We start from the raw sequence: 141,764 nt of genomic DNA, 5'->3' as shown, positions 1-141,764 counted from the left end.
GGGAGAGGGAAGCCCCGGGAAGAGGAAGTCTCCGGGCTCTGCCCTGCGCTCCGGAGGGCGTGTGGGGTGGCGGCTCTGCCGAGCCCAGAGCGGACCCTGGCATTACTCTGTCCCCAGTTGGCACCTGCACACAGCCAGCTCTACGTTCCTAGCCGGCTTCCCACTCCCAGGCCCTTTGTTCTGTTGTAAACCCGTGTTTAAGTCTTGTTTGTGGCCTAAACACCTCAGGTTCTCAGCCTGGTCCGAGGTGGAGGCTGTTTGACACTTGGATTTCGTCAGGCGAGCTCCCTGGCGATTCAAGCTGTTAGTGCTAGGCTGGCAAAGGTTTTCAAGGCTGTTTCCAAAGTAATTACTAGGTCAGATAGTGTTGACATCTCCCAACTTAGAGAATACCTCCGGCTCCTATGGTCACTCCAGCAGTGTAGTTGAGTGTGTTTTGCACAGGTTGCACACCTAGAGCGTTAGGATCTGGTGCATAATGTTTTGTTCCGCACCAGTTACCAGGAGGCGAGTCTAAGTGGTGCAGTCAGTGATTGCGGAGTGCGGTTTTTGTATGGATTGAAGACATATTTTAAGACAGTTCGCTTCTAGGTACTTTTCTTAAATATAAATATCCCAACAATTCAAATGTTGTGTTTTTTTCTGTAGTTTCATGAACTAAACACGTACAAAAGGTATGAAAGTGGAAGTTGTGTAAACGAAAATAGTAGCCACCACCTGGGTAATCTCAAAAAAGGGATGGCTGTCAAAACCTGAAAATATTTAGAAAATTATGTTTAATAGTCTGAACTTGTGCCCTTGCCTTCCTTGATGTGTTACTGTCCATGGAGGCATTTACACTATAATTAATCAATCTTTAGAGGGAATGTATTCATTCTTAAATTTGCACCATGTGAAATATTTATGTCCTTATTTTCCTCTGAATTTACTCCACCCAGTGTTAGAATGGCCACTGTATAGTTATTTTTTCTTTGGAAAATGTTTTTTTTAAGAATACTAAAAATATCAAGGCAAAATAAAAGAAGGTAATTGAGACCGGGAAATAGCAGAATTATTGATGTGTGCTCTTTGTTGTTTTGCCATTGACCTTGTTGCTCATCTCATTTACTTATAATTGCCAGTCCTTACAATGGAATTCTTTTTGTTATCTTGTTAAAGGGGCGGATGTACCCAAATTAAAATATCCCTTTAAGAAACATGACCATAAAAAACTTATCATAGGCATCACTGGCAATTAATTTATTTTAGATCACCCAGACTTGAAACATATCGACCCAGTGGTTTTAAAACATTGCCATACAGCAGCTGCAACTTACATACTGGAAGCAGGAAAGCAAAGAGCTGACAAATCAACTCTAAGGTATAGGATTTGCTTAAATTCCATTTATTATCAAATAATATATTTATAACAATTTTAGTTTTAAAATAGGAACTAAACTTTGATTTCTTTTTTCCTTTAGCACTTATCTAGAAGACTGTAAATTTGATAGAGAGCGAATAGAACTGTTTTGCACAGAATATCAGGTTATTTACTTCAATTTTTAAAAATGAACAATTACTGTTTTTTTCTATTCTGTTTGCAAATATGTTTTCTTTTCTTTTTTTCCACCCTCCAGAATAATAAGGATTCCCTAGAAATCCTACTGGGAAGGTAGGTACTGTGTAAAGTGTCAAGTTGAGCCACTTTTCACTTGCAGGTAGGAATGAAGAATGCTGGTGTGAAACAAAATAGGGTAAAAAAAACAGGGATTTTGACCAAAAGAGAAGGGGCCACAGGGCAAGTTAAACAATTGAAGTTAAGCTAATGTTTTTAAAAGATGAAGTTTATTGAGATACTTTTTTAAATGATCTTTTACTATTCAAAACTTGAAAATAAAGTTTAACAATGTTTTAAATTCAGAATGGATTAAAATTTTGTGTGGGGGGTGGAAGGTAGAAACCATTCTTAGTAAAGAAAAATACTGAAAGTTTTCTGTAGTTATTATGTACAAAATTATCATTGTATCTTTCAGTATAGGCAGATCTCTCCCTCATATAACTGATGTTTCTTGGCGTTTGGAATATCAGATAAAGGTAAAGTTTAACTGTTCTCTAAGGGGTGTTTAGGAAACTTAAAAAAGTAGAGTTGAACACTGAAATGTGTTGTGTTGTTTTAGACCAATCAACTTCATAAGATGTACAGACCTGCCTATTTGGTGACCTTAAATGTAGAGGTATTTATACATTAGCCCTGTCTAAAAATTAAATGTGTAATGGAATTTCAATTTTCTTGATTTAAACAGCATTTTTTTCCTTCTCTAGAACACTGATTCCCAATCCTACCCAGAGATTAGTTTTAGTTGCAACATGGAACAATTACAGGTACAGTATTAGGATCTGTGAATATGTCCATCTTTTTATAGATGTTTAATTGAGAATTATGCTTTTGGAAAGTTCAAAAGAAAAATAATCTTATCATCTGTCAGTAGATAATGAAGATTGGGTAAGGATTTAATGGGAAGGAAGCTTCAAGAGCAATATTTTAATGTAGACTTCACTTTTGAAATTAAGATGATACTAATAGAGAATTGATCTATATTGGCTGTTCCTTTCAGTTAAAGAAAACTTTTGAGTGTATTGTTGAGTGTAAATTCCTTCTGTTTGTGATGGTTTGATCCAATAGGACAAAGCAAAATTATAAACATGGCTTTGAAAATGTATTCAGAAATTGAATTAAACTTTCAAAACAGGATTTTTAAACTGGTTTTAAAAGACTTTTTATAAAGGGGGAACTATACATAAAATTCTAAAATTTTATATTGCCAATGTAAGGCTGGGAAAATTCACCACTACATTGATTAATGGGCATGACAACGAATTTATTTCTTACCACTTAAAAATGAAGATGATTGCTTGAAATTTTGGTGAAATTGAATTTTCCAAAAGGCATCTTCTGCATTTTTTAATGTAACAATCAACTTTAAACTTTCAGAAAATGTAAATACAGGATAATCTTTGTTAGATAACTTGAGAAATTTAATTCATATATACCTTGCTTGTTAAGAGGATTCGGTTATAAATCATTATTTCCAATCTGTGGGCAAGTAGCCGATTTGAAGATGAACTATTTTAGAGGAAAACCTTCTTTTGATGGTCTGTCAAAGGTTAATATCCTTGTGAATTTTAAACTTTGTTTATAAAATGTCTCCCGACTTTTTTCTTGAATCTTTCTCAAACTTGGATACTTCTTTCCCGTGTTTTATCATAAAAAACAGCGTTATATACGTCTTTTAGGACTTAGTGGGGAAACTTAAAGATGCTTCGAAAAGCCTGGAAAGAGCAACCCAATTTTAACTTGGGGAAGTTAGCGACCTGCCCGCGTCTGGAAGACCAGAACTCCTTGACATCTCCGTCGGCCGAACCGTCGTTTGGGTCCTCTATTTTTAATAGAAAAAAATTTCTTTTTGGATTTATGCTGCTCATCAATTTTGACACTTTTTTACACGTATGAAAAAGTTTAGAGGGAAATTCTGCCTACGTGTTTGAATCTTTAGTATTAACTGTACATTGATCCATTTTGATCATTTTTCAAGTCTTAAAAAAGGAAGTAGACAGTATTTACATTCTGAATAAATGCGTTCTCTCCAGAAGAACTGAGCGTTTGTTTTAATGTGTTTGTCAGTTATTACTCTGAAGACAGAACGATTAGCGTTAACTCTTAACGACTGTCTTTCCTCTGGGTTAAAATTAAACCTGGTGGGAAAGGTGCGCTCTCCCGGGTTGAAGACTCCGGCTTTGAGACTTGGGGAGCCGGTGCAGTCCCCCTGCGGAGGGGCGCTGGCCCGTCCCGTTACCAGCGCCGGGGGACTTGCCCGCAGCCCGACTCTCACCCGCGGGGCCCCCCGAAGCCCGGCCCGGCCCGCTCCCGCGCGGCGCTCCTGCCGGGAGAGTGGCTGCCCGAGCGCGCCCCGCCTCGGCCGCTGGCGGGAGAGGAAGGGGCCGCGCGGCCGCGGGAAGACGGGGGCAGGCGCTGTTGTTTCCGCGAGCCCAACTCGCGCGCAGGTTCCGCGGCGCCGGAGTCTGGGCCGCAGCCCGTGGGGGCGGCTGGGCCGAGAGGGAGCGGTGGCCGGCGCTCTCCTCGGCTAGAGCCTGTGGACTTGTGCGCCGCGGGCGGCGGCGGCGGACAGAAAAAAGAAATAACGGGGGTGGGTGCGTGGGGTGGGCTGAGCTGCGTGCGGGGAGGGAGCGATGCCCGCGTCCGGAGCTGGGTGGCGCGAGTGACGTGGTGGAGAAATGCCTCCGAAGCCGCGGCCGTCGGGCAGCGCGAGGGGGAGGGGGCGGGGGCGGGGGCCGGGCTGCGCGCTCCGCTGGGAGGGGGCGGCCACGGGCCCGACTACACCGACACTAATTCCCTGGCCGCCCTTAAGGAATGAGGGGAGCACGTGACCAGGGGGCGGGGGAGGGGGCGGGCGGACTCTGAGCCATTTTGGAGCCGGTGTCAGTTTCCACTCTGCCTTCAGCGGTGCATTTTTTTCCACCCTCCCCTCCCCCTCCTCCCCCTGCCACCCCTCCCCCCGCCGCTCCGCACGCACACTCCCGGCGCCCCCCACTCGCCCACTCCCCCCACAGCAACTATGAAATAATAATTGTAGTATTAAAGGCAGAGATCGGGGTGAGACAATGGGGATGTTGGCGAGGGAGCCCCGATCCGGATTAGAAACACCTCCCGGCCCCGCAGAATAATACTGATCGCGCCCCCTCCGCGCACGCCCTCCCCCGAGTGCGGAGCGGGAGGCGGCGGCGGCGGCTGAGGAGGAAGAGGCCAAGGAGGAGGAGGCGTTGGAGGCTGAGGAGGAGGAGGAGGAGGCCGAGGCGGAGGAGGAGGAGGCCGGAGCGGAGGAGGAGGAGAGGAGGAGGAGGAGGAGGAGGAGGAGGAGGAGGAGGAGGCCGGGCTCCGGAGGCAGCATGAGCAGAGCGCGGCGGCCGCGGCTCCTCTCGGCTGCGCTCGTTGCCCATTGACAGCGGCGTCTGCAGCTCGCTTCAAGATGGCCGCTTGGCTCACATTCATTTTCTGCTGAACGACTTTTAACTTTCATTGTCTTTTCCGCCCGCTTCGATCGCCTCTCGCCGGCTGCCTTTTCCGGGTACGTAGGAGTAGAAGCGCCCCGGGCCGGGGCCGGGGGCCGGCGGAGGCCGCGCGGGGCTGGAGCTGGCCGCGGGTGGACTGGGAGCGGCCCCCCCGCGCCTCGCCCCGCCGGCCAGGAGGGCGCTGACAGCGTGGGCACCGAGCCCCGCGCCGCCGCCGCCGCCGCCCGCCGGGCCCCGCGCGCCGCCCGCGCCCGCGAGCACGCGCCCGCGCCGCCCGCCGACTCCCGCGGCGCCGGGACCGACCCGCAGCCCGCGCCGCGCCGCGCCGCCGCCAGCCGGGCTCGGCGCCGCTCCAGCCGCCTCCCGCTCTGCCCGGACGCGCCGCGCGCGGCCCCACGTTTTAGTTCCTTTCTCCCCCCAGCGCCCCTTTGCACCCCTGCGACGCACATGGCCCCCGAGAGGGACACTTGTGTGTGCAGCCCCTGCGGCTCTCGCGGCCGCGGCGCCCTTTGTTGAGAGGTAGATTTGGATGAAACGGGGACGGGTTCCTGAAATCGGGAGCTGCTTGGGTCAAGTGGCTTCCCTCCTCTCCCGAAGAAAGGGCTTTTGAGGGGTTTGAACAACCAGAGAACGCCCCCATTTTATAGGGACGGGTTACGTGGGGGGCAGCGGTCCCGCCAAGGTGAATGTTAGGCTGGGGAGAGCCCAAATAAAAATGTTATTAACTTAAGTTGGAGGGACACTTGTGTGAAATTGGATGGCTTGTAAGATGGCGGTTCCCAGTTGTTTCCAAGGTTTCCTGCGTTTGTGTTTAAAATGGTAAAGTTTTCAAGGTGTTATTTGTTACTAGTCTTGGATAAGTTACCTAAACATCACTTGGGACGTGCTCACTGGGAAGTGGCCATTTCAAATTTGGAGCTTTTTTTTGGAATGATGGTGGTGACTGGACGTTAGTCTTGCAGGAGGTTTCCTTTCTTTTCAAGCTTTTTCCTCCCTTTTTCCCTCTCGGAGACTACAGTTTTTCTCTCAACCTCTACAATGGGATGCACTTAGAACCACGACTTAAGTCCACTATGTTTTATAGATTTTGCTAAATGTCAGCATAGGTCCTATATGGTAAAGAGATGCTTTGGAAAAGGAGCACCAAAAAGTGATTGAATATAATTATAGTTACGCAGTCTTTTGGGTTTGACAGCGATATTGTCTGATCTTTTGGTCCCAGAGATGTACAGTTAATAATTGGAAATAAACAAGTAGAGAGACTTTGATAATTTCCAATTGCAATAAAAGGATTTAGTGGGCTTAGTTGTCACGGTTCAATATTTGAAAGAGAAGGATGCATTAACCCTTTCCCTTAAACTAGGCAAAATTCTAGGCATATTTTCCCAAATACAAGTGTAGGTTGGTGGTACCTGGAATATTATGAGTAGTTCAATTTATATCCTTAACCTTCAAATTCTGGAAACACATTATAAGCTATATTAAACACTTGAAACTTAAGGATGCAAATTGTTGACAGTATATACTAATTTATGAGACTACGTTAACATTTGAATTAAGTAGTCTAATCAGAATTTCTCAGAGGTTGATTTTATGAGCAAATTTATAAAATTTTAATACTTGAGTACATTCCCATACTTCTACCCCAGAGTGCAAGTGTTTGAAATAACCTACCTGTGCAAGTTATACATTTAGTAACAATATCTTTAAGGTCATGGGTAAGTCATTGTGTGTGCACTTGTGTATACACATACACACACTTTTGTAAGAAAATTGAGCATTTCATTGTACTTGATATTCTACCAAGTCCTTGGATGAGCATTAAGCAAAATTCTCCCTAGGAGCCAAGCTAACCCCTACTTCACCCATACTTGCTTTGGGCTGTGAGCCTCTACTGGGGTTTTGAAATTCATTTGCATTTCTTAGATTGCAATAGTCAAGCCAGTTGTTAACATAATAAGAACTTGCTTCTGTTTTCCTTCATTTTGACATTACTGGTATTAGGCCTCCAATCAAATTGACAGCCCCAACTAAGTATGCCATAATGGCAAGTTTTAACTATTGAATATTTTTACCATTGTACGTCTGATGCATTTTTGCTTGCTTAGTTGGCAGTTTCTATGTTGGAACCTAGAAGGTTTTCACTTCTAAGGTGCAAGTGTTTCTTAAACCTTATCAGCATGTCAAATGTTTTCAGTCTTCATTAAGCTGCCAGTACTTTCAAATGGTGTAAAAAGACAAAGACCTGAGTTTTATATAGTAACAAAGTGATACTTATTAGCATCATAAATGATAATAGGGTTGTGGCCAAATTCTTCTGAACTTAGGTAGAGGAGTTGTGTGAATTAAGACTTTAAGATGAATTTGAAAGGGTTTTGGTCAAGTATATGTGACTTAAATATTTAAAGCCAATCAGTAGATAACCCTCCACTGAGGTTTGACTGTTCTGGTGTGATATATTTGTGTTTGGTGTTGGTTTTCTATAAAGTAGAGAAAGGCAGCTCTTTTTATTGAAGCCCTAACTTAATCTTCATGATCGGTGGCATTAGCGTGGTGTGCTTTCACGGGCTAGGGCAGATCCTGTGGTGTCACAAAGAGTTTTCTTTAACAACCAAGAATACTTGTTTGTAATCACCAAGTGCAATGGATTTAAGTATTGCTACTCTTTAGGGATCCTGCTCCACCCTCAACTCCTCTGCAACCCTACTTAGACTTATATCAATAATATGTTGACAATATTCTTCTAAACAAGTAACCCAGAGGTAACTGAGGAGTCACACATGAAGCTTTCTGGTTGAAGTCACTGGTTGCCTCTGTAGGCACTTTCATAAAAGAGGTTTTGTTTTTACCATTTTTTAGTACTCTAAAGCTTTTAGTTTCAGCCATTGAGGTATGTTCATTGGTATTTCCCTCCCCTACATAAAAATTTCCTAAAAATTACAACCTTAGATACATCTTCAAGTTTCACAAGCTGCCAGATATCTATTCAAGGCAACTTGGAGAATGTCCTTCAAGGCAGGTCTAGAAACTTAGTCTTATTTCAGGTTCTGAAATGAGTGAAGTGGGAGTAAAATGTATTTTTCAAGAATACTACACGAAATAATTGACTTCCTTGATTGTCCACTGGTGTATCATTGCTGATAGTTTCCCACTGTGACTTTTTATAACATATAATATCTGTTGGGAATATCATTGCATCGTGCGGGGGTCTCTGTGGAGTTTAGGCTGAGAAAATGGCATTTGTTTTTCTCTTCCATGGTTGCTCTGGGTTGACAAGGTGTTGATTTAGCTTTGGGAATGGGCTGTGGTCACATGGTTCTTTACATATTGTCACTATTGTGGCGATTAAAGAAGTTTTTCTTGTCTCCAGCATAGCTCAAATAAAACAGGGCTTTCCCCCTTCTCCTCTTCTTGTAAATTTCAGTTTTTAGCCTTTTCAAAACTTTGTATCGCTCATCTAATCTACAGCAGAACTTCATATTAAAGAAGAAAGCTTTAGAGAAGTTCAGTTCAATAAACATCTCTGCAATTTGAGCTCTGACGGTTTCGGGCTAAGTGCACAGTTGGCAATTCTCAAAAGATCCCTTCGTGAAATTTTTGATCTAGTGATTGCAAACAGGAGAGACCGAAAGAGTCAAGATCTAAAAGAAGCTCTTCGCACAGCATCGACGTGGAAAGAGGCCCCCAAGAGTGTCCGAAATGGCCGGGAGTGCGGTTTGCATTTCCCTTTACCACTCGCCCACTCCGGGGTCCCCCAAACTGCCCCTCTGGGTCGTGGCGGGCAGGGATCTTGTTCCCGAGAGCCGTGGGCCTCGTGGGGCTGCCCCACCCCCGAGCCTCGGCGCCCGCACCCCACCCCGCCCCCGCGCCGGCCCCGCCCCCGCGCCGCGCCGGCCCCGCCCCCGCGCCCGCCGCCTCTGCCACCGCTGCCCCAACCACCCCGCACGCCTGCCGCTCGGGCTCGGCCTGGGTCCGCAAGGAGTTGTAGCTGTGGCCGGATGCCAAGTGTAAGTGTAAGTTGCTATGGAAACCCCGACAGAGGCGAGTTCCGAATCCGGAGCAGACGGAGCCGCGGAGCCCCGGTGCTGCCGGATCCGCCCCTCGCATCCCGGCCCCCGGGCGTCCGCGCGCTCAGGCCCCAGCCCCAGGCTGACTCGAGGTGCTTCTCCTGAGGCCCCAGCACCCAGCTCCGGAAATGCCAGGGATGCAGATAGAGCAGAATTTATTTTCCCTTTGTGTTGCCTAAAAAACGTGCCAGGTTCTGGTTGCTGGAAGCGCCCAAAACAACAGGAACCCCTGGAAAGCCAGGGCATGCTCCTGGGTTTCGGTTGAAGATCCATAAGGTAGCTTTACAATAAACTTGGGAGACTCTGAACAAGCCCTAGCGGTTGGTAACTATCTGTGGGGACTGTGGGGCTTCTAGGCTGGAGGACAAATGGAAGAAAGAGACCCGAATACTCAGCTCCCTGCCCCCACCCCAGACCTCCTCTTGTCCTGCTGGAATGACCTGAGGACCACAAGTTAACTTTAGTTGGAACGTTTTCACCGTTTCAGGATCATTGATTCAAGCCTGATTAGTATATTTCTTCTGTAGAATTCATTGGGATAGTCTAGCTGTACAATGTTAAATGAGTTTCACGAACACCTCAGCATTTCAGAGCGTAAGGTTACTAGGAGTTGGAGATAATGTAGATTCTCCCTCTGTGAATTATGGCCAATATCTCTATGTCTTGCAGGATCTTTTATTAAGCAGAAATGCATCGAACAACCAGAATCAAGATCACTGAGCTAAATCCCCACCTGATGTGTGTGCTTTGTGGAGGGTACTTCATTGATGCCACAACCATAATAGAATGTCTACATTCCTGTAAGTACAAAGTTTTAGACCTTTTTTGTGTCATATTTCACATTTTATCCTGAAATAGGAAAACTAACAATTCTGCAGTCCATGGGAATGTTGGTACAAAGTGATGGAATTGTTTCTTCTCTTGCTTTTAGTGACTTTTTATTGATAAATATTTAATAAAATATAAGTATGCAATGTATAAATGTTCTCAGGATATTTATTAGTTTATTTTAATTAATTTAAAATAACTTTTGGCATTTACTAGTTTGCTACTATTTTCCATTTTTAACACAATTTTAATGCTTAGCATATAATTTCTAAATTTGCAAAAATGTGTTTTTACTTCTAGTCTGTAAAACATGTATTGTGCGCTACCTGGAGACCAGCAAGTATTGTCCTATCTGTGATGTCCAAGTTCACAAAACCAGACCACTACTGAACATAAGGTAGAAAATTTTTAAAATCATTGTTTGTAAGTGTTGTTGGAATTACATAATTTAGTGAAGGGTTACCCTGTTTATTTCTTCACAGATAATCTACCCTCGAATCCCCACCTAATGTGTATGCTTTTTTGCAGGGTAGCCCTTAATTTCATGCCATGTTAATAATGACTAATTGTAAACAAAGTTCAGTGTTATTCACGTGATTTTAAGATTTTTGAAAACTGAATCATTTTTTCATTGTTTTATTGATATAATAATAGGCAAAATTGAATGTGTTCAAAGTGCTTCTATTCTCTCTTTATTCTCTTTCATAGATAATTTAGTAACTTGAAGGGCATACATCTCATGACTCAGTAAAATTCGAAGAATTTATTGAATATAAAATAAAGTATTTTTCTACTGATTTAAAATAGTGCTACTACATAAAGAACTTTTGTTATCTTATTAATGTAGTTATAGACAGAGTCATAGTCAAGTAAAATACAATAGCAGTAGGAAAACAAGGAATCTATAATAACTTGTGAACATTTTAGTTTTTGTCACATTGATAGTTTATTTTTCTAATTTATTTTTCAGGTCAGATAAAACTCTTCAAGATATTGTATACAAATTAGTTCCAGGGCTTTTCAAAAGTGGGTAACTTGCTTAAAAATTAATTTTAAAAAAATATTTTATCAGTTTTACCTGCTATACCAAATGTTTAAGTCTTTCACCCCCCTCTTCCCCTTTAGATGAAATGAAGAGAAGAAGGGATTTTTATGCAGCTCATCCTTCAGCCGATGGTAAACTCTTTGGAGGGGGAAAGATATTTTATTTGGAGGGAGAACTTTCAGTAATTTATTAAAATTGAATTTAATCCAAATATCACTTCTATTCTCATATATAATACATAATTAAATACTTAATTTTTAAAATTTGACTTTCATAATGTCTTTATAGCCACCAATGGCTCTAATGAAGATAGAGGAGAAGTTGCAGATGAAGATAAGAGAATTATAACCGATGATGAGATAATAAGCTTATCCATTGAATTCTTTGATCAGAACAGGTAAATTCTTTAGGAAATGTGATTTATACTTGTATGTTTATTAGATACATTGTTCCACTAATGATCTGTTTCTTAGATTGGATCGCAAAGTAAACAAAGACAAGGAGAAATCTAAGGAGGAGGTAAGGTTCCACGTTTCAAAAGCATAAAAATATATTTAGATTCTAAATTTTTGAGTGTATGTTTTCTTTTAGAATATTCTAGGGTCAGATGATGCTGTCAAATGGAAGAAAATTGTCATGTTTGATGTTTAAGAGTGACTTAGATATCTGATAGTTTATAAATAGAATTTAGTTTATATATGATTGCTATTGTTACAAAATATTTTAAATAAGTAATGTTTAATGCTTTGATATATTTAAAGTTTTCTTATTATATCAGGAATCTGTTCATTTAATACTTATAAAAATAGTAAATGCAAAGTATAGTTAAGAATTTAGTCATGTCCCACTTTTGGGGATACCTTGTATCATTCAGACAATCTAATTAAAACTTTTTTTTATCTGAAAGTTAAGAATAAAAAAAAATTACTTTTCTGAATGTACTTAGGTGAATGATAAAAGATACTTACGATGCCCAGCAGCAATGACTGTAATGCACCTAAGAAAGTTTCTCAGAAGTAAAATGGACATACCTAATACTTTCCAGGTATGTACTTTACAGTGTTCTTGCATTAAATACAGATATTTTTAAAATTCAATGACTTTTTTCTTTTTGGATTCTGAATCCCAAAAAGCAGTAAAATTTTAAAAAAATTTAGTATTTAACTTGGAAATATCTCTTAAAATAAATTGTTTTATGCTATGAAAACAAATCCCTTAGTAATTTCAAGAAATATTTTTTCTCATTTGAGATTTCAAGAGTGATCCTTTGTCCAAATGTTTGGAGAAAATGTTTTTTAAAGCACTTTTGGATTATATTTAGACCAAAAAAAAAAAAATCTAGATTTACTTTTGCACTGTGATATTTAATTGAAATATCATTTTTCAATAGATTGATGTCATGTATGAAGAGGAACCTTTAAAGGATTATTATACACTAATGGATATTGCCTACATTTATACCTGGAGAAGGGTAAGTAGCATATCTGATACAGATTATTGTGGTAAACTGTATTTAAAGAGTTAAGATTAATTTCTTCCTTTTAACTTTATAGAATGGTCCGCTTCCTTTGAAATACAGAGTGCGACCTACTTGTAAAAGAATGAAGATCAGTCACCAGAGAGATGGACTGACAAATGCTGGAGAACTGGAAAGTGACTCTGGAAGTGACAAGGCCAACAGCCCAGCAGGAGGTATTCCCTCCACCTCTTCTTGTTTGCCTAGCCCTAGTACTCCAGTGCAGTCTCCTCATCCTCAGTTTCCTCACATTTCCAGCACTATGAATGGAACCAGCAACAGCCCCAGCGGTAACCACCAATCTTCCTTTGCCAGTAGACCTCGAAAATCTTCAGTAAATGGGTCGTCAGCAACTTCATCTGGTTGATACCTGAGACCTTAAGGAAAACAATTTTAAATCCCTGATTTATATAGATATCTTCATGCCATTACAGCTTTATAGATGTTAATACATGTGACTATCGTCCAATTTGCTTTCTTTTGTAGTGCATTAAAGTTGGCTATAAAAGATGGACTAGATGTGATATTGATATGGACGTTAATTGAAAAGAAAGATTGTTCCTATGAAGAATTGGTTACTGAGAGGCAGACAAGATTTTTTTCTGTGTTAGGAAAGATATGAAATGGTTTCTGTAACGGTTGTTTGGATTTGAAAATATTCTGCAGTGGATATAAACATTTGGCCATAGTTTGTTAATCTCAACTAACGCTGCCTACGTTACATTCTTCTTGATTGTTCTTGTTATTAAGCTGTTTTGTGAACCTGTAGAAAACAAGTGCTTTTTATCTGAAAATTCAACAAACAGAAAGAATACGCATAGAATAATGCATTCTATGTAGCCATGTCACTGTGAATAACGATTTTTTGCATATTTAGCCATTTTGATTCCTGTTTGATTTTTACTTCTCTGTTGCTACGCAAAACCGATCAAAGGAAAGTAAACTTCAGTTTTACAATCTGTATGCCTAAAAGCGGGTAACTACCGTTTATTTTACTGACTTGTTTAAATGATTCGCTTTTGTAAGAATCAGATGGCATTATGCTTGTTGTACAATGCCATATTGGTATATGACATAACAGGAAACAGTATTGTATGATATATTTATAAATGCTTTAAAGAAAATATTGTGTTTCATGCATTCAAAAATGGTTGTTAAAATTCTCCCAACCGGTTCGACCTTTGCAGATACCATATGTTTGAGCCTTTTCGGCATAGGATATTTTTAATGTGGATATCTAATTCTAAAGTCTGTTCCTTTGGAAGTAATTGGCAAATCATATTGACTTTCTGTAGTGATACATGTTTACTTTTAAAATATGTTGCAGAAAAACTTTTAACAAAGGAATTTGGAAATAGTGTCTTCATTTCCCATTGCTTATGATGAAATTACTGTGTTTTAAAAATGTATATTGATCACTATAATCTTAAGACAAATTTTAAAATAAACCAGCAAATTGCTGGAGGAAGACATTTTATCTAAAATTATTTTAATATGTGATATAACAGTAATTTAAAATTTAAGAGTTGCTTTTATAGTTGTAAACAGTGGCATATGCCGTCTCTCTAATAGAAGCAATTTATCATGAGCTTCTACAGGTATTAATTTTTAAATAGAGTGAGCATATTGAATTTAAAATATGAATAACCTCAACAATTTTCAGTTTGTATTTTGCTTTGGTCGAACTTGGTGTGTGTTCATCACCCATCAGTTATTTGTGAGGGTGTTTATATGAATATTGTTTCATGTTTGTATGGGAAAATTGTAGCTAAACAATTTCATTGTCCCCAGTCTGCAAAAGAAGCACAATTCTATTGCTTTGTCTTGCTTATAGTCATTAAATCATTACTTTACATATATTGTTGTTACTTCTGCTTTCTTTAAAAATACAGTAAATGAAGTTTTATGAAACTACAAATACATATATTTTTATTTTGACCTAAATTTGTACAGTCCCACTGTGTTGTTTCTAATTATAGATGTAAAATTAAATTTCATTTGTAATTGGGAAAAATTCAATAAAAGGGATATTCATTTAGAAATTAGCTAAGACTGTAATAAAAATTTGATATGAAGCACAATGTGCAGAAGTTTTGGAAACCCTATTGTGGATAACAACAGACAAAAGCTAAAGGGAATCCATTGCTGTCTTAAATAATGATGTTGGTAAGAAGTACATGATTTGTTGTATAATTGCTTAAAAACCCAATTGAAAGATGTATCTGTTTATTTACTTTATAACCTTTGAAGTAAAAGTTACCCATGTTTGCCAATTTTGGTGAATTTAACTTCTTTTTCTAGGCCTCAACTTTTTCATATCTAAGACAAAGAAAAGTTGGTTAATGAAAGTTGCAAGTGGTATTTTTACTTTGGATGATTGTGTGTATAAAAAAAATGAAAAAACTTTTCAAAGGCCAAACACTTCAAATGCTAGTGGACTGTCATTTGACTTATTCAAAACCAAATTGTAAAATCAACATGGGACTTTGACTTTAGTGATGAATTTATTTTTGAAGTTATTAAAACATCAGATATTGCATTTATGGCTTAACAGTTTTATCATACTTGAAAACATACATTTATTTTATTTGAAAGTATTTTTTTTCCTACTCAATTTGAAAATTGCTTAAGCAATTAAAGGGTATTTCAGCCAAAACGTCATTGTCTTTTAATAAAATAGAAGATTACAATGTTTTGAATTTTCCTATAACCAGCCATCACAGTTGGGCAATTAAGATTTAAAACTTTTGTTACACTACTACTTTAAAAATTTTCAACCTTGCAAAAACCTATAGCAAAGCTAACTTTGTAACTCTTAGCAGTAAAAGCAGGGTACATGAAAAGTCAGCTTTAAGTTTGGCTTTTGCTTCTGAAAAGTATTCTAGGATTCTATACTACAAAGTTAGTGCTAACAAAATATTCCACAGAAACTGCCTAAATTGATTTCACAGATTTTAGCTTAAAAGCAGAGAGAGAATGAAGCTAGTTGCTGTTGTGTAAATAGTGATCTATCTTGCTTTATACATGCATACCACTTTACAACTGCTTTTTGCTTTTAAAATTGCCAGCCGGCCGCTAATTGCACCGAGTTTGAAAAAAAAGAAAGCTGACTTAACCTATCAACCACATTACTTCGTTCCCATTTCTGTATGTGCCAATGTTAGGGTCTCTGGAGGTATAACACAACAGGCAGAGCAATCTGGTGGGGACTTTTCTTCATCCTTTTCCCTTCTTCTTTCCCCAATATTTGGAATTTTAGTTCACGTGTGACATTTGGTACACCCATACGGGCCTACCAAGATAAAGTTACGTTCTGAAAACTTAAAAGGCGCTTAATAGGAACCCATGTGACATGCTGTTTGCACTGCCCAACGAGAAATGAACATGTTTGGTTTTTCAAAAATAGCTTACAGTAATCTTTGAGGGGATGGGATTTCAATTTTAGAAACAATCTGCATAGGGACCCTAGTCTCTTTTAGAATCCTGGAGTGAAGGAAGTTAGTTTTTTTTTCACTTGTTTTAAAGGTTTGATAAATATGTATCTTCTCATTGCCCCTGGAATGACAATGGAAATTCTGACTTAGTTTAGTGTTTTCCCTGATACAGTCTAACTCGAATTTTATCCAAAACAAAAGGCCTTGGTGACATTACATGTAAATGACCCTTTTAAAAAACATACTTTTAAAGACATCTATTGGTGCAAAGAGCATAGAACACAGCTCCAGCATAAGGCTCCTGGGTTAATTAGATAATGTCATTTCACTTGAGGATATTTGTTCATGTATAAAACGAACAGTACAACAGGTGATTTTTGCTAAGATCTTAAAAAAAAAAAAAGTCTAACTCCTCCCAAATAAAACCTTGAACTAAACTGGGACTATTTTAGATAGGCTGGTTCTTTAGAAGGAAGAGATGGTATCACCTATTAGAGCCTCCCAGAAAATCAGACTTGGGAAATAACCCCGTGAAGTCCTTGAGTCTTTAGATCTTGCAAATCTCAAGATCGGCCAGTTTTGATTATGAAAGTCTGAAAATGTTTACACAGTCGAGTGTTTCCTGTTTCCGTAGTTAAATTTTTTTTTTTACCGTTTTTTCTTCTTTTGGTTCTTGAAACGGATTTCCTTTATTTGCACCAGTTTCTTTTTCTTAGTGTGCAATTTCTAGGTCGCATAAAGACTTCACTGTCAACTTCTGTCTTCAAGTCGACGGCATCAAAAGTCACTTATCTCTGGAAAGGCTACTTTAAGATCCTCGTGGGTTTTCTGAAGGAGTGCAAGTGCATGTGGAAAACTCATCCCGAAGTCTCATTTAACCTCCAAAAAAATTAGTAAGCATTCAAAAGCTTCCAATGAATGAGTTAAAGTGCTTCCCATCTTTTAACTCTTGTCTTAAAATGTCCCTTCCAGAAGGAATTCCCCAAAATAGCAGGTGTTGCTCCCTCAGAATCACTTACATTTCAACACAAATATTACTTCTTGCTCTGATTGCTGGGGGTCAGCCTGAAATCCAAACTTCGGAGAGAACGTGATTTCAAGTTCGGTACCGATTCGGCGTTATCCAGCCCGCTGTCCCCCTAAGTGGCTAGAACCCAGTTGGAGAGAAGAGACTTGGAAAGCTGAGGACGGGGTACCCGGGGAAGCGCGCTGAGAACTGGGATGGAAGGAGCGAGAACTTCGCACGGAGGAGAAAAGTGATCCCTGGAGGGAGGTCGGTCCAGGAGCTGCAGTCTTAGGTCTCAGCCCCACCTGCAGTGGAAGGTACTCGAACAAAGCCAAAGACAAGCGCGCACTGCGCGACTTGGAAGATAAAACGCGGGCGACGGTGAATGGGGTGGAGAGACCAGCAGCTCCCCCGCCGCGGAAAGAGGCTGTTCAGGCTCCGGCGCTGGGAGGGAAGCGCGCAGGACGCCCGCCCGCAGAGGATGACCTCCCTCTCCCGGCAGCGCTGCCTCCCCGGCCCGGGGGCCTTTCCCCAACGGACGCGCCGGGAGGAAAGGGCCCTTCTCCCGCTCCAGGTGGGACGGGCAGCGCTCCGGGGCGAGCGGGAGTCCCCGCGCAGACCCGCCCCGCCGCCGCGCCGCGGGGGCCGGCCGCCCCGCGCGAGCCCAGGCCGCGGGCACCGGAGGCCATTTTGCGCGTGCGCCGCTCGCCCCGCGCTGCTCGGCGGACGGATTCGCGTCCCGCCAATTTTGAAAGCTCGATTCTCAGGCCTGCGGGGCTCGGCTGGCGGGGAAACGAAGTCGTTTCTCCAGCGTCGGGCCCGTGGCGACCCGCGGCGACAGCGGGGTGCGCGTGGCCACACGGGGAAGGCTTCACGGGCGAGGCACAGGCGGGTCCGCCGCCGCCGAGGCGCAGCGCCCGCAAAAACGGACCCCCGCCCGGAGGCCGCGGCCTGCGCTCCGGAGCCCGCAGGGAGCGTGTTTGCGGGGCCATTCCACAGCAGCGCCTCGCGCTGCCCTCTGCCCTGCCTCGAATCCTATGCCCTTTCCCCTTCGATAACCAGGCGTCCTCGGAGTTGGGGATTTGGGTGGATCTATTGTAAACGAAATTAACAAAATGTAAAACTACCACCCAAGGTCCCCCAAGGCTGCGCTTCGCGGGCAGCGGCTGGAGGGGGGCCCCCCGTTGAGCTCGTTTGCTGGGTAGAACAGGGCCTACGCCCCTGGGAAGGGAGCTGGACCCGGTGACCGTGTGGAGGAGGGGGCGGGGGGCGGCAGGAACCTCACAATCTGGGCCAAGAGCCACACGTTGGGACCCAACGGCGACGCCTAAAGGGGTCTCCATCAGGGACAACCTGGAAGGCCGCTGTTCTCGCGCCCCCGGGCGAGGGCGGCCGAGGCGGGGTGTCGCCTCCGCCTCCGAAGGCGCTGGGGACACCACAGCGGGCTCCTTGCAGAGTCCGCGCCGGCTGGACCCCAGAGACCGGGAGAGGGAAGGAGGACTTGGGGAGGGAGGTCCCGGAGGCGGCAGAGAAGTGAAAGCGACCTGAAATGGGCGCTGCTGGGCGAGGCCTCCATCAGTGCCGCCGACCGCAGGAGCCGCCATTTGGTGACAGATTTCAGTAGCATGTGTTGCACGTCACAGCTGGCTCGCCTATGTGGCATGATTTCTTTAAAGCCGCGGTTTTAAAAAAATGCAAATTCCCCCCTAGGTTCTCCCCTGCCCCCGCCCGGGAGTGACTCCTTCCCCGCGGACGGCGCGCGCGGCGGCCTCCGGGCCCCTGCGGGGGCGCATTTCCACGGGGCGCACCCACTGCACCGCCGAGGGCTGGTGCGGAGCGCGACGAAGCCCAGCAGACTTAGTGGGGGGTGCCCTCCCCGCGTTCCCGAGCCCGCAGCTTTCCTCTCCACGGGGAGAAAGAAGAATCTCATTTCCTGAGGGATCGTGACGGGCATTGTCCTTCGCCGCCCGCGCCCGCCCCGTCTCCGCCTCACACCTCGGCGGGAGGCGGGGGAGCGCGGCGGGCCCCGCGGCAGGAAGCCGCCGGACAGAGGCCTGGAGCCCCGGGGAGGGAAAGCCGGGGGCTCCTGCGGCGCCCGGAGGCTGGAGCCCGCGGCGGTGCTGTCTTCGAGGGTTCCCGTCACAGCCCCGAGCGCGAGGAGCCTACCGAGCGGGAAACAAAGGGCCCAGGGTGAAGGCGAGGCGGGCCCGCGCGCGAAGCTGCCCAGGGCGCGGCCGGGCTCCCACTCGCGGGCGAGCAGGGCGGACGCGGGCCTGGGACGGTGCGGGCCGTGCCCTGCGCAGCCTGCGGCCCCGCCTTCCGGCGGACCGAACGAGCCGGGTCTTCGAGACCCAGCTGCCATGTTGCCTTCACGGAGGGCGCCAGTAATTTGACGCTCCAGAGGCAGTGACACCCCCAACCCAGGAGCCCTTTGGCCCTTCGTGCGGCACAGCTGCGGTCAAGGCCCGGAGGGACCGCCGGGCGCGGGTGGGCGGGGGCCCTGCGGGCGGCCAGCCGGCGTCCCCACCGCGCCGCAGCCGCTTTCCCTCGCCACCTTCCTTCCCCGGCTGCGTGGCTGCGCGCTCCGCAGAGGCTCGGTTGCCAGTAGCAACCACGCGACGGCGATTTGCAGCCGGTACCGCCGCCTCCTCGTACACCTCGGGGTCGAGCATTTGCAACTCTGGGGGTGGCCCTCTCGCCCCCGCCCCAGGATCTCATCAGGATCCTCAGCTCCCGCTCAAAAGCCAGCTCGCGGGCTTGGCCCTGCCCCCACGGCAGACAATAGGGGAGCTGGGAGCGCCCGCTGTGCGCTGAGCGGGCACCTGAGCGCCCCCCTCCCCCCCAGAGGGGTGCTTTGCTTAGTCCCTGTCCCAGGTGCCCTCCTCACCACCTTCGGCCCAAATTCTTTGTCAGTGGCTAGTCCATTAGGAAGGTGTTTTTTGACATCAGAAATAAGGATGGTGGAAAGAAATAAGTCAAGACCAGACACCGACTGCCTTTCTAGTTACATCGACACAAAGAAAAGCGCGTAGTTGTGTCTGCTCTTGGTAATGGCTTTCCTCTGGGTTAGAGCCACAAGCAAACACTACTATCTTTCGTCTTAGTTTGCCACGAATATTTTGCACGAAATCCATAATGGAATATGTTAGCGCAAACATTATATCCATATACTTGTTCTTGTTATACAGAAATTGATGGGACATTTCATTCCCCCCTCCCCCTTCATTTAATGATCCACATCGCCCCTTGGCAGTGTGGACTGAGTGACCACAGTGATGCATAAAGAAAATGACTGACGTTAACCCTTATGAATTTTTCTGCCTTATCTGTTTTCAGTGGTTCTAGGACACTGATTTATTTTAAGTAGAACTCTTGTTAGTGTTTTAAACAGGTTTTTATTGAAGAAAAATCTTCAAAGTATCCAGCAAAGTCTTTCACTTAGCAAGTAGAATAACTCAGGAAATATGTGCATTGCTAAATTTCTTCCCTGTTAATAATTTTCTTGGCTTTAACTAATTAAGTTAGTTGAGTGTTCTTCGTGGATTGAAATTTCATGTAAATCACAGATGTGCTGAAATTTCTAAGTTTAAAGCTCCATGAGGACAAGCATCTGTTTTATTTACCTTTGTATGCTCTGGAGTCCATTTAACATGACTCAACAATTTCCAGAGGATTCCAGAAGTTTAACAACCCTTATTAGAAAAACAAAACCTTACTAATAACTACAATAAAGCTCGGGTATCTTTAATGAACTCAATGGAAAGCTAAACATTTTCCAGGCTAGGGGCATTAATCAGATATCCTTATTCATTATACCTTTACCTAATTATATTTCAAATGTGGTAGATTGGCATTAACTATCTTTACAGTTCAACAGGAACATTGAAGGGGCTAGTATTGGATATTGCAAAGCTAAGACAATGCACCTTGACATTTCCTATTTAGTTTAAATTAGCTTTAAAACATACTGAAAGTAACTAATATGTCTTAACCATATCAGATGGTAAACTCAAATCAAGATGACTCCTACAATGACTCCTAGAGATGGTGTTCTAGAAGGTTTCACCTTTAAGCTGCACAAAATGTCAAGTTCACTAAATAAGACAGTTCACTTCAAAGAAGAAAGTTAGTACTACTTGGTTCCTGGAGGCAACATAATGACCTGTAGCTTGCCCAAATACCCGCGCCCTCCCACCACCTTAAAAATAGGAAAGCAAGGCTTTAGTGAAAAGTTCCTTTCTATGGTCTTTCAAGAATGAAAAGCTCCAACAACTTGCTTTGGACCAAGTTAAAGAGATTATCTCCCTTTTTCATTACAACTGTGTCTCTCAATGAATTGAAGGATAAGATCAAAGTGCATTCATATTCATGTGAATTATCACTATTGACTTGAATAATGATGGATTTCATTGTTTTATTCAGTCTGAAACCAGAAATGCTGCTGCTTTTGAGTCTCCACCCCTAAGGCTGTAGAATTTCTTCTAAGAGGACTCAAAAGCCAAGCAATTAGGTTTGACAACCACGTCATTTCCATAATGTACTTCCGTACAGAGGACCTTTTATTGGAATTGGTTACATTTCTATAGAATTTTACCACGTAAATTTTGACGCCTTTCCAACCTCCTGAACAAAACTCCAAAGTTCAATGAACTCACTTCCAAAATACATAAGTATAAATTGTACTGGGGAAATAGAGTAATGTTTAGAAAGCATCTAGCTGTTCATGAATCAGAAAATTAATGTTATCAGTAATTAACTCAGCAGAGTATTTTTGCTTTGAACATGATTCATTACAGTTTGTTTTCTAGTGTAACTGAAGGACTCAGAGTAAGCTTGGGAAAATGTGTTTACCAGCTGTTTCTTTCTAAATATGCCTCATCACAATTTTCTTAAAATATTTTCACATGGGTTCTCTTCAGACTACCCCATCATTTTCTAAGGAGAAAGAGGTTATGTGATCTAGTGGACCTCACTCACTTTTATCAAATGACCATTCTACTCAAATTACTCACATTTTAAAATTCTTGTCACTTTGGAGAACACTTTTAAGAAAATTTATTACAATAAAGTAAGTTTACAATAGAATAATAAGAACAACCTTTAATACAGACTTTAAAAGATGCATTTTCATGAACTTTAATATACACAATTCATATAGGCTCTCTAACCTTAGAGACTCTAGTGCAACATAAGTCTAGTATGTTGTAATGTTCTGCAGTGGGTTCTGGGAATATCCTTTCCTGGAAAGATAATTGATGCCAGTTATTTGTAGCAATCTCAAACATTTGCCATACATTTAAAGCATTAAGCATCACATTAAGAAAAGTAACGTTTTTCTATCCATCTGTGCTACAAGAAGTCTGTATTTCCACTGTCCTCATTTGATGTACTCTTTAACCAAAGAGTAAGTTTATTTTTCTTTGGGATTTGATCATAAACATACTGGCATTATTTGAATAGTTCCAAGTGTATTTGTAAACTTCCAAGACATTTACTTATAATTAAAATAAGCAACTATGTATTATTTCACCAGGAAAAAAACCCACAACCACTCCTAGAATAAAGACCATTTCTTTATAATCCATTTCCTATCTTACTAATGGGAAAGGTATCAGTATTTTCTTCTTATAGGTGGTAATTAATATTTTCTTATATTTTAACATATAAGAAACTTTATTCTAAACTTTAAAAAATAAATATGGGAAAATGTTGGACTAGGAGGTAAAGTAATTCAGCTTTAGCAGCATTCAGATATTTCCTCCGAAATATCAAAAAGTAAAATATCAGGGGTTGCAAACTGCAGAGCAGGTATCTCCTCTTAAAGAATGAGCTGCTGTGCCGCCACGTCTCCCCATCTCCCTGCCTGTTAGCGTAGCTCACTTCACACTGATCACCTCCGGCGGGTGTGCAGAGTGGATGCTATTTTTGTGAAAGCAGAAACCTTGAACGCCTTCTCTCTGTACTTTCGCATTTTTTTCCTAGGCGTCAGAGCATACAGTCAATTGTTCTTCAGAGTAATTAATGAGCAATAAGTTTTGGCTTGGGACTTGATAAAGCGAAATGACGTAAAAAAAATTTTTGAGGCTCGCACATGCGCAGTGAGATACAGCTTTTTTCCCAAAGTACGCTTCTGGCTCCTCACCCGCCTCTGGGATTCCTCTGCGCGCGAGGGCTAGGGAGCTGGCTGATGCCGGTTGGAGCCGGGTTCCCACACGCACTCGGGCAAAGAGAGCATGGGGACCCCACCTCCGCCCCCGCCCCGCACCCCGCGCCCCGCGGGCTCTGAGACCCGAGGGCAGAAAGTCGGAGCCGCCGCGGCGAGCTTTTCTGGTTGCGCCAGCGCTTGGGGCCTCGGCTCCCAGTTCCGGTCTCCGCCTGCTCCTGGCTCCCCCCGCGGGCCGGCCGCCAACCGGGCGGGCGCCGGCGGGACCCCTCCGTGCAGCCCGCGTGGGTGCGGCTCCCGCCGGAGGCTCGGCCGCGGAGGCAAAGCGAAAGAACAGGCGCCTTCATCCCCACCCCCGCCGCGGCGGCTCTGCGGGGCCCGCGGCCCTTCCCCCCGTCCCCCCGTCCCCAGCCGGCAGCCAGCCGGGCTGCGAGGAGGCCGGGGCGAGGGACCCCCCAAACTCCCACCCCGCGCGGGCGCCCCGGGAAGCCCCGCGGGAGGGAGGCGCCGGCCCAGCCCGCGCTGCTCTTCCGCCCTCGGCCTCGGGCCGCGCCCCCGCCCCTTCCTCCCGCCGCGCCCCCTCTTCGGCGGCCCGGCCTCTCGCGGGGCCCAGACAGGATCCTGGTTAGAAAGTGTGCGGGGCGGGGGCGGGGGCGGGGGCGGGGGGTGCGGAGGGCTCCTGGGGTTCCATAAACTTCGGGATAAAAGAAAAGCCTGGGAGGTCGGGGAGTCGACATGCTGACCCTCGCCTCCAGCCCCAGCGCCCCCGCCACCCTGAACGCAGGTGTCTGCGGGGCCAGGGCGGAGGACCCGCACCCGCACCCGCACCCAGGCCGCGCAGGGCCTCTCGGCGCCGGCTCCGAGGCGCTGGCTGGGAGCCTTCGGCCCGGGGCGGGCGGAGTCCGCACCCTGGACTCGCGGGCCGCGGGCTCCCGGGAGCAGCTCGGTGCGGGTGGAGTTCCTCTGCGGCACCTTCCACCTTTGTCTCTCGTGTCTCTACTGATAGAGGCGGGGAGGAGCCGCGTCTGCCTTCGCGGAGAGAAGCCCGGCGCCGCCGAGGTGTTGAAGGTGTGGGCCTGGGCGGGCAGCCGCGGCTGGCAGACTCGCTGGCAGGGCGACTAGCGCTTTCTGTCTGGCCACAGGGAGCTTGGGCACACTTTTTAAGGAACACCCACGGGAGTCTGTAGAAAGACGATATTCACACATCTGTGTGTGTCTCTCTCACCAAGCAGCAGTTTTGAATTTATGCATGTCCCATTGTCTTAGGAAATGTCATGCTATATTTCAGACTTCTACGTTAGAATCATTAATTTTTAGTATCCATCACTTTGTGCTACATGGTGTCTTTGGGGATGAAATTATTCTTGTGTAATCCCACTAATGACGGCCTACTGTAGGAGTGGGAAGAACCTCTGCATCACTGAATTAGTGGAAAAGATACACCTGTATCTTTAGAAGTTGGGTGCCAGCCAAATCACTGTCATCATAACATTTCATTGACCTTCACACTAAAAAAAACCCCAAAACAAAACTAAAAACTTTCAAGTTTAAACTATAAAGAGTTGGCTTAAAAAAGGCTTCAAAAGCTAAGAATGGGAAATAAGACACAAGCATAGAAATGTTCATCTTCCCCTCCTGGAGGGAGTGTCCAAGAGCCTCTGCCCTGCTGACCAACTTCACGGCAGAATTAGACGGTCTGCTCAGACCTGAACGTAAAATCCTGACGTCCCCCCTCCCCAAAAAAGAGTGTCAACGCAATATTTAAAATGTAGTATGTTTGCTTTCCTCATTATAGATAGTATTTTGAATCCACTTAGTAATGGGGTATGTAATCCTTTATTTTTAACTCAAGTATGTAAATGAGTTATTTCAGTAATTTTAGATTAAGTGTTGGCAAAATGATTATTGTGTTCTCATAACTTAAATATATGCAATTGCCAAATGAACGCCAGTTTAAATGCTAACACTATGTTTTTATTATTTGGGGGAGGAAGGAAGGACATTTCATACCTAGATAAAACAGCTAATTTTTCTTAAAAACAAGAAGCCTTTTATTATTTAAGGAATGTTTTAGATAGTCTTGCCTCTTCACTTGGGTTACCCTAAGTCCCCCCTCTTTACTTCCAAAGCACTTACACTGTAGAGTAATTACAGTCCTTAAAACAGGGCAGGCTGCAGTATATGCTTGTTGAATGAATTAATACTTTGTTTGCATGTCTGTCCCCCACTAGATTTCATGTCCTAGAAGACAGACACATTCTATAATTAGCAAAGTGTCTAGCACATATGTATACATAGTTGATTCACCTCTCCAGCAGTTTTTAAAATCTGGGTGTTAATATCTAATTAGCATATATAAAGCTTTGATATTAAAATTCAGCTAGGAGCTAACGAAAAAGTAACATGTATGTTAAAATTAAAGTTCTTTTAGGCTTGTGTAGAATATATTCCCATGATGATGGGGCTTTCTGAATTTCCAAAGCAAAATTTTAAAGAAAAACGGAACAGAATTTTCAACTGGCTTTATACTGTCATCTTTTTTAGTCTCATTTGCATAAATAGAGGAATGCAAAGATGATTTTGAAGTTACATAAGATTAGCTTTTTATAAAAGAGCCAAAGTCTTCCAAACAAGTCTTTCATAGAAACATTTTTGCAAGTTGTTCAGATAATGTTTCATTCTCAATCAAATGTATAATTTAATGTGTCAAGAACATTGTATGTCTCTATTTAAAGTCAGCTGGTACTTATTTTAAGAACTTTATCTTAAATAGCATTTTTTAAAAAAACCTAAAGTATCCCTTTTAATAGCTTTCCCCCCCTCACTGTTAGAAGTGTGCATGTGATCATGGGGACATTCAATTAACTTTGTAAAAACAATAGTATTTTATTTTAGAGTTAGGAAGTTGAAAAGAGGGTCAGAAAATATAGATTGGCTTTCTTGTCAGTAAAGGTAATCTGTTGCCATATTTTATATTTGAATTGTTAACAATTTATATGTATATTATGATCATTTCATGTTACATTTAGCCATTTAAAGACTTCTAAAAAAAGGAAGCTAGAATTAAGGAGCCAAGGATCTAGCTTCTTTAACATCTCCAATTTCAGATATAAAATAGGAATCCTATATTGTGTTTTGTCAGGTACAGTACAATTTAATCCATAGGCATTAAATGTTAATGATGACAGACTCTCAGAATCTATAGTTAAAATATATTAGATAACACTTGAATTAAAGATTTCAAACTTTGTAGCATTCCATAACTAGACATGTTTATAGGTTTACATCTTTTTCACCACTGAGCTCTTATCTCAATATTTTTAAAGTAGAAAATACATAGTGAAAAAAAGAAAAGAAAATACATAGTAAACCCACAATTGAAAATGGCAGCTGTACTAACTTGGGAGTTTAAGGACTGAAATCAATTATAGGACCTTTTAGTTTTAAGGGGATCCCCCCCCCCCACCCCCATAATGCAACAAGGAACTGAAAACAAAATTACAATGAAAGTTTATTTGCAATTTTAATTATTTGCTCAATCTGTCGTTCCCCATCCCCCCCCCCCCATCTCAAAAAAGGAAACACAACAACTTTAATTTTAAAGGATCTGTTTCCTTAGGTTAATGTGGAGATCACTGTGAAACTTAACCCTTGGAGTTATGTAGAGGAGTTTGGGTATCACTGGCTTCTGAACTGCAGAGCAGAAGACATACATCTGTCTTACTGACCACATTGCTCTCTCTGATTGCGGGTCCATTCCCAACTATTTGGGGCTCCACAAAATGTCAGGACTTCATCAGAGAACTCAAGTCAGAATGAGATCTTCAAGATTATTTTATAGGACTCACACCAAATATAAGAACCAGCTAGGTTGAAGAAGAGAAGAGGTTTCCTGTCTTGGTATGACTCAGCAGCAGCTGTGGCTCTCTTCTCCACACCTGGTGAAATTGTAGTTTCTGATGGAGAAGCATTTTAAGTTGACACCTGTGATTGAAACATTTGGTATACAGTTATTAGAGAAGTTAGGAACCAGTAATAGACTAAGTACCTATTATTTGTTAAGAGAGACTTGGTAAAGAGTTAGTTATATAAGCTAGGGAAGTTCAGTTAAGATAATCTGAATTAAGACTTTCCAGGTAAAGATTCCCCCCCCCTTTTTTTGGGGGGGGGGTTGGTGGTGGTGGTGTCATTCAGCAACAAAATAAAGCCTAAATTTTAAAAAGTGCAAATGTTTAAAAATCACACAAAAGTGAGGAAACAGCAAAGCTAGTAGTAGCAGGAGAAAGTCACGGAAGACAGGACATGTATCACATCGTTTCCTCGTATGCTTTTCTCATTGAATATCTGGGAGTGCTTATGAAATGCTTTCAATACAATGTAATTCAGTGTGTGGGCATCGTTGTCTTGACCCACCAGGAATTCTGAAACTTGAAGTGCCAGGTATATAAAAGCTGGAGTAAAGGGAAAAACTTTTGACTTTAAGGTTGCATTGACAATCATGTATTTATCAGATTCCACAAGGTCACATGTGGGATTCCACTGGACTGTGGAAGCCAAGACAAGTCCATCGCCCAGTTTCCTTGTGTCACTGCACTTGCCCCGGCGTCCCCGGCGCGTGGGGCTCCCGGCGCGGGCGGACAGCTGTGTGGGTCTGGGGTCGCCTGTAAGAACCTGTGCTCCCGAGGACGTCCTGGACACCAGGCTAGCGACACTTGAGGTGCACCACTCCTGCAGCGGATGGGCGCCTTTGGCACTTCGGGGGCGCCCCTGCAGGCGGAGTTCCCCGGGGGCTGGCCGTCTTTGGGGGTGCGGGTCCCGGCGGCCCTGACATCACTCCCGGGACTCGGCCTTGCGGCGAGACAGCCCTTGCAACGTCCCGGTTCCGTCGGTTGACCAGTCGCGGGAACACAGAGAGGACCGGCTCCCGTCGGAGGCCGGAGGCCGGAGGCCGAGTGGCTGTCGCAGTCGCCCTGTCCACTCCTCGTACTCCCAGGCCCCGAGCTGTGCCCCGCGGAGAGCGGTGGGCGCCCTGAGTCAGAGGCGGGAGCTGCAAGTGGGGGCTGAGGCGGCGCCCCGACGGCTGGCGGCGGGAGCCGGGGAGGACGGGGCGGCCAGCCCCCGCGTCTCTCCCAGTGCTGGAGCGGAACCAGGAAGCCCAAACCCAGTTCGCGCAGAGCTGACGACCAGACCTCGGAACACTGAGACCCTGCAAAGCGCGTTGAGCCCCCCCGCCCCCCTGAGCCCTCACCCGAACCCGCCTCACACCGCACGCCCGGGCTGTGTCTCCCGGGGCTCAGGCCTTGCCCCGCACGAGTCGCCCTGGGTCCTCAGCCCTGCCTCGCGTCACCCACTTCCCAGGCCAGTAGCCGCCCTTTGTCCCCAAAACTCTTCAGCGGAGTCCCCCTTTCCCGCCCCAGCCCTCCCCTACCCCGGGCTCCAATCCCACCCCACCCCACCCCGGCCGGCGGAGTTTTGGGGCGGAGAAGCGTGGGGGCCGGAGGACAGCATCCCTACATTCCTCCGGTTCCCTGCGCAGGTGAGAGGCGGCCAGTCCCCTGGCGGGCCGTGGGGCTGAGAGGGTGACGCCTACAGATCGGTGCGAGGGGGGCCCAACGCCCCTATTAACATCTTGATCGCAACCAGGCATGTGTCAGGTTGAAAGTCAAAGCCAAACGAATTGCCTGGAAGTCATTTTAGGTGAATGGGAATCTACCCTAATCGCTCCCGTTTTATCCGGGTGCCCCTACACTTCACCCTGCCTTTGATCACCTTCACTTCTTCACACCAAAGGAATTCCAGAGCCGTTGACACATTATTTCTCATTTTGCATTAGTGAAAGAGCCATGATATGCTTGAATATTTCCCAGGAGATTCAAAGTCGGTAAAGACCTAACTTTGAGAAATCATTATGGTGTTCTCATTTCACCCCTCAGCCAGAACTCCTGCAGACTACAGAGAGGAAGAGAGAGAGAGAGAGAGAGAGAGAGAGAGAGAGAGAGAGAGAGAGAGAGCACTTTGCTTCTAATCTAGTAACAAAGAGATAAAATAATGGTGGCTCTCTTCTCCCCTGCCCTCCCTCTCTCATTAAACATGATTCCACCACCATCTGAACTCAAAGTAAGAGCATTTTATCACTAACTGTGTCATGAGAAACCTTCAATTCATTGGATATGATCTTTCAAACATTAAAATTAACATGGAATTGAGAAATTTAAGAACATTGACAGGACAAGAATGTTTAGTTGTAGTATTTACTCTTTTTTTTTTTTTTAGGGGAATTACTACTGCACCTAGATTTTGTGTGTGTGTGTGTGTGTGTGTGTGTGTGTGTGTGTGTGTTTGTGTGTAGGGGGGGTTTGTCTTGTTGTTTGTCACTGGGAGGGATTTTGGTATTTTATTCCCTGTATTTTTGGGAGGTGGGGCATCAGGAGATATATTTAGAATGGAGAAAGTGCATTTTATAATTATTAAAAAATTTTTTATTTAGGGATAATTGAAAATTCACATGCAATTGTAAGAAATAACACAAGATCCCGTATACCTGAAAATTGTATTATGATATCACAACCAGGAGTTGATATTGGTAATTCATTGATTTAATTCAGGTTTCCCCAGTTTGACTTGTACTTGTGTGCTTGTGTGTGTGGTATGCATTTTTTTCTGTTTGTATCCATCACCACAATAGTCAAGATGCAAAAGTCTTTCATCACCACAAGGATGCCTCCCTGGGTTGCCCTTTTATAACCACATCCACCTCCCTCTTGTCCCTAACCCAGGGCAAACACTAATCTGTTTTCCATTTTAAAAATTTTGTTATTTCAAAGTTGATAATCTTTTGTTGTGCAGTTGTTTTATGTGGATTAATTTACTTTCTTCTGCATGTGTGTGTGCTTTAATGCATGCATGTATACTCCTCAAAGTACTCAGAACTCATATATACTGGTTAATTAAAGTTTATTAGAGCATATTATATTTAAAAAATGCACCTTTTAAAAGGGTTTTTCCCCCTCTCGGTCCTATTTAATGGCCTTCGTGAATGTACACTTGCTATTTACATTATATTAAACATTTGATATGAAATATGGAAGTATAGATTACACATAAAACACAGAATATCGTGTTTTAGTATAATAGTGGTAGGTTTTCTCTTCCCATAAGTATACAATGTAGAATATATTATGGAATTTAATCAATCCAAACTATTAGGCTAAATGATCACCAAAGTATATAAGTGACTTAGATGTGGCATTTTAAATAGCCACCTATTTTCACTTATGGTCTGGCTTATGAAGGAATGGAGTACAAAAGGAATATAACTTAATGTTTTAAAGTGATCTGTACTTGACTAATGTCTTTTTAAAAGTAATTTATTTTTTATTGAATTTATTGGGGTACAGGTTTCAAGTGTACAACTCAATCAAACATCATTTGCCCATGCATTGTGCGCCATTGCCCAAAGCAAAGCCTCTTACCATTCCCATTTTCCCCTCCTTTATCCATCTCCACCTAACACCTGCCCCCTTCTCCTCTGCCTGTCACCACACTGTCTTTCCCTCTGGCTATCAGCACACTGTTGTCTGTGTCTAAACATTATATATATATATATATACACATATTTTCCCCCCTCTTAATCCCTTCACCTCTTTTACCTTCCCTCAACCCCCCTTTCCTCTGACAGCTGTCAATCTTTTCCATGTATCCATACCTCTGTTTCTATTTTGTCAGTTTGTTTATTAGATTCATGTAAGTGAGATCATATGGTATTTGTCTTTCTCTGACTGGCTTATTTCATTTAGCATAATATTCTCCAGGTCTATGCATGATGTTGCAAAAGGTAAGATTTCTTTCTTTTTTAACAGCTGAGTAGTATTCTATTGTGTAAATGTACCATAGCTTTTTAATCCACTCATTGACTAATATCTTGATGGAACATTAAGATTTTTATTTTCCTGAGACATTTATTTTAACATATTTCATGTTACCTAGATTTAATTTAAACACTTCTTTTTAAAAAATATATTATTTATTTAAAATATATATTTTATTGATTTCAGAGAGGATGGAAGCGGGAGAGAGACATAGAAGCATCAACGATGAGAGAGAATCATTGACTGGCTGCCTCCTGCACACCCCACACTGGGGATCGAGCCTGCAACCTGGGCATGTGCCCTGGGTCGATATTCAACCACTGGGCCACACCAGCTGGGCTACGTACTTCTTTAGTAACTTTAAGTAGAGACAGATAATGAATATTATAATATATTTATTCTTTTAATTAAAAAATAACCTGTAAGCTTTTTTTATGAAAACTTTTTTAAATAGTAAACTAACTTAAACATTCAAATGATTTATTCTTAAAAAAATCACCTGGATTCAAAAATGCTTTTGAATGAGCCACTATATGTATACATCAATTATATATTCTGATCAAGCTTTTTTTTTCCAGTTATGTGACTTCATTTTGGTAGTCTAAGACACCACTACATTTTATTCCTGACTTTGACATAATTTCTGCATATCTGGGAGGGTTTTATTTTCTTACTTTTATATAAACTATTTAAATAAATACATGTCATGTATTCAAGGTAATGTGAAAACCATTTCCATATGGGCATCATGATAAATCAGTAGTTTGGTTGTTAAAAATTTTTGAATTCATTCACTGTGAAAGGAACTTTAAAGGTGAAAATTATCAATGAAGTTTTATTTCATTTTAAATCTCTGCTCTTTTTCATTGTGCTTTTGGTGGTCTTATGAGAGAATCTGCCTTATAAAATATGTCCAAAGTAATTACTAAAGCCAACAATATTCTTCAGAATAATTGGACAAAAATAAGTTTGATTCCTAATTAAACTTGTTTCTGGAAAGAACTGTGTACAATGTGTCTATAACTTAGAGTTATTTTTTTCTCATTGAGGTTTGATTCCTTTGAAATCAAAAGAGCATACATGAAAACATTAAAAAGTTGAAAACCTCAAACCCTGTACATTTGAACCATTACATCTCGCAGCTATAAATGTGAACCAAAACAAAAAATAGGCTCTGCATTTTTAATGTTTTAATTTTTATTTATCTATGCATATTATAAAAATTAAAATGTACAGAGAATGTAAATATTAAGTAAGAATTATCCACAATCTGTGATTTTTTATTTTCTTCTGTTAACTTGTATTTTCAAATTTTTATAATGCACATATGGTTTTAAATAGTAATAATAATAAATTAAAACAAAAAATGAATTTTGATACTTTTCCTCTTTTGATAATGACTGTCATAGTAGAGGTAATACATTGTTAATTCTACCAATTGTAGAATTTGAGCAATTTAGGGTGGTTGTTTAGTTACAAAATATAAGAATCATGTTTTGTTTCATATTGGAATACAAGACCACTCTTAGGTTGTTTAGGAGGTCTTTAGAAAAAAGCTACTTAAAGTTCCAAGAAAGTTACTTTTAGAATTATTTTTAAATCAAATAAACGTACTTGAAGCAGATTTTCCTATAAGTCAAGTGGGGGGTAAAGTTTAAATTAATACTTTGTAATATATTACATATAATCTATAGTAAATCAGTAAGTATGCACATTTTCAGAAGAGTAGGAATACAGAAGTTTGCATAACACTTTATGCATCTGTCTGAAGCTAATTTGCAAGTTGAATCAACTTAATGGATTCAGAATTCAAGAAAGTAATATATGTTGACATAAAATGATTTTAAATTACTGTGTCTGGGGCAGTGTTAAAATATTCAAATTAATGATCTAGCACCTCAATTTGCTGTGAAAAGGAAAAGCCTGTGTTAAGCTTTTATAATGTATCTAAACATATCCTGGTAGGTAAATGTACCATGATTCTCTTACAAAAATTATTGTTCTATAGGATAAAGACAACTAGTGGAGCAACTTCAAAATATGAATTATGCTACTTAAATTTGATGCATTTTGTCAATATAAAAGGAATCTTACAGTTGTAAATTATAACTCAAAACACTGACTTTTTTCTTTTTAAGATAGGGATATAGTTTTTTTTTCACCTATGTTTAAGTGAAAAATATTCTATGGAACTATAAAAATTCTGAAAATGTAGCACCTAACAATATGTCCTAAAAACAAGATTATTCAGAATTTTATTCTATGTTCCAAATCATTGTTCCTACATGGACATTTATCTGTTTTGTTATCTGAACTTTGGTACATAAGTAGAAAATAATACAGTGAAGGGTAGGGTCTCATTGTTTTCTTAGGAAAAATTAGACAGTTAAGGAACAAAAACAAACCTCAAGCTATTGATGAGCTTATGAAAGTGGGGCTTAGAAATAGTGTGGATTAGATTTAAATGTTACATATTAAATGTTTCCGAAAGGTTATTTAAATATTTTCTAATTCCACTTTACACTTTAATAGTTTTTTTCATGGCCTTTGCTCCTATGACTAGAACCTTTTCCTATACTTCTTTTTCTAATTAATTTCTACTCATTCTTTTAAAAAAATACATGTTTTTTATTGATTTTAGAGAGAGAGGAAGGGAGAGGGAGAGAGAAACATTGACCAGTTGCCTCCCGCATGCACCCACTGGGGATGGAACCCGAAACCTGGGCATGTGTCCTGGCTGGAAATGGAATCAAAGACACCTTTCGGTGCACAGGAAGACACTCAACCAACTGAGCCACATTGACCAAGGTTCTATTCATTCTTTATGGCTCTCTTTAGATGTTAATTCCTCAGAGAAACCTTCCTTGGGCCCTCAGAGTAAGTCAAGTCTCCTGATTTGTGCTTTCCTTGCTCCTAGTATTTCTTTTTCATATTTCTTATCATAATCGCAATTATTTCTTTTCTGTTTTCTTCACTAACTGTAAATTCCATACCTAGTAAAATGCTTAGCATAGAGTAGATGTTTAACATGTTTAAATAGAATGAAGGAATAATTATTTTTCTAAGTGTTTTCATATCTCTTAAAAAATCAGATTCTTGTAACAGCTCGGGTAGGTAGTGTAGGTATCTTCTTCAGTGTGGATTCTTAAGCCAAAAAAAGATGGATAATTGCCCTCATCACAAAGAGAGTTAGAGGCCAAAGTGGAACTAAGACCTGTTTCTTAATTGCTGTCTGATCCTGTGATCCTTCTGCTTATAGGAATTAGTAAACTATTTCTAAGTGGTTTTAGAAATTCCTAGTAAACCTCAATGTTAACTGTGAAAACAAGTTGTCTGTTTAGGCCTTTGGGTAAGGAGGCTGTCCAGTAATTGTGCATGACTGGCTTTTGAGGTCTCCTTAAGGACCATTATGGGAGCTTGAGTGGAGGCCAGATGCAGAGGACTAACTTTGATAAATACCTGGAGGTTTGAGGGAGGAATTGTATTTAGGGCTTAAACTGGTCTTAGAGCTCTAGTGGACCTTTTGGCTTCCCGTGGCTTCTAAGGAAAAACCTTACCAATCCAGAGACTCATTAAAGCACCCAGGGAAGAGCATATAATCCACAGGGGGTTGAGACCCAAGAGAGTACTTCAGAGAGTTGTTGGACTGAGGCCCTACCTGGATCAGGGGTGGTGCAGAGGAGATTTCATCAGAGCCCAGTGGGATCAGCTGCCTGTGACTGACTGCCTTCTCTCCAGTGTGGAACTTACATACTCATTTGAAAACTATAGTCAAAGCTCATTTTCATATTTCTTTATATAATTATAAACATGTAAGTTCCACTCATTTTATCTAAAGAACTAGAGGCCCTGTGCATGAAATCCATGCATGGGTAGGGTCCCTAGGCCTGGCTGGCAATCAGGGCCCATCTGCAGAGTGACCAGCAGGGCAATCAGGGCCCCCCCCCCCGACATTGGCACCCGCCTTGGTTGGACTGGGGCCTGCGGGCTGGGGGAAGCTCCTGTGTTGAACATCTGCCCCCTGGTGGTCAGTGTGTATCATAGCGACCAGTCATTCTGCCGTTTGGTCTATTTGCATATTAGGCTTTTATTATATAGGATATGTAAATTGAACCTGCCATAACTTGTATGCTCTACATGCTCACTCAGTTCATGGTGATGGCTGTGACCTAGTCTAGTCAGTTTAATACAGTAATCATGGAAGACTTGCTCTGCTTCCTTGCCCTCTTAGAATTGTTGCTAGTTTGTTCAGTGAATCAGTGTCTTGGTTTCATCTTCCTCTCACCTCTCCCCAATCGAAAATGACATATCAGATGTGGTAGCCTGTCACTCATAAACAACTGAGTTAACAGTGAATCACCAAACAAAATTCAAAGATGCTAAGTGTAGTATTAACTACAATGAGAATAATCTAAAAAGAAGAAAATGGACTACTTTTGATCATCATGTAAAAAGATTATACATAGATTTTTGTGGTTCATTATGACCCTTTAAATAAATTATAAGACTCTGTGTTGTAAGGGATATAATACCTAAAATCATAATTGATTTGATAGTAATGACAGTGAGAAAGTAATATACAGAAAACAAAACAGACATGTGATACCAAAATTTATATATTTTTAAATCAAATGCAGGAATAGTGGCCAGAGTTATACTAGTATAATCAGAGAGGCTAAGAGAAACCAAATCATGAAAACAGTTCATGAAAATTCTTACTCTAAAAAAAATGCAAGGAGGGAATGCTTAAATATTTTCAAATAAAAGATGACCAGTGAAGGAAAATGAGAACAAGTTGTAAAATTCATCAGTAAAGCACCCAGGGAAGAGCATATAATCCACAGGGGGTTGAGACCCAAGAGAGTACTTTGGAGAGTTGTTGGACTGAGGCTCTACCTGGATCAGGGGCGGTGCAGAGGAGATTTCATCAGAGCCCAGTGGCTTTATCTCTTGCCAAGTCACCCCCACTTGACATTTCAGGCTGGTCTGACTTTCTCATGGCTTCTTCAACAGTCTGCCACAATTATGCACTCTGTCCAAGCCAGAAACCTAAAGTATCACCAATTTCTCCATCTTCTTCACACTAATCAGTTTCATCATGACACTTACTTCAGTAAAAGTATAATCATGTAAACATAATATCAAAATAAAAAATTTAAATCTACTAAAGTTGGTGAGTGTAGTTGGAGTTGCTCTGTGATAGAACTGGTAGTGCTTACAGTAGTAAAGTCAAAGTGCGTGGTGGTTTCTAGAGCCAAGGCCACACGTTTTTCAGTAAGAGCTAGCTGTGTATTCAGAACTGTGCTAGGTAATTTGAGAAACAGCAAACAAGTATAAAACAAGTTCTGCTCTAGAGATGTTTATTGTTTTCTTATGGAGATAAGCAATTTATTCATATAAACAAACTAGAGAACCACATAACATGCCATGTCAAGGATGACTGCTGTGCTTTGCATGACTTTGGGTGTACCATTTATATCATGATCTATGTGAGTGGCATCACCTGGATTTGTGCAGCACATAGCCTGCTCGGCCGGCCATTCATGGCGGACCTGGGAATTATTCAGTCTTCATTTTCATTTATTTCCCTGAGAATAAGTCGTGTAAACAATAAAGCTCCCCATGGCTTCACATTTCACTTAGAATAACATCACAAAGTCTTAATTTGACCTGTAGCCAAATTTGATCTGGCCTCAATCAAGCTCTCCAGCTTTATCTCTTGCCAAGTCACCCCCACTTGACATTTCAGGCTGGTCTGACTTTCTCATGGCTTCTTCAACAGTCCTTCACAATTATGCCTGGGTCAAGTAGTAACACTGACAGTCAAAGGTGAATTCTTTGTTGTGTATTGGTTAATTATATGCAAAAATCACTTCTTCCAAAACTTGAATGAACTATAGTGCAATTTCATAGTAAATGGTCATATAAAAAGTAGTTTTAGATAAAAATAAAACATTTGCAATAATAAAGAAATAATTATTTTTATTAATAATAACAAAAGTAAAAATTTGGAATAATACATCTTTAACATATTTTATAAGTTTGTGATAATTTTGAATAAAATTGGGAAGCAAAGAATATATATGGTAGAAATAACTTCACATTTAAGTCAAAAAATATAAAGAAGGGCATCAAAGGACAATACCAAGAGAGTAAAAAGACAGCTCACAGAATGGGAGAATATATTTACAAAGCATATATGTGATAAGAGATTAATATCCAGAATATATATATATATATATATATATATATATATATATATATATATATCCTAAGATTCAATGAAAAACTCCAAACAACTTGATTCAAAAATGGCCAAAAAATTTGAATAGATATTTCTCCAAAGAAGTTATAAAAATGGCCAATAAGCACATGAATAGATATTCAACATCACTAGTCATTAGAGAAATGCAAATCAAACCACAGCGAGATACCATTTCATACACATTGGGATGACTATTATTAAAAACAACAACAAAAAAGTAAGTGTTAGTAAGAATGTGGAGGAATTGGAACCCTTGTGCTTTGATGGTGGGAACGTAAAATGGTGCAGCTATTGTGGAAAACAGTTTGATGGTTTCTCAAAAGTTAAACAGAATTACCATTTCATCCAAAAATTCCACTTCAAGGTACACAGTAAAAATAATAGAAAGCTGGGACTTAAATGGATATGTGTACACCAATGTTCATAGCAACATTATTCACAATAACCAAAGGTGGAAACAGATGAATGGACAAACAGAATGTTGTGTATACAATCAAATGGTATTCATCTTACAAAGGTAATGAAATTCTGATACATGCTACAACAGATGAACCTTGAAAACATGCTAAGTTTGAAATAAGCCAGACAGAAAGGGACAAATATTATATGATTTCATTTATATGAGGTATCTATAGTAAACAAATTCAGAGAGACAGAAAGTAGAATAGAAGTTACCAGGGCCTGGGAGTAGGGAGAAATGGGGAATTAGTGTTTAATTTGTATAAAGTATCTGTTAGTGATGATGAAAAAGTTCTGGAAATGATAGTGGGTGATGGTTACACAACATTCTGACTGTACTTAATGCCACTGAATTGTATATCTAAAAATGGTTAAAATAATAAATTTTGTTATGTATACTTTACCACAAAATAAATACAATTAAAAAATTGCAAAACAAAACAAAGAAGATAAGAAGAAACCAGGGCAAACAAATCTTTATTTTTTTAATATGTCTTTTAAAGATTGATTTCAGAGAGAGGAAGTAAGAAGGAGAGAGATAGAAACATCAGTGATGAAAGATATTCATTGATTGGCTGCCTCCTGCACACCCCATACTGGGGATCGAGCCCACAACCTCGGCATGTGCCCTAACTGGGAATCAAACAGTGACCTCCTGGTTCATAGGTCTACACTCAACCACTGAACCACACTGGCCGGTCCAGACATTTGTTTTTAAGGAAACAAAGTTGATATGTTAAATATCTTTATAAACAGAAAATTGAGGTAATATGTATATAAATTATATATATATGTAATATGAGAATGAATGGGTAATTTTTGTTGTCTTTGGAAGTGTTTGACATTTTCTTCCTAATTTATATATGCAGTAGGCATGCAAAATCAAGTAATTAGGCCTATGTTGCATTGAAAGGAATTAAAGGAAAGAGCTGTAATTATTTTGAGGCTATTTTATAATCTCCACTTGATTATTAGTTTCTTGAGAGTAGGAGCTGCCTTAACTCATGTATGTAGTTCTATTCTATGTCACTTGGTAAACCCTGATCTGTTTTTTGAATGAATGATTGTGGGCAAGATTAGCAAGGTTGTTTCTGTTTGGGGCATGACTGGATTGCAATGTAAGTATTAGCAGCAATGTCTCCAGTATGGCACTGGAACAAGAAAACTACAAAAGGAGCTCAAAGCTATAAAATTGGGGGTAGGGGAGGATTGTAAAGATGTATCTTATAAGTTAAAGTTCAAAAATAGTTTCACACTATTTTATCAGTTTGTGTAGAGTACACTACATTGTTTTATAAATATTAGAGTATAATATATGAATTATTTTTAATATTAGGTAGATCATGTTGGCTCCTTCAGGGGAGACCCCAATGAGGTCATTAGCTGCTCCTTAGAGACCTTGTGTATCAGATATAGCAACTATTTCAGACTGCTGTAATTTATGGATTCTAAATTTTCATGCATTTGTTCACCAAGGATCAATCACTATGGATTCCTAATGGACAGGTAGATAAGAAAAAATTTCTTTTTATGTTATATATACTTTTTCCCCCTGTCTTCCCTTTCCTCCCTTTACCTCTTTTGTTTCTCAATGTCTCTTGTATCATTATCTGTATTTTTATGACAAACCTGTAATTAAATAACAAAGTTTCCATCCATGCTGTGTAAGAGATAAAAATCATGTCCCTGGGGACTTAATGATGATAAACCACTAAGAGAAAATTTAAGGATTAGAAATTAGGGGCAGTATTTTCCCTAAAGAATGATCTTATTCAAACAAAGATATTTATTTATTATTGAATTTATTTGGGTTACATTGGTTAATAAAATTACATAGGTTTCAAGTGTACAATTCTATAATACATCATCTGTATAATGTGTGTTTACCATCCAAAGTCTAATCTTCTTCCATCACCATTTATTCCCCATTTACCCTCGTCTACCTGCCCCCACCCTCTAAACAGATATTTTAAATGGAAATTTTAGCTTTTACTTGTATAGGTTCAGAGATTTAAATTTTTCTCAAAATCCTCATTGTGCTACTGTTTGGACCAAGCAATATAGGGAAAGTATGATAGAGCAGAAGTTCCATGCAGGATTCTACCTTGGATAATGAATACAGGAATAGAAGGAAAGGAATTATGTATCATTTTGTTGACATTATTTTTCTTAGTCCAGATGCAATAGAAAAATGGAGGAGAAAGTAGAAAATTCCTTTGAGTATATGGAAAAGTAAAATACATTTTGGAGGTAAAATATTTTACTGCTAAAATTGCAAACTGAAATTTTCCAAAATTGGAGGCTTTTGGTATATTAGCTAAATACTGTAAGTAATAATAAACACATAATTAAGTTAAATATTATAGACTTAAATAGATGAATCCATCAAATTCTTACCACAGAAGTTTAAAGTTCTTGAGATTTTAATTTGAAATATTTAGGTGGAATAATCCAGTATATATTGATTTTCCAATTATATTTCAAAAGACAATAAGCCATTTCACATAAATTTATCAAGTAAGGAAATAAAGGAAATACCAGAATCATCAGAAAAAAAATAACACGAGCCCTGACCAGTTTGGCTCAGTGGATAGAGGCCTGCGGACTGAAAGGTCCCAGGTTCGATTCGGTACCTTGGTTGCGGGTACATCCCCAGTTGCAGGTGTGCAGGAGGCAGCTGATCGATGTTTCTAACTCTCTCTCTTCCTCTCCCTTCTTCTCTGAAATCAATAAAATATATTTAAAAAAAATAAAAAAAACGAAAAAAAAAATAACACGAACCATAATCATGATTCTTTTATTTTTTAAATTGTGATTCTTTTAAAACTATTCTTAGCATACTCATAGTTTATATTTTGCCTCATTAATATATTTATTATGAAACTTTAAATATATGTAAACAAATTTAGCTTTTCTTTTTCTTTGCTCTTCTTTTTTAAATGGTGCATATTTATCATAAAAATTTTCAAGTTATATTCAACAACAACAACCTAATTTAAAAATGGGCACAGGACTTGAATAGACATGTCAACAAAGATGATGTACAAATGGCCAATACACAAGCACATGAAAAGACATTCACCATCATTAGTGCTAGGGAAATGTAAATCAAAACCACAATGACATACCACTTTATATCTATTAGGATGCCTATTATTTTAAAACAACATGGAAAATAAGTGATGGTGAGGATATGGAGAAATCTGAACCCTTGCACTTTGCTGGTTGGAATGTAAAATGGTGCAGCTGCTGTGAAAAACAGTTTAACAGTTTCTAGATGACGGTGATGATTACACATCATTGGAAACTATTCTAGGCATACTTATAGTTTATATTTTTTTGCCTCATTAATATATTCATTATGAAACTTCATACCACTGAATTGTACACTAAAATGGTTTAAGTGGTAATTTTTATGTTATGTGCATTTTATTACAATTTTAAAAAATGAAGTAATAAAGCAAACTACAAAGAAGAGATCGATAAATTGTTTTAGCCCAACTTTCTAGAAATGCTTGGTAATTCTAGTACCCTATTCTGTGCTTTTAGACTTATTTTTGTGTGAGATATTTCCTAAATATCTCAATGGAAAAGGTATAGATAATAACATAAGCAACACTTATGAGCATAGGCATGTTGATTTGTTTAATAGGAGCTATGACCTAGGCATGAGCAGGAGTGCTGTGTGCCTGCAAAGTTAACCAGCCTGTGGTGGTTTAAACTTGAAACTATGGCCTTGTATTAGATGGTCTAACCAAGCAACTTAGATATAAAAATGATCACTAAATGAAGTGCGACACTATGAAAAGCCACAGGTCACATCATTAAATGTACCTGAGATAAGCATCATTATTCTCTGTTCATATTATTTGGTAATACTATTTATCTTATTTTAATCCTAAATGTTATTGTAAATGTTTTCATTTTATTCTATTTCAAATGTTTCTGGATGTATCATTATAAAAGAATATTGGTAATATATGCTTTTATAGATCACTAGAATATGTTTTTAGAGAAGATGTAATAACATCGGTTGAATAGCCTGCTGTAAATTACATAAAGTTTAGGGAGTCAAGGGCACTTTATTCCAGTTTGAACTCCATCATTACCTTTCTAGTAACCTTAGACTAAAACACCATCATAAAGCACAAATAGTCATTGACTATTTTACATATTTTCTAGTAAGGCAAAGTTAATATAAAGAGTGGGAATATCCAATAAAATGACCAAAATGCAATTATTATTTGTCTCCCTTTTCCTACCTCCTCAATTTTAATACATATTATTTATTTAGCAACAAGAGGCCCAATGCATGAAATTTGTGCAAAAGTAGACCTTCCTTCCCCCTGCTGCCGGTACCAGCTTCCCTCCGGCACCTGGGACCTGGGCCTCCCTCACAGCCCCGGCTTTGTCCAGAAGGTTGTCTGGAAGGACGTCCAGTCTAGTTAGAATATTATGCTTTCATTATTATTGATTATCAATAAAGAATGTCAAAATTTCTAACCTTTTTCTACCATTTATTTGTTGTGTGACAATTTTTTTAACCTTTCTCAGCCTCAATGTCCTTATCTGTAAAATAGACATAATAATAAGGCCTACATCATAGGTTTGTTATGAAAGGTTAGTAAATTAATATGGAAAACAAATCTTTAAAACAATGCACCAAGTGCTCCACAAATATAAACTGTTTTTATTATTGTTGTGAGGATGATAAATCTACACTGTAGTCCATCCTAAAATGATTTTGTGAGACCTGATAATACAATATACTTTCTTATATCAAAGAATTTATTTTTTTGAGGTAATGTCAGAAATATGATTTGCAACCCTTCATGAATGTGAGGTCCTAGCCAAATGGCCCTCCTGCTCCCTGGCCCTGAGATAGATCCTGATAAAACTTCTGTAATAAACTCTAAGCTCATTTGGAACCAGAGGAAGACCCAACAGTTAGAGAAAAAACACACAAAAAAACCCAAAACCAAACACACAAAGGAAAAACTTCACTGAGATGAAATAATCTGAACTCAACTCTGAAAGACCTAATTTGCAAAGGCTGAGGGTGGCATTATACAATGTGCTTCACAACTTTTCTTTGCATTAGTCCTGACAGCCTGTCAGGTCACAAGCTAGTATTTGCAAATCAGGGATTTAAATTCTCTAAACTCAAAGCCGTTCTTATTTCCACACTATGCTGCTTCTTTGATAATTACAGGTTGTATTATTCTGTGTCTTAGTCAATTCTATGCTTCTAAATATCCCATTAATTTTTAGTGGCTAATTTTTTGTTTTTGCTGATTTTTTCCCCCTTAATTTTTATTTGCACATACTATGCTAAATTGTAGTTTTGCTTTTTAATTTAAGTTTCGCTGATTTCTGTTTTTTTCATAATTTCACTCAGGTGCAATGTCTTTGCTGAGGCCTCTTCTGGACATGTTCCCAACAATTCAACAGACTACTACTTTGGCTCTTTGGAGACTGGCTAATTATAATGATGACCTAGCAGAAGCCGTTGTCAAGGGTGACATTCTTCCTTATTTATTCACTGGTAGCCCCGTGCACGCATCCGTGCGCCAGTAGCTCTCTGCGGGGCCTGGCCACTCCGCGCCCACTGCCCAGAGGCTCTCCGCGGCCCAGAGGCCCATCCGCGCCCCAGTCTGGCCAGAGGCCCATCCATGGCTGGGAAATGCAAATGCCTTCCCTCCCTGTTCTCAGGAACTCCGATAAAGGGCTTCCTTCCTCTTTCTCGGCCGGCTTTCACCCCTGTGTCTTCGCCACCAGCCCCTCCTGTCACACTATCCTCCACCCTCTGGCCACCCGGACTTGACCTTGCCTGGGAGTCGGGGGCCACTCGACTCTGCTCAGCTCGCTGGTTCCTTCTCTTCTTATGTAAGTGTTCCGCGCCCCGGCCTGGCCAATGGCCCATCCGCGGCCGGGCGCAGAATGCTTGCCTCATCGCCGCGGCGATGAAGCAAGCATTCCACCAGGCCGCTCACGCTGCCTGCTCTCAGCGGCTGCCCTCCCGGGACTGCGGGACTCTGGCGGGGATGAGAGGACTGGGCGCCGCCATCTTGTGGCTATGGGCGCTGTCATCTTGTGACAGAGTGACGGTTAATTTGCATATTACACTTTTATTAGATAGGATTGGCAGGAGAGAATGTAAGGATTTTTAAAAAGTTATGTTTTTGACCTAAAAGAATTGATAGTTTGGGTACATTTGCAAGCTTATAGGCATTAGAATTAAGATGTTAATACACATTCAATTCTTTGAACTGAACATAATAATATCTTTAGGGCATTCTACTTAGAGGCTATATGCAGCTTTTTTTCCCATTATTGTTATTATAAAGAGAAAACAGATTTTAAAATGTAATGGGATTATACATACAGCAATATTTCTGTGTATGGGAGTATTAAAATTATAGGATCAGTCTTAGGTATATAAAGCTAAACAAAAAGTTGTTTACAGAAATTTTTATATACAGGTAAAATTTGGTTAATGGCAAGTGTAAGAAATTGCTTTAAAGCAAGAGGGAGAGAGCTCTAGCCAGTCTGGCTCAGTGGATAGAGTGTCGGCCTGCCAACTGATGGGTCTCAGGTGATCGGTTGCCAGCTCCTCCCTGCTTGGGCCCTGGTTGGGGCTCGTGCAGGAGGCAACCAATTGATGTGTTTCTCTCACATCGATATTTCTCTCTGTCTTTCCCTTTCTCTTCCACTCTCTCTAAAAATTAATGGAAAAATATCCTTGGGTGAGGATTAAAAATATATATATATATATATATATATATATATATATATATATATATATATATATATATAGTAAAGCAAGAGGGAGAGAAGCATTCACAAGGAAGGAGGATGTGTTTAATGGAAGGTTTGGTAAAGCATTTTTACCAAGTATGCAAGCATGTCAGGCCTTCTAAGGGCATTTAGGAGTGCCCTACTACTATATTTCTGTACAGCACCACATAATAGTAAAGGAAAGACCTTCCTATAGGTAGGGTCATACACTGTTCATTCCATTCTGCTAGTTTACCATAACCTAGGAATTTATCTTTCTTGACATATTTTTAAGATTACATTCCTATTTGTGTCATCAAATGACAATCCAATTAAAAATTGGCAAAGGACTTGAATAGACCTTTATCCAAAGAAAACAGATACATGGTCAACAAACATGAAAAGATGCTCAACAGCACTAGTCCTTAGGAAATGCAAATCAAAACCACAGTGAGCTAGCACATTACCTATTAGGATGGCCATAATAAAAAAGGAAAATAACAAGTGTTAGTGAAGATGTGGAGAAATTGGACCCCTCATACATTGTTGGTAGGTATGTAAAACGGTGTGGCTGCTTAGAACAGCTTGTCAATTCCTCAGTAAATTAAAAATAATTACTATGTAACCCAGCAATTCTACTCAAGAGTTATATTTCCAAAAGAATTGAAAATGAGTGTTCAAAGAAAACTTGTACAAAATGTTCATAGCAGCATTATTCACAATAGCCAAAAGAATGAGTGGATAAACAAAATGTTATATATCCATACAGTGGAATATCATCAGTCATAAAAAGGATCAAGTACTGATATATATTACAACATGGATGAACCTTAAAAATGTTATGCTGAGAGAAAGAAGCCAGACTTAAAGGCTACATATTATATTATTTCATTTATATGAACTATCCAGATTATGCAAACCCATAGAGACAGAAGCAGACTAGTGGTTGTCAAGGACTCCAGGAGAGAGGAATGAGGACTGCTTAACACATATGTGGTTCTTCTTGGGGTGATAAAAATATTCTGGAACTAGAAAGATGGTTGCACCACATTGTGAATGCACTAAATGCCACTGAATTGTATACTTTAAAATGGTTAAAATGGTAAATTTTGTTATGTGTATTTTACCAGAGTTTTTAAAACTAAACACAAATCTTAATTGTTGAAAAAATTGTCTTATTTTTATAAATCAGAGAGTCATTTACTAATGACTATTTTATCTCTTCAAGGAGTCACAATAGTCACTTCTATTATCAAATACTGTTGGAGTTTCTTTTTCTTGGACTCTTAATCATTCTTTTGATATCCCACATAGAAGGTTCTTTTTTGGTATCCCACATAGAAGGTTCTTTGTTGGTATCCCACATAGAAGGTTCTTTTTTTTTTTTAAGAAAAAAAGATTTTAAATATAATATTACAAAACTGTACTAATCTATATATATAAAAAGACAGTGACTGTAACAACCAAAGGCTCAACCGAACACTGGAAGTCAGTCCTGCAGTCAGTGCTGGGTGGCAACCCAGCACTGACTGCAGAGGGGGCTGCGTATCAGGCCCAGAGAGAGGCCTGGAGAGAGAAGCAGGGTCTGATCCATAGCCTCTGTGGCAGCTGTTAATCAGCCCTTGCTTCTCTCTTTCTCTCCGGGCCTGGCCAGCAGCATGCCTCTCTTTCTCTCCGGGCCTCCGCGCGGGCTGCTGATCAGCCCTGCCTCTCTGATCAGTCCCAGAGATAGGCCCAGAGATGCTGACTGGCATAGAAACCGACCAATCAGAACCAAATCTGGGTGAACTGCGAGAAGCCAATGGCTGTCTAGGAGGTGGAGCTTTTGACACTGAGTGGCATAGAAACTGACCAATCAGAACCTAATCTGGGTCAACTGCGAAGGCAGAACCTAAGGTGGGAGCTGAGGAGGGGTTTTAAGGCAGTTGGGGGCAAGATCAGGCCGGTAGGGGAGGGCAGTTAGGGGTGATCAGGCAGGCAGGCAGAGGCAGTTAGGAGCGATCAGGCAGGCAGGCAGGTGAGCAGTTAGGAGCCAGTGGTCCCAGATTGCGAGAGGGATGTCCCACAGGGATCGGGCCTAAACCGGAAGTCGGACATCCCCCAAGGGGTCCCCGATTGGAGAGGGTGCAGGCTGGGCTGAGGGAACCCCCCCCCCCCCCCAGGGACAAATTTCGTGCCCCGGGCCACTAGTATCCGATATAATAAAGAGGTAATATGCAATTTGACCATCACACCCTAGCATAAGATGGCCTCCACAAGATGGCCAGCAGGAGAGTGCAGTTGTGGGCGATCAGGCCAGCAGGGGAGGGTAGTTGAGGGTGACCAGGCCAGCAGGGGAGGGCAGTTGGGAGTGACCAGGCCTGCAGGGGAGGGAGGGCAGTTGGGGGGACCAGGTCGGCAGGGGAGGGCAGTTAGGGGTGACTGGACTGGCAGAGGAGGGCAGTTGGGGGGACCAGGCCTGCAGGGGAGGGCAGTTGGGGGTGACCAGGCCAGCAGGGGAGGGCAGTTAGGGGCAACCAGGTCGGCAGGGGAGGGCAGTTAGGGGTGACCGGGCTGGCAGGGGAGGGCATTTGGGGGTGACCAGGCCTGCAGGGTAGGGCAGTTATGGGTGACCAGGCCTGCAGGGGAGGGAGGGCAGTTGGGGGTGACCAGGCCTGCAGGGGAGGGAGGGAAGTTGGGGGCAACCAGGCCTGCAGGGGAGGGAGGGAAGTTGGGGGCAACCAGGCCTGCAGGGGAGGGCAGTTGGGGGGACCAGGCCTGCAGGGGAGGGCAGTTGGGGGGGGACCAGGCCTGCAGGGGAGGGCAGTTGGGGGTGACCAGGCCAGCAGGGGAGGGCAGTTAGGGGCAACCAGGTCGGCAGGGGAGGGCAGTTAGGGGTGACTAGGCAGGCAGGCAGGTGAGGAGTCCCGGATTGTGAGAGGGATGTCCGACTGCCGGTTTAGGGCCAATCCCACAGGGCCTATACCGGCAGTTGAACATCCCCCGAGGGGTCCCAGATTGGAGAGGCTGGGCTGAGGGACACCCCCCTCCCCCAGTGCACGAATATTGTGCACCAGGCCTTTAGTAGTATAATATTACAAAAGTGGTAGGAAATATTAAAAAATTGCAAATAACAGGATTACTTCTATTATATTCTAAACTACTTTTTCCCTCTGGCTCTATTTTTGTTCATCAGTTTATGTTGTTCATTATATTCCATAATGAGTGAGATCATGTAGTACTTATCTTTCTCCAACTGGCTTATTTCACTTAGCATAATCCTCTCCAGTTCCATCCATGCTGTTGCAAATGGTAAGAATTCCTTCTTTTTTACAGCAGTGTATTATTTCATTGTGTAGATGTACCATAGTTTTCTAATCCACTCATCTGCTGATGGGCACTTAGGCTGTTTCCAAATCTTAGCTATTATAAATTGTGCTGTTATGGACATAGAGGTACATATATCCTTTCTGATTGGTGTTTCTGATTTCTTGGGATATATTCCTAGAAGTGGGAATACTGGTTCAAATGGGAATTCAATTTTTAAATTTTAAAAAAATTTATTTTATTGTTTAAAGTATTACAAATAGTAGTACATATGTCTCCTCTTATCCTCATTGACCTCCCCCTGGCCTCCCCTCCTCCCCTCCCCCCCTGCACATGCCATCACCGTCCCCCGCCCCAGTGTCTTTTGTCCATTGGTTATGCTTATATGCATGTATATAAGTCCTTCTGTTGATTTCTTACCCTCCCCTAACCCTCCCCTGCCTTCCCGCTGTAGTTTGACAGTTTGTTCCATGCTTCTTTGCCTCTGTATCTATTTTTGTTCATCAGTTTAATAATGTTCTTTATATTCCACAAATGAGTAGATCATGTGGTATTTATCTTTCACTGACTGGTTTATATCGATTAACATAATGCTCTCCAGTTCCATCCATGCAGTTCCAAATGGTAAGAATTCCTTATTTTTTTACAGCAGCGTAGTATTCCATTGTGTAGATGTACCATAGTTTTCTAATCCACTCATCTGCTGATGGGCACTTAGGCTGTTTCCAGATCTTAGCTATTGTAAATTTTGCTGCTATGAACATAGGGGTGCATATATCCTTTCTGATTGGTGTTTCTGTTTTCTTGGGATATATTCCCAGAAGTGTTATTACTGGGTAAGTGGCAGTTCCATTTTAAAGTTTTTGAGGAAACTCCATACTGTTTTCATAGTGGCTGCACCAGTCTGCATTCCCACCAGCAGTGCAAGAGTTCCTTTTTCTCCGAATCCTCTCCAGAACTTGTCGTTTGTTGATTTGTTGATGATAGCCATTCTGACAGGTGTGAGAGGGTACCTCATTGTCATTTTGATTTGAATCTCTCAGATGATTGGTGACTTTGAGCATGTTTTCATGTCTCTTGACCATCTGTATGTCCTCTTTCGAAAAGTGTCTATTTAGGACCTTTGCCCATTTTTTGATTGGGTTGTTTATCTTCCTTTTGTTAAGTTGTATGAGTTCCCTGTAAATTTTGGAGATTAAGCCCTTATCGCAGATAACATTGGCAAATATGTTCTCCCATTCAGTGGGCTTTCTTGTTGTTTTGTTGATGGTTTCTTTTGCCGTGCAGAAGCTTTTTTATTTTGATCTAGTCCCATTTATTTATATTTTCCTTAGTTTCCATTGTCCTTCCTAGGAGCCATATCTGTAAAGATATTGCTACAACATATGTCTGATATTTTGCTGCTTATGGATTCTTCTACGATTTTTATGGTTTCCCATCTTATGTTTAAGTCCTTTATCAAATTTGAGTTTATTTTTGTGTATGGTGTAAATTGGTGGTCTAGTTTCATTTTTTGCATGTATCTGTCCAATTTTCCCAACACCATTTTTTTAATATATATTTTTTATTGATTTCTTACAGAGAGGAAGGGAGAGAGACAGAGAGTCAGAAACATCGATGAGAGAGAAACATCAATCAGCTGCCTCCTGCACACCCCCCACTGGGGATGTGCCTGCAACCAAGGCATGTGCCCTTGACTGGAAATGAACCTGGGACCCTCCAGTCCACAAGCTGACGCTCTGTTCACTGAGCCAAACCGGTTTCGGCTTCCCAACACCATTTATTGAAGAGACTGTCTTGACGCCATTGTATGCTCTTGCCTCCTTTGTCAAATGTTAATTGAGCATAATGGCTTGGGTCGATTTCTGGGTTCTCTCTTCTATTCCATTGATCTATATGTCTGTTCTTGTGCCAGTACTAGGCAGTTTTGAGAACAGCGGCTTTGTAATATATTGGTATCTGGTATTGTGATCCATCAAACTTTGTTCTTCTTTCTCAGGATTGCTGTGGCTATTCGGGGTCTTTTTTTATTCCAGATGAATTTTTGGGGAGTTTGTTCTAGGTCTGTGAAATATGCTATTGGTATTTTAATGGCGATTGCATTAAATCTGTAGATTGCTTTGGGTAGTATGGACATTTTAATGATGTTGATTCTACTAATCCATGAACATGATATTTCCTCCATTTTTTTTATGTCTTCCTCTATCTCTTTTTTCAATGTCCTGTAATTTTCCAAGTACAAGTTTTTTACCTCCTTACTTAAGTTTATTCTTAGGTATCTTAATTTCTTTGGTGTAATGGTAAATGGGATTGTTTTTGTTGTTTCTCTTTCTGTGAGTTCATTATTGGTATATAAAAAAGCAATAGATTTCTGGGTGTTAATTTTGTATCCTGCTACATTGCTGAATTCATTTATTAAGTCTAGTAGTTTTTTGATGGAGTCTTCAGGGTTTTCTATGTACAATATCATGTCAGCTGCAAATAATGACAGTTTCACTTCTTTTTTTTCCAATTTGGATGCCTTTTATTTCTTCTTCTTGTCTGATCACTAGCATTTCTGGTACTATGTTGAACAGGAGTCATGAAAGTGGGCATCCCTGTCTTGTTTCTGTTCTTAGGGGAAATGTTTTTAGTGTTTGCTCATTGAGTATGATGTTGGGTTGTATGTTTGTCATATATGGCCTTTATCATGTTGAGATATGCTCCCTCTATTCCCACTTTGCTGAGAGTTTTTATCAAAAACTAGGGGCCCAGTGCACGAAATTTGTGCACTGGGGGGTCGGGGGTCCCTCAGCCCAACCTGCCCCCTCTCACATACTGGGAGCCCTCAGGGGATGTCCTACTGATGGCTTAGGCCCGCACCCCACGGAGAGCAGGCCTAAGCTGCAGTCTGGCCTCCCTTTGTGGGAGGCAACCAGGCTGATCAGAGGAAGACACCAGCCCCATCACCCTGCTGCTGCAGCCACTGCCAGTCACTGCAGCCACCAAGGTGTTTTCATCAACACAGACTCCAGTCCCTTCACCAAGAAAAAATGACAACTTTCTTTAGGCATTTTCAAGATGTGTCTTTCATAGGATATGACATTTCTTTATTTATTTTTTATCCTCACCTGAGGATATGTTTCCATTGACTTTTAGAGAATGTGGAAGAGAAAGGGAAAGATAGAGAGAAACATCAGTGAGAGGAACACTTTGATTGGTTGCCTCCTGCATGAGCCCTGATCTGGGCCCCGGCCAGGGAGGAGCCTGCAACCTATGTACATGCCCTTGATCAGAATCGAACCCAGACCCTGCTGTCTGCAGGCTGAGGCATTATCCACTGAGTCAAACCGGCTAGGGCAGGATATGACATTTCTTAGCCCTCCAGAAGCAGACCTTCATTTTTTTCTCCAGAAGTGTGGTGGAAAAACCCTAGATCACCTTTTTGGATTCTTATTACCCAAGTTACTAAGAATATTACCAGTGGCATACAGGAAGCTTAGCCAATGTGCAGTCAGAAAAGGTGTTTCCTCCATAGTTCACACCTATCGAGGGCTGGGCCCTGCCCAGGCCTAAAGCCTCTGGCCGAAGATTTAGGCCTGGGCAGGCCCCTCCAGCTCCCTCTGATCACCGGCTCAGCCCCTGCCCAGGCCTGCCCAGACCGAAAGCCTCTTGGACAGGAGCGGACACCAAGCTCCCTGCGATCTATCACAGGGGATCCGCTGGTGCACCAGGCTGAAGCAACCCCCAGCTCCCTGCGATTGATTGCAGGGGGTCTGCTCCGGCACCAGACCAAAAGCCTCCGCTGGAGGCTTTCGGCCTGGTGCCGGAGGGTCACCCAGCTCCCTGCGATCCGTTGCAGGGGGTCCGCTCAGGGCACCTATGTATGCAAATTAACTGCCATCTTGGTTAGGTTAATTTGCATTCTCGCCCTGATTGGCTGGTGGGCGTGGCTTGGGCGCAGCGAAGGTGCGGTCAATTTGCATATTATCTTTTATTAGGTAGGATGGGTGTTGGATTTTGTCTAATATTTTCTCTGTATCTATTGATATGATCATATGATTTTTGTCTTTCACTTTGTCTATGTGATGTATCATGTTTATTGATTTGTGAATATTGTACCAGCCTTGCATCCCTGGAACAAATCTCACTTGATCGTGGTGTATGATCTTTTTAATATATTTCTGGATGTGATTTGATAATATTTTGTTGAGGATTTTAGCATCTATGTTCATCAGGGATATTGGCCTATAGTTGTCTTTTTTTGTAGTGTCTTTATCTGGTTTTGGAATTAGGATAATGCTGGCCTCACAAAAATAATTTGGAAGTGTTCCTTCCTCTTGGATTTTCTGAAATAATTTGAGGAGTATGGGTGTTAGTTCTTCTTTGAATGTTTGGTAAAACTCTCCTATGAAGCCATCTGGACCTGGGCTTTTGTTTGGTGGGAGCTTTTTGATTTCTGCTTTTATTTCATCAGTTGTTATTGGCCTATTCAGGTTTTCTGATTTGTCCTGATTCAGTTTTGTGAGATTATATTTTTCTAGGAATTTGTCTATTTCATCCACATTGTCCAGCTTGCTGGCATATAGTTGTTCATAGTATTTTCTTACAATCCATTGTATTTCTGTGGTGTCAGTAGTTATTTCTCCACTTTTGTTTCTGATTTAATTCATTTGTGTCCTCTCTCTTTGTTTCTTGATGAGTCTGGCTAACGGTTTATCAATTTTGTTTATACTTTCAAAAAACCAGCTCTTGGTTTCATTGATTTTTTTAGTCTCTTTGTTATTTATTACTGCTCTAATCTTTATTATTTCCTTCCTTCTACTTACTCTGGGCCTTTCCTGTTTCTCTTTCTAGTTCTTTAAATTGTAGGGTTAGTTTATTGCTGATTTTTCTTTCTTTTTTTTTTTTTTTTTTGAGGTATGCCTGTAGTGCTCTGAATTTCCCTCTCAGGACTGCTTTTGCTGTGTCCCAGAGATTTTGGGTTCCTGTGTGTTCATTTTCATTTGTTTCTAGGAAATTTTTTATTTCTTTGTTAATCTCATTGGTAACTCATTCATTGTTTAATAACATGCTATTTAGCCTCCATGTGTTTTTAAATTTTGGGGCTGTTTTTACTGTATTTTATTTGTAATTTTATTCCACTGTGATCTGAGAAGATGCTTGATGTGATTTAAATCTTCTTGAACTTGTAGAGACTTGTTTTGTGTCCTAACATGTGGTCTATCTTTGTGAATGATACATGTGCACTTGAGAAGAATGTATTTTCTGCTGCATTGAGATGATATCTATACTAATAAAAGGGTAATATGCTAATTAGACTGGACATCTTTCTGGACAAAACCATGGTGGCGGGGGCCAAGGCAGAGGGGTTATGGGCAATCAGGCCAGCAGGGGAGTGCAGTTAGGGGCGATCAAGCCAGCAGGGGAGCAGTTAGGGGGCAATCAGGCTGGCAAAGGAGCAGTTAGGGGGTGATCAGGATGGCAGACAGAGGCGGTTAGGGGTGATCAGGCCAGCAGGGGAGCAGTTAGGGGCATCAGGCCGGCAGGCAGAGGTGGTTAGGGGCGATCAGGCAGGTAGGCAGGTGAGCGGTTAGGAGCCAGTGGTCTCAGGTTGTGAGAGGGATGTCTGACTGCTGGTTTAGATCCGATTCCTGTGGGCCTAAACTGGCAGTCAGACATCTGGTTTAGATCCGATTCCTGTGAGCCTAAACTGGCAGTCAGACATCCCCTGAGGGGTCCTGGATTGGAGAGGGTGCAGGCTGGGCTGAGGGACCTCCCCGCCCCCCATGCACGAATTTCATGCACCGGTCATCTAGTGTTCTATAAATGTCAATTAAATCCATCTGATCCAGTGTGTCCTTTAGAGTCTCTGTTTCCTTGTTAAGTTTTTGTCTGGAAGATCTACCTAGTGAAAGTCCCCTACTATGTTAAAGTCCCCTACTATGACTATTGTTGTTGGTCTCTCTGTTAAAGTCATCTAGAAGTTTAAAAAAATATATATTTAGGTGCTCCTATATTGGGTGCATATATGTTTACCAGAGTTATATTCTCTCGTTGGATAGATCCTTTCAATATTATGTAATGACCTTTGTTGTCTCTTGTGATGGCCTTCATTTTAAAGTCTATTTTGTCAGATATGAGTATTGCTACTCCAGCTTTTTTTTCTTTTGCATTTGCATGGAAATTTTTTTTCCATCCCTTCACTTTCATCCTGTGTGTGTCTTTTGTTTTGAGGTGGGTCTCTTGTGGACAGCATATAGTTGGGTCATATTTTCATATCCATTCAGCTACCCTACGTCTTTTGATTAGAATATTTAATCCATTTACATTTAAGGTTATTATTGATAGGTACTTATTTATTGCCATTTTAATTCTGTATGGCTAGGTTTCTCTCTCTGTTTCTTATTATTATTACAGCAGTCTCTTTAGCATTTCTTGTAATGCTGGCTTGGTGGTTTGTTTAGCCTTTTTTTGTCTGGGAAGCTCTTTATTTGACTGTCTATCATGAATGATAGACTTGCTGGATATAGTAATCTTGGTCTCAGATCTTTGCTTTCTATTAACTTGAGTACTTCATGCCATTCCCTTTTGGCCTGTAGAGTTCCTGATGAGAAATCAGGTGTCAGCCTTATAGGAACTCCTTTGTAGGTAACAGTTTTCTTTTCTCTTGCTGCCTTTAAAGTTCTCTCTTTGTCTTTAATATTTGGCATTTTAATTATGATGTGTCTGGGCGTGGGCCTGTTTGGGTTCTTCTTGCTTGGGGTTCTCTGTGCCTCCTGAACTTGTGTGACTTTTTCCTTTACCAGGTTAGGGAAGTTTTCTGCCATTATTTCTTCAAACATGTTCTCTATTCCTTCCTCTCTTCCTGCCTCTTCTGGCACACCTGCTATTCTAATATTGTTATGTTTCACGTTGTCCCACAGCTTCCTTAAGCTCGTTCCCTGTTTTTTAATTGTTTTTTTTTGTTGTTGTTGTTCTCTGATTGAGTGATATTTTCAACTCTGTCTTCTAATTCACTGATTTGATCCTCAGCTTCTCCTAATCTGCTGTATATTCCTTCCAATGTGTTCTTTATTTGTGTTATGTCATTCTTTATCTCAGACTGTTCTTTTTTCATAGTTACTATATATTTTTTCATGTTGTTGAGCATCTTTACCATCATTACTCTGAGCTCTGTTTCAGATAAATTTCTTATCTCCACTTCATTTATCTCTTCTTCTGGAGAATTCTCCAGTTCTTTCATTTGGGGGGTGTTTCTTTGTCTCCTCATTTTGGCTGTCTGTTTGGGTTTGTGACTGTGTATTTGTTAGATACTCTACACTTCTCAATCTCTAGTGCAGGACAGTGTTAAAGGCTGTTTCTGACTAATTAGATCAGGCAAAGACTCAAAGCCTCCAGAGACTGCCTCTGCCTACAGACTGATAGGATTCCGACTTGAATTGCCCCCCAGGCAATGGTGGGGCAGTTGCTTCTGCCCGGAGCTAATTGTTATTTTTAATCTCTTAAGTGGCCTCAGGGCAAGGTATTTCCCAATAGGGTGTGTCAACTGTCTTCCCCCCAGGCAAAACAAATGTCTATGTGGGAAAGATGTCCTCCACTGAGTGAGGGAATAACTCAGCCCAGGAAACTTAGGGTACCTGCCTTCTGAGCTCTATCCCCTAAGTCCCCAGTCCTAGCTTCTGCTCTCATAGCTCCAGTCCACTTCACCCTCCCTTTGCTGCCGCACAAGGTGGTGGCTCCACAGGGAATTTTGTGTGTTGGCCCTTTAAGAGGGAGCCTGAACTTTCAGACAGCACCCCACTGCTTTTCACAGCTAGATGTTATGTGTGTACCCTCCTCAGTTTGGTGCTCTCTGCTGGGAGGCCCAGCTTGGTGATTAGATCCCAGAGTTCTCAGTGGCACTCCCTCCCCCACAGCTGAGATATCTCTCTGGGACTTCAGTTGCTGTCTGTGGGTGCCCAGCCAGCCCTTTCGTGCTTCCGCCCCTCCTACCAGTCTCTATGTGGTCTCCACGTTTGGTCCTCATGTATCAGGGTTCTCTCCTGCAATTTTTCCATTGATTATTCAGGAAGCTTTTCTGTATTTTAGTTGTAATTCCAGTTTGTTCCTGGGAGCATGTCCATGTAGCATTCACTTACTTTGCTGCCATTTTTAATCCTCTCTAGAAGGTTCTTTCTAGAAGTTTTCTAAGTGTGAATGATATCCATTAGTTGAAAAGAGACAAAAAATGTATTAGGGCAGAAAAGTGATGACAATGTGAAGCATTATTCACAAGTTTCTGTCTCCTTCACCTACCAGTCCTTTAATTCATTTCTCACAGGAGATTTAAACTCTCTTTATCAGGTACAAAGTCCTCTGGTTTTGCTTTTGCTTTTTTTTTTTTCTTTTCTTTAAGGAAATTTCTTCGGTGAGAAATGGGAGAGAAGAGAGGAATGAGGACTTTAGGGAAGCAGAAATTAGGAGAAAGGGGGAATGAGATCAGAAAGTATGATTATAGGCTCTGTAGTTAGTAGTGGCTATTAATACCCAAGAAATTTTCTGTGAATTTAAAAATTCTACAATATAAAAAGTCAAATTAGCTTAAGGTAATGATAAGAAATGTACCATCATTATTTTCTTACAATTATGAGAAAATAATCTGTGGAGCACTAGCCAGTATGGCTCAGTTGGTTGAGCATCATCCCATGCACTGAAAGGTCTCAGGTTTGATTCCCAGTCAGGGCACATACCCAGGTTGTGGGTTTGATCCCTGGTTAGGGCCTATGTGGGAGGCAACCAATGTTTCTCTCTCTAAAATCAATAAAAACATTTTTTTTAAAAAAGAATCTGTGGGAAGCTACTTTAAAACTCTTCTAATTTTTACAATAAATTAGTAGATATTTGGTTACTGACATAAAATTAGACTTTACAACAAATATTTTGATATCTACATATGTTACATTTAAGAAACTAAAGAAATATATAAAATCAAAACATTATTACTAAATAGCATATTTCTTATATCATTAATATACTAGAGGCCCGGTGCACAAAATATGTGCACTCAGGGGGTGCCTCAGCCCAGCCTGCACCCTCTTGCAGTCCGGGAGCCCTCGGGGGATGTCTGACCACCGCGGAGGCAGGAAAGGCTCCCGCCACTGCAGCTGCACTCGCCATCTGTGAGCCTGGCTTCTGGCTGAGTGGTGGGAGTGTGCTGACCACCAGGGGGCAGCTCCTGCATTGAGCGTCTGCCCCCTGGTGGTCAGTGCGCATCATAGTGACTGTTCGTTCAATTTGCATATTAGCCTTTTATTGTATAGGATTATATAGGATACCAGGTTTTGAGATCAATGTTAAAAATATGCTTGGTGTATTTTCTCTCTCATAATTTTTTTTGTATTTTAATATTTTAGCCTAAATTAATAGAATGCATTAAAAACAGGTGCTATGGCACTCAGTCATTTTTTAGTAGTCTCTGTAAAGAAATAGACACAATCTAAAGTAGAGGATTAACTGGGTTCTGTAATAAAAGGAAGAGTTAGGAGACCATTCCTGTGTCATTATGTGAACCATAAAACCACAGTGAGTGTTATAGCTAAATACTTCCTAAACATTTAATTTTCTTAGCTATATAAAGGAAATCATGTTTCAGTTTTATTTTATTTCTTAATCTGATAAAACTTATATATATATATATATATATATATATATATATATATATATATAATATTTTAAATATGAAACATTCACATAATGTTAAGTCATTTATATTTACCTTTAAAAACATTTCTAAAAAGGAATATGTAACATGTCCCATTGTTTGGCTAGTTTATTTACCAGGAAAAGTTTTAAAATGTATCATGAATATTTTGTCTTTATGTTTAGTCAATGATTGATAAGTGCATCTTGAAACCTGGTTGTTATTTCAGAATAGCTTAGGACACCAGAAAGATTAGTTAAGGTCATGAAAGGCCTACCAGGCTTAGAGACTGAGGGCAAGTAAAGGAAATGAATTTGTCAGTTGACAGTTTAGTTGCACATGCTAACAACCCAAGAGTTTGTATGGGTCAAACAAATACCTTCAGTGTAAAGCAGATACATCAAAATCTCATTAAATAATTAAATAATGAATTTGTGGGATATACAATTTGCAGGAAATATTTTATTTTATAAATGCATGTTTTAGAAGAAAACATTTGAAATGTAATATGACTTGCCTTGTTTTTGTTTAGTTACTGAACGAAAGCAATGGGGAACATCAAAAAAATAAAAATGATGTTGCAGGATGTTTTTCTTTAGTATTTAAAAGCTGTTGAGCTTCATTTTATTTTCATTTTTACATTGGTTTTAGTCTAAATACTTTTCATTATATAAGTGCTCAATTCACTTTGTGTTTTATCTATTTTATCCTTGTTGCGTTTCTACAAGGAAGCTGCTGCTTTTGTGTTATGAGCAAATTGCTAAACGTTCTCCTCAACTAGCTCAGGCAACAGTTGATTGTGGAGCACTGATACACCGGTGAGATGCTTGGAAGATTTTGAACCTAGAGTCAAAGAAGATGCAACCTTGGCATTTGGTTGTACTGCAAGACATAATGCAGGTAATGGAGCATATTTTAAAATGGGGTTATTAAAGTATATGTTTATTAGGTAAATCTGATTTTGCTTAGTAAAGCATAGGTGAAGTTTTCATGATGTTTCTGTACATTATGGGAGATAAACTTTGAATGATGCTCAAGGTTTTTTTATTGCAAATTCATTAAAAAATGCACATTTCAGTCTTTATCTTAATTAGCAGAAGAGAAATCTATAGATGGAAATGGGAGGGAAATGCGATAAATGAGATATTAATTCTCAAAGACTTTGATAAATTGGTTAAGAAATTATTTTAGTTTGTCACACCTCAGGGTACATTGAGTCTTCACTCCGACTCCTAACATGGAGTATTCCAAATCAGCCAGGGGCCGTATCATAGAGTGAGTACTATAATTATAGTGTTAAAAAGATATGGACATAACTTTCTAGAACATGTTTGTATTCAGCCCATATTGGGCAGGAAGGAGGAGGAAGAGAAGGATCACCTTCTCTTATAAACTGACAGCTCAGTGCCTGGACCTCTCTGGTGAAGGTTGTGCTGATTAGTAAAAAATACATAGGGAACGAAATTGCCCCCACTACTTTATAGAAGTTGCTAAGTAATATAAATACATAACACAACAAGAATGTGCAGTTTAACAAACATGTAAAAATGATTAACTTTGTTAGTAACCAAGAATTGCATATGAAAACATTAGTGCAAATATCTTTTCTCCCTTATTATTACCTGAGAGAAAAAAGAGTAAAGCAGAAATATAGCCAATTGGTTAAAAGTACTGTGGCATTAAACAGGACCTGAGTTTGAGTCCAAGTTCTCCCACTTAGTTGCTATGTGACATTGGATATGGCTTTTCAACTTTGTGAACCTTTGCTTCCTCATCTGCAAAAAGAGGGTAACTACTTCAGAATTATTCAGAGGTTTATTGTGAGGATGAAAATACATGTAAAGCACTCAGACCAGTGCTTGGCACATGGTCAATACTCTATAAATGAAAGGTATTAGTATTAATACTGAAGGTTAGAGAGGACTTGATAATGTTTATGCACATTGGTAGAAACACTATAAATGTGTCAACTTGTGGGAAGTTGTTTGGTAAAACTAATCTAAGTCACAAAAGAGTCTATGGTTTCTCTAATGATCAACTTGGCTAGTAATTCATCCTAAGGAAAGAATTCCTCAGAATGAAAAACTATATTCATGCAAATGTTATTGGAGCGTTGTTTGTAATATCAAAAAACCTCAAATAGTTGGCAGGAGTTTAGAGGTTAAATTACGGTAGTTTACTTAATGGACTCACATTCAACAAATTAAAAAGGTAATTGTGAATCCTACATGGTAACATGGAAAAGTGATTATAATGTAAGAAAGGACGGAATTGTGTATTACACTTGTAATAATATAAAAATAAGTTTTTATGTAGACATAAATTACAAAGAGATACATGTTTGTGTTACTAGGGTGATAGAATTAAGGATATTTGTTTTTATTTTCCAGATTTTCAGGGGGTATACATGTATAAATAATAACTACCATTTACTGAGTAATTACCACGTACTGGCTCTGCACAGTATGCTTCAGATACATTAAGTGTGCTACCCTTAGAGTAGGTATTACTCTCCTTATTTAATGGAGGAAGAATGTGGAACTTAGGTCGCCCCACGCAGCCTGAAGTTATGTTAAAGGTGGAACTGGAATTTGAGTCTAAATCAGTCTGTATCCAAGCCCGTGTTAACCACTGTGCCACACAGCTTCACTTAAGTACTTCTTGAAAGAGTATTGAAGAAGGAATTCACAACAGAAATAGTGCGAAGTTCTCTCACGGTTATGTTTAATTTGGTTCTTAAAGTGGTGACACTGTTAGAGACAAAAAGAAATAAAATGATATAAAAGTAAATTGAGGCTGAGGGGGGGCGTGGAGGGATTGAACAAAAAAGACAAAAAAGAGAAAGAGCTCATGGATATCAACAACAGTGTGGTGATTGCAGGGGGAGAGGGAGGTGGAGATGAAAGAGGGTAAAGGGAGGATAAACGGTAATGGCAAAATAAAGAAAAAAATGGGAAAAAAAGCAAATCGAGAAAGAAAACTATTGTCATGCTTAGAATGGTTCAGAATTAGTATATTAAAATTATTTCCTTAATATCTGGATTTTGGTTTTCCAGATAGGTTCACCTTAGGACTATTGCTTAATATATGTTGATTGAGAAAACTAAGGCAATGTTTTAAATCAGAGGCTGGTTATCATGGGGACACTACGCGAATATATTTAGTAATTTTTTTAAATGCCAGAGGACTTAATGGCAAACAGATTGTAACATGAGTATTTCAAAGGGTGGTGCCAAAGAGCTTGGAGGGACAGCTGTGCAGATGCATGCTGGGGCAGGTGCCCACAGGTAACCTTCCCAGACCTCCCTTTTGTTGAGTTTGAGGCCAAGTGATAATAGTTCATAAACAGGGTCTGTTCTAGGGATTCCATTCCAATTTTTTTTTTGCTGTAATCTGGCTCCCACATGGAATTCCCCTGTAATTTAAATATTTCACGGTACTTAAAGGCCTGGGACCTAGAAGCTCCCAGAGGAGATTACTGCATAGATTTCTCTGAAGGAAAGGGAATTGTTATCTAGAAAGCAATAAAAGGAGTCACCACTCACAACCTGAATATCAGTGAAAATAGAGGACTCACCTCCAAATAACCTGATTTCTTTCTCACCAAATTCCTAAAAGTGGAATATATTGAGATTAATAGGAGGACATTCATTCAGTGTTTTCTACTTAGTATTAGTGGTGAAATGTAGATCAGACAGTTTAAGAAATATAAACCTCAAATAGAGATTCAAATGAAATAAAGTATATCTTTAAGGGCATAGAAGGAAAAGATGTCATAGGAAATAAAAATAAAGTAACATACAATTAATAGAGGAGAGAAACCAATGGACATTATCTGACTTTTCCTTAAAAAAAATACAATTTTTAAAGGTTACTTCTATGTATAGATTTTAAAGTATTTTACTGATCACCAAAGGGAACTGGGGCTAACAACTAGAAATGGCAAGTGTTTTTTTTTAATTCTGTTCAAATTGTGTGGTTAATTTCTATGATTGAACCATCTATAATTTCTATAATTTCTATCAGTTATTGAATACACTGATAAAAAAGTACCTCTTACTTTGAAGATGTTATTTCTTTATATTTTTTCTGCTTATTGATAAAGGCTGAAGTAGAATTTTTCTCACATGGGTTGTCTCCTCTTCTACCCACACTTTCCCACACTGCAGAATTATTTTAATCAATGTCAAAACTCTCACCGTTTCTAAAGATCAGTCTTGCTTTGGAGGTACAAGTAGTAAGGCGAGGGCCCCGGTGGTCGGAAGTGTGAGGGGTGAGGCCCAAGGAGCCATGGGGCTGTGAGGCCACCGTGCTTCCCAGAAAAGTGCTTCACTCTGCTCCTGGCCGTCCTTCCTGCTCCCACCTGGCAGCCTCTGTCTGGCCTTGTTCCTGTGTGCGGTACAGCAGTGCTGTGGAGGAGTGCTTCCCATGAACTTGTGTTAACAGTGAGGCAGCAATTAGAGTACGGGACTTGGTGAGGTGAGGACAAAGGCCTATATATTGGCTGGAAGTGTGAGGAAGGAGGAGCCGCATGAGTACTTTATGTATGAATGATCTTCCACATTTGGGCTAAACAACAACAAAAAAATAAGTTCTACTTTTTTATTTTGGGAGCTTTAGCTAAAAATGCTGTCTCTTGTAAACTTGGTCTCTTGTAAATTTTGGCTGTTCTTGAGCTGGCAAACAGGAATACATTTGATTAGGTGTTCTAAAACATTTCAGTTATTGATAGAATTGTCATGTTATAGATGAGGAAACTGAAGTAGAGAGGTTACAGGATTTATTCTGGTCAGATGGCAATTATGGTGGAACTGCTTGACAGTTACTCAAAACCTTTCAGAGATTTTTCATTTTTATGGTGTGAGAAAGGAAAGTGTATGAGAGCTCGTAATTCTTTGTCTTAACCTCCTTCTTCTATTTGAAAGTCTCACCAGATACCTCTGTTTTAATCCCTGATGGCTGGTTCCCACATGTGTGACTATTCTTTCTCTCATAGACCTGATTTATGTCCTTAGGACCTAAATCAAGTGAGGAGTTTTATTCCAGCTCAGTAGCAGTTAGGAGAGGAGATTGTGGCAGCTAAAGATGAGTGGTGCTTCCAGGAAACGGCTGGTGTGGACACTACGGAAACATTTGCCAGTAGAGTGTTTTCTATTCACTAAGTAAATAATGTAAGGAAAGATTCAGAGCTGGCCAGCCTGGTTCTTTTCTCCCTTCTAGAGGATGATGAAATGATTAAAGGAGAATACAATTTTAAAATTCAGAATTTTTGCAAATATTCTTCTTATGCCACTCATACCACCTATATATAATAACCAACATTGTAAATTGTGTGAAACAGGCTTAGGAAGCAGTAATTAACTTTTTAAAAAATCTACATGTTATTAAGAAATATCTGAGTTAATAGGGACTTTGTAGTGTATGACTTCGAGTAGGTAAGGATGGACGGGGGAAGGGGACAAGAGCCTGGTAATTAAAAATTATTTTAAAAGCCCTACAGACAACTATCTTCACAGATGCCTGTAGATATATTGATTTCTGTTCCATCTTATTCTTTTTATAACATTTTTTTTATCCTAGAAGGATTGAAAAACACTTATAGAGGCAAATTATGTTTATGAGATTATGTATATTATACCTATTTTTATTCTAATATTTATTTCCACAAATACTCTCCTATTTACTTAGGCGTAAATGAAAAAAGATAAAGTATGGACCTGGAGAGCATCATGCTAAGCAAAATAAGTCAGTCAGAGAAAGATAGATATCACATGATCTCACTCATCTGTGGAATATAATGAACAATATAAACTGACTAGTAGCCCGTTTGCACGAAGATTCGTGCAATAGACCTTCATTCACCTGGCTGCCTGCACCAGTTTTCTGCCGGCACCAGGGACCCAGGCCTTGGCTGTGGCCACCGCCTTCTGCCTTTTTCAGGGTCGGGGCTTGGCCCCAGGCGGTGGCCTTGGGCTCCGCGGCACCCAACATCCTTGCTAAGGATCGCAGGAGCCGACCCCCAGTGGTTTCCTGCGATCCGTGCAGGCTGCCCACTGGTGCCCAAGGCCGGGAAAGCCTCCGCCCCAGGCTTTCCTGGCCTTGGGCTCGCCGCACCCAGCGTCCCTGCTACCGATCACAGGAGCCGACCCCCAGTGGTTTCCTGCGATCGGTGCAGGCTCCCCGCTGGTGCCCAAGGCCCCTGGGACCCCCGGGAGCGGTGGGAGGGGCGGGATGGGCACGGCCAAGCCCCCCCCAGGTGGCCGATCGACCCCTGGCCCCCCGGGAGGGGCGGGAGGGGCCCGGCCATGCCCCCCCAGGTGGCCGATCGACCCCCGGAACACCCGGGAGGGGCAGGGCCACGTCCCCCCAGGTGGCCGATCAACCCCAGGACCCCCGGGAGGGGCGGGAGGGGCCTGGACACGCCCCCCCGGTAGCCGATCGCCCCCCGGGACCCCCGGGAGGGGCGGGAGGGGCAGGGCCACGCCCCCCAGGTGGCCGATCTCCCCAGGCACCCCCGGGAGCGGCTGAATGGGCCCGGCCACGCCCCCCCCGGGGTGCCGATCGCCCCAGGCACCCCCGGGAGCGGCGGCATGGGCCCGGCCACTGGGCACCACCATCTTGATCTTCTCAACGGCGGATATGCCACCCGGAGTCCCGCCCCCAGCCTCCTGCCGGCCCAATCGTGGGCATAGCGGAGGTGCGGTCAATTTGCATGTTTCTCTATTATAAGGTAAGATGAACAAAAACAGATCCAGAGACAGAGAAGCATCGATCAGACTGTCAAACCTCAGAGGGAAGGTAGGGGATGGTGGGGGAAGGGGGAGAGATCAACCAAAGGACTTGTATGCATGCATATAAGCATAACCAATGGACACAGACACTAGGGGGGTGAGGGCACAAGGGGGGGCTGGGGGAGCAATGGGGGAATAAAGACACATATGTAATACCTTAATCAATAAAGAAAAAAAATAAGTAAAAAAAGGAAAAGAAATGTCTCTTCTATGTTCTTTGGGCAGAGAAGAGAAACCAAGTGTGTTAAACAAAATAATATTTTAATTATAACATTACTCAGTAGTTACCTAATTTGTTAGTCATTTTGGGGTTAGTTGTATGCTAGTAAAAACATATGTTGTAAATTCTCCTGTATTTTTATTTATTGTGAATTTTAAAGTTATGAACTCTTGGTTAATAAAATCTTCTGAGTTTTTTTTTTTTACAATTCAGAATATGGAACAATAAAATATAATTCTGTAATCTCAGATCCCTAAGTCACTGAGAACTTTGAGGCTAGCAAACAATTTCTTTATCACCATCATCATTATAATCACCAAATAGTATTTGAGACACTTAGCCCACACAATATTTCCTCTATCTGATGGCACATAACATTCTTTTTTTTAATTTTTATTTGTATTGATTTCAGAGAGGAAGGGAGAGGGAGAGATAGAAACATCAATGATGAGAGAGAATCATTGATCAGCTGCCTCCTGCACGCCCCCTACTGGTGATTGAGCCGGCACACAACCTGGCTGGGAATTGAACAGGTGATCTCCTGGTTCCTGGACTGATTGATGCTCAACTGCTGGACTGGCACCTAACATTCTTTTAGTCTGAGGCTTGTTTCCTGTGCAAGAAATGTCACTAAATGTGTGTGCTGAGTGAATAAAGAGAAGGGTGTTTGTATCTTAGTGGTTTCATCAATCAGGTTTGAACAGAGCATCATAATGTATTTTTTAAGTTTGAACAAAATTGTTTCTCAAACTTGGTTTATTTTCCAGTCAGTGTATAAATCCTCCTAACATCTTTTAGATATTGAGGAAAAACACACTTTTATTTATATTTTACATTTATTTACATTTGAATTTCTAGAAGTACATTAGACATAGTGTACTTACTGAAATTTGAAAGTACTTTAGCATTTCACAAACATCTACAAGACACTTTAGCTTATTAAAAGCTTTGAACTTTGTTAGCACAAGAATTGTACTTTGACATAAGTCATGCTCATCATCTTTTTAAAAATTTTTAAACTCATGGTCTACAGGAAATAGTTGCTGTGTAATCATGTTGCCTGATGAATTTGCACAGTTAATTTTGGGGGCTTTACTTTTATCTGTGGTTTTAGATGAATAAACCAGCTTGCTATAAAAATGTAGTATAACTTATCTGCATTAAAGCATTTTGCTCAGGATAGAACTCTGGCCTTGAATTAATTGTAGGTACTTAACCATTTGTGTCATAGAATATTTCTCTATATCTCCTTTGATTTACACCACAGTTTTACCAATATGGTAGCTACTAGTTACATGCTATTTGAATTGTGACTAGTGTACCTGAGGAACTATAATTCTTAATTTTATTTACTTTTAATTAATATAAATTTAAAAATTGATTATCAATTATTGGAATACTTTTAGGCATGATCAGAACAACTTTGGTATGTGAACTAACTTTTCAATTGTAAACTTTTTGAAATCTAAACAGAGACTAGAGTATTCCAATGAAAATGTAGCAGATTAATTGAGTTGTGCTGTAAGTATACAATATACACTGGATTTCCAAGACTTGATATGAAAAAAGACTGTGAAATATCTCATTAAAATTTAAGATATTAATTAAATGTTGAAATTATAATATTTTGTGTATATTGTTAAATAATGTATATTATTAAAATTAATTTTAAATAAGCCAGTCAGAGAAAGACAAGAACATGATTTCACTCATATGTGGAATCTAATGAATAAAATATAAACGAACAAAATGGAAACAAACTCATAGATAGAGAACAGACTGACAGCTGTCAGAGGGAGGAGTGGAGGGAGGAGTGGTTGAAGCACAAAGAAGTTCCCTATGTTGTACTTTATAATGGCATATTTCCTGAGTGGAATATTATGCAGTTATTAAAATTGTTGGGCTGGCTTCATTCTCAAGAATAAAAGTGGACAGTGGCAGCCCATGGGTAGCTTTAAGGAATTACTCAGAGGGAGTCACACTAAAAACTGCTGACCACTTTTATAAAAATATTAGAGGCCCGGTGCATAAAATTTGTGCATGGGGGGGGGGGTCCCCTCAGCCCAGCCTGCACCCTCTCCAATCCGGGACCTCTCAGGGGATGTCTGACTGTCCAACCGGCAGTTGGACATCCCTCTCACAATCCAGGACTGCTGGCTCCTAACTGTTCACCTGCCTGCCTGCCTCTAACTGCCCCCCACTGCCAGCCTGATCACCCCTAATCACCTCTGCCTGCCAGCCTGATCACCTCCAACCATCCCTCCTGCCGGCTTGGTCACCCCCAACTGCCCCCTTCTGCCAGCCTGGTCGCCTCTAACTGCCCCCCCCCCGGCCAGCCTGGTTGTCCCTTACTGCTCCCCCCCTGCCAGCCTGGTTGCCCTGTGTCCCCTGCCAGCCTGGTCACCACCAACTGCCCCCCCCCCCACGCTGGCCTGGTCGCCTCCAACTGCCCCCCTGCCAGCCTGGTCACCTCACGCAGCCTGCTATTCAGTCAGTTGGTCGTCCCTCACTAACCCCCCTGCCAGCCTGGTTGCCCCACACAGCCTGCTGTTCAGTCGTTTGGTCATCCCTCACTCACCCCCCTGCAGGCCTGGTCGCTCCATGCAGCCTGCTATTCAGTCGTCTGGTTGTCCCTCACTAACCCCCCCGCCAGCCTTGTCGCCCCACGTAGCCTGTGTTCGGTCATCCATCCAGTTGTTTTGGTCGTGACGGCCCCTGGCTTCTTATATATTATGATCATGTAAACTTTTTAACCATCCAAAGTCTCATTTCTGTCTCCCTTTTCTGTTTCCTCCTTCCTTTGTAGAGAATTCTTGTAGAGAATTTCACCAGGGCACCAATGACCCCTTACTATTTAGCCTTCTCCATGACTTGAGCTCCTTGAGTTAGGGACTTATCTAAAACCAGGGTGGAGTAAAGTGTGAATGCCAGTGAAGTTTGAATGATAAAATATGCATTTTTTCATTTAAGTTTTTAAAAAGCAGAATGCAAAATTGTAGGTAGGTGAATATTATATAAAAGCAAGGTTGCAATACTATATAATAAAAGGCTAATATGCAAATCTAACGAACAGCAGAATGACTGGTCGCTATGACACGCACTGACCAACAGATGGCAGATGTTCAATGCAGGAGCGTGGCTCAGCCAGAAGCCGGGCTCATGGGTGGCTAACGCAGCAGCAGTGGTGGGAGCCTCTTCTGCCTCCGTAGCAGCGCTAAGGATGTCTGACTGATGGCTTAGGCCTGCTCCCTATAAGGGCTCCCAGACTGTGAGAGGGTGCAGTCCGGGCTGAGGACCCCCCCACTTCCGAGTGCACAAATTTCGTACACCGGGCCTCTAATATTATATAAAGGCAAGTGGAAAACAAATGAAAAAAAATTTAGGTGCAAAGGTATATTTTGTAAAGCTCTGACTCCAAGTAATTCATTTTCTTCACTATAAGAGCACTCCAGACTTTCTCTGCAGGTTTGCCTTATTCTATTCGGCTTAGTCTCAGCTGTTAAGTAGTTATAACACAAAAACTAAAAATTGCTAAGAGTTTTAAACATTTTTAAAAATCTTATGCTACCTATTATCTTCCAAGGCCATACTCTGGTCTTTATCTTTTCCTACCTTCTATTACTCTTGTCTCCACTTAACATATTTTGAAGCTGATTTTTTATACTTGAGCCCTGTAAGAGTGAGCCATCCATTCCAGCTGATTGTAATTTCTTACAAAGGCCCCATTAACTTCAGATCAGTGACTTATTTGACTCACTTGATTTTTTAAAGGAGCCAGAATTATTTAACCTTCAAAGCATATATTTGTATGTAAGTTAACCCTTAATCTCTCAAACACTCAACCCATGTGTAAGGTTAGACCAGTGGCTCTGAATGGATGGAGAGAAGTTGTATGGAAATGATGAGAATAGGCCCAGCCAGCATGGCTCAGTGGTTGAACGTTGACCTATGAACCAGGAGGTCATGGTTTGATTCCTGGTTTGTGCATATGCCCAGGTTGCTGGCTCAATCCCATGTGTGGGGCATGCAGGAGGCAGCCAAACAATGATTTTTCTCTTATCATTGATGTTTCTATCTCTTTCTTCCTCTCTAAAATCAATAACAACAAAAAAAATAGAAATGACAGACTAGGACAAAATGACATCTGTGAGTGGGGGAGATAAATAAAAATCATATACTTGACTTTTTCACAGTAAAATGCAAATTCCTTCTCCACCCTTTTCTCACTCTCACCTGAAATTGGAGATATCAATTTCTCAGCTCAGAATTATAGCTCTAATGAGTGTTACCCATGAAAGGATGTTGCCTCTCTCAGAAGTGTTAGTGAAGAAGTAAGGGTTTTGTGGTAGCCAGCATCCATGATGGCCCTTCAATGTTGCCTGCTTCCTTCTCTTCATATCATTCTTTAGTTTCTCCCACATTGTACCAATGAAATATAGCAGAAGTAATAATAAATTGCTTCTGAGATTTGATTATAAAAGCCTACAGCTTTTGCCTTGGGTTCTCTCTTTTGGATCATTCACTGTGGGGTAGGCCTCAACATGAACAGTTGCTGGAAAGGCCCCAGAAAGGAGTAGTAAATAAAGCTTTCTAACATTCGCAGGAGTGTGGTTGGAGGCAGATCTTCTAGACCCAGTCAGGTCTCAGGTAACTACAGCCTCATCATGACGGCAGCCTAGTGAGAGATCATAAACCAAACCACCCAGCTAAGCCTCTTCCATATTCCTGACCTACAGAAAGTATGATATAATAAATGTTTCCTGCTTTAAGCAGCTAAGTTTGGTATGATTTGTTACACGGCAGTAGATCACTAAACTAGTTGTAAATAGCTGAGTTAGATTAAAAACTAGCCACATTTCTTCTAATTTGGAAGTGCCATTCCTAAAATCAGAATGGAGTATGGGCAGTATACAACCAGCTTTGGCAATTGCAACAGCATATTTGTTTTTACTATAATTTCATCAAATCATGAAAAATTTGGTTGAGTAGGGTGACTATTATAACATAAGATTAACATCATAAGCGGTAGTCAAATTTTAAATATATTTTGACCTGCTATATTTCAAAAAGATTTTGAAGGGATATAGCTGTATGTTTTAAAGCTAGATGCAAATACCAGCCTATCTTTAAACTGATCAATAAGGCCACCTAAATGCAGATAAATGACAATTCTTGACATTCTTTTACTTTTTAATGAAACAAAATAGAACTTTTTGTAGGGCTTAGGAACAATGAGTTAGAAGTAGTGTTTGAAAAAATAAATTAAAAAGCAATAAAGTTAAAAGAAATTAGAATTCCTGAGGTGTTTGATATGCATGATTATTTTTAAATTAGTTTGCTAAATACATAGATATCTCTCTATATTTCCTTCCTTTATTCCTTTTGGAGGATCTCTTCATTTGAGTTCTTTTTATGAGTTCTCATGATGGATCAGCTAATTTTTCTTTAATTCTCTCCAAAATCTGCTTTGTGAGCCAAAAGATTAGTTAAGATTAATATGTTTAGATCAACCCACCCTTTTTTGGCCCATTTTTAGGTTTTCATCTTTTTTTTTTTTTTTTTTTTTAATTTTCTGCGTAACCACTTGAGTGGTTCTTCTGTTATGACTCCAAAACGCAAGAATCACAGGTAGAAAGAACATCACCTTTCCATACCCAGAAAGCCCGCCCCCACCCAAGGCCTTTTAGAAGGTATGAGGTGTAAGCCTCAGTTGTACATGGTTCTTCTGTTATGACTCCAAAACACTACTGCAAGAATCACAGGTAGAAAGAACATCACCTTTCCACACCCAGAAAGCCCGCCCCCACCCAAGGCCTTTTAGAAGGTGTGAGGTGTAAGCTTCGGTTGTACATGGCGGTTGTACATGGTTCTTCTGTTATGACTCCAAAACACTACTGCAAGAATCACAGGTAGAAAGAACATCACCTTTCCACACACAGAAAGCCCGCCCCCACCCAAGGCCTTTTAGAAGGTGTGAGGTGTAAGCCTCGGTTGTACATGGCGGTTGCAGGCTGTAGTTGGTCCACAAGTGGATGTGTTTTATTTGACCTGCACCATGTTGTCTCCCACAGCATTCTTTAAAAAAGAAAAAATTTAAAAAGTTGCTAACACAAAAAAACCAGGCAATTTCACATTAAAAATCAGATTTCTGGCTTCTCTTGAAAAACCCAAAGATCTGACAATAGTATATTCCTACCTGGCCACCCTGTGCTGAAGCTGAGTAAATGCTGCTCTGTCTAGCTGCTGCCATTACTTTTCAGTCTATTGCTGCTCCTAAACAGGGTACTTTTCTTACACCCTCTTGCTTCACTACTCTAGGTACTTGCCTGGGCCTTGTGGACATTTCAGTTACCACTCTTAATCTACACAAAGAACTAGCCATAAATAACAGTTAAGAGGAGGGATTGAGGTCATTGAGAGAACTAAAGCAAAATTACTCTTGCCTGATTTCAGCTGGTTTTACCCATTACAGTCATGCCTATTATACTAGTATATTGCTGGGCACGCCTGTCTGCACTCTTCCCTTCTCGTCAGCAAGAAGTCATTTTAATAATCCATTCATCCAGCTTTAGAGAGTACTAATTTTATAAATGTTGTTGATCTTAAAAGTCCCCCCTTTTATTCATCTTGTTTTGTTTTAAAATTAAATCTAAAGTTATATTGAGCTTTGTTTATTATTCTAAATAGAAGATATTGATCCATTTAAATGGTAATACTTCACACCTGTCAGTGAGAGCACTTATAAGCTCAGTCTTTTATTTTCTACTAGAGGCCTGGCACACAAATTTGTGCACCAGTGGGGTCCCTCGGCCTGGCCTGTGGGATTGGGCTGAAACCGGCTCTCTGACATCTATATTATAAAAGGCCAGGGGCTGTCACGACCTAAATGACCAGACGGATGATTGGTCACCAGGAAGTGCATGGAGCACCTCTCAGTCCCTTCCCTGTGGCCCACAGGGTCCTATCACAACAAGGCTGGCGGTTGGCAGGTGGGTGGGGCGGTGGGCGGGGTGGTTGGGGCTGGGCCAGAGGCCTAATGACCTCACCACTGCTGCGGCGGTTGCGGATCAAGCCTGGAGAGAGGCCTGGAGAGAGAGGCAGGGCCTGATTCACAGCTGCAGTGGCTGCTGGCAAGGCCCAGAGAGAGAGAGAGAGGCAAGGCCTGATCTGCAGTTGCCACGGAGGCTGTGGATCAGGCCTAGAGATGGGCCCGGAGAGATAGGCAGGGCCTGATCAGCAGCTGCTGCAGAGGCTGTGGATCAGGCCCAGAGATAGGCCCGGAGACGCTGACTAGCATAGAAACTGACCAATCAGAACCAAATCTGGGTGAACTGCGAGGAGCCAATGGCTGCCTAGGAGGTGGAGCTTTTGATGCTGACTGGTATAGAAACTGACCAATCAGAACCTAATCTGGGTGAATTGCAAGGAGCCAATGGCTACCTAGGAGGTGGAGCTTTTGATTCTGACTGGCATAGAAACCAACTAATCAGAACCTAATCTGGGTGAACTGCGAAGACAGAACCTAAGGTGGGGGCTGAGGAGGGGTTTTAAGGGCAACAGCTGTTTGGTGTAAGGTGTAAGAAAGTGGTTCAATTTTTTAATGACCGGTTTGGTAGTATAGTGCATATGGCTGGCTATCAGTCCAGATATAGGGATTATGTATTTTTGTCTGCCAAGAGCATCTCCTCCTGCTGAAAAAGGCTTCCCCACGATTTAAGCAATCTTATCCTATATAATCTCTCTATACTAATAAAAGGGTAATATGCTAATTAGACTGGGTTGATCGGCCATCTTCCAGATGCCCAACTTCCTTCCGGACAAAGCCATGGTGGTGGGGGACGAGGCAGAGGCAGTTAGGGGCGATCAGGTCAGCAGGGGAGGACAGTTGGGGGTGAACAGGCCAGCAGGGGAGCAGTTAGGGGTGATCAGGCAGGCAGGCAGAGGTGATTAGGGGCAATCCGGCAGACAGGCAGAGGCAGTTAGGGGTGATCAGGTAGGCAGGCAGAGAGGTTAGGGGTGATCAGGCAGGCAGGCAGGCAGGCAGGCAGGCAGGCAGAGGGGTTAGGGGCAATCAGGCAGGCAGGCAAGTGAGCGATTAGGAGCCAGCGGTCCCAGATTGCCAGAGGGATGTCCAACTGCCAGTTTAGGCCCAATTTCACCGGGCCTAAACAGGCAGTTGGACATCCCCAGAGGGGTCCTGGATTGGAGAGGGTGCAGACTGGGCTGAGGGACCCTCCCCCCCCCCCCCATCCTCCCCTTCCCATGCCCAAATTTCATGCACCGGGCCTCTAGTATATATATAATCAGCCCTGTTCAATAGGCTCAGTTGTTGTGTGTTGTTCAGTGCACTCACTAAAAGGTTGCTGGTTTGATTCTCAGTGAGGTTCCATCCTTGGTTGGAACATGTACAGGAGGCAGCCCATTGATGTTTCATTCTCATGTCAATGTTTCTCTGTATCTCTCTCTCCTCAAAAATCAACTAAAGGAAAAGAAATATGTAATTACATTGAAGAAAATTTGGCAAATAGAGAAGAAAAATATATCCCCAATAGTACCATGAACCCAGTGTAAATACTGTAGTATGTTGGTATAACATATAGCTTTTTTTTCCTCTGCATTTTTCTTTGCATAACTACTACTAATCTTATTTGTTATTAATAATATATGATTATGTCAGTTGTTATTGTACAATGGAAGGTGTAATTTAAAATTTTTAAAATATATTTTTATTGATTTCAGAGAGGAAGGGAGAGGGAGAGAGAGATAAAAACATCAATGATGAGAGATAATCATTAATTGGCTGCCTCCTGCATGTTCCACACTGGGATCAAGCCCACAACCCAGGCATATGCTCTGACTAGGAATTGAACCCTGACCTCTGGTTCATAGGTTGATGCTCAACCACTGAGCCACTCCGGCTGGGCAGAAGGTGTAATTTTTAAGAATTAATCTTTTTTGCCCTGGCTGGTGTGGCTTAGTTGATTGGAGCGTCATTCTGAGCACCAAAAGGTTGCCGGTGCGATTTCCAGTCAGGGCACAACTTAGGTTGTGGGTTCAATTCCTGGTGGGGGAACATATGGGAGGCAACTGAATGAAGCTTCTCTCATACATCAATGTTTCTCTTTCCCTATCTTCCTCCCTCTCTTCCCCTTTTTCTCTGAAATTAGTAAAACATATCAAACATATCCTTGTGTGAGGATTTTAAAAAATACTTTTTGAAGATTCACTTAAAATTTAAAATGAGGCTAAGATATTTTCAGATATGAAAGATAAATTTATTGGGTCACTGCTTTTTTTTTCTGAGCACTTGGCAGGGTCTTCTAGAACAGATAATGTTTTACTCAATTATTCTGCTTCCTCAACATCTGGTCAAGTTTCTAGCACATAGTAAGCACTTAACAAACACTCAGGGACTAAAAGAAGAGAGGAAAATATGCACTTACACTAAATACAAAACAAGACAAAATTACATGAGGATGCTTTTGGCTGTAAGTTACAGAATTATCAACTACAAGTGGCTCAAACAATAAGGACATTTTTAATTTCACATGACAAAAGTTCAGAATCAGGGCAGCTCCAAGGTTGGTTATGCAGCTGAACAGTGTCATGGAGGAACCAGGTGTTTTTCATTGTTGTACTCAGCCATCCTCAGCATATTGGTCATTTCTTTCATTATAGTTGCAAGATGGATGGAGGAGTTCCAGATGTTATTAGTAGACATGTTCATGTTCAGCAAAGAGGCAGTGTTTCCTCCTGTGTATCTCTGTTTATGACTGAGGAAAACTTCTTACAGATGCTTTTAGCTGATTTCTATTCAGGTCCGATTGGCCACTATTGGTTCATAAGCCCATGCCCTGACTGAAACAGGCTGTTGGGTAGACACCAATAGTCACTGGCACCGAAATGCCAGAGGAAGCAATAGCAAGGAAGAGGAGAAAGATATGCCATAGAAGAAAGAGTAGTGACAGGAGGCAGGTTGAAAGAGCCTGTGGTATAGTAGGGTGTGCATTATGCAGATACCAGTTTTGTAGAATTGTCTAAATTTGGAGATGTAAATTATAGGAAATCACAAGTACAAAATCACTAGCCCCAATCAGGTCCTTGAATGCTTCATTACTTTCATGATAAATCTTTCTTCAATGATATCCCAGTTTTCCCCACATGTAACATCACTACTCTAGAGAGAACAGAAGACAGTTTAGGATGGAATTGGGTAACAAATTAAAAGAACAGAGTTTGCCTTTTTATTAACATTATAGAGTTCAGGTAAAAGAGGATATGGCATTTTGTTATTTAAGAAAAGGATAAGACAGAGAGGCCAGAGGGGAGGTGTGAGAGGCAGGATTGATATAGAAAAAGATGAAACGCTACCTCGCCTGCCCCACTCTGCGTGTGGGGGGAGGGAGGAGATGCTGCCGGAAGGGAGAAAGGAAACGGAAGCTCTTGTGTGGTAACTCGTCCACCTCCTGTGGCCAGAGGAGCGCCTGCATTGCCAGTGGTTTCCCGGGAAAATGGGGATTCTGAAGGGACTCCGCTCTGCACACGCAGTGAGATGTTCCCGTGGAGCCCAGCCTCGAGGAAGGTGGTCCGAGGCCCCATCTCAGACTCAGAACCCCCCGCCCCGGGCTCCCCGCACAGGCCTGTGCCCATCCGTGGTCCAGCCTGGGCTGGGGTGGGATGGGATTGCAAAACTGAACGCTCACATCCGCAGGCGCTGGGCGAGGTTGGAGAACTCGCCCCCAGGGATGGGTGGCCACGGCCCACACCCAGGCGGCCCAGGGCTGTTTCTCCTGCAATCTCTCCTCTCACCCTCACCAAGGCCCTTCCCAGCTCATTCCTGGGGCGGGCGTGACCCTGTCTGGGGCCCCTTGCTCCTGGGTGGGGCTTTCCTGAGGTACTGGTGTGTGTGTTGTATTAGCCTCTCTAAATGTCACCCCTCATGTAAGAGCAGGGACACCATCTTAAGCCCTTTGGGGTCCCCTGAAGGTTCGGGCACAGTGCTTTGTAAACGGCTGACATTTGACACATGTTCAATAGAAAAGGCATGGACTGGCCCGGCCGGCGTGGCTCAGATGGCTGAGCGTAGACCTGTGAACCAGGAGGTCACGGTTGGACTCCCTGTCAGGGCACATGTCCTGGTTGCGGGCTCTAGTCCCAGTAGGGGGCGTGCAGGAGGCAGTCAGTCAATGATTCTGTCTCATCATGGATGTTTCTATCTCTCTCTCCCTCTCACTTCCTCTCTGAAGTCAATAAAAATATATATTTTTTAAAGGAAGGAAGGAAGGAAGGAAGGAAGGAAGGAAGAAGGAAGGAAGGAAGGAAGGAAGGAAGGAAGGAAGGAAGGAAGGAAGGAAGGAAGGAAGGAAGGAGAAGGGAAGGAGAAAGGAAGGGAAGGGAAGGGAGGAAGGAAGGAAGGAAGGAAGGAAGGAAGGAAGGAAGGAAGGAAGGAAGGAAGGAAGGAAGGAAGGAAGGAAGGAAGGAAGGAAAGACCTGTTGGATGCCCAGCCTCCGGGCTGCTGCTCTCCTGCACGGCTTGCACAGACCGCTGTGATGGCCTGACATGGGTGCGGAGAAACGGTTCACAAGGGAATCCTGTGACCCGTCCCCAGGGGACACGGGGACTTAGATGACAGTTAATGCTGCAACGAGGACGGGCACAGTGACAAGGCAGGGGCTGCCCTGAACACCAGTGGGTAGAAGGAGGGGACGCAGGGGTGGAGACCACCTCAGCATGAAGACATCTCTCTGGGGATGAGGGCAGGGCTGGGCTGGGGAGAAGCATAAAAAAAAAAAAAAGAAAAGAAAAGGATAAGGCCTGGCCAGAGTGGCTCAGTTGGTTGAGCGTCTTCTGGTGCACCAAAGTGTTGCCAGTTCGATTCCCAATCAGGGCACATATCTGGGTTATGGGTTTGACCCTGAGTTGGGGAGCATACTGAGGGCAGCTGATCAATGTTTCTTTCTCACATCGATCTCTCTCTAGTTCCTTTCCTCTCTCTATGCATGTCCTTGGATGAGGATTAAAAAAGAAAGAAAAGGGTAAGCCCTGGCTGGGTAGTTGGTTAGAGTGTTATCTCGATACACCAAGGTTGTAGGTACGATTCCTGGTCAGGGCACATACAAGAATTGACCAATGAATGCATAAATAAGTGGAGCAAATTGATGTTTCTCTCTCTAAAATCAATACATTTTAAAAAAGAATAAAATGTGTGGGGATTACAAAGATAATGGATTTTTTTAAAGAACCTTAAATTTTATTAATAGTACTTTTAAACAGTTGTAGTCTACTGCATTTTCTTGACTCTTAGAAACTATGTATAAAAGTGAAAATACATAAATAGATGAACAAATCCTTATACTCTCTAGAAATAAAATGTTCAGCCCATTATATATATCCTAGGTGCCCTCAAATATATACAATAAAGCTGATATTACAGCACCTGTAAAATTTAGATGGAATTGAATTAACATGTTAATAATTAACATAAAATATGAAAATTATATCTAGAAGTTACATATAATATCACACTTTATGTTTATTTCCATTTTCTCTGGGTGGCGGGCGGGGGGGAGAAAGAGAGAAACAGTGATCACCTGTTTCACCTGCTGTCTTATTGGTCTTCATGCAGTTGCAGTAGAATCACAGAGATACTTCTGGGGAATGTTACAGTACTAGGTTGATATTCCAGTCTGTTGTAGCTTTTTTTGAAACATTTTTCTCTTATCTGCCTCTGGTTCTTGATATTATATATTGACTTCTCATTGTATTTCATGTTTCACACTAGATTTTAAAAATTGAAACATATTTGCTAATCAATGTAGTGTTAATTTATAGAAGTTTGTCATCTAAACCAGCATTGAAAGCGTCTGGCACATAATGACCTTCCCTTAATACTTGTTTAATGAAAGAATGAATGGTTTATACAATATTGGGACTTCTAAGATAATTGTAATAATTTAAGAAAAACAAATATTGGATGCTAACCTATATTTTCTAACATTATTTCCTTTTAGAAAATGTGATAGTACCCATCTTTTGAAAAATTAAACACCATATATTTTTTGAAGATCTTAAGTGATATGCTGAATGATAGTTTGGCTATCCTATCTAATAAAGAGGGAATATGATAATTGACCCTCATGCTGTCGCAAAGATGGTGGCGCCCACAGCCAATAAGGAGGGAATATGCTAATTGACTGCCACACCCTCAAAGATGGCAGTGCCCACAGCCACAAGATGGTGGAGCCCAATTCCCTCAGCCCCGCCGGGGCGGCAGGTGCTCAACAAGGCCAGGCCTGCCTCCAGGCGGTCCTGGCTGCTTTGTGCGCCTGCCTCCAGAGTCCTCCAGTCCTCTCAGCCCCCCAGCTGCCCAGGACCAGCCAGAGGCGCAGGCAAGCCTCAGATGGTGGCTGCCCAGCCATTCAGGTCTGGCCTGAGGCACAGGCAATCCTTGGATGGTGGTTGCTCAGCCACCCAGGGCCGCCCAAGGCTCAGGTAATCAGGGCCAGCCAAGGCTTGCACTGCCAGCAGTGGCAGCAGCAGAGGTGTGATGGGGCATTGCCTTCCCCTGATTGCCGGGTCGCCTCCCACCCCTGAGAGCTCCCAGACTGTGAGAGGGGGCAGGCCGGGCTGAGGGACCTCCCCTCCAGTGCATGAATTTTCATGCACCAGGCCTCTAATCCTATATAATAATAGACAAATATGCAAATTGACCATACCTCTGACACAGCCACAAGCCACGCCCACAAGCCACGTCCACCATCCAATCAGAGCGAGCATGCAAATTAACCCAAACCAAGATGGCTACAGCCACAGAGAGCAAGGTTTCCTAGGTAACAGAGGAAGCCAAGCTTTCCGCCTGCCCTTGCCAGGCCTAAGCCTCCACTCAAGCTACAAAGTTTCAATTATAGAAGGTAAACAAATTCAAACAAATGGCGGTGGAATGGAGCTTGAGCGAGCAGGCCAGGGTTGCCACCAGCAACAGGGGAAGCAAAGCTTTCCGCACTCCCTGGCCGGGCCCACCCGCTTAAGGCAACAAAATTTCAATTATAACCCCAACACAAATGGCTGCCTGCCTCGGAGGGAGACCCAGGCTTGGCTCCGCTCCAGGCTACAAAGTTTCAATTGTAGAAGGAAAATAAATTCCAGATACCAGGGCCTCTGCTTGGGTTGCCAGGGGGCGTGGCCGGCCTGCAAACCACCACAGGCCCCTCACTCAGGCCGCCCTACACCCCAAGGGAACCCCCACCTGATCCGGGACGCCCTTCAGGGCAAACCAGCTGGCCCCCACCCCTGTACCAGGCCTCTATCCTATCTAATAAAAGAGTAATGTGCAGATTGATCATCACTGCAACGCACAATATAGCTGCCCCCATGTGGTCAAAGATCCTGCCCCCATGTGGACACAAGATGGCCACCACAAGATGGCCAGCAGGAGAGGGCAGTTGGGAGGCACCCAGCCTGCAAGGGAGGGCAGTTGAGAAGGACCAGGCCTGCAAGGGAGGGAAGTTGGAGGTGATCAACCCTGCAGGAGAGGGCAGTTAGGGGTGACCAGGCCGGCAGAGGAAGGAAGTTGGGGGCAAACAGGCTGGCAGCAGAGTGGTTAGGGGGTGATCAGGCTGGCAGGCAGAAGCGGTTAGGGGCAATCAGGAAGGCAGGCAGGCAAGCAGTTGGGAGCCAGCAGTCCTGGATTGTGAGAGGGATGTCCGACTGCCCGTTTAGGCCCGATCCTAGTGGGCAGTCGGACATCCCTCCAGGAGTCCCATATTGGCGAGGGTACAGGCTGGGCTGAGGGATAACCCCTCTCCGTGCACTAATTTCGTGCACCAGGCCTCTAGTTAAGACATAAATTGTCAGGGCACTAAAAATGTGGAAAATTAGAACATAATTTGAAAAGAAAAGATTATAGATATGGGTATCTGTGATTAAGTAAGGGAGGCCACGAATACAATGAAAGTAGAATATTGCAACTATGTGTTGTGCTTTATGCTTCTCAAAAGATGTCTTTCTACATACATATTATATGGGTCTGCCTATCTCTCATTATCTAAAATTTAAAATGTGTTATTTTTATAGCTGTTATTCTTGGACACACAAGTAAATCAATGTGTATATTCAAAAGATGTTTGTTTCTGACAAGTAAAATGGTTAAGATAAATATCTTAACATCAACATTTATATATATTAAAGTATGCTGTTTAGTCATAGATCTCATTTTGAAGCTGTTTTTATATGCACAATAAAAATGAAGCTTTTTATTTTATATAATATTTTTAAAAACTCTTTTAAAAATACTATAAGATGAATGGAATTTAAAACTCGACATTATTAGCACAAGATTCATGTTAATGTTTACTCATGTAAATAGTGCAAAATACTGCCTAATTAGTGTGGTTAGTAAATTTTTGGTACTTTAATTTTCTGTTATTGTAAACCATGCATATCAAGAAGTGCAGAATTGTCAGAGCTTAAACAGCTGACATCTGCTTACTCTCTTAAAAAAAAAAAAAAGAATAACAAGCCATTTCAGCCTAATCTACCTCAAATGTGTTCATGTAAATGGAGGTCCATCTATTGACCTGTATTCTTTTCAGCTCAGGATTGGTCCACATGGTTTATGAAACCAGGAAGGCTGATTTGAAATGCAGATGTCAAGACAGTGAAGTACCCTCCCCTTTTTTTCTTTGCTGTATCTGTCAGGGAGAAAAATGGCTTGCACAAGGGTCAGTCACCCATACTCACTTAATTACTTTTCTTGGTCCCACAGAACTGTCACAAGCTGTGGTGGATGTGGAGCAGTTCCTCTGTTAGTACTTTGTTTCCAGGAGCCAGAAATTGCTTTGAAAAGGATTGCTGCTTCGGACCTCAGTGATATTTCAAAGCATTCTCCAGAGTTAGCACAGACAGTAGTGGATGCAGGAGCTATTGCTCACTTAGCCCAGATGATTCTGAACCCTGCTGCTAAATTAAAGGTATTTAAAAACAAGTTAAAAAACAGATTTTTGTTAATCTAATGGAAAATGTGTATGGCTTAATATATTTTCAAAAATAATTTATAAATTATTATTGAAAATAGATGTGACTATATTATGTATTTAGTCTTTTAACATGTGGAAATTATACTGTAAGGATTATATAATGAACATATGCCTGGGAAAAATATGTGCAATGCTAAAAATTAGAAGTAGCATTAGTACTAACATTAATTGCTAAAATAAGGAATCACATTAATGGTTGAATCTCATTAATCAGGGTGGGAAGTCACCTAAAGGTTTTCTAGCTCACCACTAATTATATTTAAATTTCTTATGAAAATTGTCATATTTATGTTTGTCTTTTTTATAGCTTTTTAAAAATCTGTTTTTCAGTTAATAGTCATTAATTATACTTTTGTATGCTAATAATTCATTATATCCTATAAGTTTTAAAATTGTTAATGTTAATTAAGCATACATGGAAAGTTCTTTGAAATGTTACAGTATCGTGCCAAAAATAAGATGTCCGTTCTGCCTGATCTTTTTTGTACTATATTGCCACATGTATTGTAAATTAACAATTTAAGTATTACATAATTAAGAAATAGTATTTACCCAGAAGTCACATTCTTTGATCATCTGTGATAGAGATTTAAATAGTCCACAGAAAACAAAGACATTTAATTTGGAAAGTAGGGAATTTAAGAAATTCAGTATTTAGGTATAAGACTAGGATGAGAATGTCTCAAAACTCAGAAATCTTAAGTTATGTTACATATGTAATTGTTTTTCCTTTTTATAAAGGAATTTGACTATATTAAGCTATTTAAGTTATATCTGATGTCTGCAGTGGACGCTATGTGATGCTTTGTTTTATTTTGGTTTTTGCTTGACAGCCTCAGGTCCTTTCCACTCTCAGGTTGCAAAACAGTCTGTGGGTCTGGCCAAAATGGTGGCTGAAGCAGAGATTTTTCCAGTTGTACCTACCTGCCTGAAGGACAAAGATGAATATGTGAAGAAAAATGCTTCTATTTTTAATTAAAAAGGTTGCACAACATACAGCCAAGGTAAAAATAAAAAGCTTTTAAAACACAATAATATTAGTTTTCATTGTAAAGTAAAACATCAGTTTGTATACAAGGCCCAGGTGCTGTGCCACACGATTTGGCTAGGTCAGGGCTTCTCATCGCTAGCACTATGCACATTTTGGACCAGATAATTCTTTGTTGTGGGGGACTGTCCTGTACACTGTAGGATGGATATTTAGCAGCATCCTTGGCCCCTTCCAGTAACATCTTTTTTCACTGTGACAGTCGAAAGTGTCTCCATATGTTGCCAAATATGTCTCAGGGGACAAAAGTGTCCCTTGTTGAGCACCTTACTGGGTTATATCAATGGAGTTTGAGACAGAAAACTCAGTTTCTAATCATTTCCTGCTTTCCATTTCTAGATTGTGGGGACTGTAGACCTTTGCTATTCTTATCATTTTAGGTCAGCTGGGATTAGTAAGAGGTTGTCCAGTTCCAGGTGGGAGAGAGCACCAGACCCCCAGCCTAGTGTGACTACTCTAGCAGCTGCTCTTATGTGGTGGTTCCCGCTCGGAGTTCTTAGATGCCAAAGGAATAGGGTGGATTCTGCAGTTGTATCTTTTTCCTGTGTATATTATGACTAATCAACTTCATTTCAGTAAAGTTTAAAGTCCTCATTCTTTATTTCACCTAAAGTCTTGGTTGAGATTTTTTATGTTTGAAGTGTAAATAGATAGTAACCATTGTTCGCAAAGGGGGATAATTAGGCTAGGATACTTCAAGTCTGACATTGTCGTTCAGCATTCAGTGAGTAATCTGCTTCATACTCACAATTGTGATTGGGGCTTTCAGTAGTTAGCTAGTTATGAACTAGCCCTAGGCTTAGTGTCTAGGTGAGGAATTTTGACACCTATTAGAATAGGGATAAAAGTTGTGCCATAGCTGCATGAAAATTGAAGCACAGAGTAAGCTCCGTACAGTGAGTATATTTGTACATTCAGAATAGGATTATTATACTTGTATATTTCTTTAATAAGTAGAATAATTTCACTAAATCAGATTTCAAATTTCACCAGGTGTTTTTAGGTCCTAAGTAAAAATGTTTGGCAATATTAAAGTAATGTTTAAAGATCATCTTATGCTTTACAGTCACAATTACTGCGCTCTCCTTCCTTTCCCTTAGTTTTCGCAGCTGACAGTGAATGCAGGAGGAGTTGCCACCATGATTGACTGCATTGGATCTTGAAAACATAAGGCATCATGATGCTTGGCTATGTGGTGGCTCATTCTGAGAACCTGGCAATGGCGATGATCATTAGCAAGGTTTGTTCTTGCTTGATTTTCTTCTAGCTATTGCAGTGAGATATTCTAAGACAGAACTATAATAATACTCTTCCATCCTATCTAATAAAGAGGGAATATGCAAATTGACTATCACACCGTAACAAGATGGCTGTGCCCACAGTGGAGGCCGAGTTCCCATAATGAGCCTTAATGAGCAATCAGCAGGGACCTGAGGCTGTGTGGTGCTGGGTTGGGGCAGGGGACCTGAGGCTGCATCCCCTGCCTGGTGGGGCTTGACAGGGGACCTCAGGCCACGCCCCCTGTCATTCAGGGCTTGATGGGGACCTCAAGGCATGCCCCCTGCCCCAACCTGGGCCGGGGGACCTCAGGCCACGCACCCTGCCCCGGCGCCGGGTCAGGTGACCTGAGGCTGTGCTCCCCACCCGGTGGGGCTTGTCGGGGGTGGGGCTGGCTGGGTCTGGATCTAGACCAATGGGGTTGGGGCCGGCTGTGTCTGGGTCTCGCATGATTTCGTGGTGCACGTGGGTGGTCAGGGACTTGACTCTGGTTCCCATGGCATGCTCCAGACTCTGACAGGAGGAAGATTTTCATATACATTTTACTAATTTTCTTTAATCTCTGACACTTCTATTATAGAGAAAGGGCAAATAGTAATATTAAAATATTCCCTCTAATTAATTCCCTTTTAATGTGCATGAATTCTGTGTACCGGGTCACTAGTAGATTATAAAATGGAACTGACTAGAATGAAAGGAACCTGAAGAATTTTTCAGCCTGTTTTTAAGGCTTATTAGTAAGTTTCTAAAAGCAATGCTTAAAGTAAGGTTTACTTTGTAAGCAGTTTAAAGTTTTACTCAGTATTTAATATCTACAAAATATTCATACCTCTGAGTATTAGTATTACCTGTATTGAAATATTCAGTGCATTTGTATCCTGATGGACTGACTATATATTCACAAATATGTAAAGCATACTTTGATTAAAGACAACTGTTATAAATTATATGCCCAGTGGTCATTCTCCCCTTATCTGTCATTTGGGTAGGAGATGACAATGGCTAGGACATCCCTTTTTATCCACTGCCCTTCATGAACTAAATTTCTCTTTTTAGATGTAGGCAATTCAGAGCACATGTCAGACAGTGCTGTTTTGTGTCCTTGCTCTAGGAATTTGGCCTCATTTCAATTTACAACTTGGTATTAACCCACCACACAGTGTAGCCCTGACACACAGTAGGTGCTCAGAAATATTGATTGAATGGATAAATGTTAATCTCCTGAGGAGCGCTTCAGGGGCTGTGTGCTTACAGTGTCTCCACCAACCCTCCAGGGTGTGGGTTTCTTATCAGCATAGAAAGCCTGCTGCTGTATGTTAAACAGAAGTGTGGATTTTTTTTTAGCCCTCGCTAATCCTCAGACTAAAAGGGAGCCTCAGATCTTTATTTTCTACCTATTCCTTGATAATTCTTTGCTTTGCTCGCTTTTTATCCTACGCTTTTCCTTTTGTTCTATTACCACAGACTACGATAGTGACTAGAACAGCAGTGCTGCTTTCTGAAGAGCCACTGTGGGGGTATTACTGGGATTTTTATTCTTGGTTCTTTTGTGGATCGGCAGAAAGCTTATACATAGGAAAAATGATGAAAGAAGCAGCAATTGCTTTTGCTTCCTGTGTTTCCTCCCCAAACTAACCAGGAGGCGCCCCCCTCCTTTGTTGAGGGGGCTGCTGGCCTCTCCCACCTCGTCTCAGTCAGTTGAAGATCAAGGTGGCAGCAGCAGTTTGAGTCAAACTGCACAGTTCTGTGTCTTTCTTTGTCCTCCATAGTACTCTAAAGACTAATAATACTTCACATTTAAATAATACTTTGTAATTTTCAAATCACATGCTTGTTTCTTATCTCATTAGCCATTCATAATAACTGAGGGTGGGGTGGAGGAGGCTGACTTCTTTTCCTCCTGCTTCTTCAGTCTTAATATGTCCCAGAGAATGAACTTTTTGGAAAGTTGCCTCATTCTGAAGACAGGTCCAACCTTCTGTATTGGCAGACAAAGATTTTTAGTTGGAAAAAAAGAAGTCAATGAAGAAATATGGCAGGTATCTTCAGAAAATTTGTTTTAATAACCAAATTTAAAGTCGCAGGGAAAAAAAGTATATATGATCATTTGGACTTTGCTATGGTAGCATAGCAGTGTGACCTTGACTTTAGTGGTACTAAAAGGTGATAATTATGATAGTCTCAAATTAGTTAGAAAGTTATTCCTATACAGAATCTGGAATTATAATTTGATTTGGCAATTTTATCCTTCCTTAGATATAGAAACAGATGTATTTGAGGCCCTTTAGTTAATTCTATTTTATTTAGATAAAACTGAAGCCTAAAGTGCAAAATACAAGCATGTACTATCTGTGTAACAAAAGTAATCCTTTCTATTTTGACACTCAATCATGTTAAAATGGGTAAAACTATCACTTAAAAGTTGACCAAAATTAATGGAAATTTAATTACTATTTTAGGAAAGGTTCTAGTAAATATAGTTCATCTAAATGTTACTTAAATAGAATTCTGGCTCACAATATTCATTGGATTTCAAATCTCTAGTAGTTGTTTTATTGTCAGATCTATTATACTTAGTGAAAAGGCAATTTTAAAGTATTCTAAATTAACTTTTTAACAAAGGAAAATAAAAGGTTTTAAAATCTAAGCATTTAAAATTTGTCCCAGTGGAATCTGGTTTTACCTACGTACTAATCTGTGGCTTCTGTTGTTTGGTTAAATGCTTCTGTATTTGGCGAGTAAATGCTAGCAGAGATAGTTTTAGTTGGATTGTAACAGATAACTAAGGTAAATTAGTTCTAGTCATTTTATTGACTTGAAAAATGACAGCCCCTGTGCTGGTGCTCATTTATTGAACCATCTAGGAAAAAAGGATCAAGGCCAAATGATTTCTTCTAATGTTTGGGAGACACGGGAGACTATTTAATCCTGCTCTGGATTCATAACACTTGCTCTTTTGATCAACGCTGCAGGGTGTGCCCCAGTTGTCAGTCTGCTTGTCCGAAGAACCAGAAGATCACGTTAGGGCTGCCATGGCCTGGGCCATGGCACAGATCGGGAGACACACTCCGGAGCATACACGGGCCGATGCAGTCACAAACACTCTGTCAGTGCTGCTTTGTACGTGTCGTCAGAAAGCTCTGAGGATCTTCAAGTAAAAGTAAGTGCTTAATTCTTACTGTTTCATGAAGATTTGTTAGATTTTGACTGAATATGTAATTTAAAATGTCTTAATTTTCAAGACAATTTTGCTGTTATGAGTCAAGAAATACAAATATATCAGAAGAACTGAGGGGAGACTTCATTGAAAATGAATTGCCCTTGTCTCTGAAAATCAGTGACATGTTTTAAAGAAAGAGCTCTGCAGATGCAAAGTTGTTTATAAAATGAATGTCTGGTTGTTGCCTTCTACGTTCCTGCTGACTTTTCTTATAAAATATGAATTGAAGAATAATAGGATTTTGAAGTTAGAATTGGATGCAGACAACTTTAGTCCATCTTACATTAAAAATTCAGTCCAGCCCTGGCCGATGTGGCTCAGTGGTTTAGTGGCAACTATGAACCATGAGGTCAAGGTTTGATTCCCAGTCAGGGCACATGCCCAGTTGTGGGCTGGATGCCCAGTAGAGGGTGTGTTTCTCTCTCTCTCTCTCTCTCTCTCTCTCTCTCTCTCTCCCTTTCTTTCTCTCTAAAATCAATAAAAATATATTTTAAAAAATATTTAAAAAATTTTAATCCAGAAGAATTTAAGGTGCTTTCCAATGTATAATATAACTGGGCAGGGAGTGTTCCTGAAGTCCTGATCCACCTCTCCTGGTTTATTTAATTATATGTCTTTAATTTGTTCTTTAAAAGAAAAATGTCCATAGTATTCACCAAATTAAACATTTTTAAATATGCATTTAAAAAATCCAGCTTTCTGAAAAAATATTATTAGCTACTAAAATGATTCACAGAACATGAATATAAAGTAGGATGGGTTAATTATGAAATTTCAAAGAAAGAAAATGTTTCCCAGCACACTACCTTATTAGGGAAACATGTAACTTTTTGAAAAAAGCTTTTAGAATTGACTTGGATCGCAGTACACGGAAATTACAAAATAAAATTAACAATAGTAAGTTAAATAATATTTAAATATAAATTAAATCAATAAATTAACAAGTAAGAAAACATGCTTGCTGAAACAACTTTAAATGATACAATGAGGCAGGCTGTTTATTAGAACTGTATAGTTCAGGGACTCTGACAGTTTTATATATATATATATATATATATATATATATATATATAGTGAACCATTTATATAATTATTAATTTATATATTTATAAATTTAAAATTTTATAATTTATACATTTTATAAACGTGAATTTATGTATGTTTGGTTATGTTTAGCTGTTATTTCTCTACAAATTCATTGAGTGAAGTTGATTTCTAAGATTAACATGTGTGTTTTTTTCATTTTTTAAAGACTTTCTGGATTTGGAGCTTCTCTTATATTTCTCTGATGTGAGTGTACATTCCCTGACAACGCTTGGTAGGAAGAGTAAGACTGACAATGTGCTAAGGCCTTTTCCGATTTAACAAATCCTGTGATTCTTTGACCTTTTGGTTGAGAAATCACAACTACATTTTAAGTTTTGAGTTGTTCAGGACAGCTTATTTACATATATGTATTTTTAACCTATATACGTATTTCTCCTTTGGCCTCGAATTTCTTTAAATCACTATCATTACTGTTTTTCCTTTCTCCCATTTCCCTTCCCATTCCCCAAATTCCTCTTCTTTCCTCTTCCCTCTTCCTCACTTTATACCCTCCGGCCCCTTACCTCTGGTGGTTCAATGACTATGGCCTCCTCTGCAGGGTCTCTATAGGCATAACCTGTGCTGCTCAGGCTATAATAGTAGTTATATTCAACTTCTAGATTATCAACAGATCCATTATGACTATCCTAAAAAAGTCTCTATCACTTTCACATTCCTGAACTTAGCAACATTTATTTTCCTGTAAGTTTTGGAAATAAAGGGATACGTGAATTAGAGCATGAATAATTAATAGTAGAATCAATAGTAATTATAGCTGAGAAACCCTTGCAAATAGTCTCTTAGGTAGCACTATACAGGGGTGGACAAAAGTAGGTTTACAGTTGTAATACAAATAAATAAAACAATAATTAACAAAGAGTAATACAAGAATAAACTCTGTTTCACATACCCACTACTGAAAACCTACTTTTGCCCACCTTGTATACTTCTTTTTTTTTCTGTATTAAGGCATTACATATGTGTCCTTATCCCCCATTGTATACTTCTTATATACTACAAGTTTATATAACTGGTTTTTAATGAATTATGGTATTATGATGTATAAATATCACTGGAGTAAAAGTAAGATGATTTTATTGTGTTTTATTTTAACAAAGGTGGTTTTAGTAAAACATTTAGGTTAACTAATAGAAATTAAGGTTTCTTCTGTCTACATTTGATACCATAATTACTTTAAGGAAATACACTGGGTGTTAAATTAAATTATGTTAATCATTGTCCTATTAACAATCTTCTAAGGCTTTAAATCCATTCAAATATTTTCTTAATGTAGGGACTTAATCATCCTTTTTTTTCTTCCTCAAGGTCTCTTAGATTCTATCAGTTGTTGGATGAGAGTCCAAGTTTGTTGATTTCACACTATCTCAGGAGGGGAAAATGCAACCAAGAGCTTCAGGAACTGTCTAATAGTATTTCTCATTTACTCTGTGGCAACTTTCAAATTATAAGGCCATGTTGAAGTTTATTTTGTGCCAAAGGCATGTCAACTTCTTAAGCACTCTCTAATTGGTTCTGATGTAAGAGAACCAATGAGTAGCCCTTTGAAATTTCATGTATATTTTTACATAACCTTACTATCTGCCTGTGCCTATATTATATCAAATACCTGATTAAAAATTGAAAAATTACATCTTTTATTTAATAAGATTTCCTATATATTTTAAAAAAATATTCAGGCAATTCCATTTTCATTTGTTTTGATTTAGAAGCATCCTATTAAAATGTTCCATGTTAATTTTGGCATTTGAGTAAGTTCATTCTATCAACGTAGTTATAAAACTATTTCTAAGATAATTATTTGCTTTATTGTGTTCTTATCATGATGGTTGGCCCTTTAATTTTTTAGCAGTTTGATTGAAATATATATATATAATATAATTTAGTCATTTAAAGTGTACAATTCATTGGCTTTTAGTACATTCAGAATTGTGCAACCATACCATAGTCTAATTTTAGAACATTTTTATCACCCCCCATCATTCTGTATCTTTCCTATCTAGCCCGAGGCAACTATTAATTTACTTTCTGTCTTTCTGTATTTGTCTCTTCCAGACATTTAATTTAAATAGAATCATACAATACATGTGGCATATTGTGCCTGGCTTCTTTTACTTAGCATAAGTTTCAAGGCTCATTCTTGTATAGCATATATTGATATTTTGTTCCTTTTTATTGAAAAATAATATTTTATCATATTGATATATATTTTGTTTAGCCATTTACCAATTGATGAACATTTGGATTATTTGTACTTTGACTATTATGAATAATGAACATTATTGTACAAGTTTTTATGTGGACCATTTTTATTTCTCTTGGGTAGATACTTAGTAGTGTAATTGCTAGCTCATATGATAACTGGTTAACATTTTGAGGAACTGCCAAATTGTTTTCCAATGTGGGCAGCATTTTGTATTCCCATCAGCAATGTGTGTGGATTCCAATTTTCCACATCCTTGCCAACACTTATCATCTTTGTGTTTTTATTTATAGCATTTCTAGTGGGTCTGAATTGGTATCTCATTGTGGTTTTGATTTGTATTTACCTGATGGTTAAAGATGTTGAAAATATTTTTATTTGCTAATTGGCCATTTATAAATCTTCTTTGGAGAAAGGTCTAATTAGACAAAGTGCCCATTTAAAAATTTGGCTATTCTTGAGTTATAAGGATTCTTTATATATGATGGATACAAGTACTTATCAGATTTATGGTTTACAAGTATTTCTTCCCAATCTGTGGATTGTGTTATTACATTCTTGATGGTATTGTTTGCAGCAAAAACGCTTTAAAATTTTATCTTTATTGTTGAAAGTAATATAGATTTCCCCTTTTCCCTCCCATAGTCCTCTTCCACCCAGCACCTGCCCCCTCCCCAGGTCTTCACCACAATATATTTTTTTTACTCATAAATCTTTATTGTTCAGATTATTACAGTTGTTCCCCTTTTTTCCCCCCCATAGCTCCCCTCCACCTGGTTCCCACCCCACCCTTTGCCCTTACCCTCCCCTCCCCGCCACTGTCCTCATCCATAGGTGTACAATTTTTGTCCAGTCTCTTCCCACACCCCCCACACCCCTTTCCCCAGAGAATTGTCAGTCCACTCCCTTTCTATGCCCCTGATCCTATTATATTCACCAGTTTATTCTGTTCATCAGACTTTTTATTCACTTGATTTTTAGATTCATTTGTTGATAGATATGCACTTGTCACTTTGTTGTTCATAGTTTTTGTCTTTATCTTTTTCTTCTTCTTCCTCTACTTAAAAAATACCCTTCAGCATTTCCTATAATACTGGTTTGGCGGTGATGAATTCCTTTAGCTTTTTCTTATCTGTGAAGCTCTTTATCTGACCTTCAATTCTAAATTATAGCTTTGCTGGGTAGAGTAATCTTGGTTGTACATTCTTGCAATATATCACTTTGAATATTTCTTGCCACTCCCTTCTGGCCTGCATAGTTTCTGTTGAGAAATCAGCTGACAGTAGTATGGGTACTCCCTTGTAGGTAACTAACTGTTTTTTTCTTACTGCTTTTAATATTCTCTCTTTGTCTTTTGCCCTTGGCATTTTAATTATGATGTGTCTTGGTGTGGTCCTCTTTGGATTCCTTTTGTTTGGAGTTCTCTGTGCTTCCTGGACTTGTAAGTCTATTTCTTTCACCAGGTAGGGGAAGTTTTCTGTCATTATTTCTTCAAATAGGTTTTCAATATCTTGCTCTCTCTCTTCTTCTCGCACCCCCATAATTTGGATGTTGGTACACTTGAAGTTGTCCCAGAGGCTCCTTACACTATCTTCATATTTTTGGATTCTTTTTTCCTTTCTGGTTGGGTGTTTTTTGCTTCTTCGTATTTCAAATCTTTGATTTGATTCTTGGGATCCTCTAGTCTGCTGTTGGGTCTCTGTATATTATTCTTTATTTCAGTCAGTGTATGCTTAATTTCTAGTTGGTCCTTTTTCATATCCTCGAGGGTCTCACTAAATTTATCGGCGGTTTCTAGAAGATTCTTGAGTAACCTAATAACTGTGGTTTTGAACTCTATATCCAGTGTTTTGCTTTCCTCCATTTCTTTCATTTGTGATCTGTTTCTTTGTCTCTGCATTTTGGCTGCTTTCCTGTGTTGATAGTGTGGCTTTGTGTGCTCGGTGTCCTATAGAGCCCAGTGGGTCAGCCTCCCCAGTTACCTGAGGTGGACACTCTTGGTGCACCCCTTTGTGGGCTGTGTGCACAGTCTTGTTGTAGTTAAGCCTTTATTGTTGTTGGTATCACTGGGAGGAATTGACCTCCAGGCCAATTGGCTATGAGGATCAGTTGTGTCTATGATGGGAGAACTTCTGTGCTGGAGACACCCTTATGGGGCAAGACTTGCTTCAGTGGGGCTTTGGCGCTCACTGAGTCTGCCCCCTAAGTGTGTCTCTTATGGATCTGAAGAGTTGTAGTCTGTATGGTCTCTCTCTGACCACTGGGCACATTGGCTCTTGGATCTCCAAGGAGAGAGGCCACCCAGCAGAAGCTACAGAGAGATCTGCAGATTCCTTCTCTTTGTTTGGGGTTTGGAGGTGCCCAGATGAGGCCCAGCTGTGAAGCAATGCAAGCTGCTGTTGAGCCTTGTGTCTTCCTTTGGAGGCTCTGGGGCTCTTTGACCCAGCTGCAGTACGTTAGGTTTCAGATTGCAAAGGGCCAGGCCATTCATATGCAAAAGCCTCTGCACACCAATTGGGTGGGGCGGGGTCTCAGGGAATCACCAGGGTGGAGCAAACAGCCATGGCTGACCATCAACCCTGCCTGGAAGAGTCCTGTGTTTCTGTGTCCCGTGGCACCGTGCAGGAACAATGATTGCTGCAAGCACCTCTGAGAGAAAGCCGCCCTCGAGTTCTGCCAGATGCTAGACAGTCCAGTTTCTCCCCGTATGAGTCTGGGTCCCCAGAGTTCTGCCCGAAACTGGAATTCAGAGCAGTCAGGAGCTTGTGTCTCCCTCCCGATTGAAAAAGACAACAGCATACTCAGTTGCCAGCCCTTTCTGCGTGTGCGCTCCTCCTTACCTCTGCACTTCACTTCTGCATCTCGGCTCCTCCTCTGAGTCTCAGTGTGCTTTTCTCTTTCCTTCTAGTTGTAGAATTTCCACTCAGCCAGCCTTCCCGTGGTTCTGGATGATACCCATTTTGTCTTTTAGTTGTAGTTTTGAAGTGGTTGTGCAATGCAGCAAGTTCAGGTGTTTACCTATGCCAACATCTTGGTTTCAACTCTCCTTCACCACAATATTGTCTGTGTCCATGGGTTATGCATATATGCATATAAGTTCTTTGGTTAATCTCTCCCATCCACCTCCCAAACCCTGACTTCCCTCTGAGATTCCTCAGTCTGTTCCATGCTTCTATGTCTCTGGATCTATTTTATTCATCAGTTTATTTTGGATTCCATGTATGAATCATGTGATAGTTGTCTCTCTCTGACTGGCTTATTTCATTTAGCATAATCATCTCCAGGTCCCTCCATGCTGTCTCAAAGGGTAAGAAATTCTTCTTTTCACAGCTACAAAGTATTCCATGGTGTAAATGTACCACAACTCTTTTTATCCATTCATTTACTGATGGGCACTTGGGCTCTTTCCAAATGTTAGCTATTATAAATTGCACTGCTATGAACATAGGGGTGCATTTATTCTTTCTGATTGGTGTTTTGGGTTTCTTAGGACATATTCCTAGAAGTGGAATCACTGGGTCAAATAGAAGTTCCATTTTTAATTTTTTGAGGAAACTCCATTCTGTTTTCCATAGTGATTGTACCAGTCTGCATTCCCACCATCAGTGTACTAGGGTTCCCTTTTCTCCACATCCTTGTGAGCACTTGTCATCTGTTGATTTGTTGATCATAGCCATTCTGACAGTTGTGAAGTGATACCTCATTCTTGTTTCAACTGCATTTCTCTGACGGTTAGTAACTTTGAGCATTTTTAAATATGTATGTCTACTTTTCAGAGGTATCTAGTTAGGTCCTCTGCACATTTTTTAAAATTGGATTGTTTGTCTTCTTTTGTTAAGTTGTATGAGTTCCTTACATATGTTGGAAAGTAACTGCTTGTCAGATGTATCATTGGCAAATATTTTCTCCTATACAGTGGGCTCCCTTTTTATTTTTTGATGGTTACTTTTGCTGGGTAGAAACTTTTTATTTTTTTGTACTGGTAGTCCCATTTGTTTATTTTCTCTTTTGTTTCCCTTTATACACCAATAATGAACTCTCAGACAGAGAAACTAAACAAACAATCCCATTTACCATTGCAACAAAAATTAAGGTACTTAGGAATAAACTTAACCAAAAAGGTAAAAGACCTATACTCAGAAAACCTCAAGATGTTGTAAAAAGAGTTAGGAGATATAAACAAGTGGAAGAATATATTGTGTTAATGGATTGGTACAATTAACATCATTAAAATGTTCATACTACCCAAAGCAATCTATAGATTCAATGCAATCCCTATTAAAATACCAATGGCATATTTCACAGATCTAGAACAAATACTTCAAAAATTTATATGGCACCAAAAAGACCCTGAATAGCAGCAGCAATCTTGAGAAAGAAGAACAAAGTAAGAGGAATCACAATACCAGATATCAAATTATACTACAAAGCCTGGTACTGACACAAAAACAGGCATATAGATCGATGGAATAGAACAGAAACCCCAAAAATTGACACAAGTCATTATGCTCAATTAGTATTTGACAAAGGAGGCAAGAGCATACAATGGAGTAAAGATAGTCTCTCAACAAATGGTGTTGGGAAAATTGGACAGGTACATGCAAAAAACAAAAAATGACACTAGATCATCAACTTACACCATACACAAGAATAAACTCAAAATTGATAAAAGACTTAAATGTAAGTCGTGAAACCATAAAAATCCTAGAAGAAACCATAGGCAGCAAAATTTCAGACATCTCACGTAGCAGTATGTTTGCTGATACATCTCCTAGGGCAAGGAAAGCAAAAACACTTTTAAATTTTAACAAAATTTAATTTATATATTTTTTTCTTTTGTTGCTTTTGCAGTTAGAACCATACCTAAGAAGACTTTGCCTAACCCAAGGTCACAAAATTTATTCCTATGTTCCCCTTTCATTATAACTCTTTGGGCCAGAATGCTTTCAAAATTAACTTTTGAATAAGAAACATTCTTTTATATTATTTTAAACAATTTTTATTAAAAATAATCCATTAAGCAAAGCAATAATGAATAATTTTTATTATTCTTCTCTTTTTTTGGAAATTATTTGAAATTGTATCAAGGGTTTTTATTGACAATTTTATTTTGTTAATTACTTTTTTTTTTTTTTTTAGAAAGAGGAAGGGAGAGGAATAGATGGAGAGAGAGAAAGAGAGAAACATCGATGGCTGTCTCTTGCATGCCTCCTACGGGGGATCCAGCCTGCCCTGAGCAGGTATGCAATCAGCAACCTTTTGGTGCATGGAGGATGCCCAACCAACTGAACCACACCTGCCAGGTCTGATTATTATTCTTATGTGTATTGTTAGGAGGCAAAATATAGTGTTGCTAGTCAGTTACTGTGGTTTTTACAACTTTCTTTTGTTGTTGTTGTTAATCCTCACCCAAAGATGTTGTTTTATTTTTATTGATTAAGGCAGTGGTTGGCAAACCGTGGCTCGCAAGCCACATGCGGCTCTTTGGCCCCTTGAGTGTGGCTCTTCCACAAAATACCACGGCCTGGGTGAGTCTATTTTGAAGAAGTGGCGTTAGAAGAAGTTTAAGTTTAAAAAATTTGGCTCTCAAAAGAAATTTCAATCGTTGTACTGTTGATATTTGGCTCTGTTGACTAATGAGTTTGCTGACCACTGGATTAAAGTATTACATATGTGTCCTTATCCTCCCATTGCCCCTCCACTTCCATCCCACCCCAACTCATGCCCTCACCCCCCTGGTGTCTGTGTCCATTGGTTAGGCTTATATGCATACATAAAAGTCCTTTGGTTGATCTCTCCCCTTTACCCCCACCCTCCCCTACCTTCCCTCTGAGGTTTGATGGTCTGATCAATGCTTCTCTGTCTCTGGATCTGTTTTTGTTAATCAGTTTATGTTATTCATTATAATCCACAAATAAGTGAGATCATGTGATATTTATCTTTCTCTGACTGGCTTATTTCGCTTAGCATAATGCTCTCCAGTTCCATCGATGCTGTTGCAAATGGTAAGAATTCTTTCTTTTTTACCGCAGCAGAGTATTCCATTGTGTAGATGTACCACTGTTTTTTAATCCATTCATCTGCTGTTTCCAAATCTTAGCTATGGTAAATTGTGATGCAATGAACATAGGGGTGCATATATCCTTTCTGATTGGTGTTTCTAGTTTCTTGGGATGTATTCCTAGAAGTGGGATCACTGGGTCAAATGGGAGTTCCATTTTTAGTTTTTTGAGGAAACTCCATACTGTTCTCCACAGTGGCTGCACCAGTCTGCATTCCCACCAGCAGTGCATGAGGGTTCCTTTTTCTCTGCATCCTCCCCAGCACTTATCATTTGTTGATGATAGCCATTTTGACAGGTGTGAGATGGTACCTCATTGTCGTTTTATACACCTAAGATGATTTTTATACATCAGAGATGATTTGCATCTCTCGGATGATTAGTGACTTTGAGCATGTTTTCATAAGTCTCTTGGCCTTTCTTATGTCCTCTTTCAAAAAGTATCTATTTAGGTCCATTGCCCATTTTCTTGATTGGGTTGTTTATCTTTCTTTGGTTAAGTTGTATGAGTTCCCCATAAATGTTAGAGATTAAACTCTTATCAGTGATAACATTGTCAAACATGTTCTTCCTTGCAGTGGGCTTTCTTGTTGTTTTGTTGATGGTTTCTTTTGCTGTACAGAAGCTTTTTATTTTGATGTAGTCCCATTTGTTTATTTTCTCTTTATTTTCCATTGCCCTAGGAGCAGTATCAGTGAAGATATTGCTTTGGCATATGTCTGAGATTTTGCTACCTGTGGATTCCTCTAATATTTTTACGGTTTCCCGTCTTATGTTTAAGTCCTTTATCCATTTTGAGTTTATTTTTGGGTATCATGTAAGTTGGTGGTCTAGTTTCATTTTTTTTGCATGTATCTGTCCAATTTTTCCAACACTATTTACTGAAGAGACTGTCTTGACTCCATTGTATGTTCTTGCCTCCTTTGTCAAATATTAATTGAGCATAGTGGTTTGGGTCGATTTCTGGGTTCTTTATTCTATTCCATTGGTCTATATGTCTGTTCTTGTGCCAGTACCAGGCAGTTTTGAGAACAGTGGCTTTCTAATACAGCTTGATATCTAGTATTGGGATCCCTCCTACTTTGTTCTTTCTCAAGATTGCTGCAGCTATTTGGGGTCATTTTTATTTCAGATGAATTGTTGGAGAGTTTGTTCTAGGTCTGTGAAATATGCCGTTGGTATTTTAATGGGGAGTGCATTGAATCTATAGATTGCTTTGGGTATGGACATTTTAATGATGTTGATTCTACCAATCCATGAATGGTATGTTCTTCCATTTTTTTTCTGTCTTCCTCTCTTTTTTCAGTGTCCTGTAGTTTTCTGAGTACAGGTCTTTTCCTCCTTAGTTAAGTTTATTCCTAGGTATCTTAATTTTTTTTGGTGTGATGGTAAATGGGATTGTTTTTTAATCTCTCTTTCTGTAAGTTCATTATTGGTGTATAAAAATGCCATAGATTTCTTGGCATTAATTTTGTATCCTGTTACATTGCTGAATTCATTCATTAAGTCTAATAATTTTTTGATGGAGTCTTTAGGGTTTTCTATGTACAGTATCATGTCATCTGTTAATAACATGTTTTACATCTTCTTTTCCAATTTGGATGCCATTTATTTCTTCTTCTTGTCTAATTGATATGGCTAGCATTTCCAGGACTATGTCTAACAGGAGTGGTGAAAGTGGGCATCCCTATCTCGTTCCTGTCCTTAGGTGAAATGGTTTTAGTTTTTACCCAGTGAGTATGATGTTGGCTGTAGGTTTGTCATATAAGGCTTTTATTATGTTGAGGTATTATCCTTCTATTCCCACTTTGCTGAGCATTTTTATCAGAAAAGGGTATTGGACTTTGTCAAATGCTTTTTCTGCATCAATTGATGTGACTATGTGATTTTTATCTATCAATTTGTTTATGTGATGTATCACATTTATTGATTTGCGGATATTGTACCAGCCTTGCATCTCTGGAATAAATCCCCCTTGGTCATGGTGTATGATCTTTCTAATGTAATGCTGGATCCAGTTTGCTAGAATTTTGTTGAGGATTTTGGCATCTATGTTCACGAGGGATATTGGCCTGTAATTCTCTCATTGTGTTGTCTTTATCTGGTTTTGGTATTAGAGTAATGCTGGCTTCATAGAATGAGCTGGGAAGTCTTCTTTCCTCTTGAATTTTTTGGAATTGTCTGAGGGGGATAGGTTTTAGTTCTTTGAATATTTGGTAAAACTCCCCTGTGAAGCCGTCCAACCCTAGGCTTTTGTTTGCTGGAAGCTTTTTGATTACTGCTTCAATTTCTTCCATAGTTATTGGCCTATTGAGATTTTTAGATTCTTCCTGATTGAGTTTTGTAAGGTTGTATTTTTCTAGGAATATGTCCATTTTCTCTAGGTTGTCTAGTTTGTTGGAATAGAGTTGTTCATAGTATTTTTAAATAATCTTTTGTATTTCTGTGGGGTCTGTTATTTTGCCTCTTTCATTTCTGATTTTATTTGGGTCCTCTCTCTTTGCTTCTTGGTGAGCCTGGCTAGAGGTTCATCAATCTTGTTTATCCTTTCAATGAACCAGCTCTTGGTTTTGTTGATCTTAGGTATTATTTTTTTTGTCTCTATGCTGTTTATTTCTGCTCTGATCTTTATTATTGCAGCTATATCACTTCCTTCTGCTTAGACTGGGCTTTTCTCGTTGCTCTCTAACTCTTCGAGTTGTAGAGTTAGATAATTTACTACAATTTTTTTCCTGTTTTTTCAGATAGGCCTGTAGAACTATGAACTTCCCCCTCAAGACTGCTTTCACTGTGTCCCATAGATTTTGGATTATTGTTTTCATTGTGGTTTGTTGCCATGATGCTTTTTATTTCTTTTTTGATCTCTTTGGTAACCCAATCATTGTTTAATAGCATGCTATTTAGCCTCCAGGTGTTTGATTTTTTTTCATTGTTTTTATTGTAGTTAATTTCTAGTTTTATGCCATTGTGATCTGAGAAGATGCTTGATATGTTTTCAATCTTCTTGAATTTGGAGAGACTTTGCCTGTGACCCAATATTTGATTTATCTTTGAAAATGTCTCATGTGCACTTGAGAAGAACATATATTCCGTGGTTTTGGGGTAAAATGTTCTCAAGATGTCAATTAAGTCCATCTGATCTAGTGAGTCATTTATGATTGCTGTTTCTTTGCTGATTTTTTGTTTAGAGGATTTATCCAGTGATGTCATTGGGGTATTAAAGTCCCCTTTTATGTTGTTGATCTGTCCCTTAATATCTTCCAGAAGGTTTTTTTTTTAAATGTATTTGGATGCTTCTGCATACATGTTTTTCAGGGTTATATCCTCTTGTTGTCTCTATCCCTTTAGTATTATGAAGTGGCCTTCCTTATCTCTTGTTATGGCCTTCACTTTGAGGTCTATTTTGTCAGATATAAGTATTGCTACCCCAGCTTTTTGTTCATTTCCATTTGCCTGAAAGATATTTTTCCATCCCTTCACTTTCAGTCTGTGTGAGTCCTTTGTTCTGAGGTGGGTCTCTTGTAGACAGCATATATATGGGTTATGTTTTTTTATTTTATCCATTCAGTCACTCAATGTCTTTTGATTGGAGCATTTATTCTGTTTATGTTTAAAGTTATTATTGATAGGTACTTGTTTGTAGCCATTTTTATTTTTTGTGCCTGTGTTTCTTCTTCCCTTTTTCTTTTTTCTTTTTACACCAGTCCCTTTAGCATTTCTTGCATTGCTGGCTTGGTAGTGATAAACTCCCTTAGCCTTTTTTTTTTTTTGTCTGTGAAGCTCCTGATTTCTCCTTTAATTTTGAATGTTAGCCTTGCTGGATAGAGTATTCTTGGATTCAGTCCCTTGCTTTGCATCACTTTGCAAATTTCCTTCCATTCCTTTTTTGGCCTGATGTGTTTCTGTTGAAAATTCATTTGATAATCTAATGGGAGATCCCTTGTGCATAACTTTCTCTCTCTCTCTTGCAGCCTTTAAGATTCTCTCTTTGTCCTGAACATTTGCCATTGTAATTATGACGTGTCTTGGTGTGGGTCTTTTTGGGTTCATCTTGTTTGGAACTCTCTGTGTTTATGTGATTTTTTTTCTTCCCCACATCAGAGAAGTTTTCTGACATTATTTCTTCAAATAGGTTTTCTAACACTTGTTCCTCTTCCTGTCACTTTGGAACCCCTATTATTTATATGTTGCTTCATCTCATGTTGTCCCAAAGCTCCCTTAGCCTCTCCTCCTGTCTTTTAATTTTTTTCTCCAGTTGCAGTTCTGTTTGGCTGTGTTTTGCTTTCCTGTCTTCTAATTTGCTAATTCGGTCCTCCGCTTCTCCTAGTCTACTGTTGAAACTTCCCATGGTGTTTTTTATTGCAGCTATATCACTCTTTATTTCCTCTTAATTCTTAATAAGTTGTTGATTTTTTCATCCATCCAGTTTATGAACTGTAAGACGCTTATTGTGAATTCTTTTTCTGACATATTGCATGCCTCCGTTTCACTTAGCTGCTTCTTTGGCGATTCCTCCTTTTCTTTCCTTTGGGGGTTTCTTTGTCTCTCCATTTTTGCTCTCACTGAAGGATCTAGGTGTTGAGTCATGCAGGGGCTGCTCCTTGGGCAGCAGTGGCTCCTTCAGTGGTCGTGGCAGCAGCTGCTCCCCAGTTGGAGGCGGCTTCTCTGGTGGGCTCTGCTCGCAGCAGTGGTGGCTCCTCTGGCTGGCGGGAGTAGGCTGCTCACACAGTTGCTGCTCCTGGGGCAGGGGTGGGCTGCTCACGAGGCTACTGGTCCTCAGATGAGGGCGGGTTGTGCGGGGCTGCCGCTCCTCAGTCGGGGGCGGGCTGCTCAAGTGGTTGTGGTACCCTGGACTAAAGTGTTGGGCCGGCCAGAGGGGAATGGATTTTGGAACTCACAGGAGCCCACGCCCAAGGTAGCTGGAGTCTTGGTGACCATGGGACTGCAGCCATAGCAGCAGGTCCCTGGCAGGGGTGGCTGTAGAGTCCCAGGTGTTATCTGAGGGCACCCTGGGTGGAGGTAAAGCTGGGCTCCCAGTCACAGCAGGTCTCCCCTTCAAAAAGGCGTGGCCTCTGCAGAAGAGCCGGCCACTCCGGGACTGTTTGCAATGGTAGCAGAGGCTGCCTGCTTAGGCGAGCCTGGTCAGCTGCCCCGAAGGTCCTGCGGTATCTAACTGTGCCTCATTCACACACACACACACACACACACACACACACACACACCCCACATGTCCACACACTCTTTTGCTCCCTCCCTCACTCCCTCACACTCTCTCCTTCACTGTTGCCTTCTTCCTGCCTCTGTAGTTGGGTCTGGAGTGTTATTGACCCATTTGTGGATGAAGTTTCCTCTCTGGGTGTCTGGTTATGTGGCTTGCTTTCTACCACATTGGCCAAACAGGATAAAATTCACCTCGACAAGACACTACACAAAGGGAACAAAACATGTATGTACTCATGACACCGATCACCGCAATATAAGTGACCATCAGAGGAAAGAGAATTAGGGGAGAGAAAAGAGAGCACAAATGATATTGAAGAGAGAAAAAATAGTATGAGAGAAAAGAAAAATAAGAAAAAGCAAGAAAAAGAAAAAAAAAATTATATATATATATATAGAGAGAGAGAGAAAACACCAGAGAACAAACAGATAAACCAAAACAAACACCAAATACCCAGTAAAGAGGGTGGGGAGAGAATCTTATACAGTAGGTCCTCGAATTATGTTGGAGATCTGTTCCTATGGCACAACGTAATGCGATTTTCACCATAAGTCAGAACCTACTTACATAAGCACCTACATCACTCACATGGAGCAAATACATAGCAGTAATGAAGTGAAACAGTAAAAAGAAATTTAAAAGAAAGATAACAATTCCTGACCTTTACTTGTGGTAAATAAATATTAAAAAACATAAAGCACATATGTGCATATGTCGAAATGACGGAACTTTTTAAAAAAAATAAATTAATGGGAGATGGTGACGTAACCACGAAATGACATACATCGAGTCCGATGTAACCCATGGACTGCCTGTATACAGAAAGTAAGGTTAAGGAATTGGATGAATATGGGGAGGACCTCAGTTCAGTATAGAGGAAGTAGAAAGAAGATGAGTGGATGAGAAGAAAGAGAAAGAGAAGAAAAAAATAATAATAAAGAATTAAAAAAATAATTTAAAAAAGTAGGATAAAATTAAAAAATTAGAATGATGAAAAAATAATGCGAAAAGAAATAGAAATAAAAAACAAATAAAAAAAGGAAAAGAAAAAAGAGATAACAAAATAATAATAAAATAAAATAAAAATAAAAATGAGGACTGGTTTAAGATCCCACTCTTCTGTATTGTCTGCCACTTCTCAGTTTCCTGTTGCTGGGACTGAAGGCCTCTCTTTAGGCCAGTCCCTGTGGGCTCTCAGGGACTATTCAGATTTTTTTTTATATCCTTTGTAACACTTGGGGTGTAGTCTGGGTGTGGCTGTATTGATTGACTGGAGACTGCAGGGAGGGGCTATCTCTTCAGGAGAAAATGGCAGCCCGGTACTGCACATCAGGTATGACTCAGTGCCAGACTCGCGGCACCTCTTTCCGACCCTCTCCTCTCCCCACCCTCTCCCCAGACTCCACAAGTCCACACCTCTACCTGCACCTCAGCTATGGATGTCTGTATTTGAAAGGTCCTATGAACTAGGTTCAGCGAACAAAAGCAAAGACCAAAAAGAGGGGAAAGAGCTGTGCCACTGCAAGCCCCTCTCCCCCTGGCATGGCGCGGCCTGGGCAGCTGTCCAGGCTGCCCCCTCTGGGCTCAGTCTCTCTTGGCTGTGACCCAGATCTAGAATCCCCTGCCACCAGCAGTCCTACGGACCTCCTTTCCACAGTCAGACACTACGCCTGTCCCAAGGGACCCGGCCTCAGTGCCGGGCAGTTTCCCTCTGACCCTCTGGGCTTGGAGGTCTCACAGTTCTCTCCAGCCCAGATCCCTGATTTTACCATTCTCCAGGCATCCTCTGCCCTTCCCAGCTGTAAATTGTCTCACCAGCTGTGTCTACTTTGACAATTAAGGGTGGATGTTATTCGATTTAGTTGCTCATTCTATCTGTTCTGGGACAAGGCTCAGGACACATCTGTTTATTCTGCTGCTATTTTGTCTCTCTGCCAAAGATGTTTTCTCTATTGAATTTTTTTTTTTTAGGGAGAGCAGAAAGAATGGAAGGGGGAGAGAGAAACGTCAATGTGAGAGAGACACATCAATTGGTCACCTCCTGTACACACACACCAACTGGGGCCAGGGATTGAGCCTGCAACCTAAGTACGTGCCCTTGACCAGGTATTGAACCCATGACCCTTCAGTGCCCAGGCCAACACTCTAACCATTGCAAAACACTGGCCAGGGCTACAACAGCTTTGATCAGTGTAGACATAGTCAGTTTTTTTGAAATGACAGAAAAAATGAATGAATATAGAACTGTAGATGCTATGATTGTTCATAGAAAAACCAGACTCAAACTCAAGTTGTCCTAAATAGGTAGCTCATGACTTCTTCTCTGACATCATCATTTATTATGTATGACTAAAGGTTAACACTAACTACTGAATGCAATGATAATTAGCAAAATGTATAATCTGATATTCATTAGTTCAAAGTAAGATATTACTTGATTTGCTGATTTAAGTAAATAAAAGTGTTTGTTGACCTCATAATTCTTTTCCAGTCGCAGTATTAAGTTACAAGAACTATTTTATTTTGCTCAGAGCCATAAATAACCTATCATAAGGCGCATTTACTAAAGGTTATTAAATTTTAAATCCAACATATGACATGATCTTATATGTAGAAAATCCTATGGAATACACACACACCAATACTAGAACTAATAAGAGTTCAACAAAGTTATAACATGAGATAAAAATGTAAAAATCAATTTTATTTCCATATGCTAATAATTCAAATATGAGATTAAGAAAATATTTTTACTCACAATAGCATCAAAAAGAATATGTTAGGAATAAATTTAACAAAGAAGTATAAGACTTCTATACTGAAAACTACAAAACATTGCTGAAAATATTTAAAGAAATTCTGAATGGAGAGATATTCCATGTTTATGGACTGGAATATTCAATATTGTTAAGATGCAGTACTCCCCAAATTGATCTATATATTCAACACAATCCCTGTCAAAATCTCAGATGGCCCCCACACCTCACTCCAATTGAAAAGCTGACTCTAAAATTCACATGGAAATGTAAGGAACCAGACTATCCAAAACAATCTTGAAAAAGAAGAACTTATACTGCCTAATTTAAAAACTTACTACAAAGCTATGTAATAAAGAAAGTGTGGTACTTATTTACAGAAAGACATATACTAGTATATCAGTGTAATTGAACTGAGAATCTGAAATAGTCTCTTTTTGGTCAATAGATTTTTCACAAAGGTGTCAAGGCAATTTAATGTAAAAAAGATAGTATTTTTTAGATAGATAATGTGAAAAGGATAGTATTTTTAGCAGACAGTATTTTGAAAAAACACCAAACTAGATTCTAACATGACAGAGCTTTCACTTCCCCTCATGCTCTGTAAAATCATCCTAGAGCCCTGGCCCATGCTCAATGGTTAGAGCATCAGCCATGGACCGACAGGTCGTGGGTTCAATTCCTAGCCCTTATCAGGATGCATGTGAGAGGCAACCAATCGATGAGTCTCACTCATGTAAATCTCTCTCTTTCTCTCTCCTCCCTCCCTTCCACTCTGTTTGAAAATCAATTGGAAAAATATCCTTGGGTGAGGATTAAAAAAAAAAAAATGCTAGAAAGGAATAGAAAGACTACTTCTATTCAAGAAAGTTCTTTACAATTAGTTAATTCTAACAGGTCATTTCATTTGAGGAGCCCTTTAGTTATCTTTTTAAACTTTTTCCCCATAAATTTATGCTAGAAAATTGTATTGAAAGTTATTTTAAAGTTACATAAAATAGCATTCTTCTTAAAGGGTGCGTAAATGTGTAAAAATTAACTTTCTTTTCTTGAGAAAAGATTTTTATATTTCCTTCATTTAGTGGTTTTACACAAATTTTGTATGTTATATAAACTTTTGGCATATTATATTTGTAAATTATATATAGTAGATATACATTTTATGGTATATTTTATGTGTATTAATATTTTCAAAGCTAGCTTATTATAACTCTTTTTGGTTAAGGAGTTCTCATAAACCTCCCAAAAGTGAATAAACATATATTTGGAAAGAATTTACTTATAGAATATATGGGGATAATAAGACTACCTATTTCATAGGGTCATTATAAAGTTAAATGAGATGTTATATGAAAAGAGTTTAGCTCAATCCCAGGCACATATTAAGCATACACACACAAGTTGTTTTTAAGATATAAAGCATGGAAGTAGTTAAGGCTAATTTAAAAATTAATAAAAATGAATGGGGGCCAAGTTTATTTGAATAGTATTATATAAAAGAGGTACTACTATCTGTATACTCTATTTCTGCAAATAATGAACAAAACGATATACTGTTACAACTTGTAAACTATTCTCTACAGTTCAATAATTCTATTTTTAGGTACTGGTCTGAAAGATACTAACAGCCTTCACTTCTCTGAACTCCTTCCATGATCTCCAAGTTTGGCTGACCCTTGGGCACCACAGCCATTGAATAGTAGGTTTTTCACTGCTGAAGCTACCTCAGGACACAATTCTATGTATCAAACACCTATGTTCTGTCTTCCTCCTTCAAAGGAACATACAAAGAAAATAATTAAACTCTCCATCACCCCCAGTTCTAAGTAAGGAACTGACCAGCTAAAAGGGGCAGGGATCATCTATAGACAGACTCATCAACTCTGGAAAATGACATTATTTTTGAAAGTTTCATTTTGTAGTTTAATATTTTAGTTTTATTGAACTTACTATAAAAATGAATACTTACCCAAATTAAGAGTTAAAAAATCAGCCACTAAAGAAAATAAAAATAAATCAGTGAGATTTGTGGAAGGTTAGATAGCCAAGATAAATACAGTACCTTATATTATGTACTCTGTAAATATGCCTTTGGGAATATTTGCTTCAGGCAGAATTTTGTGTTTTCTTAATCTAAGGATACCAGAGCACTAGAAAAAGATGGGAAAGCAAGGCAGGGGGTAAAAAGATAGTAATTTAATGTGGCTGGGGACAGACATAAGAGGCATGAAAACTCTTCAGACCAAAATAAGATTTAAAACTTATATTGTTACAGAAAACCAGAGAAGAACCAAGCAACACTTAGAGAGATGGAGTTACATTTATTATTATTATTACGTGTGGGCCCAGAGGAAAATGTCTCTCAAATTCTGGGCTCCAACATGGAGGAACTTTCCCTATTTATATGTTTTTACCTTCTTTGTCTCCCAAATATGGGGTTTTTCCGGTCCCCTTTGCAAGTTCTTAAAGAGCCCTATGTGCTGGGGCTTTGAGACCTCAACCAAAGGCTTGGCCTGGTGCCAACACTGATAACTTCATCTGGGGAAGGTTTAATGGCCTCTCTGAAATGGGAGTAGTCTTATTTTCCTTATTATTTAAGCAAGCAAACATTTACAGAAGCCAAAATAGCAGGGTTAAAATTTCAAACAGCAGTTTTTATATAAGATGGATGCTTCATTCCCCACTGGTTTTATGTACATGAGTCAAATCATTGACTCTTTTGGGTCATTGTTGGGGAGGGAGCTATATTGAACCCTGAGGACTATAAGCTTGATAGAATTAATTCTCTGCCGAATAAAGTCAGTGAGCCTGTTTATAAGGGCCAGGAATGAGGGCCAGGAATAATCTTTAGAGGGTCCAAAGAGTCCTGGACTCTCTATTTTGCCTGGCTGTCTTAAGCCGGGTGTGATGAAGACACATTGGGATCCTGTCGACCTTGACTGCTGTGGGGCTGGTCCTTTCTAGGTAGGAGTCAGTCCTTGGGCAAATTTCTTTATCCAAACAGAGCCACCAGGGCAGAAGGGATGAATCAGATCAGAAGTTAGTACAGGCAGAGCATTTTGGACGTGCTTCTGGACTGCTTCCTGGATAGACTGTAAAGCCTGTAAGAACTTGAGTAAAGATTGGTTATGGATTTCAGCTTTTCTAGATTGGGTAGGTCAGTGTCTGGAAGAGTCACTAGAATCTATAGAGGCCCCACTGGTTTTAGGGCAGCCTCCCGAACCGCTTCATATGTGGCCCGGTTCCCTCTTGCTTCTGTGGAGTCCCCTTAACTTGTAAATAGCACTATGTATGTGAGCCATTGTAAATGAGTACCTGCTATCAGTATAAATTGTTACTGATTTTTCTTTAGTCCACCAGAGATCCTGAAACTGGGTGACTCGAGTGTTTGACATCCAGCGCTCCAGTGTGTTCTGAAGTAAAGCATCGACCTCATGTGGGGCAGTTAGGATTAGTTCCTGCCCTAGGGTTAACTTATTTGCTTTTTTGATAAGCATAGCTGTGGCTGCTACCGCCCAGAGGCAAGTAGGTCAGCCAAATGCAAATGGGTCAAGTCTTTTGGACAAATAGGCTACTTGCCTTTTCTAAGGGCTGAGGCTTTGGGTGAGTACCTTTTTTGGCTATGCTCCTTGTCTTACATACCTAGAGGTGGAAATACTTAGTTACATCTGGTAGTGCTAGTTGGCCCATTGTCCTTGCTCTGCTCATGTCTGTCTAACTGCCTAATATATTACCTCAAGGATCCAGGCTCTGAATTCTTTTCGGGGGAAAATGGATGTTGAATTTCTTCTGTAGCTGCTTCGTGCTGAAGAGGGACAGAGTTTTCTCTCAGAGCCAAGAGATCCTTGCTGTCTGTAAGAGGATTGATGAGGCCTGGGCACAGAAGGAGGTGGGCTTGTGACCTGGCAGAGACAAACTGCAAACTGTAACAAATGGTCCGGTGGAAGGGAAAGAAAACATTTCAGTTTTAATAACCTCTATTGAAATAGAATTTTTCTCCTCAAAATTACCTTTATGTTTATCAAAAGAGCCAGATCAAGACCAATTTATCTATTGTATTCAATTTGGCCTGATTGTTTGCATAAACACAACAAGAATGGTAACTGACTACCATGATTGAATCTTAGTGTGCCCCATAGGGCCAGGAGGCCAAGCCATCCAGCTGCTGTCAAGCCTGCCTGCAGTATCTGCTGAGTTGGGTGAATCCCTCACCTGCAGCAACTCCACCTGGGCCCACGCCCTAGGCTTTAAGGCCCATTTCAGTAGCCCTCCTACTCATCGCGGCCAAGAGTGTGTGGGGGTTCTGCAGGGATGCAGAGGTGCCCTTATTGCCCCCCCCCTTCTACTCTGACCAACCGCCAGCGATGGTAGAGTATGGGCCTGACACTCCAGCGTCATCTATTTTCAGGGCTACCAATCAGGATACCAGGCTTTCTCCATGGCATTCTTCTGGATCTCTGCCTGAACAGGGGAGGTGAAGATACTTTTAGGAGTCATCTAATTTGGGGAGAGAGGCATGCATACAGTCTTCCATTCTGCACATTTCTGAGATGGTAACTGTATAATAACCCAAATTCTGCATGGGTCTAGGGCAGTGATGGGCAACCTTTTGAGCTTGGTGTGTCAAACTTCGCCAAAAAACTGAGCATAACTCGGGTAGTGTGTCACTTTGAGGAAAAAACTAACTCCAAGACTCTAGTCGCAAATGTTTCATCCTCAAGGGCAGCAAATGTTTCATCCTCGGCATGCGGCCACGTGTCATCAGAAATGGCTACGCGTGTCAGTGCTGACACGCGTGTCATAGGTTCGCCATCACTGGTCTAGGGTAAAGTTAATTCACTTATATTTTTAAAGGCCATAAATTGGGATAGCAGTGGTTGACAGGCAGAGAAAAGGAATTTCCTGTTCTTTTTTGGAGGTTCATTTTGGTTCTTTTATTAAGACTACAAGAGGCCCGGTGCACGAAAATTCATGCACTCAGGGGGTTTCTCATCCCAGCCTGCATGCTTTCACAATCCGGGACCTCTCGGGTAGGGTCCAGTCCCATCACAGCATGGCTCTGGTTCTCCAGAGCCTGCAGGTGGGAGAAGGGACCAGGAGGCAAGTCCAATGGTAGCATGGCTCCATTCCCACAGCTCCCTCCTGCTGCCGTGCCGCAGGCAGCCAGGACCCAGGACTGACTTCCACCGCACCGGCCGGGACCCTAGCCTGGTGTTCGGTTGTCCGTCCTGACGTTTAGGTCATTTAGGTCGTGATGGACCCTGGCTCTTTATATATTAGGATGTGGCTAGCAGCTACCATATAGCAGCAAAATTTTTTAAGTTTGGGTTTTATTTTTTAATCTATTTCTTGCTATTTACATTAAAAATACCTATCTTGCATCTGACATACCAAGGCCTAGGAAAGTGAAGCCTACTTTAAAAGTTGTGACTAACTCAGACAGAGAAGCAGTTGTGAATTTCCTCAATGTATGAATACTTTGAAGAGATCTACTGTTGAAGGACATTTTTTTCCAGAGTAAGAGGCCTTTAAAGAAAAAGCATTCTTTAAGGTAGCTTTTTTTTTTTTTTTTTGTGAGTAACATATTTATTTTTGTAATATTCATTGCAAATTGATTTTCTTTTTTTTTTTTTTAAATTTCTTTATTGATTAAGGTGTCACATATTTGTCCTCATCCCCCCATTCCCATCCCACACCCCTCCCCATGGATGCCCCAACCCCCTGTTGAACTTAACCATTGGTTAGGCTCTTATGCATGCACACAAGACCTTTGGTTGATCTCTCCCTTCTCCCCCCACCCTCCCCTATCCTCCCTCTGAGGCCCGATAGTCCGATCGGTGCCTCCTTGTTTCTGGTTCTGTTCTTGTTCATCAGTCCATGTTGTTCATCATTTCCCCTAGATGAACAAAATCATGTGTCACTAGAGATGTACTTATAAGAATTGAATGTGCGACGGGCAATAATAGTTATGCTGACAGGCAAAAAATCAGTCTGTAGTGAGTTTCTTTCTGGACCAACAGTTCTTTTGAGACCCAATATCAATGTCCACCAGTTCCTTATGAGTACATGTCGGCACTGACCCCTCAGCTCTGGATGGTGGACAAATGGTGATAATGCAGGTCCGACTCCCTCTGGTTTGGTCTCGGCCGGACCCAGGGGGGGCACGGCTTCACCCGGACCCGGGACCCAGGCTCACCCGGATCCAGGGGCCCGCGGCCTCCCCCGGACCCGGGGCCCAGGCTCACCCGGATCCAGGGGCCCGCGGCCTCGCCCGGACCCGGGGCCCAGGCTCACCCGGATCCGGGGTCCCGCGGCCTCGCCCGGACCCGGGGCCCAGGCTCACCCGGATCCGGGGTCCCGCGGCCTCGCCCGGACCCGGGGCCCAGGCTCACCCGGATCCGGGGTCCCGCGGCCTCGCCCGGACCCGGGGCCCAGGCTCACCCGGATCCGGGGTCCCGCGGCCTCGCCCGGACCCGGGGCCCAGGCTCACCCGGATCCAGGGGCCCACGGCCTCGCCCGGACCCGGGGCCAGACTCACCCGGATCCAGGGGTCCACGGCCTCACCCGGACCCGGGACCCAGACTCACCCTGACCCAGTTCCCAGCCTCACCCGGACCCAGGGGCGCGCAGCTTCACCCGGATCCGGGACCCAGCGGGGTTTCGTCTTCTTGATCCCATTTCCTGTTGGTCAATTCCATCTCAGTAATTCCTTCGGCCATTTTCTCAGAGCTCCAGGGCAGCCGCCGCAGAACTCGTTGGGCGGCGGGCTCGGCGAAGCTCCGGTGTGCCCGGTGCGCGGCAGCGGGCTGGTCCGGGGTGGCTGCGTCGGCCCTTGGGTCTGCAGCGGTGGCCAGTCACCGAGCGTGCGCACCTGGCCGCTTCCGGGGCGTTGAGATTCTTGAAGGACTCGGAGGTCAGCAAGCGCGGAGTCTCCCACCCCATGTCTCCCAGGGGCTCGTCTGTCCGTGCTCGGCAGCGAGTGGGGCCTTCCCCTCAGCCGGAGACCGCCGGGGGAACTGCGCCGAGCACGTTCCAGGCCGCCACTGTGTCGTCTGAGCCGTAGTTCTTAAAGTGTGATCTTTGGGTCACCGGCATCAGCATCATCCCGAGTACCCCTCTCTTTTATTCTAGTTGTAGAGCGTCTGCTCAGTCAGCCCTCCGGTGGTTCTGGATGGTGTCTGCTCCGCTCTCCCGTCGTAGACTCAAAATTGTTGTGGTAGGCAGCAATCAGGCTTCCGCCCTATGCCTCCATCTTGGTCTTCCTTTGTATAGTTAAGTCTTGATTGTTGTTGGTGTCGCTGGGAGGAATTGTCCTCCAGGCCAATTGGCCGTGCAGATCCTCTGTGTCTATAAAGGAAGAGTTGCTGTGTAGGAGACAGATTTATGGGCCGGGTCTTGGTGCAGCAAGGCTTTGGCGCTCATTGATTCTGCCTCTGGAATGTGTCCTTTATGTGAGTGGTTGAAATCTGGTGTCATCTCACACCGACCACTAGATGCCCTCGTTTCTGGGTCTCCAATGGTATGTAGGTCAGCTACTACCTGAGACCACTCAGCAGGACTTACGGCAAAAACTGCAGTTTCCTCCTCCTGTCTGAGCGTCCCTAGAGCAGTCCGACTAGAACCGCAGATTATCTGGTCAAGCTGCCATAGGGCAGGCCACCCACATGCAAAAGCCGTTGCTTGGAGCCCAGGTGTGCCTGCAAGACGTGCGGGGCGGACCTGCAAAACGAGCGGGGCGGGTCCCAGGGCGGGGCGGGTCTCAGGGCGGGGCGGGGCCTCAGGGCGCCACCAGGCCATGGCGAGGCGAACCGCACTGGCTGCAAGTCTGCTTTTTCTGTTTTCCACGTTTCCAAGCCCCCTCATTCCGCACTCCAGCGCAGCAAACACTGATTGCTGGGCGCACCTCCACAAGGAAGTCACTCCCACTCTCCAACAGGAAGGCCGAGAGTCCAGCCTCTTCCCGCAGGCGTCTGGGGAGCTAATCTCCCCTAGGGTTGGAACAAAAGCCACAAGTCCCTTCCCCCGACCCATGCGCCTCCGCACCTCAGCTTCTCCAGAGTTCGCTCTTTCCTCTTCTCTCTTAGCTGTAAATCCACCATTCAGCCAGCTCTCCTGTGGTTCTGGGTGGCAGACGCTCTGTGCGTGGCGAAGTTCCTTTGTTTAACTTTGAAATTGCTGTGCGCGAAGTTCCTTTGTTTGACTTTGCTGCCTTCTTGGTCCTCCTCTCTCAAAATGGCTAGAGGACTTGAGTGTAAGACAGGAAGTCTTAAGAATCCTCTAAGTCGGTGTTGGCGGTCTCCGGGGCCCTGAGGATCTCAGTGGGGAGCTGGGCCAGGTCGGTGACGCGGGTGGGCCAGTCTCGCAGAAAGATGGTCTCTTCCTTCACCGAGAGCCGCTGCGCCGAGTCCGCGGCCGCCGCCACAGCAGCTGCCGCGGCGCCCACGAGCTCATGGCCCCGGCTGCGGTGCTGGCTGAGAGGAGCCACCGCCCGGTCTGGGGAGACGCGAGCAGGAGTCGCCGCGCTCACCAGTCCATCTTTTAGTTGTTTTTCCGAAACTGCCATGCGAGGCAGCAGATCAGCCGTTCACCTCCGCCGCCATCTTGGCTTCTTCTCTAAGGTAGCTTTTTATGTTTGTTTGTATGTATCTGTTTAACTATGTCTACCTATAAAAGCACACTATTGAGAAAATATAGCTGTTTCATCCAATATAACTTGACAAATTGTGGAAGAAATTAGTATACTCTCAATTGTGAGTTTTTAAGTCAAGCATCTGAGGATAATGATAACTAACAAAGGACAAAGCAAGTCTCAAACATAAGGTTTTATCTGGAGAAAACACCTTAGGAGGCTTACTTATTTTAAGTGTTTTAGAACTTTTTAAATTATGCTTTAGATTTTTTAGTCATTTATTATATTCAAGAATGCCTGAAAATTTTATTTGACATATTTTTATATGCATGTAAATTCTTTCCATGGTATATAAAGTATCCCACAATGTATTGATCAATATATTTAATATTTTTATACTAAATCTTTCATAAAATGTCCTATATAAATATAAATTTATAGATGCCCAAGAAAAAAAGAAATCAATTAATTTCCTAGGTTTGTATGATGGAATATTTGTAAACCATATATGAAATAATTCTTTAATATGAAGTATGCTCCCAGACATTTTTGTTTTTATGGGTAATCATACCTGATTAAAACATATGTTGAAAATAATCTCTAAAACAATCAGAAGTTGATTGGTGTGTTGTCCAACTTATGAAAAAAATCTATTAGCTATGTTCTTTTAAAGCAACATTAGTCACTTGACATAATAAAAACAAAGTCGCTTTCACCCTAGTTGGGTTGGTGTGGTTCAATTGGTTGGAGCATTGTTCTATATACCAAAAGGTACCAGATTTGATTCTAGTCAGGGATATCTCTCTCTCTCTTTTTCTCTCTCTCTCTTTCTCTCTCATTTCTTTCAAATCAATAAAAACATGTCCTTGAGTGAGGATTAAATTTTTTAATAAAAATAAATATGAACAAAAACAAAATCATTTTAATGAAATACTATCACTGGATCCAAGTATCTTGCTTTGAAAATATCCATTCTTTGTCACTGCATTGATAGCCCTTAAGTGTTTTGTTATTTATCTAGCAGTCTTGTGAGTTTTTATTCTTTTCTTGATAGTCTCTAACCTTGTGTACAAAACATTATTGGAGCATAATTATTCAGGTTTCATTTATAGAATTATTTCAGATAAAATACCTTATATTGAATCTTTTGTGCTTACTGGTTGAATCTTTTCACCAGTATCTAATTAAAAATCTATTTTTCAAGTATTTTTCACCTGGATATTTATATACACTTTTGCAGAGTGTGAACAGCTATCAACCACTTACCAACTAAGCAAAGTTACATTTTTATACTCGAATTCACAGCAAAGTAGTTATGAATAGCAGTTGATAAATAAAGCTCTTTCTAAATATTTAAAGTAAGTACATTCTAAATTTATTCAATGTGAAATATGTTTAGATAATATTTTCTAAATTTATGTAATACTTTAAAAATTAGTGGCTTAAATATATGAGAAACTGCTCATAGTAATTTACACAGCATTTACTCTAAAGGTAGATTTAAAAAGACATTAAAGGATTTTAAGGCATTTGTTATTGTTCTATTAAAAATCATACACACACACACACACACACACACACACACACCTCCAACTAGGTACATATGAAAGATGGTATTAAAAAACTCTCTATTTTGGCCAATTCTTCATAGGGATAGGCAAGGAAAACTGGTCTTGCAAATTCCACAGCAGGTTATAGAAGGGAACTAGTTGAAAGAGGAAACTGATGTCAGAAGTACAGAGATTCTAATGTTGGTGAAATAAATGCATTAATCGAACACATAGACTCTGTGAATAACCTGTCATAGAAAAACCTTAAGAACTTAGGAAACTCCTTTTCATCCCAAGTTTTCTAAGCTCTTTTCTTACGCTACCTAAACTGTTTCTTATCTTTCCTGGCAGGAGAGGATAGAAGGTCAACATTAAGCATTATGCTACTGCAGACATGCTTTCCATTTCCATGGAAAGGTTTTTTAGTGTAGCTCTGCTCATGAATAAACAAGGAAGCAGGCATGCAAAATGGGTAATCAGTATTCCTTTGTCCTAGCTTCACTTTCCCAAGTTTCAAAAGTCATGTTTTCAGAGATTTAAGACAAAATTTGGAAAGAACACCATCAGGCTTAGATTTTACATGCATCTTCATTTACTTAGGGAGCTAAAATGGGGTGACAGGGGGTTTCAATAAAAATTTCAGAAAAAGCATTAGAATTGTCCCTTTCATTTTTCCTGTCGAGTGTGCTTCTCACCTGGAGGAATATGTGATTAGATTTAGGAATCTTGGTTAGTTGGCATGTGTGCGCCTTTTGATCTAAAGGGACAGTCCTTACAGTGATCTCCCCTGGAAGACTGGAAAGGAGTGGATGATAACCTGGGAGCACCTAGGCCACAGTATTTCCCATCTGGCTGGCTTTCAGGTTTTCTTCTCAGACTCTTTTCATTCCTTCTCAAAAGAAACCTACCCATTTCTTTTTGGTATTTTCTAGCTTCATCTCTGTTATCATTTCCTCACAGTGCATAGCTTTTTGCATCTTTTTAAACATCATTATATCCAAGATTGCTCATTTCTTTTTTCTTATGTCAGACAAGGATTGCTTGAAGTTTGATTTTTTAATACCTCCTTATACCTATTTTGTTTCCTTGCAATAATTTCTTTGACTTATTGCATAGAAAAGTATAATTTTTATTCCCAATTTTGTAGCTTTTATTCCTCTTTCCTATCAGCCTGCTTGTCTTATGAACCTTTTAAGAATCTGAGAAAATAGCCCTAGCCGGTTTGGTTCAGTGGATAGAGTGTTGGCCTGCAGACCAAAGGGTCCTGGGTTTGATTCCGGTCAAGGGCATGTGCCTTGGTTGCAGGCTCTTCCCCAAACTGGGTTCTGGTCGAGGCATGTGCAGGAGGCAACCAAGTGGTGTGTTTCTCTCACATCGATGTTTCTCTCTGTCTTTTCCTCTCTCTTCCACTCTCCCTAAAAATCAATGGAAAAAATATCCTCGGGTGAGGATTAACAACAACAACAAAAAGAATCTGAGAAAATAAAGGTAGTTTTCATCGTTTTTACATTAAGAAATTTTTTTCTTAGATGACCACATTGGTAATGAATAAACTGGTCTATATACTATAAAACCTCCTCTGATGTTATGGGATTAGTGAACTTGCTATTATGTATTTCTTGTCATTGTATGTTGTACCTGAAGGTTTTCACTTCACACATCATTTCATACTTATCAAAGAGAATTAAGCTAAGAAAGTAATAAATATTTAATAGTGTGTGGATGGGTGCTACAATTCCATTATATGCAATTTGGAAAATTTATACTGTGAAATGCTTCCTAACAAAAAACACTTAAAGCACATAAAACTCTATTATGAGACGTTTTCTTTTTTATTTGTGCTAGAGCAAAAATAATGTCTCTCATTGATGACATTCTTTGATATTGTAACTCAATTTGAATTTTGACAATTCCAATTCTCTAGGCAGACCAACCCTTATCCCCACTGTTCCTCCCCCCATCTGCAGTTTATTTAAAATTCAGCTATTATTAGGATCTCATTTAGCTGAACAATTTAGGACTTCAGGAATAGAATTGGCTGAATCTTATCAGTGGTTGACCATTATTCATTCAGTTCCCTTGTTGTGGAAATAAATGCCTATCAGTGGTGCCTGAAAGAAATGTTGAAAACCTGGGTTCTAGTCATATTTGTTAAGTAGTAAGGGCGATAATACTTGCTCAGCTTAGTAATAAGATGCGAGTGAAAATAATCTGCAATGGTGCATATAACAATTTTGTAAACTGTCCCATTCTGTCTAAGCCAATATAGGCAATGACAGTCAATGACAGATTACACATTTGTACCAAAGATCAAGCAATTGGGCAGACAAGGCCCCATACTCTTAGATAAGTAGAGTTTATACCAGATGATTTACGATAAAGAAAAGCTACATTTCCTGCCCTCATGGAGTTTTCTAATATAAACACATTTGCCTGGACACAGGGAGTAAAATATGCACAAGACTCTGAGCACAAATCAGGCATATTTCATTTAGTATAAAAAACAAATGACAACCTTATATTTACAGGAGGTTGACCTGTTTTGCTAAACTTTCCCTCTCACACTATCCCCTTAAAGAAAGGACTAAAGATTTGCTTGTTTCTAAACTTGATTTGAGGTTCTACTTAACATAAACCCTGACCTTAAATTCCTGGGTGAGGCCATCTCCCATCCAAGATATCAAGTTTAGAAACTAACCTTGAAAGAATGAAGGATTTATCTGTTGTGTTTTCAAATCATCAACCCTTTCCTTAAGTTCATAAACTCTGACCTTAAATTCCTGGGTGAAGCTATCGCCAACCCAAGATGTCAAGTTTAGAAACTGACCTTGAAAGAATGAAGGATTTATGTGTTGTATTTTCAAATTGCCAGCCCTTAATCTAGGTGCTAGCAAATGTTGTGGCTTGTGTATACTCTGGCTTATTTGGCCACAAAATTCACTGTTTAGAAAATATTGATTTGTAGCTATTCTGTTTCAGAGATTAAACAGATCAAATGACAGCCTTAACTATAACTATTGCATTTACCAGTTGTTTAAGGGACTTTGGACTTGCAAAATTTGATTTGCCTATGAAATTATTTTTCTAGTAATATACTTTTGTTTTTAAGAGGTCTTGGTAGGCCATAAAGTTAGACACATATTCACTGATAATTACTTTAAAGAATGATGAGTTTTATTGTTTATAAAAATCAATATGTTTTTTAAAAATTTAGGATATATGAAAGGATAAATAAAAAAAGCAAAAATAGCACTCCAAATCTTACAACCCAGAAAATAATTGTCATTAACAAGTTAATATAATCTCAAGTTCTTCTTTGAGCCATTGCTCAGATAGAAAAAATTTTAGAAAAGTCTATTCATGCTATACCTGTTATTTTAAAATAAAAAGCAAAAGTTATAGCAGTTTATTTCACAGAAGATGGAGTTTTCACTTTTTTTTTTTAGTGGGTTTAGGGTATCCTCAATGATAAATTAGGGATTTATATAAAATATGTATAAATGGCTTGCTTTTATTAATGATTGACTAGTATTTGCTATAGAGATTTTAAACTGAGTGCTATTTATGACATCAGTTTTATAGCATTAGATTAAGAATATTATACTAATAATCTATCATTTTGCAAGATGATTTGATATAGATATACATTTTCAAAAGCTTTACACATGTATATAGAATTTGTGGTAATGCAGTCTTATTAAAATATTTGAATAAACATTATGCATTACTAATTGTACTAATGTATTTTTGATACAAAATTTTCAATTCTTTGAAAACTATTGTAATCTATATTGGGTTCTCTGTTTTTTAAATTTCTGTAGCATGTATAGTTTAAATCATACAAATGTAATTGTAATGCCAAAGAGAATGTCATCATTCTCCCATTTTTTTCTTTGCTAATTCAAGTATGACCTTTTTCTGGGATGAGTACTATGTGTCCTGCTCTTTAGTCCTTGATGGCATCTAGCACTACACACAGTAGAACAGGCAGCAAGGCTCTCTATGGTCAAGTCTCCTTAAATCCCAGGCTCTAGTTTTCTGAAATATCATCTCTTAGTGCAAAAGAGGACAGACTCTAGAGTTAGTGACATTGGAATCTCAAAACTACTACAACCTGACTCAGTGGCTTTTGGCAAGTTACTAATAGCATCCATTTCATTGGATCCTGAGGATTAAGCAAGGGTGAGTGAGCATAGGCCCTGACACGTAGTAAGCAGTGCCACCACTAGTCTATATGAGATCTTTATGTACATAGAAAAAGGTATACAGTCCTCAATACACTTTACTTCCATTTGGTAGAAGTTGTAATATTCTATTTTGTTTGAGCAAGACACTTTACTGCCATCTGCTGGAAAATTTTCTTAATAAATATGCAAATAATGTCTACAATGTGAACCACACCCCCTTAGATGTGTTGGTGCCCTTGTGAAATCACAACCTGCACAACTGGGCACATAAGTGCTCAATAGATAGTATTTGCTACTCTTCTTCCCACTATTATACTAGTAAATGGGGTTTGGAAGAGAATTCCAGATAATGCTATTATTACATGAAACAATTTTTAAAAATCAAGGAGTCAAAGTTAATCTCTATAAAAAAGAATTGGCATCCTACCTAATAAAGCAGTAATATGCAAATTGACCGCACCTTCGCTGCACCTAAGCCACGCCCACCAGCCAATCAGAGTGAGTGTGCAAATAAACCAGACTAAGATGGCGGGTAATTTGCATACATAGGTGCCCTGAGCTGACCCCCTGCCACGGATTGCAGGGAGCTGGGTGTCCGCTGGGCTCCAGGCCAAAAGCCCCCAAGAGGTGCATGAGCGGACCCCCTGCCATCGGAGGCGGGAGCTGGGACTGGCAGGCGCTGGCTCCAGCCAAGCCCCGCAGAGCCAGAAAAGGCAGGAGGAACCCAAGCCACGCCCCGATCGGGGACCCGGACTGGCAGGCGTTGGCTCCAGCCAAGCCCCGCAGAGCCAGCAAAGGCAGGAGGAACCCAAGCCACGCCCAGATCGGGGACCTGGGCAGGCAGCATGGGTCAGCGCCCTAGCCACTGCCCTGATCCAAGCCGCCATCACACCGCCTGCCTGTTCCAAGCTACAATGGGGGCCTGGGCAAGCAGCGGGGGGCAAAGCCCTAGGCCGGTGCTTGCCTGGATCTCGGACCCAGGCTGGCGGCGTGTGGCAGTACCGCACACTGCTGGTGGGGTCCAAGCCGAGAGGACCTGGGCAACTTCTGCCAAGGCCCGCCTGTGGGCTCGAGCAGAGGGAGAAAGCTAGCAGCTTAGAGGGCATTGCTCCCTCTGGAGCCCCAGCTTCCGCATCTCAGCTGTGAAAATTGACAAATGGTAGGAGAAAGTCCCACCCCCACAGAAACGGCCAGAATCAGCCGTTGGTCACACAGCTCAAAGGCCCGACAGTTAAGACTCATTCACCTGCATCTCAGACGGTGGCAGTAGACAGGTGGGACTATGTCCAAAGAAAAACTGTTGATACAACATAGCTCTGCAACAGAAAGATGCCGACGTTATCGACAGAAAATGTCTGAAGAGCAAAGGGTGTCTGATCTTGAAAGAAGGCGACGCCTGCGACAGAATGTATCTGAAAAGCAGCTATTGGAAAAACGTCGCTCTGAAGCCGAAAAACACGGGCATCTTCGACAGAAAATGTCTAAAGACAAACGTGCCTATGAAGTTGAAAGAAGGCAGTGGCGAAGACAGAGGTCTAGAGAACAGTCATCAACAAGTACTAGCAACATTGGTAGGAACTGCCTTCTCAGCAATAATGGAGTATATGAGGATGCAATTCTCGAACATAGTTGTGGTGGAATGACTGTTAGATGTGAATTTTGCCTATCACTAAATTTCTCTGATGAAAAACCATCCGATGGGAAATTTACTCGATGTTGTAGCAAAGGGAAAGTCTGTACAAATGATATACATTTTCCAGAATACCCAGCATATTTAAAAAGATTAATGACAAACGAAGATTCTGACAGTAAAAATTTCATGGAAAATATTCGATCCATAAATATTTCTTTTGCTTTTGCTTCCATGGGTGCAAATATTGCATCGCCATCAGGGTATGGGCCATACTGTTTTAGAATACACGGACAAGTTTATCACCGTACTGGAACTTTACATCCTTCAGATGGTGTTTCTCGGAAGTTTGCTCAACTCTATATTTTGGATACAGCCGAAGCTACAAGTAAACGATTAGCAATGCCAGAGAACCAGGGCTGCTCAGAAAGACTCATGATCAACATCAGTAACCTCATGCATGAAATAAATGAATTAACAAAATCGTACAAGAGCTACATGAGGTAGAAAAGGAAGCCCAATCTGAAGCAGCAGCAAAAGGTATAGCTCCCACAGAAGTAACAATGGCAATTAAATATGATCGTAACAGTGACCCAGGTAGATATAATTCTCCCCGTGTAACCGAGGTTGCTGTCATATTCAGAAACGAAGATGGAGAACCTCCTTTTGAAAGGGACTTGCTCATTCATTGTAAACCAGATCCCAATAATCCAAGTGCCACTAAAATGAAACAAATCAGTATCCTGTTTCCTACATTAGATGCAATGACATATCCTATTCTTTTTCCACATGGTGAAAAAGGATGGGGAACAGATATTGCATTAAGACTCAAAGACAACAGTGTACGCAACAATAATACTAGACAAAATGTAAGGACACGAGTCACACAAATGCAGTATTATGGATTTCATCTCTTTGTGAGGGAAACGTTCAATCCTATTTTAAATGCAGGAAAATTAACTCAACAGTTTATTGTGGATTCATATTCAAAAATGGAAGCAAATCGAATAAATTTCATTAAAGCAAACCAATCTAAGTTGAGAGTTGAAAAATATAGTGGTTTGATGGATTATCTCACATCTAGATCTGAAAATGACAATGTGCCAATTGGTAAAATGATAATACTCCCATCGTCTTTTGAGGGTAGTCCCAGAAATATGCAGCAGCGATATCAGGATGCTATGGCAATTGTAATGAAGTATGGCAAGCCCGATTTATTTATAACCATGACATGCAACCCTAAATGGGCAGATATTACAATCTACAACTCTGGCAAAAAGTTGAAAACAGACCTGACTTGGTAGCCAGAGTTTTTAATATTAAGCTGAACGCTCTTTTAAATGATGTATGCAAATTCCATTTATTTGGCAAAGTAATAGCTAAGATTCATGTCATTGAATTTCAGAAACGAGGACTGCTCACATATTATTGATATTAGATAGTGAGTCCAAATTACGTTCAGAAGATGACATTGACCGTATAGTTAAGGCAGAAATTCCAGATGAGGACCAGTGTCCTCGACTTTTTCAAATTGTAAAATCAAATATGGTACATGGACCATGTGGAATACAAAATCCAAATAGTCCATGTATGGAAAATGTCCAAAGGGATATCCGAAAGCATTTAAAAATGTGACCATTGGAAATATTGATGGATATCCCAAATACAAACGAAGATCTGGTAGCACCATGTCTATTGGAAATAAAGTTGTCGATAACACTTGGATTGTCCCTTATAATCCATATTTGTGCCTTAAATATAACTGTCATATAAATGTTGAAGTCTGTGCATCAATTAAAAGTGTCAAATATCTATTTAAATACATCTATAAAGGGCACGATTGTGCAAATATTCAAATTTCTGAAAAAAAATATTATCAATCATGACAAAGTACAGGACTTCATTGACTCCAGGTATGTGAGCGCTCCTGAGGCTGTTTGGAGACTTTTTGCAATGCGAATGCATGACCAATCTCATGCAATCACAAGATTAGCTATTCATTTGCCAAATGATCAGAATTTGTATTTTCATGCCGATGATTTTGCTGAAGTTTTAGATAGGGCTAAAAGACATAACTCAACTTTGATGGCTTGGTTCTTATTGAATAGAGAAGACTCTGATGCACGTAATTATTATTATTGGGAGATTCCACAGCATTATGTGTTTAATAATTCTTTGTGGACAAAACGCCGAAAGGGTGGGAATAAAGTATTAGGTAGACTGTTCACTGTGAGCTTTAGAGAACCAGAACGATATTACCTTAGACTTTTGCTTCTGCATGTAAAAGGTGCGATAAGTTTTGAGGATCTGCGAACTGTAGGAGGTGTAACTTATGATACATTTCATGAAGCTGCTAAACACCGAGGATTATTACTTGACGACACTATCTGGAAAGATACGATTGACGATGCAATCGTCCTTAATATGCCCAAACAACTACGGCAACTTTTTGCATACATATGTGTGTTTGGATGTCCTTCTGCTGCAGACAAATTATGGGATGAGAATAAATCTCATTTTATTGAAGATTTCTGTTGGAAATTGCACCGAAGAGAAGGTACCTGTGTGAACTGTGAAATGCATGCCCTTAAAGAAATTCAAGAGGTATTCACATTGCATGGAATGAAATGTTCACATTTCAAACTTCCGGACTATCCTTTATTAATGAATGCAAATACATGTGATGAATCGTACGAACGACAACAGGCAGAAATTTTGATAAATTCTCTGAATGATGAACAGTTGGCAGCCTTTCAGACTATAACTTCAGCAATCGAAGATCAAACTGTACACCCCAAATGCTTTTTCTTGGATGGTCCAGGTGGTAGTGGAAAAACATATCTGTATAAAGTTTTAATACATTATATTAGAGGTCGTGGTGGTACTGTTTTACCCACAGCATCTAAAGGAATTGCTGCAAATTTACTTAATGGTGGAAGAACCTTTCATTCCCAATATAAATTACCAATTCCATTAACTGAAACTTCAATTTCTAGACTCGATATAAAGAGCGAAGTTGCTAAAACCATTAAAAAGGCCCAACTTCTCATTATTGATGAATGCACCATGGCATCCAGTCATGCTATAAATGCCATAGACAGATTACTAAGAGAAATTATGAATTTGAATGTTGCATTTGGTGGGAAAGTTCTCCTTCTTGGGGGAGATTTTCGACAATGTCTCAGTATTGTGCCACATGCTATGCGATCAGCCATAGTACAAACAAGTTTAAAGTAATGTGATTTTTGGGGATGTTTCAGAAAGTTGTCTCTTACAACAAATATGAGATCAGAGGATTCTGCTTATAATGAATGGTTAGTAAAACTTGGAGATGGCAAACTTGATAGCAATTTTCATTTAGGAATGGATATTATTGAAATTCCCCATGAAATGATTTGTAATGGATCTATTATTGAAGCCACCTTTGGAAATAGTATATCTATAGATAATATTAAAAATATATCTAAACATGAGAGTCTTTGTCCAAAAAATGAGCACGTTCAAAAATTAAATGAAGAAATTTTGCATATACTTGATGGAGATTTTCACACATATTTGAGTGATGATTCCATTGACTCAACAGATGATGCTGAAAAGGAAAATTTTCCCATTGAATTTCTAAATAGTATTACTCCTTCAGGAATGCCGTGCCATAAATTAAAATTGAAAGTGGGTACAATCATCATGCTATTGAGAAACCTTAATAGTAAATGGGGTCTTTGTAATGGTACCAGATTTGTTATCAAAAGATTACGACCTAACATTATTGAAGCTGAAGTATTAACAGGATCTGCAGAGGGAGAGGTTGTTCTGATTCCAAGAATTGATTTGTCCCCATCTGACACTGGCCTCCCATTTAAATTGATTTGACGATAGTTTCCTGTGATGCCAGCATTTGCGATGACTATTAATAAATCACAAGGACAAACTCTAGACAGAGTAGGAATATTCCTACCTGAACCCGTTTTCACACATGGTCAGTTATATGTTGCTTTCTCTCGAGTTCAAAGAGCATGTGACGTTAAAGTTAAAGTTGTAAATACTTTATCTCAAGGGAAATTAGTCAAGCACTCTGAAAGTGTTTTCACTCTTAATGTGGTATACAGGGAGATATTAGAATAAGTTTAATCACTTTATCAGTCATTGTTTGCATCAATGTTGTTTTTATATTATGAGTTTGTTATTGTTATATCATTTTGTTATTATTTATTTTTAAAATTATGTATTATTTTCATATACACTGTACTCATTTCCTTTTATCTCTCACACTTTTATTATAGAGAGAGGGCAAATAGCAATATTAAAATATTTCCTCTAATTAATTCCCTTTTAATGTGCACGAATTTCGTGCACCGGGCCACTAGTTTTATTATAAAATATTTTGCACACAAATGGGAAAAATTCAACTCAAACATAGCAGTACCATCACAAAGTAGATTGACTAAATTTGGATTGGGGAGATTGTTATTGATAATGGTAACACTCTTCCAGGATAAATATTTATCACCCTAGGCCCTGGTGGGTTTGGCTCTGTGGATAGAGAGCTGGCCAACAGACTGAAGGGTCCCGGGTTTGATTCAGGTCAAGGGCATGATCCCTGGCTCTGTTGGGGGTGCATATGGGAGGCAACCAATCAGTGTGTCTCTCTCACATCAATGTTTCTCTCTCTTTTTGTCTCTCCACCTCCCTTCCACTTGCTCTAAAAAAAAAAAAAAATCAATGGAAAAATATCCTCAGGTGAATAACAAAATAAAACAAACAAACAAAAAAAGATTTTATCACCCTAGGAAGGACCTCAGGTGTGAAGATGACACTTGGAAGCTTGAAGAAATCAACAGCCCACATTAAGTGAAGTGGAAATGCCACAACTGCCATGGTTGACTGGAAAAATATAGCAAATAGTTCATAAGGGTGGGTATGCACTTCAGTATTATAGGGATGGAAAATCCACCAGCTCACTTTGTCCAGAGAACCCACCATTTACCAAAGTGATAAGGAATGCATTGTCAAGAGGGTAAGGATCATTGAGAATTTCAGTGGTGTGGTCTTCTGTATGCCAGGGTTGACTGGAGGAGACACTGTTACAGAACTGGGTTCCTTAATAGGGATGGCAAGATCCAGACACATAGATGCCAGTGACAGAACATAACTGTCAGAAGCAAAGTGTGTGCAATTATTGCAATGAGTTGCAAAATTGACGTAGTATCCAGGGACCTAATCCATACAAAGATTAAGAACTCCATGTTTCTAGAGGCAAAATAGATAGGCAGTCAATAAAGGTATCAATCCTATCTAATAAAGAGGGAATATGCTAATTGACTCTCACACCATCGCAAAGATGGCAATGCCCACAGCCAATAAGGAGGGAATATGCTAATTGACTGCCCTGCCTCAAAGATGGCGGCACCCACAGCCAATAAGGAGGAATATGCTAATTGATTGTCCCACCCTCAAAGATGGTGGTGCCCACAGCCACAAGATGGCGGCACCCAGTCCCCTCAGCTCCGCGTGCCTGTCTTCAGAGTCCCCATCCCCTCAGCTTCCCAGCCACCCAGAGCCACCCGAGGCTCAGGTAACCAGGGCCGGCCGAGGCTTGCGCTGCCAGCAGTGGCAGCAGCAGAGGTGTGATGAGGGTGTCGCCTTTCCCTAATTGCCAGGTCACCTCCCGCTCCTGAGGGCTCCTGGAGTGTGAGAGGGGGCAGGCCGAGCTGAGGGATCCCCCCTCCAGTGCATGAATTTTCATGCACTGGGCCTCTAGTTTATAAAATAAAAAAACAAGAATGGATGGTCAGGAGGTTAAGGGCAGCTGCCCCAATACAAGTCATAGTCACTGGCTTACTTTCCAGACCTGAGTCAATTCTCAGATCTGGAACCCATTGACTGAAGGGAGGCAGGTGCCGATGAGAATGGAGCCTGAAAGACCTCTATTAAGTGTACTTAGGATATTGTTTCAATCCTTTTACCAGGTGACAGAGTTTATAAAAGTCTGGCTCTGCAGCAGGTCTAGGCACCAGTGCAAGCAGCCCTGCCATATCACTCAGCAGATTCCATGGTCTTAAAGAGATCTATGCTTCAAAAAGATGCACATTTTCTCCTCAGACTCTGACGGGGTAGCAGCTATGGCTCACACTGAGGTGAGCATAGCCATGGCCAAGAAAGACAAACCCTATGCAGATGCTGTGCAGGTGTTTCGGGACCTGGTCAATCGCCTGCGCATCCAACTCCATCAGGACCAAGTGGCCTGGAGTTCCGGTCACCCACACCATGCAGCAGTGCTGCTGAGATCATGTCCGTGCTGTTCTACCATATCATGAAATAGAAACAGGAGGACCAAGAGAACCCAAACAATGATCAATTTATCCTTTGCTAGCTACTCCCATTTGTTGATGTGGCAATTTGGATGGTAAGGACCAGGACTGGGGACTGCGTGCAGCATGGTATATACTGGCAGGTACTTTGACAATGCCAGCTACGGGTGTTCTGTCTCTTGGGAGATGGCGAGTCTTGGGAAAACTCTGTCTAAAAGGCACTGGCTTTCAGTTCTCACTACAATCTGGATGATCTCATGGCCATCTTCCACAGTGGCGTCTTTCCCATTGAGAACTGCATGGACATCCATCAGAAGTGCTGTGAAGCCTTTGGGTGGAATACTTAAGTGATGGATGGCCCTGATGTTGAGGTGCTGTGTATGGTGTTCTGACAAGTAACTCAAGTGAAGAACAAGCCCACTGCTGTAATTGCCAAGACCTTTAAGGGCCAGGGCATTCCAAGCCTTGAGGATGCAGAAAATTGGCATGGAAAGCCAATGCCAACAGAAAGAGCAGATGCAGTTATCAAACTAGTTGAGAGCCAGAAGAGACCTACAGACAGCTTGAACCAAAGCCCCCTGTTGAAGACTCACCTAAAATCAACATCACGGACATAGAGATGACCTCTCTGTCTGCTTGAAAGTCGGTGACAAGGTAGCTACTCACAAAGCATGTGGCTTGGCTCTGGCTAAGCTGGGCCATGCAAATGATAGCTGGGCCATGTCCTTGTGCTGGACAGTGACACCAAGAAGTCCACCCTCTCCAAGATATTCAAGAAGGAGCAACAGTAGCACCTCGTTGAATGTTTTATTGCCGAGCAAGAAATGGTTAACGTGGTGAAGCACCTTTGCTGCCTTTTTAACCCAAGCATTTGATCAGGTCCGGATTGGAACCATCTCTCAAACCAACATCAACCTTATTGGGTCCCACTGCACGCTATCCATTAGTGATGGTCCGGGAGGATTTGGTCATGTTCCATGCAGTTCCCAACTGCACCATTTTCTATCAAGTGATGCAGTCTGACAGAGCATGCTGTGGTCCTGGTGGCCAATACCAAGGGGATATGCTACATTCACACCAATGGTCCCCAAACTGAGGTTATTTACACCCCACAAGAAAGTTTTGAGATTTGACAGGCCAAAGTCATTAGCCAGAGTGTCAACAAGAAGGCCAGTCATTGGAGCTGGAGTTACTCTGCATAAAGTCTTAGCAATTGTTGATGCTCTTTCTAAACAAAATATCCGTCGACCTGTTTACCATTAAACCCCTGGATGCTGACATCATCATGTCTAATGCAAAATGCACAGATGGCCAAATTCCACAATAGGGGATCACCACCCAGAAGGTGGCATTGGGGAGGCTGTCTGTGCAACTGCTTCCATGGAGCCTGACATTCTGGTCCATGGGCTGGCAGTGCAAGGAGTTCCTCAAAGTGGGAAGTCTAGTGAACTTCTGGATTTGTTTGGAATTAGTGCCAAACACATTATAGTGGCCATGAAATGTACGTTAACTAAAATACTGTTGACATCTCTACATTTATGCCTGTTAAACCATCATTTAAATCTATAATGTGTGTTCTTTGTTGTTCTTGAAAGCAAAGCAAATTAACTACCTTCCAGTTAAGTCATAACTACATATACAAGTATAACTCTCATCTTTAGGTAATTAAAGTTGGTTATAAAATTTTTAAGTGACAGAAGAGCTAACAAAACAACCACATAAAGTTTTATGATGAGACTATAGATATCTGGGCTGGGGATCAACATAGGGTTGCAGTTTCTTAAATGTGTGCATTTTCCTCCTAAGTAAAGAAGATGTGAACTGTAGACTGCAACTGCCTGGGTTATGCAGCACTATAGCACCATGCTGTATATACTGTTGTCCTAGGTTTAGAATTGATGTGCTGCCATCCTGCCTGCAGCTTCCCAGGTACATGTAACTGCAGATGCCCTGGAATTTCATCTCCCCTCTAATGGTGTGTGGAGCAGCAGTGAAAGCTCTTAGATTGTCCTCTGCTGCTTGAGGTGACTAGTTTGAAGAGAAGATACAACTAGTTCTAGTCTCCACACTGCACTCTTTTGTGAGGTCTCAATGTCTCATTTGCCTGGTGACCAGATCAAACTGTTAGCTCAATTATATTCATCTACTAGTTAAATTTAATGAAGCATTTAAAAAGAAAAAAAATTCCAATGTAGAGTAATCCACTAGGGCCGTGGTCGGCAAACTGCGGCTCATAAGCCACATGCGGCTCTTTGGCCCCTTGAGTGTAGCTCTTCCACAAAATACCATGGCCTGGGTGAGTCTAGTTTGAAGAAGTGGCATTAGAAGAAGTTTAAGTTTAAAAAATTTGGCTCTCAAAAGAAATTTCAATCGTTGTATTGTTGATATTTGGCTCTGTTGACTAATGAATTTGCCGACCACTGCACTAAGAGAACCACAAGCAAGGTCATACCATATCTAGTAAAGATCTATACACCATTCAAATAGACGTTCTTCCAGTTTAATAGTCCTTGGTTGAGATAGAGTATCTGACCATGAACATAAAGTAACTTTGCAGCCAGAGATAACCATTATGAGCTGGGTTCTGTCAGATCCAGCAAATCATAAGTTGGGTGGGCTCAGCAGCAATCCATCACAAAATGGAAGTTGACAGATACAAGACTGACCATGAGTAGGGCCAATGGACACAATAAATTTGTATCAGCTGATGGCTCAGATCCCCATGTCATCTTGCCACTATTGTGCTGGTGTTTACAACTATGTGTGATCTGCCTAGACCAGAGTGTCTGCTAGTCGAGGCTGAGGCAAAGCTACAACTGATGGTGGAGAAGGGCACAAAGTACCAATTACTTCAAGCTTGAGATCCACTGCAGCTGCAGCAACTGTAGTTTTCCCATTAACTTTGTTTCCTCAGCAATAAAGACCAACCAGAGTCCCAGAGTTGCTGGTTACTATGTGGCAGGACTTAGAAGCAAGTGGATCTGAGCACCACAAGGGCTGAACTATAACAGGTACTCTGATGCTCCACGTATGCATATCTCCTCGTCAGGGCCAGGGCCAAGGCGTCCATCCTCCAGCTGCTGCTATTTTCTAGTAAGACCTTTTATAGCCTTACCACAGATATAAACTGAGTTAAATCCTCAACCCACAAGTAGAATGAACCTTAATAATTTGCTAAACCTTAAAATTAACACCTTAAGTGGAACTAAAAAAAGTGAGAACTCTTAGGCAACTAGTTCAAATTGGAATCAAACCAAGCCATAACATCAAGTTTTCTCAGATCTAAACCCAAACCGAAGTGCCAGACACTTCGCACATGTAGCCCTGCGTAGACTCTCTGTGGACTTAGCAGCTCTTGCTAATTAGAAGCACCTGACTTTACCCCAGCAGTTTAGCAGATAAATGTCTTCCAAAGTGTGCTCCCACCTGAGGATAGGGAAATTGGCTAGAATTTAAAAATTTTAACTTGCACTCAGTTATCTATTTGGTTCATATGGGGAAGAAAACATGAGTTATTTTTCAAAAATTAATTCCACATCCACCCAGCATCATACCCTCCAAGTCACATCATAAAAATAAGTGACACCTGGCTGTGGTGAATTGCGAAGCAAATCTCAGTTCTCACCTAATTCTCTAAATATAAGGAGTGAAATCTTAACCTCATTAACAATGAGATTGCCTCACAACTCAGACATAATCCTTGGGCTTCTCATCCAAGAGGGTGGGGGGAGGGAGTTAAAAAACAACAGTATGCATGTGAAATTTTATTCTTAGAAGCTTTTGCATTGTGCCTCACACAAGAGATACAGGTCTGGGTTTAAGCACCATGAGGGCAGGAGCCATGCATCTTTATATTCAGTACATCACTTAGCATAGTTGCCTGGCACTCAGCCTACGATCAGTAAATAGTGACTGAATGAATGAATGAGGCTGCAGAGGTCCACAAACCAGCCTGCTTGTTGGCACCCTTTGAGGGGACTTTGGCCAGGACATTTTGAAAATGTAGCTCAACCAAGCAAGAATGGGCTCTTTTCAAGCTCTATTCTGTCAAGACTGCTGCCACTTTGTTCACACTTGGCATTGAAATCTGTCTGTGCTGTCAGCTACATCCACTTAACTCAAGTTAGCAGTACCTGAAATAGCTGTTCTTAGGACTTTAAAATGGTAGCAAAAAGAACCAGTTTCAACGGAATGAACCCACACTATAGGATGATTTTTAGAGTTTATTAAACAACATGAGCTTGAATACATATAATAAGAGAGAGGAAGAGGGAGAGGGAGGGGGAAAGGGAGAGGGAGAGGGAGAGGGAGAAAGGGACAGGCAGAGGGGGGGGGGGGGAATGAATCAGGTTTTCCCGGGAATTTTGGGTTTTACACAGAGAGCCAGTGACTGGAAGTTGCTAGCTAAATTGTTAATGGCAGTTCTGTGGAGGAATTAGTGGATTTCAGCTTCTGAGGTCCTGAGGACTGCCATGGTCCGGTTCTCCCTGAGGAAGGTTTGGTTGTTCAACTCTTTCTTGGGTTCTATGAGCTACCCGAGTATCTGTCCAGCAATTTTACTTTCACTTAAATTTTACCCTATTGGTTTCTGTTATGTGCAAAGAGAAGGACAGCATTTTAGAGGAACCAGTGTATCAAAGTTGGATGCTGGAAGAATGGTGGTGTCGCTGAAGAAGTGGTGAGGTGGGGAGGGAAAGCTGAATGGAGAGCTGGGGGGAAGGCTCTACAAACAATCACCTTTCTACAGAGAGTCCGTTATGGACCAGAGGATGCCGACTGTTGACTGGAGCTCAGCAGAGGGCCACCAGCGGCCACACTGAGTAAGATTGGTTTTTAAATATTCATCTCAAAAGCTGAATGTTTTCTCTTTGCCTTCTTCTCTGCTTGGGAAATCTCCCCTACAGTTCTAGCCCCAACCACTTGTTTTGAATCTCCCTCCCTCAGCTTTTCTTTATCCTCCAAGGTGCTAACTAACTACCAACAAAAGGACTACTTGGTCTTCTCTTTGATTCCAAGATATTTCTCTGAATTATTAGCCTTTTTATTGAGCCCAAGGAAGGAAGTCAAACAGTGACTTAATCCTTGCCCGTTTTCTTTCTCTTCCCAAGTATCTCATTGTGAGAATGTGGAAAGCAAATCCTGCCTCTGCTTCAAGCTATCTATTTAGATTAATTTATTGGATGCTACTGGGAAGAAAAGGCTAAACTAGGAAAAGGAAGAGTTGTGAGTTTAAGAAAACTACACCAAATTTATGAGGGAGGAGGGAAGGAAAAGAGGAGTTTAGACCATTTATTTGTAACATGTCTCACTGACAGTTAAATACAGGGGTTTGCTCTGTTTCTGCCACTTGAGGGTTATTTAATTAAATTCATGCCGAGGATGCTAACCAGCTCCACATCTAAAATAATTGCTTCTCTGTTTGGTGAGATGTAAAGCCAGGGTTGATTTTCCCCTGGCCAATGCCTCTTCTTTTCTGCGTCATGAATGTCATCTCCACTCTCCTCCCCACGTAATCTGATCTCTGTATTTGATCGCTATTTGGTAGTACACTTCGATAAACAGATGTCTCAGTAATTAAAATCCCATATGGGCAGACTCATCGGTGAGTTACATCTCCTTAATAGTCAGCTTAGAAAACTTTCCACCCTTGGCTCTTCTCTTGTCCTGGTGTCATATGTCACTGGACTTTAGCAGGATTTAAATATTAGAGTGCAAACTTGTGTTTGTTTTCCTGCAACTCTCTTTTCATTTTCTGACTACATTTTCCTCACAAAGCCCTAATCTCTTTCTCCTTTAACTCACCTGGATTTTCTGTACAGTTTCCCACCAGCATTCAAATTCTCATTGGATGAATCATCCTATTTTTCATTCATGCCAGCACCCGCAATAATAAAAATAATAATAAAATCAGAACAGTGTTGTTAGAACCATGGATTGAGAGTGCCTTTTATTTGCCCCCCCCCCCAGGCATAACCAAATATTTCAATCTGAATAGTCCCCAATTTTTTCTTTTTAACTATTTGAGATCAAATACAGGTCACTGAAGGATTTTGATGGCAACAAATTATAGAAAGAAAGAATGCATGTTTGGAGTAGGAAAGGGAAGTTAAAGTTAGAAAAGGCTTAGTGTATGGAATTTACTCACTTTTGAGAGAGGATTTAGATGGAAATGTATTAAAATGTTTATACCTAAAGAGATAATGTTCTTATGATAAATCTTATGATACCGATATTCCATTACATAAAACTTGAAAAAGAATTTCCCTTGCGATTGATGATGCATACTGATTTTAGGAACATTCTGATTCCTATCAATTCAGACTTGAACAAAGATCAGATAAGTGAGTGGGCAACAGTCATATAGCAAAAGGATTCCTTATTTTCATATTTTTAAATGGATGGAGGTCCGCTGAATTTAACATAGATCCTTTTATATAAGTTTCTCACAACAAGTATGTTTCTTGTGAATTCCTTTGAATTCACAATTTATTATGGAATAAAAATAATATTATGAAAAAGCAAGCAACAAATTCAGAAGTTAACTAGTACTGTTTTAATTTTATGGAAGTAAATTCTAAAAGTATTTGTGTAAACTTTATTATCTTGATTATATTGAAAAACTAGGTGAAAATCCTTTTGTGGAATGGGAGCTTCATTTTGGTGGTTTAGACATTTCTAGCCTTGTTATCTAAACTAACAAAGGCCAGGTAAATAAACAGAGATATAAATTTAACAACAGGATTCTTAGATAAACAATGACATGGATGAGGAGCTAATATTTCAGGAAGGTAGTCACTGAGTTCAACATGATGGGAATGTGTTGTTTTTCACAGCTTATCATCTAGCTTCATTATAGACCTGATGGCTCCTCAGCTGAAATAATTTTCATCTCCCCACCCCCACCCCCGCCCCCCATGCAGCTTGTGGTTAAACCACTTTAGTTCAGGGCACTTCTTTCTCTGATCCAAGCCTTTAAGCCCTGTTTTCCCCCCATTCATTCTTTATCACATGTTCATCCATGCTCTGCTGTCAGCTTCTTTCAGGTCACTAAAAAAATAAAAATTACTAATTCCAATAACCCATTTTGGCTTCCCACTGCCGTAGTGTAAGTTGGGGAGAATATTTCCTGACCTCCTCACAAAATTGTGAAGTTCAAAGGTGCTCTTGTGGATGAAAGGGCTTTCTTTGTATATGGTCACATGTGGCCAAGGAGGTTGGGCTCCAGCTCCAAGTATCTGCCTCAAATATAGCTTCTAGCATTTTCCTAGCTGTATGAACTTCAACAAACTATGTAACTTTTCTGTTTTTTGGTTTCCTAATGTGGAAAACAGAGATCATAAAAGCACCTAAATATTGGATGATGGTTGTTTCATGATGGTTACATGAGACAATTCTTGCATATTATAAGGTCAGAACATGCTTAGAACAGTCCTCATTGCTAGCACAATCCCATTGAGGTTAGCCAACTTCCTCACAGCCTCATGTCTCTCCAGCCTCTGGGACCTGTTCTCATTTGGGCACTTCGGAAAGCTAGGCTATATTCCTCAGGTGTGGTCTGTGACAGCTAAGGATGGGAGTGGGGTGTAAGACTCCTGGCTGAGGATTGGCAGGTACTTTAAAAAAAATAAATGTTTTTATTGATTTTAGAGAGAGAGGAAGGGAGAGGGAGAGAGAGAGAGAGAGAGAGAAACATCGATGGGAATTAATAGGCTGATTTCTGCATGCCCCCTACTGGGGATCAAGCCCACAACCCCAGCATGTGCCCTGATCAAAGTCAAACTGGTGACCTCTCGGTGCATAGGTTGATCTCAACCATTGAGCCACACCTGTACTTTTAACAGTTGCCTCTATAGTATTATGTGTACTCGTCATAGCTTCCTCTGGTGATGACTTTATTTTGGATAAATTATGTTGATATTCCAGTTTGCTACTTATTTGTATTTAAAGTCACAAAAATATGTCCTTTCTACTCTAGAAATTGGGGATAGTAAGAATACCTACCCCTGGGCTTACAATGAGCTAAATCAAGTGAACCTCTTCCAGAGGATCCAGGAGAGCACAATATTCTAGGGATGCTATTGAAAAAAAATCAGAGGAAAAGGAATTTGTAATACAAATATCATCTTGTACACATGAAATGAGTTGGAAACAAACAAAACAAAACATACAGACAACAAAAACCTAGCATTCTAAAAGGGGACAAATGATTCTTCCAAATGAACACTCTTCTTCAAAGTGGTTCCTTCTGAGTTTATGTCCACAATACAATGCTGTTGTTGCCTAAAAGGTGTTGGAATTTCTTCTTTGAAAAGACTTTCAAGGTCCTTGGTGCAAATACTGACATTTTATGATATTTGTGCAAATATCTACTTTTCAACTTATTCAATATTGTTTATAATTTTTTGGCATACAGATGCTTATGCAGATATACCTGTGTGATTTCTTCCATTGTTTGGTGGTTCTTTCCCATCCAAGAATCACTTAAATATTTATTTACTAGAGACCCGGTGCACGAAATTCGTGCATGGGGGGGGGTTGTCCTTCAGCCCAGCCTGCACCCTCTTCAATCTGGGACCCCTTGAGGGATGTCCGACTGCCCGTTTAGGGCCTAAATGGGCAGTCGGACATCCCTCTCACAATCCAGGACTGCTGGCTTCCAACTGCTCGCCTGCCTGCCTTCCTGATTGCCCCTAACCACTTCTGCCTGCCAGCCTGATCACCCCCTTAACCACTCCCCTGCCAGCCTGATTGATGCCTAACTGCTCCCCTGCCAGCCTGTTTGCCCCTAACTGCCCTCCCGTGTAGGCCTGGTCACCCCTAACTGCCTTCCCCTGCAGGCTTGATCTCCCCCAACTGCCCTCCCTTGCAGGCCTGGTCCCTCCCAACTGCCCTCTCCTGCTGGCCATCTTGTGGTGGCCATCTTGTGTCCACATGGGGGCAGGATCTTTGACCACATGGGGGCAGCCATCTTGTGTGTTGGAGTGATGGTCAATCTGCATATCACTCTTTTATTAGATAGGATAGAGGCCTGGTGCATGGGTGGGGACCAGCTGGTTTGCCCTGAAGGGTGTCCCGGATCAGGGTGGGGGTTCCCTTGGGGCGTGGGGCGGCCTGGGCGAGGGGCCTGTGGTGGTTTGCAGGCCGGCCACGCCTCCCGGTGACCCAAGTGGAGGCCCTGATATCTGGGATTTATTTATCTTCTACAATTGAAACTTTGTAGCCTGGAGCGGAGCCAAGCCTTCTGCTTGCTCTGTGGCAGTGGCCATTTCTGTTGGGATTTATTTATCTTCTATAATTGAAACTTTGTAGCCTTAAGCGGAGGCCTGGGCTGGCCAAGGCTGCAGAAGCTTGGCTTCTTCCATCGCCAGGGAAACCCAAGCCTCCCTCCTGCTCTCTCCGTGGCCACAGCCATCTTGGTTGGGTTAATTTGCATACTTGCTCCTGACCACTTGTGGGCGTGGCTTGCGGGTGTAATGGAGTGGTGGTTAATTTGCATATCACTCTTTTATGAGATAGGATTTATTAGATAGGATATTTCCTTTTAGCTCTTTCACAGTTTCATTTTCACATTTGCCTCTTTAATCTATCTGGAATGTATTTCAGTATATAGTACAAAGTGAGCATCTGATCTGTGTTTTTTTTCTGTCCCAAATGATTGCCTGGTTTTCCTAGTACTAGTTATTGAATAATCCATGTCCTCTTTATTGGTGATGTTTCTTCATTTATTGGTATGTTGAATTTTCTTTCACAGCTATCTATTCTGAAATATTAATCTATTTATCAATTTTTTTTCAGAAATTCAAAATAATTGTAATTATTGTGGGTTTATAATATACTAGCGTTCCCGTTGCAGGAAAAATCCTGCAATAGGGTTTCTGCTGCACTCTACCCCGCCCCGCCTCCGCTCCTCCCTTGTCCCCCGGCCCGCCTTCTCTGCCAGCCCGCCCCGCCTCCACTCCTTCCTTGTCCTCCGGCCTGCCTTCTCTGCCAGCCCGCCCCGCTCTCCTTCCTTCTCCCCCGGCCCCGCCTCTGCTCCTCCCTTGTCCCCCGGCCTGCCTTCTCTGCCAGCCCGCCCCGCTCTCCTTCCTTCTCCCCCGGCCCCACCTCCGCTCCTCCCTTGTCCCCCGGCCTGCCTTCTCTGCCAGCCTGCCCCGCTCTCCTTCCTTCTCCCCCGGCCCCGCCTCTGCTCCTCCCTCCCCTCCCCCCCCCCCCGGCTTGCTTGCTTCTCCGAAGCTTTGCTCCCTTCAGCATCTCTTGGGTTCTTTCTATGCTGTCTTGATATGCAAATTAGCCATCTTTGTTGGGGTAATTTGCATACTCGTCCTGATTGGTTGGTGGGCGTGGCTTGGGCGTAGCGAAGGTGCGGTCAATTTGCATATTTGTCTATTATAAGGTAGGGTATTAATATCAGGTACAGTGAATCTCCTGTTATCACTCTTCTGTTACAAAGCTTTTCTGGCTACTCTCTCCTGTTTTTTCCTCCATACAGAAATTAGTTTTTTCAACATAAAAAAATCCCATTGGAATTTTGGTTAAAATCACAAATAAAAGATAGATGTATCTCAGAGCGTAACAGATTTTTCAATTCATTAAAATCTTTTTGGCTTTTCCCCACCTGCCAGTAAGGTGCTTGGTCCTTCCAAGGAAGCTAAGGCCAAACTGGGGTGAGGCTCACACTTCATCCAGCACAGCGGCAGCGCTCACTCAGCCCACACCACTGCCTCCATCTCGGAGCTTGCCTGCATCTACTTGGCCCTTATCCTGCACAACCATGAAGTGCTGGTGACTGAGAACAAGATCAATGCCCTCATTAAAGCAGTTGGTGTAAATGCTGAACCTTTTTGGCCAGGCTTGTTTGCAAAAGGTCTGGCCAATGTCAACATTAGGAGCCTCATCTGCAATGTAAGGCTGGTGGACCTGACCCAGCAGCTAGTGCTGCTCCAGCAGGAAGTCCTGCCCCCTCCACCACTTGCCCCAGCTGAGGAGAAGACAGTGGAAGCAAAGAAAGAGGAATCTGAGGAGTCTGATGATGACATGGGCTTTGGTCTTTTTGACTAAACCTCTTTTGTAACACATTCAATAAAAAGCTGAACTCTGTTAAAAAAATATTTTTGTTCTCCTGTTTTTTTTTCTTTTATTTTTTGTATAGATCCCTTCCAGTTCTTGCCAATATTATTTATACGTGAATGGATTTTAATATGTATTATTTCCCAACAAGTTATTATTGGGTCACTGGAAAAGTTATTTATTTTTAAAATAGTTTTATAATCGCTTTCCAATCAGTCTCTTTAGGCAAAAATATGATCTGCAAATAAAGACAGCTTTGCTCTAGCCTGTTTGGCTCAATGGATAGAGCGTGGCCTGCGGACTGAAGGGTCCCGGGTTTGATTCTCGTCAAGGGCATATGCTGGGTTTTCGGGCTCAATCCCCAGTAGGGGGTGTGCAGGAGGCAGCTGATCAATGATTCTCTCTCATCATTGATGTTTCTATCTCTCTCTCCCTCTTCCTTACTCTCTGAAATCAATAAAAATATATTTTTTAAAAAGACAGTTTTTCCTTGGCTTTTCAATATTTTAGCTATTATTTCTGTTTCTTATCTCATTACAGAATCATTCCAGCAGAATTTTAAAGATAGAAGGCAATCTATGGCAAAAAAAAAAGAGAGAGAGAGAGAGAATAGCAGGCATCTTTATACCCGATTTTAATAATTCCTCCATTGCCATATCATTAAGTATGGAAATTTAAAAATATACCCCAAAGTAGATTGAATAGTAAGGTGAACCCATCACCTACCTCAACAATTATCAACTTTTTTTGCATATACTATACTTTTCATGGGATAATAAATTAATCTAGCCTTTTGTATGCTAATTTGGAAATAGCTATCAAAAAATAGATCCAGCAATTCCATTGCTAGGCATTAATCCTACAAGTACACCAGCACTTCTAGGCAAAGATATTCAAGAATGCTCAGTGTAACTGTATATAATTTCAGAAAACTAGAAAATAGCCTAAATACCCCTGATAGGTGAGTAGAAAATGGTGCATTCATATAATAGTACTCAGCTGTCATGAAAAATTTGGTAGATTTATGTGATGTGTGAAGATGTCAAAGTTACTTATACAATGAAAAAGGCAAGTACAGAACAATATGTATAGTATGATTCTATTTGTGTTTTTTTTTTCAAAGGAGATAGTCACATGCTTTTATGTGCATGGAAAAATTCTGGAAGGATATGTAAGAAACAATAGAGGTTACCTCTGGGAGGGAGAATGAAGAGTGGTGATAGGAGGTTGAAGAATTAACTTTATACCTTCCCCTCTTCCTTACAGTTTGGCTGTCTTACCATTATTATTATTATTATTATTATTATTATTATTATTATTAGTGCATGTAAGTTCTTTGGTTAATCTCTTCCCACCCACCCCCAACCCCCTTCCCTATGAGATTCACCAGTCTGTTACATGTTTCCAAACCTCTGTTCCTATTTTATTCATAATTTTATTGTGTTTATTAGATTCCACATATAAATGAGATCATGTGATATTTGTCTTTCTCTGGCTGGCTTATTTCGATAGCAGAATTGTGGGGAAGCATGGGACTTGGTTGGAATGTCTGTAAGGAGGATTTTCCGAGAGGTCGGGGGACTCTGAGGGGACCTTGCCTTGACTTTTCCAAACAAATTGATCCCCCGGGTGTTTTCCTAGAATCTTTATGTTTAGACTTCAAAATGTCCTTGTAGAAGCATATACTTTCTCAAGGATGCTTACCCTGCTGATTGTATCTAGAGGTTAATTTTAATTCAAGCTGTTGGGACAATAAAAGCTTAAGAAGGCAGGCGAATGGGACTGCTTTTTACTTCTAAAGTAAAAGAGTCGCTTAGCCATCTCTTTCACAGAAACGTGTGTCAGAGCGATCTGTTCATCATCGCTCAGGGTCTGCCGGTCAGCCCTGGCACAGAATCATCTCCAGGGTCCCTCATGCTGTCTCAAAGGGTAGTAGAACCTTCTTTTTCACAGCTGCATAGAATTCCATGGTGTAAATGTACCACAGCTTTTTTTATCCACTCGTCTACTGATGGGCACTTGGGCTGGTTCCAGATCTTAGCTATTGTAAATTGTGCTGCTATGAACATAGGGGCGCATACATTTTTTCTGATAGGTGTCTCGGAATTCTTAGGATATATTCCTAGAAGTGGAATCGCTGGGTCAAATAGCAATTACATTTTTGTTTGAGGAAACTCCATACTGTTTTCCACAGTGGCTGCACCAGTCTGCATTCCCACCAGCAGTGCACGAGGGTTCCCTTTTCTCCACATCCTGGACAGCACTTGTCATTTCGGTAGCCATTGTCCTTTTAATTAGAAGCTCTCTGATGTTTAGTGATTTTGAGCATTTTTTCATGTCTGTTGGACATTTGTATGTTTTCTTTGGAGAAGTATCTATTTGGGTCCTCTGCCCAATTTTAAATTGGATTGCTTGCCTTCCTTTTGTTGAGTGGTATGACTACTTTATATATTCTGGGAATTAACCCCTTATCAGATGTATCACTAACAAAAATGTCCTCCCATACTGTGGGTTCCGTTTGCATTTTGATGCTGGTTTCTTTTGCTGTGAAGAAGCTTTTTAGTTTTATGTAGTCACATTATTTTTTTCCTGTGTTTCTCTTGCCCTAGATGATGTATCTGTGAAAATTCTGCTACATGAGATGTCTGATATTTTGCTGTTTACATTTTCTTCTAGGATTTTTATGGTTTCACAACTTACATTTAAGTCTTTTATCCATTTTGAGTTTATTCTTGTGTATGGTGTAAGTTGGTGGTCTAGTTTCATTTTTTTTTTCCGCATGTACCTGTTCAATTTTCCCAACACTATTTATTGAAAAGACTATCTTGATTCCATTGTATGTTCTTGCCTCCTTTGTCAAATATTAATTGAGTATAATGGCTTGGGTCGATTTCTGGGTTCTCTGTTCTGTTCCATTGATCTATATGTCTGTTCTTATGACAGTACCAGGCCGTTTTGAGAACAGTGGCTTTATATTATATCTTGATATCTGTATTATGATCTCTTCTACTTTGTTCTTCTTTCTCAAGATTGCTGCAGCTATTTGGGGTCTTTCTTGGTTTCATATAAATTTTTGGATTATTTGTTCTAGATTTGTGAAATATGCTGTTGGCATTTTAATAGCGATTGCATTGAATCTATAGATGGCTTTGAGTAGCATGGACATTTTAATGATGTTAATTCTATCAATCCATGAACATGGTATATTCTTCCACTTGTTTATATCTTCTCTGTCTCTTTTTTCAACATCCTGTAGTCTTCCAAGTACAGGTCTTTTACCTCCTTGGTTAAGTTTATTCCTAGGTATCTTAATTTTTTTGTTGTAATAGTAAATAGGATATTTTTCTTTTAGTTTCTCTTTCTGAGAGTTCATTATCGGTGTGTAAAAATGCCATTGATTTCTGGGAGCATTATTATTTTTATAATCTTACTAAAGTTGGACATTGACTTAATATTTACTACGTGTTTTTGTAAATTTAGTTGTTTTAATCAGAGGGCAGTATTAGATTTTTGTTATCTATTGAGATGGCATTTTTTTCTTATATGACCTAAATGTATGATTTATTTCAATTATTTTAGTATTAAAAAATATCCTGGCATTTCTCAGATAAAATCTACCTAATCATGTTAATTGAATTTAACTTACTGGTAATTTTATGGGGATTTCTGGCATTGATTTCTTATGTGGGTTGATGTTTTTGGAGTGTTATTTTGGTACCATTTTGATAGATTTTATAATAATTATATTTGCTTCATAAAATGAAATAAATTTTTAATATCTTTATGCATTCAGAAAGGAAATTATATGTCCTTCAAATTTTTCAAGAGCTTGCCCATATAATCTCTAGGGCTGAGACTTTTTTTTATTTCTTATCTGGGTTAGATCTACTTAGTGTTGTTTTTTTACTTCTGCTTGATTCAATTTGGATGATTTATGTTTCCCCCTGCCCCAAAATGTTGTAGCATATTGTTAACTATGCATAGTATGTTCATATAATAATAATAATAAAAACAACCCAAACTTCTCCATATCTGGTATGCCTTTCTCCTTTATAATTTTATTTATTTATTTAAAAAATATTTTTATTGATTTCAGAGAGGAAGGGAGAGGGAGAGAGAGAGAGAAACATCAATGATGAGAATCATTGATTGGCTGCCTCTAGCACACCCTACACTGGGGATCAAGCCCCCAACCGGGGCATGTGCCCTTACCAGGAATTCAACTGTGACTTCCTGGTTCATAGGTCGATGCTCAATCACTGATCAACACCAGCTGGGCTCCTTTATAATTTTATTTATATTTTCTCTCTCTTATTAAATAGATTTGCCAGATATTTATCTACTTTCTTCCAAAAAGTATTTTTGTAATTGCTCAATAATTGTATTTTTTGTTTTCTACTTTGTTGATATCTGCTTCAATCTTTCACTAATTCTCTTTTTTTTTTACAGTTTAATTAAAAAAAATACTACTTATATTTTTTTTCTTTGGTGTTCAATTTTCCCCTGCTAAACAATGGTACTAAACTTGATCTGATTTCAAATGACTTTTAGGTATTTCTAAAAATTAAATCTACTCTCAGAGAGGAAGATTTGCTGTCACTGATGATGTCCATTTAAAAGAATGTGACTCAGTCTCTTGTAGCACATTTCTAAAGAATTCTAAAAATGTTTGAGTAATGGCAGTATAATTGGCAAGCTTACAACCTATCCTGAAAGGTCAACACCTATTTGTATAGTATATAAAATCTGTATGTTTGCTAAAACATTATCTGCCCTCATATATTTATAAAGAATCAAGGGCCAGGATTTAAAGAGAAGCTCTCATGTTTGCTTAATGGGATGTCCCCAGATAACTACATATTTGTAACCCAAGATATTTTTAAATGTTTTGTTCTTTTTGTGTAAAGGTATTTAAATACATTATGTGTACAGCCTGGCTTCATGATTAGAATTAACCTCAGATAAAACATTTTTAAAATATATTTTATTGATTT

At 40.8% G+C, this 141,764-nt stretch overlaps 2 protein-coding genes and 2 pseudogenes across 7 annotated transcripts; all 4 read left to right on the top strand.

Annotated features, from left to right (window-relative positions):
- The first annotated feature begins 4,563 nt into the window (after nt 1–4,563).
- Nucleotides 4,564–14,796, top strand: BMI1 (BMI1 proto-oncogene, polycomb ring finger). 4 transcript variants are annotated; one of them, XM_079768437.1, is made up of 11 exons: nt 4,564–5,123; nt 9,804–9,934; nt 10,263–10,359; nt 10,933–10,988; nt 11,088–11,138; nt 11,296–11,404; nt 11,481–11,526; nt 11,954–12,052; nt 12,398–12,478; nt 12,561–12,699; nt 12,782–14,796. In XM_079768437.1, exons 2-11 carry the CDS (start codon nt 9,823–9,825, stop codon nt 12,787–12,789), a joined length of 798 nt encoding a protein of 265 aa, XP_079624563.1. In that variant the 5' UTR covers nt 4,564–5,123; nt 9,804–9,822; the 3' UTR covers nt 12,790–14,796. The 4 variants fall into 4 exon arrangements, with proteins under 4 accessions (XP_079624563.1, XP_079624560.1, XP_079624562.1 ...); XM_079768434.1 differs by having other exon boundaries at nt 4,565–5,123; nt 12,561–14,796; XM_079768436.1 differs by lacking the exon at nt 4,564–5,123 and adding an exon at nt 5,465–9,074 and having other exon boundaries at nt 12,561–14,796.
- A 9,065-nt stretch (nt 14,797–23,861) lies between these two features.
- Nucleotides 23,862–86,006, top strand: SPAG6 (sperm associated antigen 6; the record flags this gene model as incomplete). Its single annotated transcript, XM_079776212.1, is given in 16 exon segments — nt 23,862–24,194; nt 28,120–28,339; nt 43,117–43,263; nt 58,138–58,211; nt 58,213–58,267; nt 58,270–58,362; nt 80,238–80,258; nt 80,261–80,442; nt 81,342–81,354; nt 81,357–81,478; nt 81,480–81,512; nt 82,657–82,715; nt 82,717–82,725; nt 82,727–82,796; nt 85,807–85,948; nt 85,951–86,006. Coding segments are annotated over 16 exon segments (1,629 nt in total).
- A 39,823-nt stretch (nt 86,007–125,829) lies between these two features.
- Nucleotides 125,830–128,688, top strand: LOC307102585 (transketolase-like protein 1; annotated as a pseudogene). Its single transcript has 2 exons — nt 125,830–127,204; nt 128,618–128,688. The product of its transcript is annotated as a transketolase-like protein 1 (transcript).
- Nucleotides 128,689–130,358: 1,670 nt separating this feature from the next.
- On the top strand, nt 130,359–136,761 carry LOC307102578 (large ribosomal subunit protein P1-like; annotated as a pseudogene). Its single transcript has 2 exons — nt 130,359–130,381; nt 136,395–136,761. The product of its transcript is annotated as a large ribosomal subunit protein P1-like (transcript).
- The last annotated feature ends 5,003 nt before the right edge of the window (nt 136,762–141,764 follow it).

This window comes from Cnephaeus nilssonii (genome assembly GCF_951640355.1).
Source record: "Cnephaeus nilssonii genome assembly, chromosome: 1".
NCBI lineage: Eukaryota > Metazoa > Chordata > Mammalia > Chiroptera > Vespertilionidae > Cnephaeus > Cnephaeus nilssonii.
Note: the sequence above shows the minus strand (reverse complement) of the source record. Positions and strands in the feature narration are given on the sequence as shown.

Excerpts from the sequence above, each read along its gene's own strand:
- BMI1 (XM_079768434.1), top strand. The coding sequence starts at position 9,823 with ATGCATCGAACAACCAGAATCAAGATCACTGAGCTAAATCCCCACCTG. Across the intron at positions 10,989-11,087 it reads AGTTCCAGGGCTTTTCAAAA|ATGAAATGAAGAGAAGAAGG; the intron begins GTGGGTAACTTG and ends CTTCCCCTTTAG. Across the intron at positions 12,479-12,560 it reads ACATTTATACCTGGAGAAGG|AATGGTCCGCTTCCTTTGAA; the intron begins GTAAGTAGCATA and ends TTAACTTTATAG.